The sequence below is a fragment of the Erpetoichthys calabaricus genome, chromosome 6 (genome assembly GCF_900747795.2).
Source record: "Erpetoichthys calabaricus chromosome 6, fErpCal1.3, whole genome shotgun sequence".
Lineage (NCBI taxonomy): Eukaryota > Metazoa > Chordata > Cladistia > Polypteriformes > Polypteridae > Erpetoichthys > Erpetoichthys calabaricus.
In genome coordinates this window covers 182,202,369-182,346,547 of record NC_041399.2, presented here as the reverse complement: position 1 = coordinate 182,346,547, position 144,179 = coordinate 182,202,369, and the positions used below count along the sequence as shown (strand labels likewise).

The 144,179-nt window shown below is 38.5% G+C and overlaps 1 protein-coding gene across 1 annotated transcript; it reads right to left on the bottom strand.

Moving 5' to 3' along the window:
- Positions 1 to 27,502: 27,502 nt before the first annotated feature.
- On the bottom strand, positions 27,503 to 122,413 carry paxip1 (PAX interacting (with transcription-activation domain) protein 1). Its single transcript, XM_028804162.2, has 20 exons — positions 122,189 to 122,413; positions 109,794 to 109,928; positions 107,797 to 107,840; positions 107,213 to 107,276; positions 101,997 to 102,110; positions 96,417 to 97,070; positions 90,278 to 91,196; positions 85,576 to 85,670; positions 79,800 to 79,895; positions 74,493 to 74,630; positions 66,720 to 66,841; positions 60,695 to 60,879; positions 58,751 to 58,794; positions 46,457 to 46,530; positions 38,623 to 38,725; positions 38,290 to 38,458; positions 34,654 to 34,754; positions 30,511 to 30,645; positions 27,842 to 27,917; positions 27,503 to 27,736 (listed from the first exon to the last, which is right to left on the bottom strand). The coding sequence occupies exons 1-20, from the start codon at positions 122,267 to 122,269 to the stop codon at positions 27,612 to 27,614; spliced, it is 3,474 nt and encodes a 1,157-aa protein (XP_028659995.2). The 5' UTR covers positions 122,270 to 122,413; the 3' UTR covers positions 27,503 to 27,611.
- Between the last annotated feature and the right edge of the window lie 21,766 nt (positions 122,414 to 144,179).

Genomic DNA, 144,179 nt, shown 5'->3' with positions numbered 1-144,179 from the left:
ATTACATCTTGCCTGAAGAAGGAGCCTGAGTTGCCTTGAAAGCTTGCATATTGTAAACTTTTTAGTTAGCCAATAAAAGGTGTCATTTTGCTTGACTTTTCTCTACATTCATAATGACTAACACGGTACAACACCCTGGTATTTTAGTAGTAAAAGAACAATCAAGGGCAAGGTGAAGTGCATCAGGAAAGTAAAGGGGAATTAAAAAATACAGACATTGAAATAGCAGATGCCCTAAACTTGCATTTTTCTGAGGTCTTCAAAAATTAAGGAAGTGGATAAACTCCCAGTGGTAAATTGGACTACTAAGGAGGTATTGATTGATTTGGAAATTGTAGAGGGAGAAGTGCTGCTCAGATTAAATAGGCTGAAATAAAGCAAATCACCAGGACCAGATAATATTTAAGGAGGTTAGCAAGTACATATATAAACTCTTGACACATATTTTTAGGAAGTCACTTCACATTGGGGACATTCCAAAGGACTGGAAAATGGCAAATATTATCCCATTATATAAAAAGTGTGACTGGGCAGATCCAAGCAACTATAGGCCAGTAAGTTTAACGTGCATCACAGGCAAAGTAATAGAAGGAATGATAGAGGATAAGATTAAGTAACACATGGCAAGAACAGGAGTTTTACTGAACAGTCAATGTGGGTTCAGAAGAGGGAGGTCATGTTTTACCAACATGCTGGAATTCTGTGAGGAAGCAACAAAGGATATGATCAAAGTGGAGCTTATGATATTATGTATCTTGACTTTCACAAAGCATTTGATAAGGCGCCATATGAGAGGTTGGGCATCAAACTAAAAGAAGTGGGAGTTTAGGGTGATGTGTGCAGATGGATGCAAAATTGGCTCAGAAACAGGAAGCAGAGGGTTAAGGAACCCTATTAGTATTTGCTTATGTTAAGAGTGGCATCAGAAGAAGTTCATTTTTAATATATGTATATAAATGATTTGGATATGAACATAAGTAACAAGCTGGTTAAGTTTGCAGATGATACCAAGCTAGGTAGATTAGCAGATGATCTAGAATCCACTGAATCATTACAGAGGGACTTGGACAGCATGCAGGCTTGGGCAGATTTGCAGCAAATAAAGTTTAATGTCAGTAAATGTAAAGTATTACATATAGGAAGTAAAAATGTTAAGTTTGAATACACAATGTGAGGTCTGAAAATTGAACGTACACTTTATGAGATGGATTTCGGAGTTGTAGTGGACTTGGCACTATCAAATGCCAGACAGTGTTCAGAAGCCATTAAGAAGGCTAACAGAATGTCAGGTTATATAGGGCTCTGATGTGTGGAGTTCAAGTCAAAGGAGGTTATGCTTAAGCTTTATAACACACTGGTGAGGCCTCATCTGGAGTACTGTGTGCAGTTTTGGTCTGGAGGCTACAAAAGAGGACATAGCAGCACTAGAAAAAGTCCAGAGAAGAGCAACCAGGCTTATTCCAGGGCTACAGGAATTGAATTATGAGGAAACATTAAAAAAGTTGAGTCTTTTCAGTTTAAGCAAAAGAAGATTAAGAGGAGACATGATTGAAGTGTTTAAAATTATGAAGGGAATTAGTACAGTGGATTGTGACTGTTACTTTAAAATGAGCTCATTGAGAACATGGGGACATAGTTGGAAATTTGTTAAGGGTAAATTTCACACAAACATTAGGAAGTTTTTCTTTACACAGAGAGCCAAAGACACATGGCATAAGCTACCAAGTAGTGTGGTAGACAGTAAGACTTTAGGGACTTTCAAAGCTAGACAATGTTATTTTAGAAGAATTAATTTGAAAGGAACTGCAAGCTTTGTTGGGCTGATTGTAAGGTTCTTATCTAGATTGTTATAATGTTCTAATGATCTAATTCAAATTAAACCTGTTTTTTATATATTATAGTAAATTAGTAGTCTATAACACTGTTATAATGTAATGAATTTTTGCCTTTGCAGCTACTCCAGACATATCAGTCACTTTTCCACTCTGTCAGGTTGCTAAAAATGACTGCACACCTCTAACTCTGGTGTGATGCACCTAGACATCCTACCTCCTGCCATACACTTGCTTTAAGTCAGACAGTGACTCTCCTGCCTCACTCTCTCAAGGTTGGAGACACTTTTTCTGCCACTACTTTTGTGAGTATATAAGGACTCCAAAGAAAATTAAACTGTAATATTTAAATATTCTGTAGTCAAATGCCCCTTAGAGACCAATAGGCTAGGCAAAATAAGTCAATATGGGATTGTGACAGGACCTTATGAACTCAAAAAAATAAGGTGAAATAAAGCTCTGTCAGAAGTGACAAACATTTCCAATAAAATAAGTACAATATTGGGATTCATATGTCCTTCATTCCAAAAGAATGCCAACAAGTACTTATCCAGGAGCACAAAAACAGGAGAATGGCAATGGGAAACAATAAGCAATGTAGTATTAGTCCCCCAGCTGAGCCAGTGAAAGTAAAGAAATCCTTTGCAAAGTTTACGGATCCCTGGTTTGTGTGAACAGGCTACTTCTAGGGTACTCATGTCTTTTAAGAGTACTTTACAGGAGGTTAACCCCAAATGTTTCAGAGGATGTTTCTGTTTCTGAAAAAGATTTTAGGGATTACAGTGAAAATTGGCTAGGCCCATTCTGAACAAACATCTGGTGAGATTGGATTCAGAAGGTTAGTATGGAAAGGATTCTATTGAAAGGAATGGAGACTAGAGTTGCAAAAAAAAAAAACCATGAACAAGAGGTTGGCACCCCACCAGTTAGACAGGAGACACCTTTTCTTATATATGAAATTATGGTATCCTTTCCATTCATTCTGGTTTGCGAACAAATCAAAAGTGCCCCACGTTCCACTTTCTATACATAATTTAGGGGGGGGCAATAACTTCTTCTTTTGGCTGCTCCCCAAACTCCAAATACCATGACAATATCGTTTGCATTTTTTGTAATACATTTAACTGATTTTAAAAATTGTATTACTATACTTAGTTTATATATGTATCATGTATCAAATATGACAGTTTATTCAAAATAAATCCCATCCCCCTCTACCCATTAAGAAAGAAAGAAAGAAAGAAAGAAAGAAAGAAAGAAAGAAAGAAAGAAAGAAAGAAAGAAAGAAAGAAAGAAAGAAAGAAAGAAAGAAAGAAAGAAAGAAAGAAAACTTGAAGGTATCACTCAAATAAGTGTCCAAAAGGCTAGCAATCATTCAGCATGATCCTCCAGCAGATCCCCGTAACCCTGTGTTAGGATATAGCGGGTTGAAGACAGACATTCACTTAAGTTTCGTTTTCGGACTTTTTTCCTCCGTTCTTCCATAGTTTGTAGGGAATACAGTAATCCCTCGCTATATCGCGCTTCGCCTTTCGCGGCTTCACTCTATCTCGGATTTTATATGTAAGCATATTTAAATATATATCGCGGATTTTTTGCTGGTTCGCGGATTTCTGTGGACAATGGGTCTTTTAATTTCTGGTACATGCTTCCTCAGTTGGTTTGCCCAGTTGATTTCATACAAGGGACGCTATTGGCAGATGGCTGAGAAGCTACTCAACTTACTTTTCTGTCTCACTTGCGCTGACTTTCTCTGATCCTGACGTAGGGGGATTGAGCAGGGGGGCTGTTCGCACACCTAGACGATAGGGACGCTCGTCTAAAAATGCTGAAAGATTATCTTCACGTTGCTACCTTCTGTGTGCAGCTGCTTCGTGAAGCGACATGCTGCATGGTGCTTCGCATACTTAAAAGCTCAAAGGGCACGTATTGATTTTTCACTGTTTGTTTTTCTCTCTCTCTCTCTCCCTGCTCCTGACGGAGGGGGTGTGAGTTGCTGCCTTCAACAGCTTTGTACCGGCATTGCTTCACATACTTAAAAGCCAAACAGCCCTATTGATTTGTTTGCTTTCCTCTCTGTTTGTGACAGTCTGTGCTCCTGACGCGCACTCCTTTGAAGAGGAAGATATGTTTGCATTCTTTTAATTGTGAGACAGAACTTTCATCTCTGTCTTGTGATGGAGCACAGTTTAAACTTTTGAAAAAGAGACAAATGTTTGTTTGCAGTGTTTGAATAACGTTCCCGTCTCTCTACAACCTCCTGTGTTTGCGCAAATCTGTGACCCAAGCATGACAATATAAAAATAACCATATAAACATATGGTTTCTACTTCGCGGATTTTCTTATTTCGCGGGTGGCTCTGGAACGCAACCCCCGCGATGGAGGAAGGATTACTGTAGATTGCTCAGGAAAAACGGGTATAGGTATGATTAGATCATGAATATTAAAAAAAATTCAGTTTTACACCATATATGGTTACTAACAGGTGGTAACGGGCAAGGATTTGAGATTTACAAAAGAATTTGGAGTGGGATCAACCATGCACATGGTTTTATTAATCTGATTTTTTTTTTTGTCATTGTATGCTGTTTTTGCCTTTCGCATGTAAGCAAAATTTTAGTATGGAATCTAAGCAAGGTTTTACATATGAGGTACCAGGAGGACACAGACAAGTAACCAAGCAGTTCATGAAAATTACTTACTCCAGCACAACTCAATTAACAGGATCTGCTAGGCACAAGTACACAGATGCATTTCACTTGCGTACAACTGTACCATGGCAGATGTAATACATGCTTATGTTGTTATTTAAACTATTTTGAATGTATATTATATGTTACTTACCATACAGTGTATGAAATATTCTAGCTTTTTCAGCTGACAGATATCAGGTAAAAAGGCCTGAGCCTGAAAAATCTGTCAAGCTGAAGGGAAGTGCAGTGTATTCTGGGAAAGCTGAAAGGAGCATTTTGCTTACATAGATTGTGCAGCTTTTGATTCTGAAGAGAAAATAACCTTGATCTTAGTGATAATGATGCTATAACATTTCCTGTGTTTTCTGAAGCCGTCAATGCTGACACACTCTGTTAATGGAGACGAAACAAGTAAGCGAGTTGTTTCTTGCGTGTGATAAGGGAGGAGAGCGAGTGGCTGTTTTATTGGACACTTTTCATTTCTCTCTTAGCTGCTGCTTGCAAATGGACACATTTAACTCAGTTGTTGAATTTTTTAAACTTTTGTAAAGAGCCCATTTCAGTTGTAAAAATTGATACTTGCAAGGAGTCTTTCTGTCTCTCTGTCTCTGCTGCTTTGTAAAAACTGAAACTGACACTTAAATGGACTTCTCTGTTAGCGGCTGGCACTTGAAAAAGAGCTGTGTCCCCGACAAGAAGATACAGTATGTAATCTGCAACTAAAGAAAAGAAGTCAGCTGGGAATTGTCATGTTGGATTGAATGGAAAACTTGAGCCACCAAGTTTGCTTGATTTTTTTGCATTGCTTATGTTTACACTATTGGTTTTGATATAATTAAAAGTAATTTATGATTGAAAAATGTAAAGCTAGGGCTTCTGTCTGATAGTTACTAGTGAACTGAGAAGACATATTGTATATTCCTTAACTAGCTGGAGTCCCTTAAGGACACGAGAGGATACCTCTATTCATGGCACATTTGATTGAAATAAAAGTTTGAAGGGAAAATACAACACCAATCAGCAAATATTCTGCCATAAGAGGTTCCTAGGGTTGAACATGTGGATAGTGACACAGGTAAGATGGTTAAAGGTAACAGTTTTATAGGTAGTCTTGACATTTCTTCTAATTGCCCATCAAGAAAAGAACCTAAGAGGTTAGCTTGTACCTTTTATGTTAGATGCATGTCGTGAGAGATCTAATAACATGATAAAACTTACATGCTGATTATTGTGCCTGTAAGAGTGTATAATTATTCTTGTTTTTATGAGCTCTTGGTATACAAGTCAAATTCTCTTTGGGCCAATAAGGGTGTCATTCATTCACTGACAAAATCACCCACAGTCACTCATATTGGATCAAATTACGCATGCCACTTAACATAACTGGCATGGCTTTGGTGTGAGCAAGGAAAACTGTACAAATTAATAAGTATTAAATATGGGTATTATCTTAACTTATGTATTTTTGATAAACATTATTTGAATTTCAAAACATACATGCATCTAACACACCTCAATATAGCAAATATTACCATAAAAAATGAAATCAAAGTGTATGAGTCCCTAATGTAAGTAGTGAACAGACTTTCTCAATATAACAAAGATTACAACAAGTGGAATAACTACATAAAATATGATGAGTGTTAATGAGCGAGAGTGCCATTCCACTTTTTTTTTTATTTAGCATTAATTAGCTTGTTTAAGGTAATTAATGCATATGCAAATTGGAAATTAATTAATCCCACAGCATGGCTTCCTAATTATTGCAAAGCTGTAGCTTGAGTTTATTTAACTTGTAAGATATAGTCCAAGTGTTATTTTATTCTATGAACCATTGTGGTAATTAAACCTACTTTAATTTACTTTTGCATCTAAGGTTAATTAGAGAAATGACATTTCCCTCTTCTTTACAAATGAAACACATCAACAGGGCTAATCTGTGAGGACATCTCCAGCAACTGCCATGAAACTTTAGGAAATCTAATCAGAGTGTTCTGCCCTATTTAGCATTTTTTAAGTGGTGTTAAAAATATTAAGTGCATTTATTAGGCATGCAAATTCCTTCATGCATTTGCCAAGAATAATAAAGAATTCCACTAATTGTAATTTTTCATGATCAATGCATTAAGAGTGTTAAAAGTTTAAAATATTTAAGGCCAGAGCTCTGCTCTTATTGAGTGTTGAGGGCCGAATGTCAAAGTGATATTAAGCATCAACCAGCCATCAAACAACAAGTTAAACTCAAGGGCACCTTCAGTATAAAGCATATTGTATTGAACAGCAATAATTAAACATGGATAAATAATTAGTGCATATTAATATTTAAATTCTTATGTGTTCCTCAACTTATTTTTTTAAGACTGAATATAAACATTTTCATCGTTTTGCTGTTGCAGTCTCCTTGTGTTTAAGCCAATCACGTAATTCTTCTGATAGGTTTCCTTTGATGTTGCATTTTTGTACCCACCATTTGTGGTTGTTTTCCGGAGGATTAATTTCTTTACTGTCATTTCCTTCTCAACTTTTTATGCTAGAAGAAACCGATATGGCATTGTTGCACTACAATAAATGGCACATTTTATTAAATTTGTAACCCAGAAAATCAGGGACAAAATGTATTAATTATATGAATAAACATGGAGACGACACAAAACAGTATCCTGAAAAAAACTCATGCTGGCCCACTGAGCCTTCCTTTTAAATAATTGTTTTACCCCTTGAATGAAACAGGGTCAGTTCCATTCTTGTGCCACCTCCCAAAACACAGTCACAGCCAATAAAATTTTACATTTTATGACACAATGTATTGAGTACAATGATTCTTAAGTAATACAGTACTGAGCCCTCATCAGAAATACAGTGTGCTGTTCTGGTCTCCACACACTAGAGAAAGGCCTAAAGAAGAACAAGTAAGCAAATCCTTAGACTGTACAAGACATGAGGCAATATTAAATCATCTAGATCTTTCAAGTTTGAGCAAACTCTTGTTAAGCAGTGCCATAGCAGAAATGTCCAAGAGTATGTGGGAATCAGTACAATGGATTCCAGTTATTGCTTTAAAATGAGACGCTCAACAAGAACACCAGCACACAGAGGGAAGCTGGTTAAGGGCAAATTTCATGCAAATATTAGAAAGTGTTTCCTTACTCAGGAGATCATAATTATACATTCACTGAGTAAATTATTAAGAACAGCTGTACACCTGCTTATCTATACAATTATCTAATCAGTTAATCATGTGGCAGCAGTACAATGCATACAATCATGCAGATATAAGTCAAGAATTTTAGTTATTATTTACATCAGACACCAGAATGGGGAAAAAATGTGATCTCGGTGATTTCAACTGTGGCATGAGTGTTGGTGCCAAATGAGCTGGTTTGAGTTTTTCAGTACCTGCTGATCTCCTGGAATGTTATAACGATAATACACCATGTCACAAGGCAAACGTCATCTCAAACTGGTTTCATGAGCATGTGAACAAGTCCAGCATTAGATAGATAGATACTTTATTAATCCCAAGGGGAAATTCACATACTCCAGCAGCAGCATACTGATAAAAAACAATATTAAAGAGTGATAACAATGGAGGTATAACAGACAGACAATAACTTTGTATAATGTTAACGTTTACCCCCCCATGCAGGTGGAATTGAAGAGACGCATAGTGTGGGGGAGGAACGATCTCCTCAGTTCAGTGGTCTTCCCAGATCTGAATCCAGTAACACCTTTGGGATGTATTACAATGGAAGATACACAGCATAAATGTGCAGCTGACAAATCTGCAGAAATCGTGTGATGCAATCACGTCAACTTGGACCAAAATCTCAAATGGATGTTTCCAACATCTTGTGGATTTCATGGCACGAATAACTGAGGCTGTTATGACAGCAAAATGAGGCCCTACCCAGTGATACTGTAGTGCTCCTATTAATGTTCTCAGTGAGGGAATGTATGGTAAGTATGGTGGTATATAGTAACACCCTGAGTACCTTCAAAACTTGATGATATTTTACAAAGGTTAGTGCCTCAGTCCTTCTTCAGTTATATTAGGTTGACTGGCCTGTTCTAAACAGAAATGTTCTTATGTATGCCCTCACTCTCACTCTTCATCATACTTGTTTTTCTGTCATCTAATACACTGGCCTTCCTTCCATTTTGTCAGGCAACATTTTCCCACACTTGCACTTGTGTCCCGTCCATTGTTTGTTTCTGTCTGCTGGGATGGGTCCTGGAGCTCCATAACCTGTTAATTGCATTAAGCAGGTCTGGACAACATAGAGATAAACCACTGATTGTAATTCCTGAAAAAGATTCAGATTGGCATATTTGCTCATCATAAAGTTTATCTGCTTTATAAACATTCATCCAGTTGTGTTTAGAATCTGTCAATATAAAAGGAAAAAAAATCATAGCAACAATAAATGCTCACTCTTAATAGTTCAGCCTGTTGTGTTTCAGCAGCAGCAGGTCTGGCTGATTCACATAGCAATAAAATCTGGAGAATTAATTTAATTTTATATGAAATACATGAGATATGATAACAAAGAGATAGGGTCACCTCAAAACCTTTCCACGATAAAACAAATAAATAAAACAGGAACATAATCCAATAGGAGACCATTCCATTAGCTCATAAAACAAAATTAAAATACTCCACACCATACTATGCTCACAGACTCGTGCCAAATGTTATCGCTTTCTGCGATGCTCAGTGAGTAAAAAGACAAAGGATAAAATAATCAGAACAAGAAGTATAAAGGTCAGATGCTTGCAATCCTGGAAGCTTGCTTCACCTCGCTGATTTTATATTATGCTAAAGGTATTAAAAATGAAGAAGATATTCACAGCACAAGAATATTGTGTCCATTACAAATGATAAAATAATCATGAACTGATGAACACATCTCATCTTGAAATTTCAATGACCCTTGAGATTTACCATTTTGCTCCGCATAAAGCTGGCTGGATTTGGATTTCTGAAACTTTTGCAGCTTGTTGAGAAAAGCGTGCAAGTGATTGATGCATGTTCACTAAGAAAAAAATGCACTTGATAATTAATATCTGATTCTGAAGATAAGTCTCCTATCTACAGTGACAAGGTGTTCCCAATGTGTCTGGGTGCTACCTTGGCTTTCCTCGCACACACTCTCCAAAAATGAGCGTTAAGTTAATGGATGATTCTGGTTTGGGCCGGTGTGAGTGTACCTGTGGCCATTTGGGTACCCTGCAATCTGTTGGTGCCCAGTGATATTACTGTTTTCCCTCAAACCCACAAATGGATTAGTCAGAAAATGAATGGACATACAGTTAGGTCCATAAATATTTGGACAGAGACAACTTTTTTCTCATTTTGGTTCTGTACATTACCACAATGAATTTTAAATGAAACAACTCAGATGCAGTTGAAGTGCAGACTTTCAGCTTTAATTCAGTGGGGTGAACAAAACGATTGCATAAAAATGTGAGGCAACTAAAGCATTTTTTTAATACAATCCCTTCATTTCAGGGGCTCAAAAGTAATTGGACAAATTAAATAACTGGAAATAAAATGTTCATTTCTAATACTTGGTTGTAGAGAAAAGCCAAGCAAAATGACAATATGCAAGCTTTCGAGGCAAGATGATTACATCTTGCCTGAAGAAGGGGCCTGAGTTGCCTCGAAAGCTTGCATATTGTAATCTTTTTAGTTAGCCAATAAAAGGTGTCATTTTGCTTGGCTTTTCTCTACATTCATAATGGCTAACACAGTACAACACCCTAGTACTACTAATACTTGGTTGAAAACCCTTTGCTGGCAATGACAGCCTGAAGTCTTGAACTCATGGACATCACCAGATGCTGGGTTTCCTCCTTTTTAATGCTCTGCCAGGCCTTTACTGCAGCGGCTTTGAGTTGCTGTTTGTTTGTGGGCCTTTCTGTCTGAAGTTTAGTCTTCAACAAGTGAAATGCATGCTCAATTGGGTTAAGATCAGGTGACTGACTTGGCCATTCAAGAATTTTCCACTTCTTTGCTTTAATAAACTCCTGGGTTGCTTTGGCTGTATGTTTTGGGTCATTGTCCATCTGTATCATGAAACGCCGCCCAATCAATTTGACTGCATTTAGCTGGATTTGAGCAGACAGTATGTCTCTGAACACCTCAGAATTCATTCGGCTGCTTCTGTCCTGTGTCACATCATCAATAAACACTAGTGTCCCAGTGCCACTGGCAGCCATGCACACCCAAGCCATCACACTGCCTCCACCGTGTTTTACAGATGATGTGGTATGCTTTGGATAATGAGCTGTTCCACGCCTTCTCCATACTTTTTTCTTGCCATCATTCTGGTAGAGGTTGATCTTGGTTTCATCTGTCCAAAGAATGTTTTTATAGAACTGTGCTGGCTTTTTTAGATGTTCTTTAGCAAAGTCCAATCTAGCCTTTCTATTCTTGAGGCTTATGAGTGGCTTGCACCTTGCAGTGCACCCTCTGTATTTACTTTCATGCAGTCTTCTCTTTATGGTAGACTTGGATATCGATACGCCTACTCCCTGGAGAGTGTTGTTCACTTGGTTGGCTTTTATGAAGGGGTTTCTCTTCACCATGGAAATTATTCTGCGATCATCCACCACTGTTGTCTTCCGTGGACGTCCAGGTCTTTTTGCGTTGCTGAGTTCACCAGTGCTTGCTTTCTTTCTCAGGATGTACCAAACTGTAGATTTTGCCACTCGTAATATTGTAGCAATTTCTCTGATGGGTTTTTTCTGTTTTCGCAGCTTAAGGATGGCTTCTTTCACCTGCATGGAGAGCTCCTTTGACCGCATGTTGTCTGTTCACAGCAAAATCTTCCACATGCAAGCACCACACCTCAAATCAACTCCAGGCCTTTTATCTGCATAATTGATAATGACATAACGACGGACTTGCCCACACCTGCCCATGAAATAGCCTTTGAGTCAATTGTCCAATTACTTTTGAGCCCCTGAAATGAAGGGATTGTGTTAAAAAAATGCTTTAGTTGCCTCACATTTTTATGCAATCGTTTTGTTCTGAATTAAAGCTGAAAGTCTGCACTTCAACTGCATCTGAGTTGTTTCATTTAAAATTCATTGTGGTAATGTACAGAACCAAAATTAGAAAAACGTTGTCTCTGTCCAAATATTCATGGACCTAACTGTATGGATATAAAATGGCGAAAACGTTCAGGGCAAAGGTGAGCCACCTCAACCAACAAAATAAATAAATAAACCTGCTTTACTTGAATCATTATCAGCTCTCAAACTACAGAGCTTAAAGTGTTTTAACACAACAGGGTAAGTCAGGAATCAAGGATAACCAAACTGCAGTTTGATTTTTGATTTTTGTCTTTTTAGCTGAAGAACTTCAGCAGAAATTACTGAACAATCTTGTATTTAATTTATGTGAGTGGAAGGATTTTGGGTGACCCTGTCCTAAAACATAGATCCTTTTATTCCCACGGCCATGTTCTTTGTTACATAGACCCACAGATATGTCCCCCTCCCCAGCTCTTGTTCTCTTATTCTTGTACTCACCTGTCACCAGACGCAATGCACTTTCAGCTGGGTCTACGGGTGTGAACTGTAAACAGGACCGACTGCTACTGTGCTTCACTGCTCCTATTAGAGGACGCCTCCTCTTGTCTTTGTACTCCAGACGACAAGATAGAGCAGCAAGGCAAGCAAGGGGAGCAGGCAATACACTTTAAAAATGTATAGTCTTTAACTACAACAGCATTGATTTATATAGTACATTTTCATACATTTTCAATGTACCTCAGAGTGCTTCAAAGCTTGCAAAGTCGACAATAAAAAAATATAATAACATACAACAACAACGTATTTTTTAAATTATCATAAATCATATGTCAAATGCCTTAGTGGGCTTTAAGCGGCCCTGTTTGACAACCCTTAAAAGCTGAATGAAGATAAGAAAAAAAAAACAAAACACCATAAAACTTTACAGGAAAAAAGGGAAAAAAACTTGGGAAGAGCAATTGCAAGACAGACCCCCTTCCAGGTAGGTTGGACTTGCAATAAGTGTGAAATCAGGGTGATACACTATATTATATTTTAAAAGTATGGTCAGAATTAAGGTAGTTATTATTATATTATATACCAGTAACAGCTTGATTCTACAATAAAATAAAATAAAAATAAAAAGAGTAATAAAAATCATCACCCTGAAAGGAGATAGTAGACGTCACGTAGTCTACGTGTACCAAATTTCAGGTCAATAGGTGAAATGGTTTGCGAGCTACAGGTGATTTAAAATCCTGGACAGACAAACGAACAGCCACGGTGGCGTATTATAGAAGAAGATCACAGAGTAAGTGGAGTTTTTTTTTTTTTTTTTGTCCTCCTGGCCATTCAATCTTACATTTTTCTTTGTTACATCTCTCTATTATAAAAAGAAATCCTGTCCTGGAAAGCAAAAGCAAGTCTACGATATGTGATCTTCTCGGAAGACATTTAAAAGACCCGCGAGACCAAACAGACTTGCCATGGTGCGTCTCGTGGGGACCGTAAACATGAGACATTGTGCCAAGAGATTGACCCAGGACCGTCTTGCGATGATGTAGAACATGAGATTCTTGCAAGATACGCCCTACTTACAATCTATCAAATAAGACAACGGGGCAGCAAAACATTCAGTCTTGTGAAGGAGTTGAGCACATACAAATTCAGGGTCTCCGCGCATATAAAGCGTAGAAGGACAATACGTTATAAATGAAACGTCGACAAATAAGTGAAGAAGAAATCAGCGCGGAGAAAAGAGACTCAAAAGCGTTGGAAAGGAAAAAGAAAAAATAATCTAGGTGCAAATTCAGAAAATAAGGCAAGTAATTATCAGCCTGTAACAAGTGGAAATGAAACAAAGCACGTCCAATCGGGCTCAGAATTAAAAGACAGAGTAAAAGACAAAGTAGAACTTCATAAAGACGTTCACAAACGTTGGTGCTATACACATGCAGAGCAGATTATAAAAGCAGAGCATTTGAAAGGCTCAAAAAAAAAAAAAAAACGTATGCGCGATTCAAATGTGGAGAAAGTTAAAGAATATGAAAGTAGGAAAATTAGAAAGTATAAAAAAGAAATTAAACATCGCAGTAGCGCAAACAAACTGAAATTATTACTCGAAAAAGGGAAAATAATCACCACAGACAGGTGTCATTAAAAAAAAGCAGGACAAAGGGAGGTCAGAGATAAAAGACAGAGTAGAAAACAAAGTAAAACGTCATAAAGTGGTTACAAAACAAAAGGGCCAAACACATGCAGAGCAGGTTAGAGATAATTCAGGATAGGTTTCTCTGTTTGGAATTTCAGCACAGACAAAGCAATCTACATCATCATCAGTTAATAATTTGTTTTGCAAAGTAACCAATAAATGCGGAGTGGTGGCTCTGAGGCTAAGGTGCTGCGCTGGTGTCCAGAAGGTTGCCGGTTCGAATCCCCGTCACTGCCAAAAAGGCCACTGCTCTGCTGGGCCCTTGAGCAAGGCCCTTAACCTGTAATTGCTCCAGGGGCGCTGTACAATGGCTGACCCTGTGCTCTGACCCCAAGGGGTATGTGAAAACTACCAAATTCCTAATACAAGAAATTGTATAAGGCGAAATAAAGAACAAAAAAAAAAAAATGCATGTGAGGTAAAACATGTTTTTGAAATTCTCTGACTTAAACTTCAAAGCCTTACAATATTTACATACTTCTGACATATCACCTGTGTCCATATATTCAGTCTCTATTCGCCTTTTAGTTATTTCTCCGAGTAATAATTTCTCTTTTTTTGCGCTAATGCGAAGTTTCGTTTTTTTTTTTTTTTGACACTGTCGTTTTTTTCTGCTTTCATATTCTGTATCTTGCTCTGCATGTGTTTCGCGCCTGCATTTTTTTGGGGCCTTTTGAATTCCAGTTTTCATTATCTCTAACCTGACAAAGTCATTAAACACATGTCTCATTGACCTCATTTACAAGATTCGGCATATATGGACTCGAAAGATTCCAAATATTGTTTTTACAGAAGTTCTGAAATAAAAGTGAAACTAATGAAATAGCAACAATTCAAAGAAAAAAAAATCTTAAAAGTGTGTCCGGAAAACCAAACATGGGGGTTGGTGAGCGAAGCCCCCTAGTACTATATAATATTATTGTCTAATCTTGTTTGTTTATGCTTTATATTAACCTCATTTTATTTCACTTTGTAAAGCACTTTGAGCTACCTTGTTTGTATGAACATGTACGTACTATATAAATAAATGTTATTGTCCCTAATGAATATCTTTGTTGTGGACGATTTTATACTTACAAAAAAACAACAGTATAAAAGAATGAGAGTTAATATGAACCATAAGAATTACATACACACCCATGTCTTTATTTATATACTGGTTTTAAAAATGAATATTTTTTAATTTTTCATAGTATTCTTGAAAATTATCTATTATTTGTTGATTTGTATGTTGTTCTGAGTATGCACTGTATCTTGTGATTCTTGTATTATAATATGTTTTATATGCAGATTGAGTGTATCATCTCGTGTCCAGGAAGATATGTGGAGAAGGTTGGGTGACAATAATATGCCACACCTCAGGCGACATTACTTAACATGCCGGCCTCACAAACACTAATTACTAGATGGTACAGCATGTGACCAGGATTCAAGAAACCACATTATTCTGAGGTGCCCTGCCAAACAACATTTATTTCTATAGCACATTTTCATGTAAACAGTGTAGCTCAAAGTGCTTCACAAGATGTCAAAGAAGTAATTACATGCAAAGAAAAACAAATTAAAATTAGAAAAGAAAAATAAATGCATAAATAGATGAAGAACGAAGAAGAAATGAAAATACCCACATCTGCAAGAACATCCAGATAAAGTCAAGACTTGATTACTGGACTTACATGTACATATAATGTTCTTGATGATCAATCATACCCAATTCGTGGATGTCAAGATGTCTGGTTGGATGTCTTCCACATGAGCAGGATGCTAGTTTAATGAATAATACAGGTAGGTCACTCAGAGTGTTATAGGGCCGCTGTCGATGTTTGTTTTTCACCTATGCACTAACCAGCTGGAAGCCCCTCAAGGGCAGCAAAGGTTTCCGCTTGTAACTGCAATTGGTTTCACAGATAGATAGATAGATAGATAGATAGATAGATAGATAGATAGATAGATAGATAGATAGATAGATAGATAGATAGATAGATAGAACTCCATTTGCCAACATGCAACAACAATGTATTTTTTAAATTGTCATAATTCATACGCTGCGGTGGGCTGGCACCCTACCTGGGGTTTGTTTCCTGCCTTGCGCCCTGTGTTGGCTGGGATTGGCTCCAGCAGACCCTCGTGACCCTGTAGTTAGGATATAGCGGGTTGGATACTGGATGGATGGATAATTCACACGTCAAATGCCTCAGTGGGCTTTAACCAGCCCTGTTTGACAACCCTTAAAAACCCAATGAAGACAAGAAGAAAAAACTCTTTAAAACCTTATAGGGAAAAAAAAACCATGGGAAGGGCAATTTCAAGACAGACCCCTTTCCAGGTAGGCTGGACTTGCAATAGGTATCAAATCAGGGTCAATACACTATATTATATTTTGAAAGTATGGACAGAATTGAAGTAGTCGTATTCGTAATACTAGGTGACTGTGATAATGAGAGGTCTTAATCATAAATGGCTACATCCAGAAAACAACATCCATCTCTTGAGCTTTGTATTGTTTAGTTGTAGGTAGTAAGTAGAGCAGTTCTAATAGGAAATAACATGCCAGAATAATGAAAGAACAGTGCAGGAAGAATGTCAGACCTTAGAATGATTCTGTTTGGCATTCTGTGAGAATAGTCACTGTTGGATTGTTACTTGTTCAGCAGAAAAAAACAAAGATAACCTCCAGTTTTTTTGGTAAAATAAAAAGGAAAATAAGTTTGCATCACATTGCTCCAAATACAATTATTTTTTTCCCCAATTATAGAATGAAGTGAAAGGTCCATACTATGTCAGAACTGTGGTAACGGGGTGGGATTGTTTCGTCCAGCTGGGAGGTACCATTTCAAAGGCCATTCAAGTTAAATTCTCCATCTTTCCTATGGCACTTGAGCATAGCATCACTGCCTCTGGGCAAAGCTGAAAATAAATAAGTGCTCCGATTATGAAAGGTTCAGGTTTTGACTCTGCTTGTGCTCTAACCTTCCCTAGGACAGCCACGTTAAGTAGGTAGAAAGATGATTTTTTTTTAATGGGCTGGGTCATTTTTGTCAGTTTGTTTTTAGTGTATTCGATGGCATACACTTCTGCTTTAAATTCATAGTAAGTTTTTCATCGAGTAAGCGCAAGCACCGATCCTTCAAAATACAAATTCATGTGTGTGCACAAATCATACATTATAAGGATTTGTTTTAAATTCTATACATTGAAGTGGATAAAGGATTAATCCATTTACATTTCACATTTTACTGATCCTGTGCAAGGCTGTATCTTAAGAACTTAGCCTTTCTCCGTAGCAAAAAACACAGTGTAGAAGTGAGTCTCGAACTAGACTCTGGTCTACTGCGGAGCACAGGCTGAGTCACATTAAAGCTGCCATTGAATGTAAACCTTACTGTACCTCATATGTCTGGGATTTGGGAGAAAACCAGAGAATCTGTGGAAATACCCATAAACACAGAGGAAAAAACAGGAAAACTTCACATAATTGCTGGTAATGGTAACTGTAATGGAGCAACTCTAAACACTTTGTCGCTATTCTGTTCTAAGGGAGCACAAGTGCTCTGCTTTCTGCCCTAAAGGCACATATTTACTTTTCTATGTTAGTCTCCTTTTTACTGAGTGGGAATGTGCATCCTTTATATGCACACAGTAAGGATTTAATAAAGATAAAGAAGGACTGAAACTCAATAAACGTTCTGTATTAATTTATAAATTTCATAGTGTTATTGCATTCAAAACACAAGATAAAAGTGGGGAAAAAGGAATTAACAATTTAAAACTTTTCTAGATAATGCTAAACTGCAACAAAGTGCCTAATAATGAGTTTAAAAACAAGTGCAGTGTATATCTGAGATTGTATCTCTGCCACTAGAGGTCATCCAAGGTTTGGTTTAGTTGCAGTCATTCGTTTATTCATTCTTTCACTGGTCTTTGAGGGGGCAAAAGCAAACCTGGCCACATCAGGAAGAATGCAAGAATACCACAAGGTGCCAGGCCTTCACTACATACACTCATACGAGGCTGGTTTGGAATTGCCAGTTCACCTAAAAACAGCCAGGATGTAGGGGAAAAATTTTAATTCAAACTTGAATCCTTCATGCCGAAAAATCAAATGTTTTTTAACTAAGGTGGTTATCAGTGGGCTTAACAGCCTAACTATTTGCATTGATGAAGGAGTCAAAAATGGTATGTCATTTTTTTTGGCACTTGTTTGTGTGATTGACTATAAAACAATATCAGTAGTTTCAAGTAATCTGACCTTATCAAGTATTATTTCTCATCACTAACATATTAAACAATAGCTTTCTTCTTTTAGCTACAGATACATTCAGAGCTTGTGCATCAGGTGACGCACCAGGGGGTATTTTGGCAAGAGGAGCACTTTACATAAATTTATTTAACATTACGAAATAATCACATTGTAGTGCTCAGAAAAGTTAGTTCACTCAGTTATTTAATTGTTCAAAGGTCACTTAGCTTAGCTATTCTAGTTGTCATATGCAGTAGGAGAGCGGGGTAGTTAGCTGCTTGCTGGCCTTGTGGTGGACACGTAGAAAACAGTCTGTGTCCTGAGAGAAGAGCATCTGGTTAGCAATAATGTTAAAATGTCGCTGAATGCTTCTGGATACTGTACAGCTGTTCAATAAAGACTTTTGCCCAGTGGAAGCTGGGTGGCTTTTTGGCCTTGGAACCCCTGCAGATTTTTTTTTTTTTTTGTCTCCCTGGCCATTAGACCTTAGCTTTTTCTTTGTTACATATCGTATCATATAATTGCCTAATCTTGTTTGTTTATGCTTTATATTAACTTCCTTTTATTTCATTTTGTAAAGCACATTGAGCTACTTTGTATAGCACATTTTCATATGAACAGTGTAGCTCAAAGTGCTTCACAAGATGTCAAAGAAGTAATTACATGCAAAGAAAATCAAATTAAAATTAGATAAGAAAAATAATGCATAAACAGAAAAAAATAAAATGCTCACATCTGCAAGAACATCCAGATAAAGTCAAGACTTAATTACTGGACTTATATGTATAATGTTCTTGATGATCAAACATACCCAACTCATGGATGTCAAGATACCTGGTTGGATGTCTTCCACATGGGCAGGATGCTAGTTTAATGAATAATGCAGGTAGGTCATTCAGAGTGTTGTGATGTTTATTTTTCACCTATGCACTAACCAGCTGGAAGCCCCTCAAGGGAAGCAATGGCTTCCGCTTGTAGCTGCAATTGGTTTCACTGGCAGATAGATAGATAGATAGATAGATAGATAGATAGATAGATAGATAGATAGATAGATAGATAGATAGATAGATAGATAGATAGATAGATATGAAAGGTACTATATAATAGATACAGTTAAGTCCATAAATATTTGGACAGAGACAACTTTTTTCTAATTTTGTTTCTGTACGTTACCACAATGAATTTTAAATGAAACAACTCAGATGCAGTTGAAGTGCAGACTTTCAGCTTTAATTCAGTGGGGTCAACAAAACGATTGCATAAAATGTGAGGCAACTAAAGCATTTTTTTAACACACTCCCTTCATTTCAGGGGCTCAAAAGTAATTGGACAATTGACTCAAAGGCTATTTCATGGGCAGGTGTGGGCAAGTCCGTCGTTATGTCATTATCAATTAAGCAGATAAAAGGCCTGGAGTTGATTTGAGGTGTGGTGCTTGCATGTGGAAGATTTTGCTGTGAACAGACAACATGTGATCAAAGGACCTCTCCATGCAGGTGAAAGAAGCCACCCTTAAGCTGCGAAAACAGAAAAAACACATCCGAGAAATTGCTACAATATTACGAATGGCAAAATCTACAGTTTGGTACATCCTGAGAAAAAAAGCAAGCACTGGTGAACTCAGCAACGCAAAAAGACCTAGACGGCCATGGAAGACAACAGTGGTGGATGACCGCAGAATCATTTCCATGGTGAAGAGAAACCCCTTCACAACAGCCAACCAAGTGAACAACACTCTCCAGGGGGTAGGCATATCGATATCCAAGTCTACCATAAAGAGAAGACTGCATGAAAGTAAATACAGAGGGTGCACTGCAAGGTGCAAGCCACTCATAAGCCTCAAGAATAGAAAGGCTAGATTGGACTTTGCTAAAGAACAACTGAAAAAGCCAGCACAGTTCTGGAAAAACATTCTTTGGACAGATGAAACCAAGATCAACCTCTACCAGAATGATGGCAAGAAAAAAAGTATTGAGAAGGCGTGGAACAGCTCATTATCCAAAGCATACCACATCATCTGTAAAACACGGTGGAGGCAGTGTGATGGCTTGGGCGTTCATGGCTGCCAGTGGCACTGGGACACTAGTGTTTATTGATGATGTGACACAGGACAGAAGCAGCCGAATGAATTCTGAGGTGAGACATACTGTCTGCTCAAATCCAGCTAAATGCAGTCAAATTGATTGGGCGGCGTTTCATGATACAGATGGACAATGACCCAAAACATACAGCCAAAGCAACCCAGGAGTTTATTAAAGCAAAGAAGTGGAAAATTCTTGAATGGCCAAGTCAGTCACCTGATCTTAACCCAATTGAGCATGCATTTCACTTGTTGAAGACTAAACTTCAGACAGAAAGGCCCACAAACAAACAGCAACTGAAAGCCCCTGCAGTAAAGGCCTGGCAGAGCATTAAAGTTCAAGACTTCAGGCTGTCATTATCAGCAAAGGGTTTTCAACCAAGTATTAGAAATGAACATTTTATTTCCAGTTATTTAATTTATCCAATTACTTTTGAGCCCCTGTAATGAAGGGATTGTGTTAAAAAAATGCTTTAGTTGCCTCACATTTTTATGCAATCGTTTTGTTCACCCCACTGAATTAAAGCTGAAAGTCTGCACTTCAACTGCATCTGAGTTGTTTCATTTAAAATTCATTGTGGTAATGTACAGAGCCAAAATTAGAAAAAAGTTGTCTCATTCCAAATATTTATGGACCTAACTGTAGATAGATAGATAGATAGATAGATAGATAGATAGATAGGATATTCATTTGTCCCCGGGGGAAATTGGGCTTTTTACAGAAGCTCTTTAAATAAATAAATACATAAATAGATAAATATATACAACACACACACAATACGGTCTGAACACACACCACAATGACTAAAAGGGAAGAAAATTAAGAAGAAAGAAAACTTCTGACTTGGCATTCATAGTCACCGAGAGGCATTATGCAGGCATATTGTTGTTGGTATAAAGCTGATAGGGAAAAAATACAGTAAGCAGCTGAAGTTTCAGTGAATAAATTTAAATGAAGGCACCAAAGTATGCTCTGTTAAAAGCAGTAATTGACCACGACTTAAAAAAGTTACTGTAAATGAAAACCTCCAGGTCTGGACCCTTGCTGTAGAACATGGTAATTCTATTCACAAAGAGTCGCATACCTGGAGAACTTAAGACTTGTTCTGAAATTGGCATTCATGCCACATCAGGATTTGCTTATAGAAAAGCCATACCTACTACTCATATTAGTTTGTGCACCAGCGTGCTGGTGGGTACAGAATATTGAGGTTCTAATAGAAAAATTAAACATCATTGCAACTAAAACTACTCAAATGACAAACCAGCTCTGGGAACAATACATCTTATAATCATATAAATTTATCAATTTTTTGAACCCCTTCAAGGGTGCAAGGAAGCAGACTCTCCATTTACAGTATCAGATGCAAGACTGAAAATATGATCTGATCATTTTTGAATTAATAAATAGGAATAACAATAACTACAATTAAAACTTAACTTCTGCGCTAGATTGACTTCCCAATTTTGTAGCAGTGTATATAAATAAGCCTTACTTTAAAGTGTCCTTCTGGATGCCTTAGGCCTTCATTAGTTTTCATATTAGTTTCCGTTCAGCCAGAGTCTTATCCTAGACTTGACCTACCTAGGTGCTCTAGAAGTACATGAATGCCAAATGTTAAGGGCCCTTGGCTAACACTGGGGCCCAATGTCAGGCAGTGCCACACATCGGCTGGAAGACTTCTTTGGTAGCATTATGGCATCATCAAACCAAAATTTATTCCAAGGAGCTAGAGCATACCCCTTAGGCGACGCGCATCACCCTTGCCCGAGTGGCATAAACAGTATCCGAGGACTACCTGCCCAAGGACAGAGCAGGCTAAAGAAGCTAGTCCACCAGCATCAACAACAATGACAAAAACTTAAGATTAGACATCATCAATGTTGGAACACTTACCGGCCGAAGCCAAGAGTTAGCAAGCATCTTGGAGAACCGATGCATCAATGTTGCGTGCGTACAAGAAACAAAGTGGAAAGGCGAGAAAGCAAAAGACACTGGCGATGTTCTACAGTGGCCAAACTACAAACTGAAACAAGGTTGTGATCACCATTAGTAAAAAGTGACAGGACCAACACGTGAAAGTCAATTGAATTTCTGACCAACTCATGTCAATCAAGACATCTCTGCACGTCATCTTGTGTTACATGCCCCAAGGGGGAATGCTCTGACGACGATAAGAACAACTTCTGATGTGCACCTCCAATTGATCACACCAGATGAATACATTTTCATTGGTGATGATTTGAATGGGCATATACGCCAGGTGAGGGATGGTTGCAATCAAGTACAAAGTGGTCAAATTCTGGGTGATCGGAATGACAACAGGTGCCACATCCTGGTCTGCACACAGGCACGCGATTTTGCCATTGCCAATACATTTTTCAACAAGCGACCAATGTATCATGCCATCTATACCAGGGCTGGACAATCCGCACAAATCTACTACTGGGTACCGCAGCGCTATAACGTGAAGTTAGTATCAAATGCAAAGTTGATCCTGTCCACGAACATTGCCTCACCTTCTCATCCTGGATCTTCAATTCAACTTCCAAAGTGGTCTAAATTAATTACTGTACAATTGTAAAATACAAAATGATTTGATCCCAGAAATATTCACCCACTAAATCATCCCTGGTGCAGCCAATTGTATCTAGAATTTACAGATTTGTTAAGGGGTCTCAGCTGATTGCAGCATAAACAAAACTGCATCTGGAAGGTCCAACTTGTGGTGAGTCAGTATGATGGCCTAAAAGAACACACCAAGCAAATCTGTGTAAAGGTGATTGAAAAGCACACGTCAGAGGATGGAGAGAAGAATATATCTAAGTCGTCGAATATACCTTGGAGTCCAGGCAAATCAATTATTAAGAAATTAAGAGTTTTGCACAGCTGTAAATTTGCCAAAAGCAGGCCGTCCACAAAAATGGTGTGAGCATTTAAGAGGACAATTAGTGAGGTAGGCCAGCAAGAGATCTATGATAACTCGGAAAGAGTTACAAGATACAGTCCAGAGTAGAGAGACTGTGCAGACAGGAAGTGTTGCATGGTGGCTTCACAAGTCACAGCTTTATAGGAGAAAGGCAAAAAAGAAAATGCAAAACAGATGGGAGACTTTGAAGTCAAATGGAAGAAAAATTGAGCTTTTTGGCTATCAGCCTAAACACCATGTTTGGCTTAAGCCTGCAACTGCACATTATCAAAAACACACCATCCCAACCGTGAATCATGGTCGTAGCAGCATCATGTTGTTGAGGGTCTTCTCTGCAGAGGCCTCCACCATAAATAATACTTAGTGAAAACCCCATAAGGACAATGTGCAAACTACACACTGAAAATGACTGACCAAAATTCAAACCCACGACTCCACCACCATGCTATCCAATCTTTGAGAAGTTACCTGGAAATGTCTGGAAAGTTCTGTGCTCAGAGCTTAAATCAATTTTTATGTCACTGATACAAAATGCCAGGAGCTGTACACAGCAAATAAATGAAAAACTATACGAGCAAGGATTCTTTTAAAGTGGCAGAGTGAAGGCCAGTCTTGCAGTTTATGTTGAATAAAAGAGTAAATGTGGCATTTGCAAAAACTCTGACATCCTTTCACTTGTAATGTTTCAGAACTCGTTACGTCATTAGTCTGGTCAAGAACTCTGATGACAATTCCAGAGCCTAATAAATTCTTTTGACACTTTAAACATCGTGCAACACTCAACATTCACAGACTCTTCCAGAAAAGAAAACTAATAGATGCCTACAAAGGGGGTTGGCAATAAAAAGCCATCAAAGTGCTTCCAGCTAGCAATTTCCACAGCCAAAAAAGTCCTTAAGATATGGCAGTTAAGGAGACCCATGAAGACCTGGAAGACCGAGAAATCTGACAGATAGAATGGCTCGTATACTGAGCAGGAAGGCAAAGCAAGACCCTCATATGACTGCAAGGGAAGTTTAGCTGAGAAAGCAACAATGGTACACTGCCCTACCGCGCAGCATAACTGACATGGACATGGCATTCATGGAATAGCCGTCAGAGGGAAACCTCACCTGCGATCTCATCACAAAAAACAACATGTTATGTATGCAACCAACATGTGCATAAGACACAGGCTTTTGCAACTAAGACCTGTGGATGAATAAAATTAAAATCAAACTATTTGGCAAAAACCACAAAAGGTTTCTTTGGATTAAAAAATGGCAGCATTTGGAGAAATGAAGACCTTTCCAAATGTTAAGTATGAGGTGGATCTATTACACTTTTGGGTGGTGAGTCAGATAACATCACAGGAATCATCGGGCAAGTACATGGAAGGATGGATTCCAAATTAAATATCAGTCAAGAAACTAAAGTTGAAAAAAGGATGGCTTCTACAACAACCCAGCAAACCCAAAACACACACTGAAATTTGCTATGAAGTACATCAAGGAACACAAGGTGAAGGATCTGGAGTGGATCAGCAGTCTCCTGGCCTTGAGCATCATTGAAAATCTGCAGGTAGATCTCAAACATGCTGCGCACAAAAGACAGTCCATTAATATCTCACAGTTGGAAGTGACATGTGAGGAAGAATTGGGAAAACTTTCCAAAACAAAAATTCAAAGGCTCAGAAAACATATGCAAACTATGATTTTTTTTTTTTTTGCCAAAGGGGGTGTAAAATAAAGAATTTTTCCAAAGGGGGTGTAAAATAAAGAATTTTTCAAAAAATGCAAAAAGAAACAGAAAACTTTTTTATTCCAAAATAGGGCACAAACAGTAAAACAATTGCAGTGAATTAAAAAACTGTACAATATAAAATAATTAAGATCTTCTGAACATACATAATTTAAAACAGTAGCCCTTTTACACTTTACTATAATGGTGCAACTTTTCTTCAGTCCAACAACAGAACATTAACAACAATGTATGTTGAAATCAGTAATTATCTTACAAAATAAAACGCAAAAATCTAACAGAACAGATTTTTGCTGCTTTGCCTTTCATCATTTAAGACTGCCGGATTCGGGGTTTCTCCATATCTTCATCTCATTCTTCACTGATGAAATCATGTAAATTTATATGTGTGATAATTAAGGAAAAAGAGAAAAATGTATAAACTAGCATCCTGAAAGAGTTGGCAACATTTTCAAGGTATAAGACATGGCTGATCAGTACTGTAATAACGTTGATATCAATGTATAAACTTAATTGTAGTGTAGAATTTGGAAATAAAATCTTTCATGGATTCAAGAATGTACAAACACCCTAATTTTACCTTTCGTATTTTATGAATATGCCATCCTCATCAAATGCATCCTGGTAACCGCAAAATCAACACTAATAACATGTAATTTAATTGACAAAAGTAAAGCTTTTGGGTTTAGGGTTAGATCCATCTGTTAAGAGACAGACTCCTCACTCCTCACAGAAGACCCTGCACTCTAAAAGAAAATCAAGTAAAGGATAGTGGAGGTTTTCTTGTTAATTTTGTCCTTTTAAAAACTACACCTAATTTTTGATATGCAGGACTACAGCCTGTCCATTAATCGATGAACATCATGACAGGATCCAAGAACGATCGCAGTGCAATCACAAACAGCACCATATCCTTAGACTTGATGAAGAAACTTGACTCACTGGAAGAAGTCTGTTGTACCAGAGACTGTCTCTCTTCTTATTCCAACATTGCATGCACGTCTAAATTTAATGATATAGTCAGGCACAACACATTTCATATAAGCAGGAACATTCTAGAATATGAAGGAGTGAGAAGAGGCATCTTTGATAACTGCCTGATTTACTGGAGTACCTCTTGTAAATACATTCATATAATTTGATTAAAAAAAAAGAACAGTTAACACTCCCTGCTGCGCTCTCATTGGCTGTCTATAAAATAGCTAACAAATAAGTGCTGTCCTACTGAAATTCAATGAACCAAGGGTTTCTTTCCCTTTAAACTAAGCCACGTGAATAACGCAGAAGAGCCAAGGCTTCAGTCACTGACAACACACTTGCCTATGTCCCCACTGTAACAGACACTCGTATTGGTGACGTACCACTCTGACAAGTTAAAAGTTAAAATCCACAATACAAATCAAGCTAAGTGCTAGTTTTCATTGATTTGAACATTAGAACAATCTGGACGAGAACAGGTCATTCAGCCCAACAAAGCTCACCAGTCCTAGCCACTTAGTTTTTCCAAAATTACATCAAGTCAAGTTTGTAAAGTCCGTAAAGTCCTACTGTCTACCACACTACTTGGTAGGACTGAGCCATATCATATCGTCCACGGTAACACCGGTATAGATTTTTACAGGATAAAAAAGTTTCATCTCACAATATCAATGATATAGCTATGCGATGCATTTACATTTCCTACTGCGCACAACGATGACTTAAGCCCAAACATGTCTGAAAGCAAGAGAAGCGTGCAAGTCTGCGAAGAAGATTTAGTACCTAAAAAGGGAGCTACTTCAATAGTATGGAAGTGGTTTGGCTACAACAGGTCAGACCTCCAACAAAGCACAATACTTGGCAAAATATGCAAGAACACTATGCAAGAAAAAAAAAAGATGTAAGGTCACTATTATTTAAATTTTGACCGTTTTTTTATTTTATTTTATAAGCAGGGATTGTTTACAATTTGACTGAAAGTCTTTTTGGATTGCTGCTGTTTCTTTACATTTGTACTTAAAATTTGAGGTCAGTTTTATTAGGTGACAATATTGTGCAGGCTCCTGAAAGTTAAGTTACTTTAGTTATTGTTACTGTTAAACTAAAGTGTTAAGCAGATGTTATAAAACTTTTACTTAAGATCTCCAGGGAAAACACTACCTTTTGTGCTTACATTTGACTTTTGCTGTGTCACTACTATTGTACTATAATGCTGCTGCTGGCATTTTGTGGCAATAGATTTGAATTAGATGGTCTGTTATCAATGACACAAGCTCATTGGAAAAGACGGATGGAAAATGCCCTTCATTTTGTTTGCACTAATAAAAACTGCTGCCTGAAAGCTGCAATCACTGATAAAATGTTAAGTATTTTTTTCTATATCATCATAAATAACATTATCGCAAATGCCATGAAATATTGTGATATAATTTTGAGGCTATATCACCCACCCCTACTACTTGGCAAATTATTCCATGCTTCTATGGTTCTCTGTGTGAAGAAAAACCTCCTGATGATGAAGATGTTAAGTTACCAAGTAGTGTGACAGACAGTAGAACTTCAGGGACTTTCAAATGTAGACTTGATACTATTTTGGAAGAATTCAGTGGAAAGGACTGGCGGGCTTTGTTGGGCTGAATGGCCTGTTTTTGTCTAGATTGTACTAATGACATTAGTGTTTTAAACTTTGCTGCTTTTACTGCGGTTGTATAATTAAAAATGAGCCTATTTTTCAGGCAGCATGAGCCCCTTTAAAATATACTGCTCTAGTATAAGAATTCTAAGCATAATTAAACTTCTCTCTATTTTGAGACGGTTAAAAACAATACTTACTAAAAACCATGACTTAGTGGAAAGAGATACCCTTTAACAAAGTTTCGGCACTGCCTCAAATTGAATTTCCACTTGCATCCAAAATGTACTGAAAATCCAAGATATAGAAAAAAGGATATGACTCGTAATCAAGAGTTTGTGTGAGCACACCAGTCAGGATGAACTCGGCATTGTGAACATCTGTTAGAGAAAATGTAATCGAAAAATCAAAAACAATTCATTAGTAAAGTACTTTAATTTGTACAAAAATCTTCCTCAAATAAGTGTAACAAAAAGATCACTTACCTATATTTTTGGCAAAGTACTCTCTGCACAAGTGAAGATCATTTTCACAAGAGATAAGAATTATTTCAGGTAAGCTCTGTAAAAGAGGTTAAAAAAAATGCATGCACAAATTACACACTTCACATAGATTATGCTAAGTTTTCCTTATGTTCCTTAAGGAGTGCAGATTTCTTCATCATTTCTCACAAACGTCTACAGATGTACAGTAAGGTCCATTCTGACTGGCAACATAACTTCCCGGTACAGCCCCTTGCTGACTAAAGGTTGTCAAGCACTACAGAAGGTGGAACAGAACATAACCACCACACAGCTGCTTTCTGCTCAGTGCATGTACAGCATAAACTGCATTATAAAGGCACGCAGTAGACCTCAGCCGTCTTGCACAGTCACTTTTCTCACTCCTTCCTTCTGGCTAATGGTATAAAACCACTGGCACTTGCAGCCCTTGAACTCACGGACAGTTTATATTGTAAGGTCACTGAACAGCCAAATCATAAAAACAAAATACTGTAACATAAAACTAACTTTTGTTGGTCATTGCCTCTGTTGTAATGAGACATACAATAAGAATATAATTGTACTAGACATACATGACAATAAAGTTGAATTTGAATGATCAAACTGTATTTCATATTCATTGGACCTAGTTAACCAAGGCTGGTGCCAAGTGTGTGAGCATGATGGTCCTTAACAAACCTGCACACCATTTTAATAACAACTCGCTAACTTGAAGTCTAGGGAAAGGGGTGTTTAGTACTGCACAGTTCATCATCATCATCATCATCATCAAGAATGCAGACTCTGTCTGATAACTTGGCATTCAGACCTACTGTGAGGCTGCAGAGTCAGTCAGCAGTGCCCAGGCTATTCAGTTCACTCACATGCGGAAGTGAATTTTGTTCAATTTTGGGGTTTAATATGTTTAGAATGCAGCATTCTTTTTGAAGCATATGACATTTATTGGCATTGGTAGGGCCAATAGAAAAATATATCTTCACAAAGAGAGGCTGCTATGGATTAGTATAATGAAAACGAGCAAAAGGGTTACGCTGTAAATGTTAGGTGAACAGGAACTGAAGGCTTAAGAGATAAGGCCAAACGGTCTTTACCGTCAAAAGAAATTTATGTTTCAAAGCATCACCAAATCTAAAAAATAAAGGCAGGACCCGTGCAAGGGAAATGCAAGGCATCCAGTTCTAAACAGGTAAGAATGTAACAGAGGTGTCTGAATGTGCCCATTTTGCAAGTTAAATAGCAGGAAAGAACACTTCGCTATTTAGGAATATTGCTAACTGCTCTTTTTAAGAGAAGTTTATTTTCATTTAAAATATTATTTATCGCCCTGAATGGGAGGTACTTTAACCTTTTAACCTGACAAATTTCAGGAAATAATGCCTTAGCCTGAAATTCTCTTCAAGATAAACAGAAGTATCATGTACTCTGGGAATATATAGAACTTTAAAGATATAACTATTTGCTAAGTTAGAAAATACAGCTTTTGTCTTCAATTGGAAGATAACCTTGACTTTGTGATAATGATTCAATAATATTTTCTGTGTGTTTTGACAAAACTGCAAGCTCTGCTTAAAACAACAAGTTGAAAACAAGTAAGCCAGGTGTTCATTTTGGAAACAAAGGGTTGGAGAGAGTGGTTGCCTTTTATTTGACTTAGTTTTCACTAAACTACTTCTTGATAATGGAAACTTCTAGTTCAGCTTGTAAAAACGGATCTCTCTTTTAGACCAGAGTTGTTTTTCTGACACTTTTTTTTAAAGAGCTCAGTGCACTTGTAAAAATGGACACTTGCTAAGAGCCTTTCTCTTCCTAAAACTGACACTTTCATGGAACTTGCTATCCTGCTGCTGTTTAGTTGCTGGATACTTTCCAAGGAGCTCTCTCTTTTCATTATTTTCATTTTTTGATTAAGGATATATACTTTGCATCTAAAGTAAAGAAAGTATTTGTCATTCTGTACTGAGTAAAGACTGCATGAGGCCACCTAGGTTGTATAATTCTTAATATTGCTTATATTTGCTGCAAATGCTTTTGAAGCAAATAAATATGACTTTAAAGCGAAAATTAAATCAATGCCTTTTGTCTGATTGTTGTTCGCAAGCTGAGAAACTGGACTATTCATTCCTTACCTAACTGTGGTACCTTAAGGGCATAAGAGAACACTCCTGTGAACCTTTCTATTGGTGGTAAACTGGGCTAAAGTAAAAGTTTGGAAATAACAACAGCTGTAGCCAGCAAACTGTTCACTACAGAGGTCCTATGGGAATATGCGAGATACAGCCTGGACAATAAGACAGAGGTTACTGGTAAAGTTGTATAGTTGTTTTTGACATTTCTTTCTGTTTCCATTAAGAAAAGAACCTAAGAGATTAGTTTGTATCTTGCAATTGATAACACAATAAAACACACTCCATTCCAACTGCACTCATAATTAGAAGGATGATATGGTACTGACAACAGTGGGGTTTAGGGTTTTGGTATCTATGTACTTTTGCACCTCGGCCCATAACTAGCAAACACCAGCCATGGGTATAAAATAAAACAGCTGAACTGACAATTTGCTGAAAACCCCAACATAACATAGAATTATTCATCATATCTGTGCCTCTATAGAAGTTTAAACTGTAATTTTTTTTTTTTTTTTGGAGTCTTACCTTATTCTGCTTATGTTCCATTATTTTACGAAATGAAGGCTGCTTAGCCAACACCTTCCCACCTGCACACTCCACAATGGCCTTCATTGTTGAAAGGCTGGGGCAGATTCCAGGTGTAATATAGAAATACTTTCCCTTCAAAATAAAAATAAATAAACTCTCCTGTAGAATACATATGTTTCACTGAAAAATTATTAATATACAATTTGATTTCAAGTATAATACACACCCACAGAATCTGCTGAACAAATTTCCACCTAAGGTCATGTCAATTTTAATGAGAATGCCTATAAGGGAGAAGGTGGCCAGCTGGGCTAGCTCAGCACAACTCACACATTGCTTGCGCCAACAGATGGAAAAACCCTGAAAGGTTTTATTTACATATCTATTACATATCTCTATTATAATAAAAAAATCCTGGGACGAGACGTGACTTTTTTAGAGAGATACTTTCATGTCCCACGAGACGAGACTTAATAAGAGATTCTAACCACGCCCATGCTGGAAATAAAAGACAAAGAGTAGATGACAAAGTAGGACGTCATAAAGAATTCAAAAATGTTGGTGCGATACACATGCAGAGCAGGTTAGAGATAATGAAAGTACTAAAATTTGAAAGTCTCAAAAAAATGATAGTAAAGATCGCATTAGCGCTAACAAATGGAAATTATTACTTGGTGAAATAACGGAACATTGATATTGAGATCATCTAATTTGTGTTGCCATCAGGGAAAAGTTGTGTTTCTTCCTAATGAAGAGGCGTATATGCGAGAATTAAAAGATTTGTTGTTTGGTGAAAGTGAAATACACATACCCGAGCGGCAGAGGCGCGAAGTAGCTGGCTCGTAGCACAGGCCCTTGGGGGGTGGTTTTGGAAAAATGGACATTTCTTATTAGCATGATTATAATTTAACTTGAGATACTGTACAGTGAGTATTTATTATTGTTTATTTGTCTGGATAGGTATGAGTCTATATACATAACCATTGTGACTATGTAGTCTAATTTGCCATATTACACCTGAAAATATGTGCAAGTCCTCTATAAATCTTTAATTAGAAAGAGCGCCACAGAAGAAGACACTTGAATTGACCAAAACAATAAACAGCAAAATGAAGTGTCTACATTGGAAGCTTATTACTCTTGTAATACCAGTGGACTTTGATATTTGCATGAAAAATTTGGAACTTGCAAGTGTTTTTTTTGTACTATTCTGATGATGGAGACGTGCCCACAGGAGGGATTATATGGACTATGAAGTGTACACTAAAATGCAGATCTGACACTGCTAGAATTGTTTATCTTGGTTTTTTTTTTAATTAATGATGTACTGACTGGTTGTCTTTGGAAAAAGGATAACAAGGAAGCATGAGTGAGCACTCATTGGATGGGCATGCCGGGGGGGTCAATTGTTTGACAGATAGATATATACAGTACATACAGTATACACACAATGGTCTGAATACACACAAGAATGACCAAAAAGAAGGAAAATTTAAAAAAAAAAAAAAGAAAACATCTGATTTGATAGTCACAGTCACAATGACATTATGCAGGTGTATTGCTGTTGGTATAAACGAGCCCCAGAAGCGTTTCTTGACACACTTCTGCTGAATAATTCATTGGCCAAAAGTCCTTAGTGTTAGTGTGTCAAAGAGAGGATGTGCAGCTTTGTCCATAATGGCACTCAGTTTGGTTTAAATTCTCTCCTCTGCTACAACCTCCAGGTATTCAAGAGTGAGTCCTATAAACTGAGCTTGCCCTTTAAATTTGTTTGTTGATTCGGTGAACCTCTCTTGAAGTGATGTTACCAGACCAGCACATCACAGCAGAGAAAACTGCACTGGCCATCACAAAGTTATAGAAGATGTGAAGTACGTTATTACCCACATTAAAAAAAATGCAGTTTGCTAAGAAAAAAGAGCCAGCTCTGCTGTTTCTTATATAGTTCTCTGTGCCACAAGACCAGTTCAGCTTGTCATTGATGTGGACCCCCCCCCCCCCATCCCAAGTACTTCTAGTACATATAAATTAGACAATAACTTAGAGAGAGGGTGTCCTGTTCCTTCTGAGAAGGACATAAGCTGCTGTATGACTGGAGAAACACTATAACTCAGAATTGTGCAGCCATGACAGATAATGAAAATCATCTTAAAGCAGGTACAGCTACAAGAAACCAGATTGTACATCTGATGTAGTACTTCTGCCTATACTTTTGTGTGTTTTATTACACTTAGATAACATTGAACAGTTTGCCTCCACAGCCATTCTTCTTGTAGTTTCTCATTATTAATTTCTGGCTGACATCCTCAATAAGGTCTGTGAAGAGTGTAGGCTTGGGTGAAATCGCACTATATGAGTGAGGGTGCACCTTAGTGGCTAAAAGTCAAAGCGAACTTTATCGTCATCTCAACCACATACTGTACAAGTATACAGATAGACGAAATTGTGAAACTCAGGATCCACAGTGTAACAACATGAAGTGCAAATAAAAATTAAAATTAAATTAAAAATAGAATTAAAATTAAAGTTTAAATTTAAAATTAAAACACAAACAAGACAAGACAGTGTGCAAAGACAAGATTGATGCAATGTATGGCATTATGTAATCTAGATACATAAATATAGTCAATAAATATGTAATAAAATAAATAAATAAATAAATACATACATAAAAGATATAGATAATGAAGAAATTATCAGTGTATGATAATAGTTGTTAGACATGTGCAAACAATGACAGGTCAGAATGTTTCAAAGAATGTCAAAGTGCAGTATGCAAAATACTTAAAGGTCAGTATGAGATTTTCAGTTCTTTTTCTACAGGCACACTTTGGTTAACAATCCTGTCCAGGTGAAAGTGCTCTATATTACTACAATGTGCAATATATCCATATATCAAAGAACCTAAGGATTAGAGTCAGTGCAAAAAGCAAAACATTATCCACGATATTGCAGACTTCACACTAAGAAGCTGCTGGTTTAGTTTCTGCTTCATTCATCAGGTGACACTGAGCAAGTCACACAGCCGGTGTATACTTAAACTTTAAAAACTATACAGTACATGTGCAACACAACAATAAACTGTATAGTAGTGATAAACGTGTAAAGTGCCTAGATCTACACAAAAACAACAAGCATAACTATGAAAAACTCCCAACTGGTAATAAGCAGACTTTAGAAAAAGTAAAATTCCTTGTCTGTATTAAGACTCCTCACCTAAAGCACAACAACTCTCACATTCATAAAGTTGTGAAAATTTATGCTGAAGTTATGACCTTCAGCACACCCATTAACTGCATGCCAGAGAAAGACTTCATTGTCTCGTTGGACTAGAAAAAAGCTCCAGATGTTAAGGAGTATGGCATAAAGTCTAAGCTCTGGACAGAAAAATGTAAGATTGATAGTTTGCTTCCTACCACTAATAGACAAATCAATTACTGAACCGATAAAGGCTCCAACGAGAGAGAGAGAGAGAAAAAAAAATAATACCATGCAATCAATTTTATTCTGTTAGCACAAAAAATAAATAAATAAAATAAATAATAATGGACAGTACACCGGAGATTCAAAAGCAAATATGCAAGTTTGACTTAGCAAGTTAGTAAGAACAAATAGGGGCTGGTGTCTACTTTTCCAGAGAATGAAAGAACCCTCTTGGAATGAATGATGGAGTACAGAGTAGATAGATAGATAGATAGATAGATAGTAGTGTCATATTTTGAACTGGACTGCAGTTTGAATCTACGTTTTCTTTGTGATTATTATGATATTGTTGGAAAGGACTGCCCCCATATCCTTACACCGATAGCCTATAATACTGACATTCTTGACAAAAATAAATGCCAAAGACTGTCAAGTAAATAATACCAAGTACTGAGCTTTTACAATATTTTCAGTTTCTGGAAATTTGTCTGTCACAGCTAGGGTTAGCTATTCTTTTGTGTATAATGCAGTAGGAAATGTTCATAAGCAAACCTGTTAAGATACTTGGCTAATATGAGCGTCCTGATAAATGCAAAGACACCCCAGGCAAGCAGGAAATAATAACGGACATAATGCTCAGTACAATTCCAAATTTGGTTTAGAAAAGTTTTTAAAATGACATTTTCATAACCTACTAATAAATAACAATCTCCATACCTTGAATAAAGGAGCAGCATGAGCCCTCTTTAGGGACTCTTCCAAACTGAAACAGAACAATACTTCTGCCTCCGCATCCCTCAGCATGAAATTCGCTTCATCTGCAAAAATAAAACACATTCAGTGTCATTATAAGCATCTAGCTGTATCACACTGTTCAGGATTTTTCAAAGATATGCAACAATTTTGACTAGTTTATAGCAGATTTGGATGAATGTCTTTATATACATTCCTTCACCCCTTTAATACGAGTTTCATTATTTCAATTAATTTATACTTAATGTACTAGAAAAACAGAAACAATTACAAATTGACACATCAACATGATGAAAATCTCTCCACCAATCCATCAAACAATAAAAAATAATTTTCATCTGTAAAACTATAACTCAAATGACTGTGTTTTCTTCATTTTACTTATTATTATCTGTAGAAAAACAAAAAGAAATGGCAAATTAGCTTACTGCTCATTCAAACAAAGTCTTGTGGAAGCAGAGCCTATATCCCAGCTTTGGTGCTGAATGGAACACCAGTTCACCACAAGCTACTTTGCTGGGTCAGCTCTAAGCAGCAACTTTACAATATTAAAGGAAACTAGAATCTCCAGGGTAAGCCTAATGAATGCTGCGACGACATGCAAAATCCACATGGAAGGCAATCCAGATGAGAACAAAATAAACGGAACAAGCGGAGCAACAATAGCTGTATTTAATGTAATTTACTATGTATAATAAAATCATTTAGATAGATAGATAGATAGATAGATAGATAGATAGATAGATAGATAGATAGATAGATAGATAGATAGATAGATAGATAGATAGATAGATAGATAGATAGATAGATAGATAGATAGATAGATAGATAGATAGATAGATAGATAGATAGATAGATAGATAGATAGATAGATAGATAGATAGATAGATAGATACTTTATTTTGCAAAGAAATAACATCATCTCCAAAGAAATTAGGTAGTGTCTAAACCAGGGACCCTCAGGTTCAGTGCTGAAGGGCAGCAGATTTTTGTTCCATCTTTAATTGTTTAACTTCTTAATCAACACCAAAACAGAAAATATCACTAGTAAATAAAAAAAGAAATCTGAACCCAAGCTCAGTGATTACACCACAGGATACGTTTTCAGTGGCAGAAAACCCCAAGTGAACATTCTGAAGTACATTTAAACAAATTTTTTCCCCCCTTTAGCTGTACACACCATCGACACTAACTGACGATTCTCCTTTTAAGTGAAGCAGTCAAATCAAATTTCAATAATATAGCTGGAAGTTATATTATTTAAAAAATATTAGCTGCAGGCTACAGAAATGTTAAGTTTATTTCTACACCAAGCCTACACCTGCAATGGGATATATAACGTGACTAACACTCTCAAACCTGTCAAATCCACTTCCACAACTGCTAGTTAACAGTGCGGCTCATGGGGAATACAATGATTTCTATAAGTATTGAAGAAAAAAGCATGTCTGCCTGAACACAACCAGCCCAGAGGTAAAACCCGATTGTTTATGATTTGGCTTCAAGGCATTGCAAAAGTAAATTCTACCATTAAAAAAAGTATGGGTAGAATCTTCCTGAAAGTCACTTAAAAGAAGAAAGCTCTAAACCTTTACTTTTCCAGTAAGAGAAACATAATTAGCTAAACCAACAATTGATGCTGATCACCTTTTAGCTTGTAATGCCACAACAGCACAACCTGTTTTCTGTGCAGATATGACAATAGGAAAGTGCTGGTGACAATGGTTATAGGAGCACATTCCATAAAGTGGCAAAGGATTGTAGGACAACCTGCCATAGCACTTGGATCAACACTTTCTACCAGCTACTGTACATGGTACAATGTGCAGAGCACGTTGGGGCTGACTCACAATATCTATTAGATTTACTTCTTCATTATAGTGGATGATCACTACGTGGTGAAGACAAAGACACCCAGGAAGAGGACTTCCTGAAAGGCAGAAATACATATATAAATGAGAGATTATGGATTTTTAATAAGTGTGCAAACCTTTCTGAAAACGTTTTTCATTTTGTTATATATAATTGGTTATGAAGTGTAGATTGATAGGCAAAAATGGCAAATTTATCCATTTAAAATAAAGTCTACTACACAATTAAGTGTGCATGAAGTGAACGAGTCTGAATACCTTCTAAATTTACTGTATGTGCCGAGATTTTCATCAAGCAGTTAAGTCATCTTCTCCCAGACTGGGTTCAGCCGGTGTTACAGAACAGGACTCACAAGCAGGATTTTCAGATAGACTCCAATAAGTGTCTAACCCCGGAGGCTCCAAAGAGTGACCTTCTTGCCTCCAAGACAGAGTGGAACATTGAAGCACCTAGTTTCTAAGAGCAACTATAGCTCCTACTGATTGCATCAGAATTTACCATAAGATACAGGTCAAGACCTTCTCATAGATGTCTAAAGCTGGCGGTAAGTTACACAACTTCAATGCGAAAGGAACGTTGTTAGTCATCTGAGGATGTCAGATTACATGAGATGACTCCATGACTACTTTCCAGTACAGTTTCATATTAAAAAGCATCAGAAACATGGCCCTTTCCCTGGCATGTAATAATGTGCTGTCCATTAAAGGTGTTTTGTACAAATGCTTTCCAGGAACAGTGAGTTCAGGTGCAAACTCAGTCCAGACTAGTCTCTCTTCATTTTGTCAGGTCCAAAACAAAGCGTTCCTTAATCCTTGTTGGTACAGTACAATATACACATTGCACGTTTAGGCAAGTGCCCACTGGTTGTCAGCTCTCTCTCTGTCTCACACACACACATGCACACTCTAACCCTACATCATATAACAAAAATCAAACCTATTTCATTTTGATATAATCTGTTAATCCCTGATGTCTTTCTGCATGACCTTTGGGGGTCAGAGCGTAGGGTCAGCCATTATACAGCTTCCCTGGAGCAATTTTGTCGGTGACAGTCACACTGAGTCAATGGATATATTAAACTACACTACTGAAACTCCCAGGAGAACATGATGACTGAATCTAATTTGCTAAGAGTATGTAAATTAAGTCTGCAACTGAAAAATTACTACAGAAGTTGAGTAATTTGACAGGGCCTTAAGTGTGCCCATCAAAATACGCAAAAGGTTTGCCTCCAGTTACAAAGGTTAAGATGAATATCCTTTCAAGCACCTCTAGGCCTCATGGTCTCTGCAGAGATATCATTTCAACTTGATTAACACTGCTGGCTATCAGATGGAATTCAAGAAAGCTACCTGAATAAATGTTGGCTAATGGTACAGTTGCAAAAGGATCTTGGTTTAGCTTAATTATTCAAATATATGCCTATTATAGAATGACAGGGGAGGAAATTTACCTGGCTATCGGGCTATAAGCAGCTCTGCCAAATATCTCTCAGCTAAGTTGCTTTAGCAGAAAAAAATAATAGCTGCTCACAAAAAAGTACTAACAGTAAATGATAGCATTGATTTATATGCTCTATTGGCAAACAGAATTATTCACATAGATTTCACAATTAAATAACACATGGTCATTATTCCAGGTGTATATTTTTGTTTTTGATATTATACATAATTTCATAAGCAGCTTCACATACACTGAATGGAATACACAAGAAACAGAATGACTTACCAATAAACTTCTGACCTTTACAACTCTGTTCCAACCAGTCTGGTGTAACAATGTGCTTAACGATAGACACTGCAGTCAGAAATTTCACCGTGCGTGTCACTCGGCTTGCAATAAGATGTGTGCACTTGTGTACGTTTTCTGCAACTTCTCCTCCAAGTACATATAATTTCTAATTTGAAAAGAAAAATTATTATGTTATTAAGAATTAACAACAAACCCAATCTAGTTTCACTAACTTATTTGAATCCAAAGTCTCAGACTTAAACTTAACTAATCTTTCAGATGTTAACAGTGAAATAAGATGGGAAAATCAAAAACAGAATTAAAATTCACCTTAACGTAGTGTTGAACTTGTGCTGGTTCAAATCCAGTAAACAAAACAAAAGGTGTGGACTCAGGGGGCAGCTTCTTAGTTGGAGGTGGCAAATCTTCGATCCTAAACCAATAAACCATAATTTTGATATCATTAAAAACATAACAGTTAAAGAAGCTAGTAAAATTATACATTTGCGGTTTGTAGTAGTAAAGTGTTGTGTCGTGTTAGCCATTATGGATGCAATAAGAAGTCAAGCAAAGTGACACCTTTTATTGGCTAATTGAGCAGATTACAATATGCAAGCCTTCAAGGCAGCCCAGGTCCCTTCTTCTTCTTCTTCTGCCTGAAGAAGGGGTCTGAGTTGCCTTAAAAGCTTGCATGTTGTAATCTGCTTAGTTAGCCAAATAAAGGTGTCACTTTGCTTGACTTCTCATTGCATATTTAGGGTTTTAAATATCAAGCCTGGAGAACACAGAAATAGCACAGAAACAATAACAATCTAAAAATATTTGAAGATGAAAACCGTTTAGGAAATGTAAAAAAAAATTGTTAGCACCACCCCTCTATTACCCCTCCTCAAAACACAGAGAAAAACTGTTTACAATATACTGTAGCAGACATGAAATTTGACACAGAAAATTGCACAACTGAATCAAATCAAATCTCTCTATTATAAAAAAAAAAATCCTGGAGAGAAACAGTAGGGCGTCGAGACGTGATCTTCACGTTAAGATCATGGAAGACAGTTAAAAGACCCGCGAGGACCTTAAATATGAGACATTGTGCCAAAAGATTGACTGACCCAGGACCACCTCGCGATGACGTAGAACATGAGATTCTTGCAAGACACGCCCTACTTACAATCAATATCAAATAAGACAACAGGGTAGCAAAACATTCAGTCTTGTGAAGGATTTGAGCACACACAGATCCAGGATCTCAGCGCATATAAAGCGTATAAGGACAATACGTTATAAATGAAACGTCGACGACTAAGCAAAGAAGAAAGCAGAGTGGAGAAAAGAGACTCAAAAGCGCTGGAGAGAAAAAGGAGCAAACAAGAAAAAATAATCTAGGTGCAAATTCAGAAAATAAGGAAAGTAATTATCAGCCCGTAACAAGTGGAACTGAAACAAAGCACGTCCAATCGGGCTCAGAATTAAAAGACAGTAAAAGACAAAGTAGAACTTCAAAACCCGTTCACAAACGTTGGCGCTATACACATGCAGAGCAGATTATGAAAGCAGTGGAATTCGAAAGGCTCAAAAAAAAAAAAGTATGCGCAATACAAATGTGGAGAAAGTTAAAGAATATGAAAGTAGAAAAATTAGAAAGTATAAAAAAAAAGAAAGTAAAGATCGCAGTAACGCAAACAAACGGAAATTACTACTCGAAAAAGGGAAAATAATCACCATGGACCAGGTGTCAATAAAAAAAAAACAGGACAAAGCGAGGTCAGAAATAAAAGACAGAGTAGAAAACAAAGTAAAACATCATAAAGAGGTTACAAAACAAAGGGGCCAAACACATGCAGAGCAGGTTAAAGATAATGAAAACTGGAATTCAAAAGACTCAAAAAAAAAACGTAGGCGCGAAACGAATGCAGAGCAAGATACAGAATATGAAAGCAAAAAAAATAAGTGTCAAAAAAGAAAGTAAACATCGCATTAGCGCAAACAAAGTGAAATTATTACTCGGAGAAACAACTAAAAGGCAAATAGAGATCAAATATATGGACACAGGTGATATGTCAGAAGTATGTAAATATTGTAAGGCTTTGAAGTTTAAGTCAGAGAATTTAAAAAACATGTTTTACCTCACATGCATTTATTGGTTACTTTGCAAAACAAATTATTAACTGCTAATGATGTAGATCGCTTTGTCTGTGCTGAAATTCCAAACAGAGAAACCTATCCTGAATTATGGTACAAAGTCATTAAACACATGTCTTACTGACCTCATTTAAAAGATTCAGCATATTGGGACTCGAAAGATTCCAAATATTGTTTTTACATAAGCTCAGAAATAAAAGTGAAACTAATGAAATAGCAACAAACAAACAAAAAAAAAATCTTAAAAGTGTGTATCCAGAAAACCAAACATGGGGGTTGGCGAGTGAAGCGAGCAGGGGGCAAAGCCCCCTAGTATTATAAATTACAAAGTGACCTCTGACAGATACAGTTAAAAAAGTCTGTCGAGTACTTTCTAGCTGGTCCTTCCTTTTTTTGCATAGAATGAGTACTTAAAAGTATAAGTTTTCCCGCAATGGAGCCTTTTACAACACATGGAGACAAAAGTGAGGTTGCAGTCAAGCAATGAGCAAAGAGAGAAAGTGCACTTTAGTGAGACTGAGATACTGGAGTGCGTAATATGAGATAACTGAAAAAAAAAGTGTTATTAAGTGCTTTGAGCATGGGAAAGGTGCAATATAATATAATATAGCAATATACAATATAGCAGTTGTTGATGTCAGTGAGCACATGCTGCTTTAAATCTCTCTATATAACTCTCTCTCTCTCTCTCTCTATATATATATATATATATACATATATATATATACAGTGGTGTGAAAAACTATTTGCCCCCTTCCTGATTTCTTATTCTTTTGCATGTTTGTCACACAAAATGTTTCTGATCATCAAACACATTTAACCATTAGTCAAATATAACACAAGTAAACACAAAATGCAGTTTGTAAATGGTGGTTTTTATTATTTAGGGAGAAAAAAAAATCCAAACCTACATGGCCCTGTGTGAAAAAGTAATTGCCCCCTGAACCTAATAACTGGTTGGGCCACCCTTAGCAGCAATAACTGCAATCAAGCGTTTGCGATAACTTGCAATGAGTCTATTACAGCGCTCTGGAGGAATTTTGGCCCACTCATCTTTGCAAAATTGTTGTAATTCAGCTTTATTTGAGGGTTTTCTAGCATGAACCGCCTTTTTAAGGTCATGCCATAGCATCTCAATTGGATTCAGGTCAGGACTTTGACTAGGCCACTCCAAAGTCTTCATTTTGTTTTTCTTCAGCCATTCAGAGGTGGATTTGCTGGTGTGTTTTGGGTCATTGTCCTGTTGCAGCACCCAAGATCGCTTCAGCTTGAGTTGACGAACAGATGGCCGGACATTCTCCTTCAGGATTTTTTGGTAGACAGTATAATTCATGGTTCCATCTATCACAGCAAGCCTTCCAGGTCCTGAAGCAGCAAAACAACCCCAGACCATCACACTACCACCACCATATTTTACTGTTGGTATGATGTTCTTTTTCTGAAATGCTGTGTTCCTTTTACGCCAGATGTAACGGGACATTTGCCTTCCAAAAAGTTCAACTTTTGTCTCATCAGTCCACAAGGTATTTTCCCAAAAGTCTTGGCAATCATTGAGATGTTTCTTAGCAAAATTGAGACGAGCCCTAATGTTCTTTTTGCTTAACAGTGGTTTGCGTCTTGGAAATCTGCCATGCAGGCCGTTTTTGCCCAGTCTCTTTCATATGGTGGAGTCGTGAACACTGACCTTAATTGAGGCAAGTGAGGCCTGCAGTTCTTTAGACGTTGTCCTGGGGTCTTTTGTGACCTCTCGGATGAGTCGTCTCTGCGCTCTTGGGGTAATTTTGGTCGGCCGGCCACTCCTGGGAAGGTTCACCACTGTTCCATGTTTTTGCCATTTGTGGATAATGGCTCTCACTGTGGTTCGCTGGAGTCCCAAAGCTTTAGAAATGGCTTTATAACCTTTACCAGACTGATAGATCTCAATTACTTCTGTTCTCATTTGTTCCTGAATTTCTTTGGATCTTGGCATGATGTCTAGCTTTTGAGGTGCTTTTGGTCTACTTCTCTGTGTCAGGCAGCTCCTATTTAAGTGATTTCTTGATTGAAACAGGTGTGGCAGTAATCAGGCCTGGGGGTGGCTACGGAAATTGAACTCAGGTGTGATACACCACAGTTAGGTTATTTTTTAACAAGGGGGCAATTACTTTTTCACACAGGGCCATGTAGGTTTGGATTTTTTTTTCTCCCTAAATAATAAAAACCATCATTTAAAAACTGCATTTTGTGTTTACTTGTGTTATATTTGACTAATGGTTAAATGTGTTTGATGATCAGAAACATTTTGTGTGACAAACATGCAAAAGAATAAGAAATCAGGAAGGGGGCAAATAGTTTTTCACACCACTGTATATAGACACTGTTTCTTTATGAAGAGTTACACATTCTCGTTCATGGGCAGGGAAGCAATGTCTCATGCTCCTATTTGTAATACATGAAGGCTGGAAGCTACCATAGTGACATAGCCCAATTTTCAACACCTGTGTTCATTTCCTGCCTGCTACTTCATAGACCTCAATGTTGGAACGAGGCATCGACACTTTTGTATAGATATATAAAACACTCACATAATGCTTTTATGTACTATCACGGGTTCATTGGAAAATATCATATTAGGAAGCTGTACTCAGCAAGGTTAAAGTATCTGTGGGGCACATGCATCCTAATTTTGCAGTTGCAGTGAGACGTACCTTCAAATGAAAAAGGTTATAATGCTAAACAAAAGTCAAACTCAGCAGGTGGAACAGCAAGCATTTCAACACATCAGGAAACCCATGGCAACCTGCCTGACAGTCCTGACTCTAATAACTTGGAAAGTTATCTCCCATGCCACTGTAGGGAAGTTGGAGGTCATTGCCCTTTCAAGACAATAACAGTCCATGTTGTCTGAGGGTGATTTTCACTTGCCTAGCGTTCCCTAGTCAGCTTTTTCTGCACCCAATCATTTTTTAGCACAATCTACTTATCACTGCAGAAAAATACAATTAGTAAATACAGTTCCAAGTAAAAGAGATTAAAATGCAAGTGAATATGTGTGTTTTTATAAGTGACAAATGAACAAATTCAGTGATGGAGCTTCATAAACATAACCAGAAAATGAGTGAAAAGGCAAGAGTGTAGAAGCCAAAAACCTAAATGAACCAGGCTTTGGAAGGATGAAAAAGCTAGTATCAGTGGATATTGGTTTATTTTATTTTATTTGTTTTATTTGTGAGATTTAATTAATGATGCAAGCTCCTCTAGACTTATAAAATAGTAGGAGAGTTTTCAACATAATTAAATGTTTTAGAGGAAGCGGGGAGCTTGGGGCTGGAATGTTAATTCCATAGAGTTCCTGTTAAAATTCTTACAGTAGCATTTTGAGCAGTGAGAACATTGAGAATTGAATTCAGTCTAGGGGTGATAAAGACACGACACAGTGTTTGTACATCAGAAGAGAAGAAAGGCCAAAATCTGGCAATGTTCTATAAGTGGTAAAAGGAAATTCTGACTGTGGTTAATTATATGATTTTTTTTTCTTTTTTTAGAAATTGAAAGTGCTGTTGAAATTTTACTCAAGGCTAGGACTGTGGGTGTTGGTATAAATTGCAAGAACCATTATCAATGACTAAAGAATCAAGGCTCTGTAGCTGGATAACCTATAAGAAAGTTCTGCTTTGTTGTTATTTCTAGGTCTTTCAAAACCAAACACAGCAGTGAACAACAGAATGAAACTGTGTTACCTGCCCCGATTAAGTGCAAGAATAGACACAAAAATAAACAAGAAAAACAAGTAGAATAACAAGATTAAAGAAGAGAAAATCACTAACATATTGAACAGATAAATTATATATTGCACTGTATTAAGAGATTAGCACTGTATTATCAGACAGTTTGTATAAAGTGTAGTTGTCAGTTTTGTAAAATCTATCAAAAATCTAATCTCTCTCTCTCTCATCTGTCCGTCTGTTTGCTTTTCACGAGAGAACTACTTAATGGATTTAGATTGTTTTTTTTTTCTATAATCTGCTTGAACATTCTGGTTGATTTTACGACTTCTCTCATTGCACTAAGTATTATAGTTCGGTTGCGGCACCAATTTATTCACGTGAATCCGAGAGACGGGCTGCGGGCCAAGGGGGAGGCGGGACCTCAGGAGTAGGGAGCCGGGCCGGGAACTTCCTCAGTCATGCGCCAGCCTCCATTCGAGTCGCTCTACCTCTTGCCACGTGTTGGAGCGCACCTTGCCTCTGCTTAGCTAGTGATACCTGATTGTTCAGCAGACATTATTATCTATAGAGATTATGTTAAAAAATAACGTTTGACGTTTTTGAGAGAGAGATAACAGCTACGTGTGTTTTAGAGGTTACCTGCTCATTGACAGAGATATCACGGCCACGTGCTCTTCTCCCCATGTGGGGAACGCTCTCCCATCAGAGCTGAACATGATCAGATACAGTGGCAACGTTTGACCTTGGTCCAACGTTTGGGACTTCCACTTGGCCAGAGATACCTTGCAAAATTTGTACATTTTTGGCAAAGAGATCACAGCTATATTCTCACCCCTGATAGCAAAACCAAACATATTGTATATCAAGAGGCCCTCGGATGTGAAACATATCAATATAAATTCTTCTAAATACAAATTATTACATTTTTAAAAAACATTTTTTATTTTTTAATTTTGTCCTGTTTCACAACTATGTGGGCAGAGCCGTGAGGGACAGGTAGTATATGATAAATATCAGCAGACAGTCAGGCATGGGTGTCTTGTACAGTATACTGTATAGGCAATGAGTTTGTCTATGCTCAGTTTACATCTAGAAATGGGTGTCATCATCATAGGACAGAACACATTTACAAATGGTCATGTTGTAGAATCAGCTTAGTATCATTGTTGAAAAGTAGTCGGCCAAGCACTTAACCTTGAGAAATGCCAAAAGGGAGATACTGCAGACAACTTGCTTCAGCACCAAATATAGTACTCTGCATGTATCCAGAGAGTTAGGAGCATATCCACAAGTGGCACGTTCCATCAAGTCAGAAATGAAAGGGAGCCCGGTGGTGTTTTGATAAAAATAGTGATGTGGACGTGGAGAAACAAGGAACACAATTATTGTTAGGAAGGATAAGATAAGCATAAAAGAGTTAAAAAACCTAAAGCAAAAAAGAGCTTATTAGTTGTAGCTTATTAGTGAACTTTTTAGACATGGAGTTACAAACTGAGCTTTCATTTCATTTTAGGTCTGACCGTGAGCTTGGTTTTCATATAGTCCTGACAATTTGCCACTCATTTACTATTTAGCAACCTAGCAAAAGAAGAAAGGGAAAAAAATCCTCCTTCTTCAGCTTAAATCAATTTTCCAGATCAAATGAGGGCAGAATTAGGGGAGTATTCTCTTGAAGATGTGCTTGTGTTTCTTTAATGCAAGATCCAGACTAGAAGAAACCTATTGTTTGTTTAGTAGGCTTAACTTTTAAGATTCTATGTTTACCTAATTAAATTTTGTTCATGTAATTCTTGTTTTGCACTGCACTATAGCATAGTATAAAAACTGCAGCTTCATAGTCCCTAGGGGCCTGTGTTTGACTCCCTGGGTCTCTGTCTGCACAGAGTTTGCATACTCTACAAATGGTCTTGCAAATTATCTCTAGGTTCTTTTGTTTTCTCCCTCATTTTAAAGGTTTATTTTAATAAAGAAATAATGCATACCATGCAATTCTTGCCCAAGGTGAGGTACGGGACATATCTGAGATGGGGTCACTACACAACCATTCCGCAATAAAACAGCTACTGTAGTAAAAGCAGAGCCACAACCATGGGAAAGATCTATGAAATGTTGGGAATTCACAATACCAGCAAAATGTTTCTCTAAGGAAAGTGGTGATACCAGCTTAGGCAAACAGTAGGAGACATTTTGGAATAAACAATGACAGAATAAGGGACCCTTGCACAGTAAATTAGGGAAGGAAACAGGACAATGACACAAGAAATGCCTCTATCAGTCTGTATCTCAGCTTGATTTTTTAGGCAACAACTTACCTTGGCTTCTTTGCAGGAGGCTGCAGGCCTGGTTCACTAGGTTTCTGTTTTTGTTTTGCTTGTAGACGTATGCTCTACGAAGGGGACAAAAGATTATTTATGACAAATTACCTATGTAATGCAGTACCAAGATTGCTTTTTAGTTTATTCTACATTGTCCATTTTAGCTCCACTTTTATTACAACTGTTAATACAGACACCATATAAACAGGAGGTAGATCTGCTGCTCTCTTTGTGTTTTGGGCAGACAAATATATTTATCACCTACAGTTTTTGAAAGAAACAGCAAGAGAGTCTTTGTAGGCCATGATAATGAAACTTCGTTACTGGAGGTCTAAACTGGCATATTTGTTTAACTGCAGTAGTTTTGTTAGACGGCAAAAGAACAAGTCATTCAGTTTGATGTAATGCCTCATCAGGAGTATCATAAATTACAAAAAAAGGCAAGCATTATTTCTAAATGAAACTAAGAAAGGTTTTTATTGTAGCCATGAATTTTACAGTACTGAAGTTGTCTCATGTGGCTAAATTTTAGATGATTTGCTCAACATTGCCCATAAATACTTATTTTGTTCTTGACCAGTATATTATTATTGCAATGAAGGCAGCAGCTCACACCCCCTCCGTCAGGAGCAGAGAATGTCAGAGAGAGAGAGAGAGAGAGAGAGAGACAGATAAAAACAAACAATCAAAAATCAATACGTGCCCTTCGAGATTTTAAGTATGCGAAGCACCGTGCAGCATGTCCCTTCACGAAGCAGCTGCACCGAAGGGAGCAACGTGAAGGTAATCTTTCAGCATTTTTAGACGAGCGGCCGTATTGTCTCGGTGTGCGAACAGCCCCCCTGCTCACACCCCCTCCGTCAGGAGCAGAGAATGTCAGAGCTTCTCAGCCATCTGCCAATAGCGTCCCTTGTATGAAATCAACTGGGCAAACCAACTGAGGAAGCATGTACCAGAAATTAAAAGATCCATTGTCCGCAGAAATCCGCGAACCAGCAAAAAATCTGCGATATATATTTAAATATGCTTACATATAAAATCCGCGATAGAGTGAAGCCGTGAAAGTCGAAGCGCGATATAGCGAGGGATTACTGTACAGATAAAACTTTAACTTCATTTAAATAATCTGTATTGTTAATTATTAAACATGTGAGGACACGGTGCCGCAGCGCTAGCTAGTTCACGGATAGCTCCTGCCTTGCGCTGTATTATGGCTGGTGCTGACGCAACACTGGAAGGATAGACGGATAGAATAATTAAACATGTACTACGAAGATATTTCAATGTTCCTTAAAAGTTTTGAAGAATCGGCGTTCTAAGCTTACAAATGGCTTAACGTCTATTACAGAGCTGATTGTGTGGTGATTAGGTATTTGGAGAAAGAAAAGTAAGGACAGGAATTGGAGGTTAGTACGTTTGAAATAGACAGTACTTCTGTAATAAATTATTTCATCGAAGGTCGCACATGGCACAACAAGCCTCTTGCGTGAGATATGAACAATCACTGCACCACCACGTTCTCATGTTTAATAACATGCTTTCATTCCTGTCATCATGAAAAAGATATCACGTATACATCTCAGTATTTTAATTATTCAGTGAGCTGTAATATCACGAATGTAATGGATTCTGTGTCCTGTCGGAGAAAGAACGGAAGCACGTTACATAGAGCACATAGAACAGGGCTACTCAAATATAAATTTGAAAGGTCCACTTACTAAATTTCCATTCAGTCTGAGGTCCGGAAAAGTGACGGTCAAATTCCAAATAGAGAACTCCAAAAAAAGGCAATCCCCAAACTTTAGAACTATACACAAAAAAATGACATGGTAGGCCTTTTAGTGTGAAAGGTGACACCTTCTTTGTGCCACCAGTTGTTTGAACTTGGGCATAAAAGGTGTGAGGGCAAGGCGGAGGCACTGATGTAAATGTTCATTGGTGAGGGTGTTGCGGTATGTGTTTTTCACCATGTTCATAGTGGAAAAGGCAGATTCACAGCAGTACGTTGAGGGAAACATTGTAAGAATTTGAAGGGCCATCTTCTGCAGGAGAGGAACACCTGCCGCAGTAACCATCTTTGTCCAGAAGGTGACAAGGTCACAGTGAGATTCCTGCAGTGCTAGGTTTTCTTGTAGCTCAATTAACTCTGTTTGCAGAGAAGCAGCACTGGCCCATTGGAAGACTTTTGTGGCTTCATTTGAGAATTTTGCAATATTTTTGACAAGAAATGGATTTTCGATGCACAGCAAGACTTGTTTTCCCAAAGGGAAATCTTCAAAGCGAGTTTGTAAATTTTTAATCAGCTTGTCCAGGAATTCAGCATAATTGTGATGGTGATGTTTTCCTGCAGTCTGATCCAAAAGTCTTGGGAAGTGAAGCAGGTCCTGCTGTAAGTCACATTTGAACACCTCCAGCTTCCTCTGGAAAGCACGGACAGCTAACATGAGGTCACACACTGTGCTGTTTTTGCCTTGGAGCTTCATATTAAGGTCATTAAGATGGGAAGTAATGTCCGTTAGAAAAGCAACAATTTCCATTTTCTCGTCATTCTTCATGAAATCCACAAACGGTTTGGCTTTTGCACTCTTCTGATCCAACAGAAATGTCTCCAGCTCTTTCCGCAGTGCCCAAAAACGCTCCAGTACCTTGCCTTTACTAAGCCACCGGACATTGTTGTGAAGGAGCAAATCATCAAATGTTGCATTCACCTCTATTAGAAATGAGCGCAATAAACGATGTTGCAAAGCAGAGGATGCTCTCAGATAATTGACTAGTTTCATGACTGTTGTCATGACTTCTGAGTACCTTTCTCCAAGGCTGGCACACAAAACCATCTGGTGAATTATGCAGTGGTATGCCATGAGGTCAGGGTGGTGAGTTCTCAAGCGTGACACTAATCCCCTCTCTTTCCCAATCATACATGGTGCGCCATCAGTAGCAATGGAAACAACATGCTTCAGGTCTATCGCTCTGTCTCTAAGCATCTGTGTCACTGCTTCATAGATATCATCCCCCCTTGTGTGTCCATGGAGGTTTGTGAGACCCAAAACATCTTCATGAAATTCTCCCTTTTCTTCATCAAAAAATCTGACAAAGACCATGAGTTGTGCATTGTCCATGATATCTGTGGATTCATCCACAGCCAATGAAATGAATTTGGCTTTTTTTATAGCAGAACTAAGTTGTTCAAGCAAATCATCAGCGAGTATTTCAGCTCGTCTTGCAGCAGTGGAATCAGAACAGGGTATTTGGTTTATTTTCTGGATTATTTCATCCTTTTGAGTCCCTTCAAACAGAGCAGTCACCACTTCACTCATACACTCTTTGACTACTTCAGCATCAGAGAAGGGTTTCTTGTTTTTTCCCAGGACCCATGCTACTCTAAGTGAGGCTTCTGTTGCCCGCTCCTGTTGTGTGGCTGATCTAACTATTACACTGCTTGTAGCTTCATATGATGATTTCAGCTGGTTTATTTTTATGGTCCTTACCTCTGAGTTCTGAGGGTAATTTTGTTCGAAATGTGCATGCTTGGTTTCATAATGGCGTTTCACATTACCACTTTTGATTATTTCTACCGTCTCGTTGCAGATTAAACACATTGGTTTTCTGCTTCCCACGGGGAGCACAAACGCATATTTTTCTATCCACTCACTCTTAAATTCGTGGTTTTCAAAATCAACTTTTCTTTTCTTATCAATGTACTGTCTTGAGCCAGCCATCTTCACTTTCAGTCAGCAAAAATAAATTCAGTTATCGAAATTTGCACTGCCTGCGAGTGATGAGACTGCCTGTTCACCGGCCTGACCCAGAGCACGTGACCGGTACATAAATCTGGCTGCCGTGAATGAGCGAGCGAGCGAGCGAGTATTGGGGGGGAGGCTGGGAGTAGTGGGAACGATACTGTTACAACTGGTGTGATTGGACATAGATGAAGCAACCAAACCGAGTAGAAACCTCAAAGATATATCGCGCGGAATCACAATTGCACACTTCATTGAGAACTCATTTGGATTATAATTAAATTTGCATGTTTGTTTTGGCGTCGGTCCAGATTTAACCGTATTTGGGTCCGGATGCGGACCGGAGTCCGCCTATTGAGTACCCCGGACATAGAAGATCAAACACAGAACAAAGCATTTAACGTGCTACTTGAGAAACTAGTAAAATAAACAATTTTAAGATAAAGTTTATGATGTTCTACTTTAATGACAAAATAAACTACGTGATTAAAGTGGAAAATTCGAGATTAAAGTTGACATTTCGTGCTTTTTTCCCCACTGTGTGCCTATTTTTTTTCTCTGTACCCTAATAAGTTTTCATATGACACTCAGATGGTCCGCTGCGAGTCACCTTTTCACGCCGACTTTGATATGTGACAACTTCTTTTTTATTTCGGGCACTGTGCGACTTTGTGAACTTGAGCTTTCGAGTTTCTTCGACACTATGTCACTCGATCAACTTTCTTTTGTTGATTATACCACTATTTAAACCAACAAATAGTACGCTTTTCCTTTGCATCCACCTGGTATTCGCTGAAATTCTTATATTTTCCCCCGTGCTTTTCCCATTGTCTTTTCACAGAAGGCTATTTATATCGATTTGCATATTCAAAGAGGCATAATTCTGGGAGGAGTTGGGGCGGGACAGAAGGCACGTGCACGTGCGTTACTTTTCACGCTGATCGGGATTTATGTAGTGGAAGAACGTGAAAGTTTGCATACGCACAGATTCCTGCATCTGGATTTTTCTGTGCGTATGCACATTCCCGCTTTTGTGCTTACACCATGATATAGTGTGAGTTCTACGCACGGCATTATACGTGAGGCCCCATGTCTTTTCTTTTCCTCAAACTATTGTAGTAATGTCAAATTGAGCAAAAAATGTTAGCCAACACTGCCTAGCCCTGACTGTCAAAAGCTTCTGAAAACACAAATACAAACACAGAATTAAAAAAGCTGTTTACTTTGACTATGGTAGATATAGATTATATGCTTGCATGCTTTGAACATTTAAGTCTCAAATTTAATCTTCCAGTAATGTTCCTTCAATTAAATGAAAGCCAGCATTTTTTGGAAGAACAAATATACTCTTTATCAATAACAAATATATTAGTAATAGTTCAACACACTACCTCCATTTTTTAAAATTTCATTCACAGCTCTGAGAAACTGAATAAAGAATGGAAATCTTATTGAAAAGATGCACACCTCATCAATCTCTGTAAAGCATATCATAACTGAACTTAGAAATCTTGTACCTCATGCCCTCATCTTGACTCGACTATCTAAAACTTGTCCAGGACAACACACCAATTGTGAGTGATATTGCCAGGCACCTGCTTATGTTTCAGGAGTGTCCAACACTCACTCCATAACGGGTGGGGGACTTTCTACCTGTTAGACAGTATTGAAATTACCATTACTCCCAAATCACTTATGGCTGTATTCTGTGTATTTGCTCCAAAACAGTCTCTTAGACTGATGATTACCCGATTACGTTGACCTCTTTTATAAGCCATTTTGAATAAAAGTGTCTGCTAAGCAAAAAAAAGTAAGTGTATTACCAGAGGGGATAATATTACATAGTGAAAAATAAGGTGAATATATTACAAAATTGTGATCTGCCCACAGAAGTTTTTACTCAGATTCCATAGATCCGTTAATGTGTTGGAGATGGCACTGAAGCTGGCAATGATATGAATGAAGTACGGTGTTACACATTATATGCTACATTTACTGTAATAATAGTCATAAAAATAATAAGCATGTATACAGTACTTCTGATATTATAAAATGCTCAGGAGAGGAAGGGAACCCCACTGTCCTAGAGCATCAAACATTTTCTGACACTGATAGCTGACTTTTTCTGTGGACTGCTTAAGATTTATTGTGTCCAGAAAAACTGCTGAATGAAATTTTTGTTGGTGATGTCTGGTAATATTTCATGATAAGGTTAAAGGAGTTCATATTGTCGATTTGTTTTTGGTATTTATTATTAATTATCATCATCATCAATAAATAATAATAATAAAAATAATAATAATGTATATTATTATACATTCTGTTTTATGTAATTTGTCTATCTTTTAAATACATGAAAGCTCTCTGAGCCTGTACTCTGTGTAACATCACTATATAAAAAAGAGTAACCTGAATTATTCTGTTGAGATTAATATCTAAAGTAAACAGGATATAATGTTGAAGAAATTATTTTAATAAAGAAGAGACATGTCTGTGTGGTATGAAAGTTCCCCAAAACAACCATCTTTATTACATTTTTTAGGTGTATAAGGGTCAAGGTGCGCTTGGGTGCATCTCCCACTACAATTGATATTACTGTATGCCATGCATCATCATTAAAAGCTCAAAAAGTAACACTGATTACCATGCTTAATATATACAGTATTCTTTAATACTGTATAAGCCAACATTCCAACATAAACGATAGAGGGAAATGCAGTAAAGCAATCATCTTCCCACATAATCTTAAATAAGCTTTAAATAATGACTTGCTTGTTAGATAAGGACATTTTTTCTATAACCAGAAGATATAGAAAAGAAGATCACATTTATATTTTGAAACATAAAACCAAAATGAAAAGCTCCGAAAATTAATACAGGTTCTGCATTTTTTGCTTGAGGTGATTCCTTGAAAAAATCTTAATTTTTTTTTTAACCCGCACAAATTGACCAAAATAATTGTTCTCCCTTTAGGGAAATATTTTAGGGCTTCATTATCATCTAATTAGAAGCTGCTTAATAACAGCAGTGAATCACATCACACATTAATTAGACCCTTATCAATGTCGCAGGTACATTACATAGTTAGGGATTTTTAAACCGAGTGAAAAGGAAAGCCTATATGCTTTGTCTTTGTGCTACATATTTATATTACAAGGATAGTCTTCTGATTAATCCAAAATTAATCCTTAGTACCATATTAATAGTGGCAAATACTAGAATTTCTGTAATTTGCTGGTCAAAAACCAATAACGGGGTGCAAATTAATTAATAAATTGTTTTCATAACCAGAACAAGAAAACATAACTTCAGTGTGCTGATCTGCAGGCCAGGGGCAGGCAACTTTTTGCTTTGAGGACCGCACAATATTTTTAAAACCACGTGAGGAACCATATACTATACATATAACAGAAACATGTAAAGCTTTGCTTGTCCATAATGACATACATATTCTAGTTTCATTTGGGATTGTATACACTGCTGAAAATTTTTACCAAGCTGACTTGAAGAACAGAGTAGGACACAAAAGTGCAAACATTAAAAAACAGCACCGTAAAGCAGTACAGCCTGTGCCACAAACAGCTAATATCAAATTTGAAAATCACATCAGTCAAAAAACATATTACAGAGCAGTTTTTAATATAATTTCCTACCAAGATTATTAAAAACAAATAAAATGACCAGAATCAGGGTCTGAATGTGAAATAAATTTACAATTAAATTGAACGATCAACATTTAGTCAATGAATCATTCACAGACTAAAATTAGCATAGTTATCATTTTATTGTATTTGAAATCTCACTCAGTGCAACTAGAAATAAATGAAGTAATTGGTCTTATTTTTCAAATTATAAATCAACTCCCTTCTAAAGCCACTTGCTACTCATGGTGCGGCGTGATAAGCTAATGGTCTCAAATTGGCTCATTATTTGGTCACACTATGCTAGCTGTCTCCACCACACTGTCTTTTAAAAAATTCTGTCCATTCCACATATACCAATTGTGTGCTTTTGATACAGGTACTTCAAAAGATGGCTATAAGCTCACCAATGTCTTTTCAATGTCACTGCACGTTTAGCCCTTCCAAAGCATACAAACTGCTTGCATAATTTGAATGCTTGCTTGACAAAGAATGGCTAATGTCACATATTTTGAAAACTGCAATGTTGTCCTACATTGGTAAAAATGGTGTAAGGGCTTTTTAAGCTTATGACAAGACTTAGTTTTGTTGTCTCAAAGACTGCTACAACTCAGGACATGTAACAGTATTCTGTACAGTAATCCCTCGCTATATCGCGCTTCGCCTTTCGCGGCTTCACTCCATCGCGGATTTTATATGTAAGCATATTTAAATATATATCGCGGATTTTTCGCTGCTTCGCGGGTTTCTGCGGACAATGGGTCTTTTAATTTCTGGTACATGCTTCCTCAGTTGGTTTGCCCAGTTGATTTCATACAAGGGACGCTATTGGCAGATGGCTGAGAAGCTACCCAACTTACTTTTCTTTCTCTCTCTCTTGCGCTATCTGTGATCCTGACGTAGGGGGTGTGAGCAGGGGGGCTGTTCGCACACCTAGACGATACGGACGCTCGTCTGAAAATGCTGAAAGATTATCTTCATGTTGCTACCTTCTGTGTGCAGCTTTTAACTATGCTGCACGGTGCTTCGCATACTTAAAAGCTCAAAGGGCACGTATTGATTTTTTTTCTCTGTCTCTCTCTCTCTCAGTCTGTCTCTCTCTCTCTGCTCCTGACGGAGGAGGTGTGAGCTGCCGCCTTCAACAGCTTTGTGCCGCGGTGCTTTGCATACTTACAAGCCAAACAGCCCTATTGATTTTTTTGCTCCTTTGAAGAGGAAGATATGTTTGCATTCTTTTAATTGTGAGACTGAACTGTCATCTCTGTCTTGTCATGGAGCACAGTTTAAACTTTTGAAAAAGAGACAAATGTTTGTTTGCAGTGTTTGAATAACGTTCCTGTCTCTCTACAACCTCATGTGTTTCTGCGCAAATCTGTGACCTAAGCATGAGAATATAAAAATAACCATATAAACATATGGTTTCTACTTCGCGGATTTTCTTATTTCGCGGGTGGCTCTGGAACGCAACCCCCGCGATGGAGGAGGGATTACTGTACTATTATGCGATGATTCAAAGGTATTTAATTCCATAAAATTGGATGTCTACCAACAAAAATCTAAGAGTTACTAATTGATTTTACTTATTCGAACACAGTGACCTCAGTTGTTCTCTTTCTAAAATCTTCTGAACAAAAAAAAACAACTTAGCATGCATTACATTAAAAAAATTATACTGTTGCGTGTCATCGTGGATTGTCTATAACACATATTTTTCCCCTTCTTATTATGCGTGAAAATGACATGCTGCAAAACACTGAGTGCTGATTGGTATTGCAAGCTTGCAATATAGGATGTGCTTTTTTTAAAATGGCAGGTTTTGTTATATAGTTCTATACTGTATTCGGCTTATTTAAGATTTATTACATTCATTTTTGCCCGTAAACAGAGCCTGAAGTTGACCAAATTACTGGCAGTACTCTGTTTACTCGGTGCCTTGTTCCTCCTCGGTGTATAGAGCATGGCGACCTAAACGGACAAATATTCGCTAAAAAAAAAGACTCTGTGATTGGTATATTGGCATATCACTAAAAACAATACTTTCAGTCCCTGCTTTTCTAAGCTTTACAGTAACCTAGATGTAGTGCTCCATTATGCAAGGTATTATGGTAGTTCATCCAGCACATTTGTCTTTTTTATTTTTTCAGTAAACTTCTTGCAGTGTAAACAAAGAGCAGTGAGTAGAGGCTTGTTTTATCAGAGAGCAAGTGGCGATTAGTATATTAGCTTTTACGTTAAAGAAACTGGAGTAATAAACGGAGAAGAAGGAAGTCTTATGCAACTAGACAAACAGCAAGAAAGACTACTTTAATGAATTCAGACCTTTTTATTTTGTCCGTTAAATTAAGATGGACACAGTTTGAGTTCGGATAGCGAGTTAATTACAACTCACGAATTAACGAATGTCTAGCTGATACACTAAAATCACCGGACTGGGCTTGGGGCTTTCCTGGAAAACTGTCTGGAGGTCGGCCAAACATGAATCATAGAACTATATCCCCTCCTACACACCCTCTCAAACCGCCGACCGGCTAGGTATATCCTGTGAATAGCCCAGTCAGTATTTGCACAACAATTGCTACACAAATTGCCGCTATAATGTCAGGTGAAAAGAAACAAACAGCGACTCAACATCAAATTTCTCGCAAAATTGAGCAAAATAGCTACTGAAACTTATGAAATGATAAAAACAGTGTATGGTGATAAGTTTGTCTCGCACACAATGCTTTTTCCGTAAAGCAGTTTTTGACTGACAAAAACATTCCTGTCCTTGGTCAAGTCGGCCTTATAAAACCTGACTGGAGCATCCCCAGATATTAGCAAATGATAGTGGAGGATACCCACCCACTTCAAGCACCACCATGCCGACACCTTCCTAGTTTGGCATACAAATCTCACTGTATACGTTATAAAACCACAAGGACAGGTTCTAGTTGCCCCATGATCCTGTCTAGGATAAATGGATTAGGAAAACAGATGATGAATAAAAAATATTGCAACATTGCTGACAGGTGGCATTAACCTGGAAATGAACAGCTTCAGGGAAAAACCTGCTAAAGTTGCAAAAGCATTCCAACTTGTGCATCCACAGTGAGCGATCATTTTAAGGACAATGAAGTACCTAAAACAGCAAGTAACCAAGGGTACTTGGAGTCTGTGAATACTGCAGCAGCACAGTGCTACAAATAACCTGCGCTCTTCCCTTTCAAACTTTGTGTGTGACAAATTGATCAGACTGCCTTTCCTCAGCTACAGTGTGCTCCTGCTAAACTACCGTAGTTAATTTAAGCATAGGAATCTCATGTGCCTCCTGTGGGCAAAAAGATGACCATGTTTATTTACATATACAATATCACTGACCATTAGCTCAGTCCTAGTACATTATGATCCCATATTTTTCTGACACTGTAATTTATTGGCTAAGCTCCAGACATGATCTTCATCATTGTTCAAAGTAGCCAACAGTTTTACCTTCGGACTTCCAACAGATTTTAACTCATCTACATGTACAGCTTTCAAAAACATCATGTTTAAGAAATTTGAACTACATAGACCACAGGTGTCAAACTCCAGGCCTGGAGGGCTGCAGGTTTTCAATCTAACCCTTTTCCTAATCAGTGACCAGTTTTCACTGCTAATTCACTTTTTCCCCTTTATTTTAACAGCCATGTTAGAAGGATTCAGTCCTCTCAATTGATTTGTTTCCTCATTAAATGACAGCCAAACAGATGTGAAACAAGCCAACAGATGACCAGCTTAAACTGGGGCTTCAAACTCCAACCAGTTTCTTAATGAGAAGCCGATGCTTGTTGTTAATTAAACCCGTTATTTAATTCCACGGCTTGCTGCTACTCTCGTTCTGCAACAGCAGACATTTCCAAAACTGTTGATTTTTTGTTTTTTTATAAGAACATCGTCAAAGTGTTTTGGTGAGTTGAGAGATCAACCTTACGGAGACCATCACCTTTCTTTATTTTCAGATATTGTGTGCTGTGGCGGCTTGTTTTGTGTCTCATTATTGTTTGGCTGCTAATTAAGGAAAAAGTAACAACTAAAGGGCCAGAGTCAAGTTAATTAAAAGAAGTAATTAGCAGCAAAAAATGATCACTAATTAAGAAGATGGTTAGAATGAAAACTTGCAGCCACTGCGGCCCTCCAGGACTGGAGTTCGACACCCCTGACATAGACCATCCACAACCAACAACTAACATGACGACATCAATCAATGCCATTCCTACATCACTAGAATTAGAAACCTGCTGTCTATGAAAGCTATTTAGCCAGCACAAGCCTATTTGGAGAATGTGTTTAACTACATGACACTGTAAAGTACTATTAAAAGCATGTTTTTAATGCAGTCAACTAACACATGCAATTTGAATTCTATTATCGCTATTATTTTTTGAATATGACTCACTGTTACAACAATACTTAACACCAACCAACAACCAGCGCATGCTCCCAACCAACAACCAACTCTTAAATGAAGTAACGAAAAAAGTGTAAAATGCTCAAACTTTCAAATCAGTTAACAAACACACCTGAATGTTATCCATTACATACATTTTAAATCTTGTTTATATTAGTAAGATTATCATTTGAGAAAATACAGGCAAAGTTTTATATTACCAAGACTGTCATTTCAGCAAACACAGCCATGGTGTGGTTGAATGAATTATTACATTAACTTTAAAACACATTAAAGAGCTCTACTGGTCGCATCTGGACCTTGTAAACCAAAACTGACCTGGGTATAAAACTGAGCATAAAATCTTGAAATGTTTATGTTGTTAAACTTAAAATAAGGTTGTGATATGCAGAAATATGTTTGGGCACAGCACATTAATAATTTAAGACATAAAATAGTGAGAAACAAGTAAGGGAAAAAAGAACTCTAAAATTATTGGACTTACCATTAAAATTTCTTGTGGTATTTTCAATGGTATCCGCCAAGCCCCTGTGGTTTAAAAAAAGTTATCATAAAGTTGAACAATTAAAAGTTTGTAAGGTTATAATTGGTTTATCAATGTGAAAAATCTCCTCAATTTTTAAAATGCAATGATATTTTCAAGTGGAAGAGCTGAGAAAGTACTAATGGTATAAAGATCAGTTATGGAAGACATCAGATAGACACTGTGGGTTCAGAAGTCAGGAATTGACCTTTACGTCATTTATTAATCCAATATGACACACTGCTTTGACATGATGGATGCTAATCTAATTATACATCAGATTAACAAAAAAAACATTAAAAGAACACAGCTGCCATATTTCTTGAACAACTACAAAAGCAACAGCTAATTATTCTTTACCAAAATCATTGCCATCAATCAGTTTGAGAACCCAGGTCACCAAACTTAAATGCTGGAGCAAACAAGATAATCTCTACAACTGCTGCCTTCTTGCTTAACTGTAAGATTCCTTTGGAGTTGCTAAAGAACATAAAATTAGCATTAACACCTAGATATATGTAGGATTAAAATATAAACTGAAGTAAGTAATATTCAAAGGCCCACCACATCGGCCTGTTTTAAAGATATTAGTATACTGTGACTGAAAAATCATTAAACTTATTTTTTCTTGTGTGATATACAGCTTTGTGAACTTTTCACGTTTCCTTTTTTTGCCAGTAAATTTGATGTTATTTTTAAATTAGTTACTGTACATTTTGTTTGTCACCTGAAATAGTTTGTCTTTTTTGTGTAACTATCTGGTAATTCATTTTTGGAAAATGACCTTGGGTTTGGGATAAGGTGTTATATAAATACAATTTTTCAATTGTATGCTTAAGTGCATAAGTGTAAGACTTTTTTTTTTTTTTTTTGCAAGACTAGTATATAATGAAGGTTTTACAACATATTACAAATTATACTGTTACCAGAATTCCTAAATTACATTTTAGCCACATTTTTAAAAATATAATGATCCAGTGCAGCTCAGGAGCATACACAAAAGAAAAAATCTGGACTGGTCTCCCCTTGACTTTCTCATATACTGGGGATGGACATTTGAGGAGTAAACTGCAAGACAATGATCATATTTTTATATTATGTACATTAAAGAACCATCAACAACAAATCAAATCAAATTACATTTATAATAATTGTTCAATATATGATTAAAGTTGAACAAATCGGACTCTGCAGCTGCATGAATAAAAAGGTAAAGTACCACTTCCGGTTAACAGAAATAGCCCAAAAAGTAGAAATAGAATAGAATAGTAGAAATCTATGTTTTGTACCTAATACTTGTAGGCATACTTTGGTTGACCTAACTGAAAGCGTACTCATGTTGTCATGTTTACAAACACACACACAGACAAACACGCACACAGACATAATTCCAAAAATGGTATTTTCAGACTCAGGGAGGTCTAAAACGTTGAGATTAATCAAAACCTCGAAATGGAATTTTTGGAGGATTACAATAGTCTCCCCATACTTCGTATATGATGAGAAAGTCAGGGGGGTCTTAAATGACGAGATTCGTCAAAATCTTGACATTGAATGTGGACGACTACAATACTTTCCCTATACTTCGTATACGACAAAGTAAAAAGGCAGAAAGCACCAGTGTTCCTAAAAGAATAGCAGTGGGCAGATTATTTTTTACCTCCTTGTTTGTGTCACCTGAATGTAAGACACACCCTGGCTGTCAATGAGTTGTATGTGATGTGAAATGTGAAACAGCCCCTAATGAAAAGGTAAAACCCATAAAAAAATATGGAGCATGAACTCTTAAAATAAGAAAGTTTTTGTTTCACTTGCTATTTATGATCTTGGAAAACCAGAAAGTAAAACATACATGAGGATCAGCTCTAGTGGGAAAGAAAGACATTTTGGGATAAAAACACTTACCTAAAAGGTTTAGAATCAAATGTTGATTTGGAGCAAGTGGATCTTGAAGACTGAATGATGAGTAACGGCTGTGTTGGATTTGTCGCAAAGCTTCAAAGTTGCCAAGCAGAATGTCGCATAGCCACTGGGCATTTACACATGGTATCCTCCACTCCTTTGCTTTCTCATATTTTAACCCAGTTGGTCTAAATGATAATGGGAAAAAAGAATTCAGAGATAAAAGAAGTTATAACTATTAATGCATTTCATTTTAAGATGTTAAAATAAGCTACTGTAAATAATGATCATAAAAAATTAGAAACTGTTTCAAAAATACAAAATACTACAGATACAAAAAGAGTGGCATTATTAAATTTACACCATTTCATTATGATATTATGGCTGCTTTTCTGTCTTGCACTCAGTACAGATCTTGGAAAGATAATCAGCACATTTTAGAGGCTTAAATTCAGATACTAAATAAAGTGGTAACTTATTCTATAATATTTTAGACCTATGATTTCAATACTACATAGTGTACTTTAATTTTGAAGTTAAATGATTTTTCTCATTTATTTAGTAACCTAGAAATTCATTCATTTTTCTTTAATTGTTTTTCTTGAATCTAACAAATCCATATATTTTCTGTGTAGGCATATCTATTGTTAATTATTAACATCTTTTTTTCAGTATTATTAATTATATAGTCCTAGGTCTCCAGAACTGTGACTCTGTATGACTTTGTCTTTCACTTTTCCTGTTACAACTGACAGTGAACCCTTGAGAGGTTTATTTTCTTCAAGAATGCTGCTGACTGGAGCTTTTGTTTTCCTCTCCCCTGTTGTCAGTTGGCTATAGTTCAAAAAATAATTAATACACAGATATTGCAGGGTTGTATTTATAGTAATCAGTTTCAATCAGTTGTTTTCCTCTCTGTATAAAAAAAAATCTGTGTCGTTATGAATACTCATTATGTAATTAGTAATTTGTGAAGTGTATTATTTGCTTTTTACCTGAGAACATGTCACAGCACCCTGCATGTGCTCACAGTAAAGCGTGCTATACAAAAATAAACTGAATTGATGCTGGGTAGAGCCTCTCTTTGCCCTTAGAATAGCCTCAATTCTTTATAACATGGATTCCATGAAGAATATTACTTTGATATTTTGATCTATGTTGTGTGACACTAGGGGTCACTGTTGCCCCGTAAAACCCACAGACAACATGTCCAAACACCAGGTAAAAGTCCCAGTAATATTTTTAATTATTATAATAATGTGCACAAAGCACCTCCACTTCCACAATACAATAGTCACAACAATAAATCCTCCTCTCCACCCAGCAGCTCTGCTTCTCAACTCCGGCTCTCCTGCTGGGTTTCCCACAGTCCTTTAAATAGTCCTTGACCTGGAAGGGCTCCTGTCCTTCAGTCCACATGATTCAATAGTACTTCCGGGTCAGATAAAGAGTTATATTTTTCTTCAGCCCGGAAATACTTCAGTTCTTCTGTCCCTGTGACTTGGGAATACTTCCGGGCTATACAGGAAATAAAAATCCCCTTGTCTTTCTGAAGCGTCCCACGGTGGCCCCCAGGGTTCCCAACAGGGTTGTGAAACCGAACTCCGTCTCCCATGGTGCCCTGCAGGAATTCTGGGTACTTCTATGCTGCAGGGGAGATGCCATCTAGCGGCCTGGATGTGTCGGCTGGGATGAGTTGCCGGCCATCCATCACAGTTGACATAATTATTTCATGCTATTTCTGCAGATTTCTCAGCTATACATTCATGCTGTGAGGCTTTCTTTCTACCACATCCCAAAGGTGTTTATTGACATCAGATCCAGTGACTGGGAAGACCATTGAACGTTACACCAGTTTTAGATGACTCTTGCTTTGTGACATGGTGCATAATAGTAGCCATTAGAAGATGGGTAAATGGGTAAAAAGAAGATGGCAGTATGACTGGTAAGGGGAGAGAGCAGATATGATGGAGAGAAGGAAGGTTGATATATCATGCGTGGAAGAGACTAAATGGAAGGGGATTAAGGCCAGGTGGATTGGCGGTGGATTCAAATTGTTCTGTCATGGTGTGGATGGGAGGAGAAATGGGGTAGGAGTTATTCTGAAGGAACAGTAGAGAGATAGATGATGAATGTAGAGAGGTGTGATGATGAATGTTGTTAGTGCATATGCACCGCAAGTTGGGTGTGCAATGGGTGAGAAAGAAGATTTTTGGAGTGAGTTGGATGAAGTGATGAACAGTTTACCCAAAGAACAGAAAGTGGTGATTAGAGTGGATTTCAATGGGCATGTTGGTGAAGGGAACAGTGGAGACGAGGAGGTGATGGGTAGGTATGGTGTCAAGAAGAGGAATGAAGGTGGTCAGAGGTCATAGTGGATTTTGCCAAAAAGACAGGCATGGCTGTGGTGAATACGTACTTTAACAAGAGGGAGGAACATAGGGTTACGTATAAGAGTGGAGGAAGATGCACACAGGTAGATTACATCCTATGCAGAAGAGTTGATCTGAAGGAGATTGAAGACTACAAAGTGGTGGCAGGGTAAAGTGTAGTTAAGCAGCATAGGATGGTGGTCTGTAGGATGACATTGGAGATACAGAAGAGGAAGAGAGTGAGGGTAGAGCCAAGGATCAAATGGTGGAAGTTGAAAAAGGAAGACTGCAAGGTTGAGTTTAGGGAGGAGGTGAGACAGGCACTGGGTGGCAGTGAAGAGTTACCAGACAGCTGGGAAACTACAGCAGATGTAGTAAGGGTGACAGCAAGGAGGGTGCTTTGCGTGACATCTGGAAAGGGGAAGGAGGAAAAGGAAATCTGGTGGTAGAATGAGGAAATACAGGAGAGTATACAGAGGAAGAGGATGGCAAAGAAGAATTGGGATAGTCAGATACATAAAGAAAGTAGACGAGTACAAGGAGATAAGACGCAAGGTGAAGTGAGAGGTGGCGAAGGCTAAGGAAAAGGCGTATGATGAGTTGTATGAGAGGTTGGCCACTAAGGAGGGAGAAAAGGACCTGTACCGATTGGCTAGACAGAGGGACCGAGCTGGGAAAGATGTGCAGCAGGTTAGGGTGATAAAGGATAAAGATGGAAACGTACTCACAAGCGAGGAGAGTGTGTTGAGCAGATGGAAAGAGTACTTTGAGAGGCTGATGAATGAAGAGAACGAGAGAGAGATGAGGTTAGATGATGTGGAGATAGTGAATCAGGAAGTGCAACGGATTAGCAAGGCGGAAGTAAGGACAGCTATGAAGAGGATGAAAAATGGAAAGGCCGTTGGTCCAGATGACATACCTATGGAAGCATGGAGGTGTTTAGGAGAGATGGCAGTGGAGTTTTAACCAGATTGTTTAATGGAATCTTGGAAAGTGAGAGGATACCTGAGGAGTGGAGAAGAAGTGTACTGGTGCCGATATTTAAGAATAAGGGGGATGTCCAGGACTGCACTAACTACAGGTGAATAAAACTGATGAGCCAGAGCATGAAGTTATGGGAAAGAGTAGTGGAAGCTAGGTTAAGAAGTGAGGTGATGATTAGTGAGCAGCAGTATGGTTTCATGCCAAGAAGGAGCACCACAGATGCAATGTTTGCTCTGAGGATGTTGATGGGAGAAGTTTAGAGAAAGCCACAAGGAGTTGCATTGCGTCTTTGAGGACCTGGAGAAACCATATGACAGGGTGCCTCGAGAGGAGCTGTGGTATTGTATGAGGAAGTCGGGAGTGGTAGAGAAGTACGTAAGAGTTGTACAGGATATGTACGAGGGAAGTGTGACAGTGGTGAGGTCTGCGGTAGGTGCGACGGATGCATTCAACGTGGAGGTGGGATTACATCAGGGATTGGCTCTGAGCCCTTTCTTATTTGCAATGGTGATGGACAGGTTGACAGACGAGATTAGACAGGAGTCCTCGTGGACTATGATGTTTGCTGATGACATTATGATCTGTAGCGATAGTAGGGAGCAGGTTGAGGAGACCCTGGAGAGGTGGAGATATGCTCTGCAGAGGAGAGGAATGAAGTTCAGAGGAACAAGACAGAATACATGTGTGTAAATGAGAGGGAGGTCAGTGGAATGGTGAGAATGCAGGGAGTAGAGTTGGCGAAGGAGGATGAGTTTAAATACTTGGGATCAACAGTACAGAGTAATGGGGATTGTGGAAGAGAGGTGAAAAAGAGAGTGCAGGCAGGGTGGAATGAGTGGAGAAGAGTGTCAGGAGTAACTTGTGACAGACGGGTATCAGCAAGAGAGAAAGGGAAGGTCTACAGGATGGTAGTGAGACCAGCTATGTTATATGGGTTGGAGACGGTGGCATTGACCAGAAAGCAGGAGACAGAGCTGGAGGTAGCAGAGTTAAAGATGCTAAGATTTGCACTGGGTGTGACGAGGATGGATAGGATTAGAAATGAGTACATTAGAGGGTCAGCTCAAGTTGGACGGTTGGGAGACAAAGTCAGAAAGGCAAGATTGCGTTGGTTTGGACATGTGCAGAGAAGAGATGCTGGGTATATTGGGAGAAGGATGCTAAGGATAGAGCTGCCAGGGAAGAGGAAAAGAGGAAGGCCTAAGTGAAGGTTTATGGATGTGGTGAGATAGGACATGCAGGTGATGGGTATAACAGAACAAGATGCAGAGGACAGAAAGATATGGAAGAAGATGATCTGCTGTGGCAACCCCTAATGGAAGCAGCCGAAAGAAGAAGAAGAAGAAGAAGAAGAAGAAGATGGGTAAATTTTGCCATGATGTGATGCAAATGGTCGGTAACAATACTCATATAGGCCATGGCATTCAAACAATGATTGACTGGTATTAACGGGCCCCAAGGACTGCTGACACAAGGTAGTTTGGTGTCGTGGTGTTGGAGCCAAATTCTGACCCTATCATCCGTGTACCTCAGCAAAAACTCAGATTCAATTTTCAGATCAAGCCATGTTTTTCAAGTCTTCAACTGTCCAGGTTTGGCGAGTCTGTGCCCACTGCAGCATCAGCGTTCTGTTCTTAACTGACAGTAGTGAAATCCAACATGGTTTTCTGCTGTTGTAGCTAATCTGCTTCATGTGTGTGCATTCTGAGATGCTTTTCTACTCACAACAGTGGTACAGATTAGGTATCTGAGCTACCGTTGCCTTTCAGTCTACTTGAACCAGTCTGGCCATTTTTCTCTGACCTCTTCTGCTGAATTGTCACACACTGGGTGTTTTTTGTTTTGGCACCTTGAGTAAACTCAAGAGACTGCTGTATGTGAAAATTCCATGATATCACCAGTTACTAGAATTCCCAAACCAGCCCATCTTGTACCAACAATAATACCATGGTTAAAATCAGGAAGATCACATTTTTTCCCCATTCTAGTATATGATGAGAACATTTACTGACACTCCCAACCTGTATCTGCATGATTTTATACATTGCACTGCTGCCACATGCTTGGATGATTAGATAATTGCATGGATAAACAGGTGTACAGGTGTTCCTAATAATTTGCTAAGTAAGTATATGTAGGGATAAAATAAGTGGAGAAAACTTTGACACATCCTTTTTCTTACAGTGAAAGCAAGTAATACTAACCCTTAAACTGCCATATACATGGGAGTTAATGCACCTCTGGACGCCAAATACTTTTTTGCTGTACTTTTTAAGTAAACATCACAATTCACAAAGAAAAAGTGAAATTTTAATAGAACACTTTTTTTTTCATGCAAAGAGCATAACAATTACTGCAACACTAGTCATTTAACACACTGCCAATGAACTATAAAAACTATTAAAAAAAGGGATAGTGATTCTGCAGGGGGCGGCAGTGGTCATGAGCTGGCTGCTCAACAAATGTACGGCACTGACTGATCAGCTCCGGCGTGCTGGCAAATTGCAATGGGAAGAGACTATAGCCGGTTCTGGCGGTTTAAAGGTTAAAAGGTTACACGACTTAGTTTAATAAATAATATGTCTTCACATTTGGCAATATTTATAAAGTTGTTACAAATCAAAAATATGTATTAAAAACAAAATCAAAAATATGCAAAAGTAAGTACTTACTCTTTACAAATAAGAACTGTATTGCTGCGGCAGAGATAACCAGTATATTTGGCTCCTGCTAAATAGGCCATCAATTTAAGGTCGTCCCGATCTGCATCTACAAACCCAGTTACTGAAATGATCTAATAAAAAGAAAGGAATGTAAGCATACATTGTTCAAAGTATTCAAAGACCTAGAAATCAAATCAAACACACAACGAAACAAAGTTCAAAGACTGTTAGAAAACTGAATAAAAACAAATTTTCTATTGAATAAAAAATTTGTTAAAACAGGCACTATTTTGCTAACAGAAAAAAATAAAGATAACACATTTTGATTGAAATTCTTCTTTTGCAGGAGTGCCTAAGGCATGAACGTAAATATATTTAAAATCTATAATTGTTAAAATATGATACAATTGTCTTTAGATTTAGATAACTCAAACTCACATAGCAAACTAATTTCCTTATACATCAGTCAGTGCTATACTCAACAAGATAGTTGTTTTCTACAGCACATTTATCCAGTAATCCACAAAAAGCAGACAGCTTCACACAATTAAAGTTCCTCACTGTGTGAGAGATACTCGGATCAATTGCATTTCCTAGGGCTCACACAGCAGGCAGGAGAAAACAGCACTGCCATTTTTCAAATCCAAAGGCTGAAGCCTTGGCAGTACAGAGGTGCCACACAGCTATTAAGTTAGACATGGCCTTTATAGTGTTGAAAGCAAGCAAAGACATATGATGCAAGAGTTAGATGTAAAGTGTTTTAATAAAGAAGTCCTCCAGCTAAGAGGCGTGTGGGTATTAGTGAATATTCGCAATAAGAAAAATATGCAGCAGGCCCAAAACCCACAGACAAGTTCAGAAAAAATGCTGAACAGAAAGGCTAGGAGATTCAGCTGTGTGGTAGAGAAGAAACTGCTTTAATAAGAAGCTATGCTTTTAAAAAGTAATCAAGGCCATCATTTACATACAATTTTTTTACCTCAGCTTTTATTTTTTGTTAAAAATTGTCTTTGATTTAAAGCAAACATACAGTAAACTTTACAGGAGCAGAATAAACTGTACACTTAAAACAGCTTCTTTAATAAAATGGCCTACATTAAATGGGATAAAATAATAATTGCATTGAATGCAAAGGGCAAAGCAGCATATTGTTTATAGCTACTATCTGATGTGTTCAGAGTTTTGAGGAAAAATATTGGGCTATGTAACGTTTACACGCTCTCCTTCCATTTTTCTCCTGTCCTCCAGTTTCTAAGAAGCATGTGGATGTTAGACTAATTAGCCAGGAGCAATGATGGATCGATAGTAAAGTTTTGATTTTGGTACCGATACCAACTCTGGCACCTCAGAACCAATACCGAACCAAAGTGGCAGATAACTTGAAAATTATCAGAAAATAAAATGCAGAAAAGCTGACAATACACGATTAGCAGTGTGGACACGGTATGACGATGCAGGTTCGCTCCATGCTCCCATCTGACTTCTGGGAGATCTTGAACCCAACACCGTCGGTAATGTCACCGATGAGCTAGACAGTGAGGCACAACAAAGCAAGGGGATGGTGCAAAAAGTGCAAAAGTGCTTTTATTTAAAATCAACAAACAAAAAACAAAGTGTCCAAATGAAATAAAGTGCAGTGTATCAAAATAAGTCATTAAATAAATAATCCATAAAACAGGTGAAAGGTGGAGGTTAAAATCCAATAAGTACATCCTTTTAAAAACGAGGTTAAAATAACGTCTGGAAGCAGTCTTTCTTTAAAAAATCCGGTGCATACATCTTTACCCCGGCTACTCCCCTGGTTCTTCCTTCCGGGCCCTACAACAGGGGAATCGCCCTACCCACAAAATGCAGCTCCTTCAATACGGGTCCGGTAACCCTCCAATCCCTGGCTACGTCGGGCTCCAGCCGGAAGCTCAACACGCCCAAAGCCTCTACGACTGCCACTGCCTTCTTGGCCTTACGCGGTGAGCCATCCATGATCCTGGTCAGTGCTGCTCCTCTGAAAAGCTCAGCAGGAGTGACCCAATCCATCCACCCTGAGTGTCGGCCAAACATTCTCTCTGAGCTCTCCTTCCAGCTGCATGGCTTTGCTCAAGCGAGCCTGCTGTTGCTCGCTCGCACCGGCTCCCCACTTCTCCAGCCTTTCTCTCCCTTAACCTCCCATTCTCTCTCTTTCATCTTCTCTCTTCTCTTCCACCTTCCTCGCCGCCTTCCGCTTCTATTTATTATGGGGATGTGGATCAGATGTGGCAATTAGCTGCTCCTGGCACCAATTACGGATGCGGACGACTCCTCACCTGTACACTTTAGTGAGGACCGTCCACATCACGCATCACCGGGAACTGCTCCGGCCACACAAACCATGCCCCCTCTCTAAGCCGCGAGTGCGGTGACTATTTATTTAAAAAGTGGCCTTTTTGACGTGAGCTGTGGACCCGCTTCACCACACACGGGTGTAAAGAACACTGACTGCTAAAGGGAAGCAGCTACTTCAGTGTTATCCCCTTGTGTACTTATTATAAAACTTTTTCTTCTTCTTTCGGTTGTTCCCATTAGGGGTCGCCACAGCGGATCATCTTTTTCCATACCTTTCTGTCCTCTGCATCTTGCTCTGTCACACCCATCACCTGCATGTCCTCTCTCACCACATCCATAAACCTTCTCTTAGGCCTTCAGCTCTGTCTTTAACATCCTTTTCCCAATATACCCAGCATCTCTCCTCTGCACATGTCCAAACCAACGCAATCTCGCCTCTCTGACTTTGTCTCCAAATCGTCCAACTTGAGCGGACCGTCTAATGTACTCATTTCTAATCCTATCCATCCTCGTCACACCCAATGCAAATCTTAGCATCTTTAACTCTGCCACCTCCAGCTCTGTCTCCTGTTTTCTGGTCAGTGCCACTGTCTCCAACCCATATATTATAGCTTATTATAAAACAATGACTTAAAAAACCTGAACATTAACAAAGAGCAAAATATAAACAACAAGCAAAAAAATAATGAATTCATCCATATTTTCTACACAATTAACTGAGCTTCCATGGGTTTGCTTAGATTTTGCTCATTAATAAAATAAAGACGCTGAGCAGATTGGTCTGGAGAATGTTCCAATTCTATTAATAGTCCAAAAACAACATTACCTGTTAAGTTCTTTTATGTGTTTAGTCACGAAAATCAAAACTGAAAGAAAAATACGTCTTCTTAACTATGGCAACGCTAAGGGGACTTAAATACTTTTACTACAGAGTCTCATAAAGGTATACACACTCCAGAAAAGTACAATCCTGAACAGAAATGTGGGAGATCTTGTCACAGGCATTATATCACAGGGTACTCAAATTCTAGGTAAGCTTGAAGTTTGCAATGGGATCCATTAGTGCTTAAATCTCTTACAGCTCCACCCTTAAAGGTTGAACAGAGTGGCTATTTGATGAACTGACCTCGCCAATTTGTGGTTGTGCTGTATGACAAAGACAATCTAATTGTCATTTCTTTAAAATGTTTGTGGTGGACTGGCTACCTTTAAAACTGAATCTGAAAAGTAAAATCAGTGACTCTCACAAAAAGATAAGAAATAATGCTCAACGAATTAGACAGTGTTCAGGAAAATGACTGTTCATATAACCATGGCTATGGCTGCCACCTCTCTAACTGAAAGAAGACCATTTGAGCAGAAAAATTTGTACTTTTTAGGATGCTTTCCGTATGATGCCACAATCCACCTTTACTTTATGTTATTGACTTCTAGAAACGTCACTTGGTTTTGACAACTGTCCAAAGTAATATCAAAGCATATATATTATCCTCACTGGCAAACTAACATACTCATTTTCATTCTGTAAACTACTTAATTCAGACTTATGCACACAACTACATTCATACTTGGACTATTTAATTAAATCTGCAAGGAAAACTGTGATACCCAGAAGAAAACTATAGTCACAGGTAGAACATGCAGACTCTGCATAGACAAGAAGGTACGTAATTTGAACCTAGTACGCTGGGTCAGTAAAGTGCCAGTACTACGGTGACACCTAAGCTAAGACAATATTAATACTGTATTTTAATAAAATATCTAAAATTTTTTAAATTAACAGCCTTATGTTGACTGCTCAGCTGTCGTAAAGCTGCAGAAAATGATGCTCTGAATGGAGAATACAGTAAAAATAAAAATACTTTATTAAACATTCTGTAGGTTTTTTTTTTCCATTTTACACTAATGAAGTAATTTTTCCTTGGGAAGTATGGCATTTAGGATAAATTTAAGCAGAAATCTTTATGTGCAGAATTAAAACATTATATACTAGAAAGGTAAAATAGCTTCTGAGTAACAAATTATTTGAAGAACTGGCTGATAACTTATAAAATACCACAAACATCAGATATAGTAAGTTGTGACATTTTAAAAAAAATGCCTGAAATGTTAGTATCAAAGTGCTTTTTAAACAGTGGATGTTTTCACTAGTCAAGTCAAGTCAGGGAGCATGCACTGGTACAGTGCGTTGCCACACCCACTACACCACGAAACAACTCGGGATCCTGGTTTGCACCCCGCCAGGCAGAATCCTCCCTTGTGTTAAAATACATCGGGAAGAAATTTAGATACACTATAACTACCCTGAGTGTGAACAACAGTTTTAACAATGAAAGTATTGTGGTCATCTAATAAAATAGAAAATCTACTGAGATGGTGCCAGTAAGATCATGGGCACATTTTTTATAATGCGGATTTCAGGAAGTAGTCTGAATTGAATCATATGCCACAGATTACCATTAGAGTAAGTATTATCAAAAATTGCCTTTTAAGTTGTGGCAGTCCCTCTTGGCAAAAGGACAAGGAAAGAAGACTACTAGCCACCTTGTGTTTCACAACAATGGGCCCATCGTCAATGCATGATCTACTAAATATGCTCAGAAAATTTATGGGTTTAAAGAGATGCCACATCTACCCTTACTGTCCAGGGGCCTCATGTAGAAATGGTGCATACGCACAAAAAATTTGTGTAAGCCTGTTTCCATGCTCAAATCTCGATGTATAAAACCTAAACTTGGCATAAAGCCACGCACATTTTCAAGGTAGCTCCAACCTTGGCGTACGCAAGTTCTCCTCTCGGTTTTGCAAACTGGCAGCACGCAGCGTCAAATCAGTGCTAATGTTCCAGTCCCTTTCTTTTTTAGATCCACATCCCAGACGCGGCTTTATAAATACACTGAAATTAACCGCATATTGTTTATTAGTTTAAGACATCTGATTGTAATTAACCTGTAACAATATAATGGTCCAGGGAATAGCCAAAGTATTCCAAATACCATAGCTGCTTTAGCTTTGTTACTCTCACTGCACCTTCTTCTTCTTCTTTCAGCTGCTCCCGTTCTTTCATCTGCACAGCAGATCATCTTTTTCCATATTACTCTCACTGCACCACTCGGAATATTTATATCACTGTATCTGAGTGGGAAATCACAGCTCTACAGCAGATGACTGGAAAAAGATTATCGATATACAGTATCAAGCACACGCTGCCTCAGCCATGCTGTCTATTGAACTGCTCTCATACGGCAAACGCTTCAGAGCCTTTCCTCGCGGTTCAGAAACAGTTTCATCCCAAGAACTATAAACGAACTCAATCAGTCCATCAAGTGCACCTTGTAGAACGCTTTGTACTCATAAGTACAATTACCTTACTGTAAACTTGCGATAGTTATAATATTGCACAACCTGAGCCACTTTATGAAGCGTGTATTTACATATGATGACGATATCATTTTTAAGATGAAATGCAGGAAAATATGATTATTATACAGATAAAATGTTAACATCATTTAAATAATCTATATTGTTAATAATTAAACATGTGAGGACACGGTGCCGCTGCGCTAGCAAGGAGCTGGCGCTCCGTTCACGGATTGTTCCTGCCTCGCGCTGTATTTTTGCTGGGGCTGGTGCAACACTGGAAGGATAGATGGATAGAATAATTAAACATGTACTACGAAGATATTTTGATGTTCCTTAAAAGTTTTGAAGAATCAGCGTTACAGATGGCTTAAAGTCTATTACAGAGCTGATTGTGTGGCGATTGGGTATTTGAAGAAAGAAAAGTAAGGACAGGAATTGGGGGTTAGTACATTTGAAAGAGACAGTACTGCTGCAATAAATTATTTCATCGAAGGTCGCGCACAGCGCAGCAAGCATCTTGCGTGAGGCAGGAACAATCACTGCGCCACCATGTTCCCATGTTTAATAACACGCTTTAACTCCTATCATCATTAAAATGATACCAAGTATACATCTCAGTATTTAATTATTCAGAGAGCTGTAATATCACGAATGTAATGGATTCTGTGTCCTGTCGGAGGAAGAGAAAGCCCGTTTAAGAAACACGTTGTGATTCACACACATAGAGCACATAGATGAAATACAAAACAAAGCATGTAACGTGCTACTTTAGTTACGATGGGATTTGAGAAACTAGTAAATTAAACGATTTTAAGATGAAGTTTATGATGTTCTACTTTAACGACAAAATAAACTATGTTATTAAAGTGGAAATTTTGAGATTAAAGTTGACATTTCGAGCTTTTTTCCCCAATGTGTGCCTATATTTTTTCTCTGTACCCTAATACGCTTTCATATGACACTCAGACGGTGGGCTACAACTCGCTTTTTCACAGCGACTTTGATATCTGACAACTTCATTTTTTATTTCAGGCACTGGGCAACTTTGCGAATTTGAGCTTTTGAGTTTCTCCGACACTCTGTCACTCGATCAACTTCCTTTTGTTGATCATATCACTGTTTAAACCAACAAATAGCAAGTTTTTTCTTGCCTCCACTTGGTATTCGCTGAAATTGTTCCATTTTCCCCGTGCTTTTGCCATTGTCTTTTCACAGAAGGCTGAGCTTAAGGGCTATTTATATTGATTTGCAAATTCAAAGAGGCGTAATTCTGGGAGGAGACGGGGTGGGACAGCAGGCGCGTGCACATGTGTTACTTTTCATGCTGACCGGATTTATGTAGTGGAAGAACATGGAAGTTGGTGAACGAACAGATTTATGCATCTGGATTTTTTTATGCGTAAGAACATTTCCGCTTTTGTCCATACACCATGTTATAGTGTGAATTCTACGTACGGCGTTACACATGAGGCCCCAAGATTGGCCTATACACTATGACTATCACCTGTTCCTCACCCTAAAGGTCTACTACTACTACTATTGGATGAAGACTGCCTTTTATCTTCTATTTTACTTACAAATATGACAAAATAGTTCATTGATGCTGTCCAGAGTCAGTAAATTAATAAAACATTCAGTATATTATTATGTCATATGTAAAACTTCTATTTGGCCAATATTGAATGAAGTCCACCGTTCTTGATCAACACTCAGCATTTCTCAGGACATTCCGCTTAGCAGTGAGTCTAAAATATTTTCACAGGGATATGCATCTATACTAACTTAAATGAAGTATATATAACATATTACTCATTATATTCTGGGATAAAATTAGATAGCAGGGAAGGTGAAAAAAGAGACTGCATGTAAAGTGTTGACAAAAGGTCAGTAACACTGCACTCACAACTTTGCAACTCTATTGGATTAATATGAGAAGCAAGGGCCCAAAGTAGCTTCAATAAAATGTAGCAGAGCGACCATAATGTCTCAAAAATTACCTGCCAAAATCCAGTTTAACTAGTATTCAAACCAAAAATAAGAAAGAGACAAAAAAATAGTTTAGCATCATTTAGTGTTATAATTTAAATGTCTGTTACTCACATGTTGGGAACAAGGTTTTCCTCCAGGTGGAAAGGCAAATGGAAAATGGAGAGTCCTATAAGGTGGAACCACCTTCTTCTTTTTCAAGACAGTATTTAGCCAGTGAGCTGTTATACAACGCCTTCCTTCTCTTAAAGCCTAGGTCAAAAAATGGAGAACACTAAATCACCCATACAAAGTAGTGGAACATAATTAGAGTGCTAAACACATTCTTTATGTTGTATAGAAGACATGTGCTTTTTCCCCACAGTATTGTTAAAAAACTGTCCATCGATGAAGGTTTAAATAACTGAACGGAAACGTCATAATACATATCAAAAATCCTATATAGGCAAAAAAAAAACAATTACAGTAACCATTTAAGATGGGCAGTACATTATATAAGTTGTAGTAAAGGGGACGTGATACTTCACAACTGCAATTGCTGATCTCGCTACCCGAGGCTGTCAGATTACACAACTAGGTTTTGCAGAGCATGGCCAAGTACAACACTCTGTAACAACTTTCTAGCGATTTCACATATTGCAAGCTAATCCCTTTTTTCTGACAGTCAATAATAAATTGCCTGACAAAGTCGATTGTGTATGAATGCGTTCCAGGTATGGCTAGTTCAGCCACAATCTAAGTCCTTTATTTTTTTTACCTTTTTCCCAATTTGTTGTGGAATGTAAAGCATGAGATATCAGTAATGGAAGCCTCTCTTCTGTTTGCTAGGTTCCAAAACATCTAAGTTTATCCTTATTCCACATAGTTGAAATGTATGCAATATACCTCCATGAGGGATGGCACGGTGGCGCAGTGGTAGAGCTGCTGCCTCGCAGTTAGGAGACCCGGGATTTACACTGCAAAATCCCAGGATAGCAGGATTTACACTGTAAATTGCAATCAATTTGAAATACTAACTGTAGCATTTAATCCACATATAGTAGGACAGTTCCACAGACCAACATAACCTTTTAGTGAGGTTTAACTGAAGCAGATCAGCTGGAGGGAGCAGCGCTTGATCCATTTCAGACAGCAGACCAAACAACATAACTGAAGCGCACCTCAGCACACCCATGAAATAAATAATTAAAAATTTGCACCAATTTCCTTGCTCTCTCACTTATACAGTAAATCGATTACCCTGAATGTTGTGATCACCGTAAGAAAATTAGAGTTGTGACAACAAACCATTGTAAATTATGTCAAGCCATCTTGCTTCCTCAGGGTGGATGAACAGGATGTTATAGTAAAAACTCAACTTTTCTCATTCAGTTGTATTTGATATGGATCTATCCATAAGGTAATCGCAACAATTAATTGCAAGCAATATAATCACAAGAAATGTCATACTACATTTACACAGATCGTTGTAGACACTGAACATACATGAGATGTATGCATTTCAAATAACAATATATTATTTTCCTATACAATTCCAGACACCTCACTCCCAGATAAAGAGACTTCAGCTGTGAGAATTTTGTGTCTGACATCAGCTGCCTCAGTGGGGGAAGGGATAGCAGGCTGCCTGCCTGAGGCCAGTTGAAATATTTGCAAAACAAAGGCTCTATCGGTGCACAATTAACACAGTGATGAGGAGGTGTGAGTAAAATTAAGGTGACCCAGCATTACGAATATTTTTGCAGGCTTGAGAAATTCTAGTTTTAAGCCAGAGTCAGATGCAGGATGACATGTAATTATGTGCTTTTACAATGTTATGCCAGAATAACTCTCGAGACATTATTCTATTGCCATTTAGTGGATGAAATAACATCACACTGCAAAAAAATCAGGAACATTTCTATTCTGCCATTTTAAGGTAATTCATCAATATTCATAAGTTGGGCAGAGTCTTCAACCAAAACATAATGACATGCAAATGAGAAGCTGTAAAGCCAATTTTAGAACAAACTGAAACTGAACTGTTAGTTGAATCAAATGATAGTGATGACAGTCTGAACTGGTCATCAGAAATTGACAAGGATAGTAAAATGACTAAACCATTGTGATACGCCCAGTGAATTTGGTGACCTTAAGGTTCACTATAGTGTAAGCAGGTGCATGGCCAAAACACAAAATGATTGAGATCAAATAGAAGGACAAGAAAGACGTTAGTACACTAAGCGCTGTTCACAATGCAGTAACTGTCGTTCATGTCAAGGGAAATATGGACGTCACTAAGCCTTACTCTGGGTTGGCTGAACGCATGCCAAGGAGAAGCAGTCTGATCATCTGCAGGCTTTTTGCTGCTGGCGAGCTACGTCTTTTGCTTGTCTCCTGTCATTGTTTTAAGAGCTGGGAGCACATGAAGCATGTCTGCCAGCAGCAATCCAACAACTGCTAGGTTAGTGTCCGTGGACTTGTTTTAAATGATGTCTCACTGCAATACTTGTCCTTCATTTCCTGCCCTCAGGACGTATAATGCTGCTCGCGTTGTCGGCGGGGGTATGGGGTCATGGGTTTGGCGTTTGAATGCATGCTGAGGAGGTGCCGTCGGATCATCTGCTGTCGCGCTGCTGCTGTCGCACTGCTATCATTTTTCTGTGCTGTACTCTGCCCTCCCTCAATCGGATCTAACAGTCACTTAAAACAAAAAAGGCTTCAACCTGGCTGGGATGCTACAATACTTTAGAATTTTACTGCTTTCATATTCTTTACCTTTCTCTGCATGTGTATCGCGCCATCATTTGTTTGAGCCTTTCGAATTCCACTGCCTTCATAATCTCTTATCTGCCTTTTTTTCTCTCCAGTGCTTTTGGGTCTCTTTTCTCCGCACTGCTCTTTCTTCTTTGCTTAACGCATTGTCCTTATATGCTTTATATGTGCTGAGAGCACAGGATCTGTGTGTGCTACGTGCCTTTACATGACTGAGTGTTCCGTGCTCTTATTTGATATTGTTGCATCTCGTGGGTCTTTTAAGTGTCTTCCGAGAAGATCATGTCTGGTCGCCCTGCTTTTCCTTTCCAGGATCTTTTTTTTTTTTTTTTTTTATAGAGAGATGTGATTATGGCCAATCAGAATGTAAAATACATGGGAAATTTCCATATACGAGTGTTGTGACACAAAAGATAAATTTGCAGACAACAAGCCTAGGTGGATTAGAAGATACCACAGAGAGTCACTAAATGAGTACAGATGGAACAGAACAAAATTAACTTTTGGAAGATGACATTTGAAGTATATACTTGTAATGGTTTACAAACAGGAAGTAAAAAAAAAAAATACAAATAATGGCACAATGGGCATTCTGGTGCTAGAAGAAGGGACAGTATAGTCAAGATATGATTTAGGCGCTACATTGAACTTAATCGATGGTGCATGCAATATTGCAAGGTCTGTCATGAAATTATTGAGAATGTTGAAGTTTATTGCAGATATAAATACATGTTACTATATATCACTCCTTCCACCCTTGGAAGCATGAATGGAAAATGTCTTCTGTGAGGTCCATCATTACATCATTTACAGCTTCCTGAATGTCTTAAATCCATCTCATGAATTTCATGACAGACCAACACAATAGTGAATATTCCTGCTATTACCGTTATCTTTTCTCTTACCCTAAATGTCAACTTGTACACACAGTACATGTTGCTCACAAATATGTCTTCTCTTGTTCTCCCGTTATAATGGAACTGGAAGAAGATTTAAGTGATCCAAAAGTAATTACATTCAAATACATGTACTCCATAAAACCTCTCACTCACTGACAACATCCCTAACACCGCATTGACTAGCTATCCCAGCACTGTCACTTCATCTCTTACACTATGTAGATGTCAACAATGTTCAATGATTTTGTATAATATTAATGGCATGATTTTTTGTCATTTTTTTAATAAATAAATAATTTACACATTAACAATAACTATCATGATTGTTCTGCTTATGAGTATAAATGTTAAGTTAACAAAGTATTATAGCTAGGAACAAGCTTAATGCAAGCAGGTAAACAGCTATATAGAGTAATTCATAAAGGTAGTTGCCAAGTTTGTATGCACTTGTAGAATTACTTTTAAAAACTGAAATAAGTATGTTCATTTTAAATGGATCTTGCTATTTTAGTAAAAATTGACAATAAATGTAGCCTCAGGAATACATAAAACAGCCCCTTGAGATGTATGGTAATTATATTTTAAAGTTATGAAGGATAGAATTCAACTTAGAAGGGTTTCTTTAAGAACCTGGAACAAAAGCCAAAGTAGCCATAGAATCTAAAATATATCATCTTATTGTACAAAATACACAAGGATGAGAATAAGGTATATACAATATAATTTATTTTTGTATAGCCCAAAATCACACAAGAAGTGCCGCAATGGGCTTTAACAGGCCCTACCTCTGGACAGCCCCCCAGCCTTTGACTCTCTAAGAAGACAAGGAAAAACTCTCAAAAAAAAACCTAGTAGGGAAAAATGGAAGAAATCTTGGGAAAGGCAGCTCAAACAGAGACCCCTTTCCAGGTACATTGGGCGTGCAGTGGGTGTGAAAAGAAGGGAGTCAATACAATACAATACAATACACAGAACAGAACAAATCCTCAACAAATATATAAATATATACGTATATATATATATATATATATATATATATATATATATATATATATATATATATATACACACATGTACAGAGAGTAATTAAAGTTTTACTTGCATGTGCTTATCAACAGGTAACCTGTCACGACTCTGCAAGTATTACTGTCTTACTAATTATTAATTAAAGGTGCTGTTCACTACACACTAACACAGGCAGTTAGAAAGATCAATGAACCTAAGTAGTATACAAAGTACCAAATGCAGTAAATAAACAACAAATTAAATAATATGGCCATACTGGTCCTACCTAGCCCAGCTTTTGTCCCCAAACTACTGAATGAGGTGCCTAAAACACCTTTTCACTTTAGTAAGTCAGGGAAGCTACCTTGTTCATCTTTCACCTCTACTGTATTGGCCACACCACCTACCACCATTAGGACCTTTGTCTCCTAGCCACCGGCTCTAAACCCACATATTATAAGGCCAGAATAGGCTTTTAAACCTTGGCATGGAAGTGTTTCCTACTACAATCTTTAGTGGTCTAGTGCTTTTAGCAATCTTAGTATAGGCTAACAGTGAATGCAAAATAAAGTACAAAGCTTGTATTTTGGCTCCAGACATGCAAATTTTATTCTCAAATGTATTTAAATGCATTTTAAAAATTACTAACAAAATAGTAATGATGCCTACAATAGTAAATAACCTATTAAAAATTTCTTCTACACACTGAACGATTTTACTAGTTTTAAAACACTTTCAAATTGTTTAAAACAATACAACTTACCTGAAGATACATACTGCTAATTTGACTTTCACACAAAAGGTGTGTACAACGTGCATTAAGCGATGAATCCACAATGCCACCATGAGCCTGAATGATCTAATAAAAAAACAAAACAAAAAAGCAAGCTTGTTTAAAGTGCGGCTGAAGCAAAGTGCTGAAAAAGCTAGTGAGAATTAACTGTAACAGATATCAGAAATGGGGAACACTGGACCGCTTACTCAAATATTTAAAATATCGCATTTTATAGGACTGAGAGAGACAGTACTGCATATTCAATACTATTTCCACAATGAAAAATTAAAAGCCCAAACTATTGCCAGTCATATTGTTTTTAATCTCTGAATGGAAGTTTTAATTGTAGTGTGCTGGAAGGACAACGGGTTGAATACTATGACTTTAGAAGCCGAAATTCCACTGCCATTCTAGCAATAAGAATGACAGTTATTTTGCATTTGTGATGATTGGAAGGTTACAGTGTTGTGTAACAAAGCACTGAATGTGACAAACTGTTCTTTTGTAAATGTTGTACTATTTACCTGTACAAAGAGGATAAAACAGTCAATTGCATTCCATCTGACTGACACTCCATTGAATTGAGAACTTGCCGTTGCTTAAGCTCCTTAGCATTGTGTTTACCACAGGAAAAAGGAGCTGATAGCACTTAATTTTTATCAGCAAGAAAAAGCCTGCAACAAACTTGTAAATAACAAAACATCAACATAGAATAGAAAAGGTATGTGTAGTGTCTGCTGCTGTATTGATGCAGATTTAGTACCCACCCTTTGTGTGATATGTTTTTAGACAGTCACCAATGCACGGTCTGATGCTTCAACTGGGAGAGTAGAAGTATGTTTCTTTGAACACTTTTCTTACACTGTTTCTTCTGTTGCTTGCAGATGAGAGGATATAATGTCAGTGCCTTGTGGTATTGCAGGCTAACACAGTGCAAGGCTTAGTGACTTTCATATCTCCCTTGACACAAACATTGAGTCAGGGAAAGTTGCTGCATTGTGACCAGAGCTTAGAGGACTAATGGCTTGTTTATCCATCAACTTGATCGCAATTTTGCCTTTTTGTCAGGCAGCTACTATCACACCATGCTGAAGGTTCATACGACCAAATTCATTGGGCATATCACAGTGGTTTGATCATACAATTCCATGTCATGCATCAGTTTCACTGTCCATGTCAACATTTGATGGCCAATTTACACTGTCATCACTATCGCTGGATTTGAGTAATGATTTGGTTACAGTTCATTCTAAAACTGTCTTAATGTATTTGCCACTTGGGCTTTTGTTGAAGACTCTGCCCCACTAATAAAAATTGATGAGTTACCTAATATTGACCATAAAGTGTCAGAAAGAAAAGAATATATATATACAGTGGTGTGAAAAACTATTTGCCCCCTTCCTGATTTCTTATTCTTTTGCATGTTTGTCACACAAAATGTTTCTGATCATCAAACACATTTAACCATTAGTCAAATATAACACAAGTAAACACAAAATGCAGTTTGTAAATGGTGGTTTTATTATTTAGGGAGAAAAAAAAATCCAAACCTACATGGCCCTGTGTGAAAAAGTAATTGCCCCCTGAACCTAATAACTGGTTGGGCCACCCTTAACAGCAATAACTGCAATCAAGCGTTTGCGATAACTTGCAATGAGTCTATTACAGCGCTCTGGAGGAATTTTGGCCCACTCATCTTTGCAAAATTGTTGTAATTCAGCTTTATTTGAGGGTTTTCTAGCATGAACCGCCTTTTTAAGGTCATGCCATAGCATCTCAATTGGATTCAGGTCAGGACTTTGACTAGGCCACTCCAAAGTCTTCATTTTGTTTTTCTTCAGCCATTCAGAGGTGGATTTGCTGGTGTGTTTTGGGTCATTGTCCTGTTGCAGCACCCAAGATCGCTTCAGCTTGAGTTGACGAACAGATGGCCGGACATTCTCCTTCAGGATTTTTTGGTAGACAGTAGAATTCATGGTTCCATCTATCACAGCAAGCCTTCCAGGTCCTGAAGCAGCAAAACAACCCCAGCCCATCACACTACCACCACCATATTTTACTGTTGGTATGATGTTCTTTTTCTGAAATGCTGTGTTCCTTTTACGCCAGATGTAACGGGACATTTGCCTTCCAAAAAGTTCAACTTTTGTCTCATCAGTCCACAAGGTATTTTCCCAAAAGTCTTGGCAATCATTGAGATGTTTCTTAGCAAAATTGAGACGAGCCCTAATGTTCTTTTTGCTTAACAGTGGTTTGCGTCTTGGAAATCTGCCATGCAGGCCGTTTTTGCCCAGTCTCTTTCTTATGGTGGAGTCGTGAACACTGACCTTAATTGAGGCAAGTGAGGCCTGCAGTTCTTTAGACGTTGTCCTGGGGTCTTTTGTGACCTCTCGGATGAGTCGTCTCTGCGCTCTTGGGGTAATTTTGGTCGGCCGGCCACTCCTGGGAAGGTTCACCACTGTTCCATGTTTTTGCCATTTGTGGATAATGGCTCTCACTGTGGTTCGCTGGAGTCCCAAAGCTTTAGAAATGGCTTTATAACCTTTACCAGACTGATAGATCTCAATTACTTCTGTTCTCATTTGTTCCTGAATTTCTTTGGATCTTGGCATGATGTCTAGCTTTTGAGGTGCTTTTGGTCTACTTCTCTGTGTCAGGCAGCTCCTATTTAAGTGATTTCTTGATTGAAACAGGTGTGGCAGTAATCAGGCCTGGGGGTGGCTACGGAAATTGAACTCAGGTGTGATACACCACAGTTAGGTTATTTTTTAACAAGGGGGCAATTACTTTTTCACACAGGGCCATGTAGGTTTGGATTTTTTTTCTCCCTAAATAATAAAAACCATCATTTAAAAACTGCATTTTGTGTTTACTTGTGTTATATTTGACTAATGGTTAAATGTGTTTGATGATCAGAAACATTTTGTGTGACAAACATGCAAAAGAATAAGAAATCAGGAAGGGGGCAAATAGTTTTTCACACCACTGTATATATATATTTTTTTTAGCATGATGTTATTTCATCTACTAGATGGCAACAGAATACTATCTGCAGAGTTAATTGGGCTTAACACTACAAGGCATATCATTACACATCACCTCGAATATGACTCGAGGTTAACTGTAATCCCAAGTCCAAGTCACACTCAGGGTTAAGACCTGGAGGTTAATTACATAATTTCCTTAAGTCAAATACAATTTTTAATGGCTTATTTTTTCAATTTTCAATTTCACATAATATCGCACCAATTTGGTGTGCATGAACAAGAATATTAAAAAAAATATTATCTGTTAGGGATGATGCTCTCTACAGTCCAGAAAGCTTAAACCTTGATTAAAAGACTCACAATAAGCAATAACACAAAAACAAATTTGAAGTTTTTAATGATAAAAGTTTGGGATATATATATATATATATATATATATATATATATATATACACACAGTGGAACCTCGGTTTGCGAGTAAGTTGGTTTACGAGTGTTTTGCAAGACGAGCAAAATTTTTAATAAATTTTGACTTGATAAACGAGCGAGGTCTTGCAGTACGAGTAGTTTGTCTGCTGAGCGTCATGTGATCACAACTGAGCTGATGGTTCTTCTCTCTCTCTCACTGCGGGATTGTGGGCAATCGTCTCCTATTCTCCGTCAGAGTCAGCGTGCCTCACTCATATAGTCAACATCCGTACGAGCGCATAGTGTTTACTACAGCATTAGCATTGTGACTGTGCGTGTGTGTGTGTGTGTGCTGTGACGTGCGAGTCCCCGTCTTGCACCCTAAAACACAAAGCTGAGTCTCAGTACTTTAGCAACACATGCTTTATTCAGCTTGAAACAGCAACAGCTTGGTTATTTATACACAGACACAGCAGTCAGGCAGGGCCCTGCACATTTATAATGTTCCTTGTTCCTTGTATCACCCATTGACGGCAGGCGCTTATAGCACACGCTATACGGCGCGCGCTTGTGTGTGTGTGTGTGTGTGTGTGCTCGCGCGCGCGTGTGTGTGTGTGTGCTGTGACGTGCGAGCCCCCGTATATGAATAGTTTTGGGTTGTGGAACAAATCATCTGAGTTTCCATTATTCCTTATGGGGAAATTCACTTTGATATACGAGTGCTTTGGACTACGAGCACATTTACCGGAACGAATTATGCTCGCAAACCGAGGTTCCACTGTATATATTAAGGATGGCTCAATAAGGGAAATTTTAAAAGATTATCATTGTAACAGAAAATATCAGTAATATAATAAATAATGAATTACAAGGACCTTGCCACCACATGTGGTTATGGCATCACGAATTTTCTACTATTGCAGTTCTCACAAAGAATATTTACACATCCTACTGGGGCTACAATGCATTGATCATTTTTGTTAGATTACAGTTAGGTTTTATTCTCTGGATTGTTCATTTTCTGCATTTCTGTGGTTTTTGTGGTCTCGAAATCATTCATTTTCATGTTTCTTTGTTGTTTCTGTAGGCTTTGTTTATTATTCTTTAACTCTATACTCCCTTTTAAAATGTTTATTATTTACTATCTATATATAATGAAGTGTTCACTTATTTACTTTACCTTTTGTATTTATTTATATGATGTCATTGCTGATGGACCATCCAGCAGATCCTTCAATGGTCCAATGAAGTTTAAGTGACTGCATTTAGTGTAAGTCATGTTTTTTTCCTGTGTCTTATGGATTTGGGATATTGGATTATGTATTGGGACTTATTAACATTGGATTGTCTTTTTAGGCATATCCTTTTTGCTATAGCTAAATAAATTCTTGCATTTATAAAGATATTTTGTCTTTACTAGCCAAAGATTTGACAGTTCCTTTCCTGAGAAGGGCATTTATGTGTATTTGTGGTATATTAGTGGACATTAAAGGAATTGTTTGGAACTTTGAAAGTCATTTACTAATTTTGGGCCTAGTAGGTCAAAGCCTCCCTGTGGAGTTGAGAGGTCAAACTACTTGTGGTGAGACCTATTCTGGGATGGTGGGGGGGGCCTGACCTGGTTTACGGAGGCTTTAGGAGGTGTCACACTCTCTTCACTTTAGAAGGATACTCGAATCACTTTGTGAAATGGAGCATACCTTGAGTCCAAAATCAGATAGCAGAACCGCTGCAAGCTTTCCATGCGATACTTTTGTTTATATTTTGTCACTTGCAGGTTAAAATCATATATTTGACACTGCAGACCCTGTGAAGCAGAAATTTTCCCTCCACTTAAAGACTTGCTGCTGATATTCAGTTCAGCATACTGCACAAGATGCATACAACTCAGATGTACAAGCCAATTTGTTTTATTGCTTTTTACACAGTCAACAAAAAATCTTAATAATTCCAGGTGCCGTTTCTTTTGGGGTTTGGTATGGGACCTGAGATCATCCATTGATTTTTTTGCATGCTCAGGCATCATCATGGGGAATCATTTTTTTGTGTGCAAGATTGTTTCTCAGCAATTTTTCAAACTCAGAATAAATTTTTTTTGTTTCTAATTTGCCTAAAGTCACGTTGAAAGTCACTCTCCTGTTGTTTAAGAAAATAGAAAGTCTAAATTCCGATTATCTTAATGTAGAACAGAGCATGTAATCGTTAGATAACATTGAATATTGGCTCCACTCTAATGTGTATGTACATATAATATTATAAAATATACTGAAGCAAATCTAAATGAGACATCTTGCCACTGCATAGTTATGAAATATTTTAATGCTGATATGGTGACCTGTCAGTGAAATTTTATTAAAGTTATCACTTACCCGTTTCCAGGTGGCTAAAAGCTGCTTGTCTGACATTTGTTCTGGATAATCAGCAATAGCAAAGACACAGCCTGTTAGGAAACTTTCTTCTGGGACTAGAATAAATATCAAAAACAATTTAAAAAAAGATTTAATCTCTGCTATGACTTTTTGGCTGCAATAGCAAATGTTGCCACCAGGAGGCTGTAGATATATGCAGTTGAAAGAATTACATGGTGACATCCTATTGTTCTTAGAAGCAATTTTTAAAAATCCATAAAATAAGAAATATGAAAGGACTATTTTATGACAGAGGTAGGAAGACAGACAATTTGTGTATTATGTGTTACCTATTTTGCCCCCTTTCTTTTTTCAATTAAAAAGACGAGATCACTCTGAAAACGACAAAACATACACAGACCATACAGAGTCTTCACTCATTCCTGTTTATGAAAGCTATATATACATGGCATCAATGTAAAAGTTACAGAAACATCTGCCTATGGCTTAAAATAGATGGCAACATATAAAATGTGGGACACTCGTGACTGGAAAAATCAAAAAGTGCCACTGATAGAAGGTATCTTATCATTGGGTCTTGTTTTAATCTTGCTTTATTTATTTATCCATCCATCCATTCATCGTATTTTCTCACCCACTCTGTCCTAAGTAGGGCGTATGAGGCAAACATAGGGAGTTATGCAGGAACCATCTCAGGACAGGGTGCCAGTTCATCTCAGGGCGAACACACTCACATGCAAACAGACACCACAAAACACACAAGGGACAGTTTGGCATTGCCAATCCAACTAACCATTATGTCTTCGGACTGGGGGAGGAAACCAGAGCACTAAGAGGAAACCCACACTGAAAACAGGCAAACTCCACAATGGGATGTGAACCCTGGTCTCCTTACAACAAGGCAGCAGTGCTACCACTACATAATCATGCCACACATCTTGCTTAAATTTGCTTCGAAATATACCTAAATGGTTATATTTACATCATCAAGTAATTCAGCAATCATCAATCCATCTTGTAAATGAAGGTGAAAATGCAAGAATAAAAAGTTTTGCACTAACAAATATATAAAATGCACTTGGTTTTTAATTGTACATACATTTTTGATATATGTTTAAAAAGAAAGGCAATGATAAGTCATATTTTAATAGAAACAATTATGGAAATAAGAGTGCCTTCAGAAAAGTACTCACACAAGTTCACTCTTCTACCATTTTATTATGTTGCAGCATTACACTAAAATCATTTAAATTCATTTTTCCCTTTTCAAACAACACTCAATACCTCAGAATGACAACATGAAAACAGGAGTTTTTGCAAATTTATTAAAAACTTAAAAACTCAAATATCATATTGACACAACTATTTAGACCCTTTGCTATGACACTTGAAATTTTGTTCTAGTGCATTCATCATTATTGATATGTTTCTACACGTTATTTGGAGTCCACCTATGGCCAATTCAATTGATTGTCTATGATTAGGAAAGGGACAAACCCATCTATATAAGGTCTCACAGCTGAAAACCTGTGTGTTAAGGCAGAGATCTGGGAAAGGCTACAAAAAAAATCCTGCTACACTGAAGGAAGCCAAGAGAATACATCGCCCCCACTTAAATGAAAAAAATGGGGAAAAACCATGACTCTTCCTAGTACTGACCATTCAGCAAAACTGACCTATAAGAAGAGAATGGTATGGGTAAGAAATGTGACCAAGAACTCAATGGTTACTTTGGCTGAGCTCCACAGAGTTTGTGTGGAGATGGGAGAAACTATCAGAAGGAGAACCACCACAACAACACTCCACTAATCTGGACTTTATGGCAGAGTGGCTAGACGACAAATGAAAGCCTACCTGGAGTTTGCAAAAACGCAGCTAAAGAACTCTCAGACTATGTGAAACAAATCTCTCTGGTGTGATTAAACCAAAATTAAACTCTTTGGCCTCAGTTCTAAACATCACATCTGGAAGAAACCTGGCACTGATCATTACTCATGCAATACCATTCCAATGGTGAAACATAGTGGTAGCAGCATCACGTTGTGGGGTTGTTAATCAGAGACAAGTAATGACAGACTGAGGAAAGCAGAAAAAAAAAACTACAGAGATATTCTTAATGAAACCCTGCTCCAGAGAGCTCTGCGTCTTAGACTAAGTCTACGCCTTTCAACTGAGTAATGACCCTAAGCATAAGGCAAAGACCACACTGTCAAGCACACATGTTGCTGCCACTCCTCTCTGTTAACAACACTTTCCATTAAAACTTGCATCACATTTGCACTTCTTACACTTTTTTATTGATATATATAGTTGATGGATGCATATGACTAGAACTACACTGATTTGGATATATTTATATAGACTTTATGGACTTCGCCCTAACTGGGCTTTCAGCCTCCGGAACAACTGAAACTTTCAGTGGCTCACAGGATGAGTTTTATGATGGATATGCTGGATTGCTCTCGATTACTTCTATACATGCTTAATGACTAAGAAATGATCTGATTTTACACTTATATGGCTTATAGCTCTGGGACGATCATGCCTGTAATACCCAGTGTTATATGTATTTGGCTATACGTTGGAACCTCCGAATTCTGGTATCTTCAGGGGCACCTTATAATATCTCCTACTATGCATTTTCTGCAACTTGCTATTGCCGCTTATCTGAGCCACCCACTCCACCCATCTGACCTTCTCTGCTGTGCTGCTTCTCTGCTACTATCAGATAAGTACTACTCTGTACTATGATAAAATACTCTCGTGACAAACTCCTTCACATTAAACACTTTGTCCAGAGTAAATGGTCAGACTGGAATGTCCTAAAAGACACTGGCAGTATGTGTGCGCCCGCAATATTTACATCGCAGGTCAGGTCACCGCCACTGGCAGCAGCATTTCTTCAGGAATACAGCACACTGTCCTAATCATGGCTTTGAAAATAGGAGTGCCAGTGTGCTAAACTTGCAATTTGTTAAAATGAAGTCTGATCATGGATCGGTCCACAATGAACCCTCATCAGCTAATATTGCATTGCTTAACTCAAGATATCTTAATGGCAAAGCGCTGGTGCTAACAGAATTTATTTCACACCAACCTTGACATGCTTTGACTATCAGAGCCTCACTGCTCAAGACAAGGAGGAAGAGTCGAAGTAATTGTTAGAACTGAACTAAACATCAAAAGAATCCCAATTGACAGCCCACTGCCTTTTGAGTGTATGGCTCTTAAGCTAATAACGAAATCAGGTCCCATCTTACTCATTGTTCTCTATCATCCCCCAAAATACAATGCAGCCCTCTGGAATTTTTTTTCCCCCCCGCCCTCCCTGGCCATCGGACCTTACTTTATTTTTTTGTTAGTTAGTATTGGCTAATTTTTATATATTTTTTTTTCTTTCTTCATCTTGTAAAGCACTTTGACCTACATCATTTGTATGAAAACATCCTATACAAATAAATGTCGTTGTTCTTGGTGATTTCAACATCCATATTGACATTACTACATGTAAGCTGAGAAATGAACTCCTGTCCTTACTGGACTGTTTTGACTTGGTGCAACATGTTGATATTCCTACTCACTTTGGTGGTCCTGTATTGAACTTGATCTGTACATCTGGATTATCTGTTGGCAACACTTATAGCAGTGTAACTCTACTGGGAGGTGGTCGCTTCTAATCTTATATCACAGCTCCAGCTGATTCAAAACTCTGCTGCAAGAGTCCTAATGCGAACCAGGAATAGCGATCACATAACACCCATCCTGCTTTGCCTCCACTGTCTCCCTGTGTCTTACAGAAGTGAATATAAAATTCTATTATTAACCTATAAAGCTTTAAATGGCCTTGCACAGAACTACATCAGTGACCTTCTCCATTGCTATCCTCTTGTTCACCTAATAAGGTCCTCTGATTCTGGCGATTTTCTTGTGCCCCATACTAACCTCTACTCCATGGGTGACAGAGCCTTCAGCTGTATAGCACAAAGACTTTGGAATGACCTCCTTAAATTAATTAGGTCACCTGACTCCATTCATTCTTTTTAAAAAAAACAACTTAATACTCAACTGTTTAAAAAGGCTTTTAACTTAACCTGACATTCTGCCTCCTCTTTCAGTCTTCCTCTCTGTCCAGATGCTCAGTACAATGTGTGTGTGTGTTATACCACAAAGGATGTTGTTTGCTAGACTTTCTTTTAGAATTGAACGTAGTATTTTACTCTGGTTTATTATCTTTATTCTTTTCAGGAAACATCTGTATCCAATGTTACCTGCAGTTTCTTTATGAAACTCTGTGAAGTGCCTTGAGCACGGGAAAGGCACTATATAAATAAAATTCACCATTATTATTATTATTATTCATTTTCTTGAGTGGTCCATCCTAGACTTGAAGCCAATCAAACATATCTGGAGAGACCTGAAAATAGCTGTCCACTGAAAACTTTCAATCCGTCCTAACAGAGCTCAAGATAATCTACACAGAAGAATGGTAGAAAAATCCCCATATCCAGGTGTGTAAAGCTCATCATGTCACACCTAAAAACACTGCCAGCCTGAAATCCCTGCCAAAGGTGCTTTAACAAAGTACCGAGTAAAGGATTTGAGGTTAAGATGACAAGTAAGATTTTCCAAAGGAATTGTAAGATGAACATAACTCTTAACATTTGATATTCTGATAATTGCACACAACTTAAATCACACTTACTGTCCAACCCAGGGTCATGTCCAAATAGCTGATGTGGCTGTAGCGGATGCAGTTGTGACTGAGGAAGTAGCGTTGGTGCCTGATGCATCTGTGGCTGTGAGTTCTGACTTTGCATTTGCTGCTGTTGCTGCTGCTGGTGCTGTTGTTGCTGCTGTTGCAGATTCTGCTGCTGCTGATGCAACTGCTGTTGGTGCAACTGTTGCAAATGTTGCTGTTGTTGTTGCAATTGTTGTTGTAACAGGTGATGTTGTTGTTGTTGTTGCTGAAGCTGCTGCAGATGCTGTTGAATGTGTTGAGGGTGCTGCTGATGCAACTGTTGTGGCTGATGATTCTGTACCTGCTGCTGTAGTCTATGCTGCTGTTGGAGCTGATGCAGTTGAAGGACATGCTGCTGCTGCTGCTGCTGCTGCATTTGTGGCCGATGCAACTGCTGTATTCGCAACTGCTGTTGCTGTTGCGCAATTTGATGTGGCTGCTGGGCAAATAATGGCTGACCTATCTGTTGCTGCTGCAGAAATGGATGAGCTTGTTGCTGTGGAAATGCATGCTGGGGTATCTGCTGCTGCTGCTGCTGCTGCTGCTGCTGTTGTTGTTGTTGTTGTTGTTGTTGCTGCTGCTGCTGCTGCTGCTGCTGCATCTGCATAATCTGTTGAGACTGGAGATGCAAGAGTGAATGTCCTTGTTGGTGATGATGCGGTGGTGGCTGTTGTTGCAAAGGGTGTGTCTGCTGTGGCATCTGTGGCTGTTGCTGTTGCTGTTGTTGTTGCTGCTGCTGTTGCTGCTGCTGAAGTAGGTGCTGTGCTTCTGCTGGTAGTTGCGGCTTCATCTGATTAAACAAAAGTGCATTGGGATGACCCTGCTGGCTCTGATTTGCTTGTTGTTCCAGTGATTTTGTAGGAGCAGAAAGAGTCTGCAAGATCTGCAGTTGGAAAAAAGAAATATTACGAGTTAAAAGTTGTAGTTTAGGATAATGCTAAATGCTGCAAATATCAAGAACACCTCCTTAGTTTACATCTGTAAGAAATATATACTGTAAAGTACATAGCATACAGTATGGTAAATATTGGAAAAAATACAAAAACAATCTGTGTAAAATTTAAATTAAGACAAAATGTTTCTTCATGACTAAAATTCCACATTTCAAACTTCACAATTTCAACTCTATCTAATGAAGTTCCCTTTGGCAGTCTTTGTAAGAGGAATGTATGTGTCAAATATGATAGTAGACCTTGAATTGCTTTTACAGCTTTATAACTTTAAGGAACCTGCTTAGTGTTTGAGGACCCTCTGTACAGAAGGTCCTGCTTGCTATGAAATAACAAAGACTAAAATCTTATAACTACCTCTGCAGTGCATCCTCATGACCTTTTATAACCTAAACCTAAACACCACAGCAAGTCACTGCATAGAGAGACATCAGTTAGCAAAACTTTACCATGATATTTTTTTTTTTTAAATCAATAAATTTAGGAGGCCTTTGCAAATATATGCACATATAAGGGCAGGCAGTCCTATGGAGTCCGAACGATGCACATTACCTGCATTGTGAGGGAGCGTTAGTTACAGCACTATGGCCATGTGGCGCGATTCCCCAAGGGTGATCCAGCTCGTAGGATCCTCATTGTTGGAGACCTGAGTGGCTGGACCAGACCAAGGGGTCGCCCACGTAACACCTGGCTGTGGCAGATAGAGTGTCATTTCCAGAGGGTGGGACTGGACCGCATGTCTGCCTGGGGGGATGCCAACCAGGATCCCGAGCTGTTTTGTTGTGTGATAGGTGCAGCAATGCACTGTACCAATGCATGCTCCCCAACTTGACTTGACTTGACTTGGGCAGGCAGTATCCAGGTTGACAATAAGTCAAGACACAGGTCAAACATGAAATGGCTTTGTGCACAACAATGATAAGTGCAAATTCAAGAAAATTTGCGTAGCACATTCCCAGGGCAACTAGGATGAGCTGTGGACAACGGGATTCTGATGTGAGAATGCTATATCTGAATTGCTACAACTGAAAATCCCTGCCTTGCTCATGTTGTCTGCTTTGGAAACTAACCTCAATTTTTTTTCCTGCTGTCTTACCTCTGCATTACAGTGTAAAACGGAATCTCTTATTTTCATACATAGGAATTAATGACTAGAGAATCCCCTGGAGGGCTGCGTAGTCATTTGGCCTTGGAACCCCTAGAGCAGTGTTTCCAAACCTCGGTCCTGGGGGCACACTGGTTTTTGTTCCAACCAGCTTCTGTTTTTAATTGGACTCCTGGGCTAATTAAGTGGTGTGTTACTTCCCAAGTTCTGTGTTTTTGGGAACAATATAGAAATTAGAAAACTAAGTTTGGTGTATATATATATATATATATATATCAATTAAAATGTACCAAGCAGTTATATGATGGGTATAATGTATTTTTTAACAATATTTTCATCTTGATTTTCAATCTACTTTTCTAGGTGTTCTAATTGTTTAATGAATCTATTATTTACTAATTAGTGGGTCTGATGCTAAAGTAGTTGCAGCCTTTGATTATTCAATGTTGTTTGCCAGCGTGTCTGCTCTGCTCATTTTTAATTGTCATTAATAAGATACAACGAAGGGGAAAAATTGCACAGAGAAGGGGCAAAATATAATGAAATCAACAAAAGAGAGTTCAGCATTTAAATCTATAGCAAAAGCAGACATTTTTCTAAATGTCTTATAAATGTAAAATTCATGCTGCTGTGCTTTTCTGAATGTCAAATAAAAGAAAAATAATACCAGCTAATTAAATGAGATCAATGTTTTCAGGTGTTGTCACTGATTAGGAATCTGGTTGGAACAAAAACCTGCAGCGACATTGTGCCCCCAGGACCGAGGTTGGGAAACACTGCCCTAGAGTATCCACTATCCACTATGAAATATTAAAAGTTAAAATAACAATACAATAACACAGTCCGTCTTGAGAGGCGCTGCTATTTCTCTAAGATTATAAATAACAATGCTAGTAATCCCAGAGTCTTATTCTCAACGATTGATCATCTGCTAAACCCAAGTAACTCAAAGGAATGCCTCCTAAGTACTTCCAGTAAAACTTGTGAGGCTATTGCTGTATTTTTCAATCAAAAAATTAATGATATTAGAAATAACATAGTATATCTCCCCAACACTAAGGATCCTCCTAAACCCCAGTATTCCGTTATAAACAAATTAAACTCTTTCACTAGGATAGATTTACCTGATTTACATAAAATAATTTCTCAACTGAAACCCTCCACCTGCGTCCTTGACCCAATACCAACAAATTTTTTCAAAGAAGTATCGGACGAGCTAATTGATAATATTCTTAACATAGTAAATTCGTCATTAGATACGGGGGTCTTCCCAGATTGTCTTAAGACTGCTGTAGTTAAACCCCTACTTAAGAAAAATAATCTTGACCCCTCTGCTCTTGAAAATGTTAGACCCATTTCTAACCTGCCTTTCTTCAGTAAAATTCTAGAGAAGGCAGTCATTATGCAGTTAAATGACCACCTCAATAAACATATTATTCTTGATAAATTTCAGTCAGGTTTTAGAACAAATCACAGCATAGAAACTGCACTCGTTAAAGTAGTAAATGATTTGCGGGTAAATGCAGACAGAGGCCATTTATCTGTTCTCATCCTCTTAGATCTGAGTGTCGCATTTGACACCATTGATCATAATATTCTTAGAAATCGCCTTAGTCAATGGGTGGGCCTCTCTGGCAGTGTCTTAAATTGGTTTGAATCCTACCTGGCAGGGAGAAAATTCTTTGTTAGTTGTTGTAATTATAACTCAAAGACACATGATATCCTATATGGTGTTCCACAAGGCTCTATCCTGGGTCCGCTGCTCTTCTCAATCTACATGCTTCCATTAGGTCAGATTATCTCAGGGCACAACATGAGCTACCACAGCTATACTGATGACACACAGTTGTATTTATCAATAGCACCTGATGACCCCGATTCTCTTGATTCACTAACACAATGTCTGACTTGTACTTCAGAATGGATGAATAGTAACTTTCTCAAGCTAAATAAAGAGAAAACTGAAATCTTAGTGATTGACAATAATGGATATAATGAGGCTATTAGAAATAAACTGGATACATTAGGATTAAAAGTCAAGACGGAGGTAAAAAGCTTACGGGTAACTGTTGACTGTAATCTAAATTTTAAATCGCATATTAATCAGATCACTAGGACAGCATTTTTTCACTTAAGAAACATAGCAAAAGTTAGATCTCTTATATCATTGAAAGATGCTGAGAAATTAGTTCACGCGTTTGTTTTCAGTCGACTAGATTACTGTAACGCACTCCTCTCAGGAATACCCAAAAAAGACAAATTGTTTGCAACTAGTGCAGAATGCAGCTGCTAGAATCCTAATCAGGAAAAAAAATCTGAGCACATTTCTCCAGTTTTGATGTCACTACACTGGTTACCTGTGTCATTCAGGACTGACTTTAAAATTCTGCTTATGGTTTATAAAGCCATAAATAATCTCGCCCCATCTTATATATCAGAATGTCTGACATCTTATATTCCAAATCGTAACCTCAGATCCTCAAATGAGTGTCTCCTTAGAAATCCAAGAGCAAAACTTAAAAGAAGTGGTGAGGCGGCCTTCTGCTGTTATGCACCTAAAATCTGGAATAGCCTGCCAATAGGAATTTGCCAGGCTAATACAGTGGAGCACTTTAAAAAACTGCTGAAAACACATTATTTTAACATGGCCTTCTAATAACTTCATTGTAATTTAATCCTGATACTCTGTATATCCAATTCATTATAATAACTATTCATGGTGGCTCTAAAATCCTAAAAACTAACCCCTACTCTCTTCTGTTTCCTTTTACTCAAAGCACCGTGATGTTCCAACAGTGATGGATTAAAAGCCAGAAGTCTGCATGACCATCATCATCAAGTCCTTCCGTGAGAACCCTAAATACAAAAAGGACTGATCATTTATGTTAGGTAGAATGCCCAAAGGGGACTGGGCGGTCTCGTGGCCTGGAACCCCAGCAGATTTTTTTTCTCCAGCCGTCTGGAGTTTTTTTTTTGTTTTTTCTGTCCCCACTGGCCATCAGACCTTACTCTTTTTCTATGTTAACTAATGTTGTCTTATTTTAATTTCTTATTTTCTCTTTTATTTTAATTTTCTTTTCTTCATTATGTAAAGCACTTTGAGCTACTTTTTTGTATGAAAATGTGCTATATAAATAAATGTTGTTGTTGTTGTTGTAGTAGAGGTTTATTTCTCACAGTATTAACACTAGCTGGAGTTTTTATTTTCCTCTCTTCTCTGTTCATCTGACCACAGCTTTATGCATACCTCTCATCCTACATAGTTTAAAATGTTCATTTTTCTTATTTTTTTATTTTTTTAAGCACTTTGAGCTACACCCTTTATATGAAAATAAGCTGTAGAAATAAATGCTGATGTTGTTGTCCAAATGTACTGCACTTCTTTTTACCATTTATTCATCCTTCTCTTTTCTGAATTTGTTTTTAACAGGTCAAGGTTTTGGAGAGACAATTGTTAGCCTGTCATCACTGATAAAAGGGAGGATATAATCCTAGATAGGTTAATTCAAAACACTTACATACACTCCCTAATACTCATATGTACCCAATCGGTTCACAACTAACAATTAAAGTACTGTCAAATAAATCACACACTTAGTTGGTAGAATATATAGTATACAAGTGTAAATAATATGTAAAAACCCATAGATAAATTGTATGGCTAAGTCAATAATAGAAGCAGTAAGGAAACAAAAGTTATATTTTCACATATTCTAATATTTCATTAATGCCGCAAGTCTTCTGAAGTGGCAACTGACTTCAGCTCCACAAAACAGTTTAAAAGAACTTTAAGAATATAAACAGAGCTTTCTTTATTTTTATTTAATTTATATTTTTGCTTATGCTTGTTATCATGCATGACATAAGCAACGTTAACTGGACCCTGCGACCAACACTATAAATGACCTCTGTCAGTACCGACTAATGCAGATTACTATAATGTGTTTACTTCTGACTGGCTTGTTGTATGTTCGGTTAAACTGATTGATACTTCTAAAAGTGGTAAAACACTGAAAAAGTAATAAGATTCAAAACTTTTTTTACTCACATGTGCAACATTTGATGGTCTGTTGACCTGCTGAATATCAGCATTGTTAGTAATATTCCTCAGCGTTCGTACAGCAGGACTCCATGTTGTTGCAATATCCTGCCTTTCTGGCCCTTGAGTGTTTTGACCAGTTATTGCCATATTACTGCGAACCTCAGATGGAAGGATACTGCCTGGAACTGGAGGAACATTTGCACATAAATTTATAAGTCCTGAGTCTTTGGTTTGAGGCAATCTTCGCTTAGCAGAGACGGATTGAGGAACCTCAGCAGGAGTCCAGTTTAGGTTCCTTTCTTGTTTTTCAGGAGAAGAGTCTGAAGAGTCATCAAACATCAGTTCACCTTTCACTTTATTACTTTTCTTATTCCATTTTGGAGAGAACTCCTGCGGGCTTACAGGAGACCTTTCACGGGAGGAGACAGGGCTCGATTTCCTGGAGCGATTGTCAGTATAGCTGTCATCTGACTGGGAGCCTCTGTCATAATAGTCATCTCCACTTTCCTCCTCTTCTTCTTCCTCCTCCTCCTCTTGGACAGTTAAGCGTGGATGATACAACAGTTCATCCTTTCCGGATTTAGCAGAAACAGAATCCAATACCCAGTCTGGAGTTACTACTTTAATGCTGCTGTGCTTTTGAGCACATTCATACTTTTCCTACATCAAAGAAAGAAAATGTCAATGTTTAGATATGTTAAAATTCATAAATGCATCAAGTTACTGCAATAATATGTCTCTAATTAAAAGATCAGTCACTGTGAACACACAATGTCGCTGTGTGTGGATATCACAGCATACCTAAGATTATGTTTTGCTGATGTATTAACATGAAGGGCAAGGAGCACCGAGCAGTAGCTTTGCACATCATGACACAATTTCTGTGGCTTTCCCATTACAAATCCAAGTGCCACGATCTAAGACTGGCACTGGGGTATTGCATGATTTAAAAGAAATATTTCTATCTATCTATCTATCTATCTATCTATTTGAAATACAGAAAAGTGAATGCAATGGGACTTTAGAAAAATAACTGAAGGAGGGGATTCCTTCTCTTACCCTGACTGCTGGTCATTTGTTAAAACCTTCACTGCACACACTTTTAACCAGAGCCTTGTTTTTTTTCCATAAAAAAACATGATGAATACTGTTACCTGATTTTATATTTGATAGCTTGCTATATAGACTAAACAGGTAATTAATGGTTTTCTGAATTGTGGACCTAATCTTACTAGAACTTGTAAGTGTTGCTTCATTAACTTTAATGTAATCTTCATACCGGACTATATGGTTGAATTTTAAATGGTTGAATATTTGTTGGGCGGCACGGTGTCGCAGTTGGTAGCGCTGCTGCTTCACAGTTAAGAGACCCAGGTTCACTTCCCGGGTCCTCCCTGCGTGGAGTTTACATGTTCTCCCTGTGTCTGCGTGGGTTTCCTCCGGGTGCTCCAGTTTCCTCCTACAGTCCAAAGACATGCAGGTTAGGTGCATTGGTGATTCTAAATTGTCCCTAGTGTGTGCTTGGTGTGTGTGTGTGTGTGTACACACCCTGCGGTGGGCTGGCACCCTGCCCAGGGTTTGTTTTCTGCTTTGTGCCCTGTGTTGGCTGGGATTGGCTCCAGCAGACCCCCGTGACCCTGTAGTTAGGATAAATCGGGTTGGATAATGGATGGATGGATGAATATATGTTTGTCTGCAGTGGTTTAAAAGTTTGCACTGTACACTTTTGAAAACAAATTATTAATAAATTACGGACAATTCTCTTCATTCTGATACTTAAATGTCTGAAAAGTGTCAGATGATGTAGGCTCAACATTACTAATATACATTCAAATTTTTTACAAGATGTTGTCTGGGATCACATGCCTAAAAATGCATTTTCCATTTAGCACATAGTTAGCATTATGATGCAAGTGCCTCTGTATATGCAAAGCAGTGCTTGATGTAAATATATAAGTGTCGGTATCCTGTGTGTTGCACTGATGCATTAATGGGAACAGCAAGGAGCACAAAGCAGCAAACACAATTTTTGCGGCTTCTGCATTAGAAATTCAATATCTGAGACCAGCATCTCTCCCTTTGTGTTTGCAGCACAGGGTGGTTGGCATCACGACTGGTGGCTTAAATATGTAAAATTTTGTAGCATGAATATGACAAAAACATACAGTTAGGTCCATAAATATTTGGACAGAGACAACTTTTTTCTAATTTTGGTTCTGTACATTACCACAATGAATTTTAAATGAAACAACTCAGATGCAGTTGAAGTGCAGACTTTCAGCTTTAATTCAGTGGGGTGAACAAAACGACTGCATAAAAATGTGAGGCAACTAAAGCATTTTTTTTAACACAATCCCTTCATTTCAGGGGCTCAAAAGTAATTGGACAATTGACTCAAAGGCTATTTCATGGGCAGGTGTGGGAAAGTCCGTCGTTATGTCATTATCAGTTAAGCAGATAAAAGGCCTGGAGTTGATTTGAGGTGTGGTGCTTGCATGTGGAAGATTTTGCTGTGAACAGACAACATGCGGTCAAAGGAGCTCTCCATGCAGGTGAAAGAAGCCATCCTTAAGCTGTGAAAACAGAAAAAACCCATCCGAGAAATTGCTATAATATTACGAGAGGCAAAATCTACAGTTTGGTACATCCTGAGAAAGAAAGCAAGCACTGGTGAACTCAGCAACGCAAAAAGACCTGGACGTCCACGGAAGACAACAGTGGTGGATGATCGCAGAATCATTTCCATGGTGAAGAGAAACCTCTTCACAACAGCCAACCAAGTAAACAACACTCTCCAGGGGGTAGGCGTATCGATATCCAAGTCTACCATAAAGAGAAGACTGGAAGACTGCATGAAAATAAATACAGAGGGTGCACTGCAAGGTACAAGCCACTCATAAGCCTCAAGAATAGAAAGGCTAGATTGGACTTTGCTAAAGAATATCTAAAAAAGCCAGCACAGTTCTAGAAAAACATTCTTTGGACAGATGAAACCAAGATCAACCTCTACCAGAATGATGTCAAGAAAAAAGTATGGAGAAGGCATGGAACAGCTCATTATCCAAAGCATACCACATCATCTGTAAAACACGGTGGAGGCAGTGTGATGGTTTGGGCGTGCATGGCTGCCAGTGGCACTGGGACACTAGTGTTTATTGATGATGTGACACAGGACAGAAGCAGCCGAATGAATTCTGAGGTGTTCAGAGACATACTGTCTGCTCAAATCCAGCTAAATGCAGTCAAATTGATTGGGCGGCGTTTCATGATACAGATGGACAATGACCCAAAACATATAGCCAAAGCAACCTAGGAGTTTATTAAAGCAAAGAAGTGGAAAATTCTTGAATGGCCAACTCAGTCACCTGATCTTAACCCAATTGAGCATGCATTTCACTTGTTGAAGACTAAACTTCAGACAGAAATGCCCACAAACAAACAGCAACTGAAAGCCGCAGCAGTAAAGGCCTGGCAGAGCATTAAAAAGGAGGAAACCCAGCATCTGGTGATGTCCATGAGTTCAAGATTTCAGGCTGTCATTGCCAGCAAAAGGTTTTCAACCAAGTATTAGAAATGAACATTTTATTTCCAGTTATTTAATTTGTCCAATTACTTTTGAGCCCCTGAAATGAAGGTATTGTGTTAAAAAAATGCTTTAGTTGCCTCACATTTTTATGCAATCGTTTTGTTCACCCCACTGAATTAAAGCTGAAAGTCTGCATTTCAACTGCATCTGAATTGTTTCATTTAAAATTCATTGTGGTAATGTACAGAGCCAAAATTAGAAAAAAGTTGTCTCTGTCCAAATATTTATGGACCTAACTGTACTAAAAATCACTTTTAATACTTTAAAAACATCATAAATTATAAATTATATGCATGCCTCGTTTATAATTTTTACCTATACTGGCAACACTTAATATCTGGCAACAGACATCACAACTCATTCTGAATCTGAAAATGTATCTTTCTCATCTCAGATTGCTAAAGGGCTAATTTTGTATGTCCTGGCAACAGCTAAGCAACCAAGCAGGACTGAAGTTTGTGTCTCAAAAAGGGAGCACAGGAAAAGCAAAGAAATGCCAGCCCTGTAAAGATAAAGTCACCCTACTATATTATGAAATTTGAGACCAACAGCTTTTTATATTTTATCAGGTGTCTTAACTTCTTGTGCCCCTTGACTGGAGGATGAAGACGTTGTATCAGTATAAATCCCTAAACCTCTAAATCTGTTACAGTTAAGCATTTTGTATTGGTTCAGGTTTCCTTGTACTATTTGACGAACAGAACTTGACTTTATCGTAAAGGCTGAATTACAGAGTAAACCAACAATCCATCTGGCTTTTTCTGTGACCTTGGAAAAATGTAATTAATTTTTGCTGTACTTTCTCAAATGCTTTATTTTTATTTTTTAAACACAGATTTTCAACCTGATACAAGTTTGGATATCCAGAAGTACATTTTTCTTGATGAGGCAGTGTTTTAAAAGATGAGGAGATATGAAAGGAACATCAGGTATCAACATGCTGTGTTGGAAGCTCCTGGCCAGTGTGGGGGGAAAATATCATTCTCTATGCTACTATTAGCCACAGGAGTGTCCTCTATTGCCACACAAACATAGGTGCCTGTAAGCCCAAACATCCAATCGCATTTCTTGGTGCCATTTGTACTGATGTCTTTGCTTTACATAATGGAGAAAAACTGTAGACCTGAGGATTATGAATGTTATCATTTGAGACAACCTGGCCTTTCACTAAGCTGTTCACACTAATAACTGGTTTAAGACAAACAACCATCTGCACTTTGAATCACCTTCCACATACCCACTACTTAAACATAATTGAATATTTTGTGCCCAGCAAAATACGCTTTTTGATTGCAAAACCTAAATTCATCATTCCAGGGGATATTTTCCCCCACTTATTTACAAGGAACAAAATCTACCAGGATGTTGATGAAATTCACTGGCCTCTTTGTGAGATGCAACAGGACAGTACTTGATATACTGTACTGGTGGATATTGACTTGTAGCATTTCTTTCTTTTTTTTATGAATGCATGAAAAGAATACAGTAAATACAATTATTGCAAACGAGTCTAAGATATGTTGCTGGGTTTATTGCCCTAACAGGTATCATGTCTCTTGTATATAACTTGCACACTGACATACAAGAAAAATAAAACCACAGTAAGAACAATGACATCACGTTATTTGTTAGATATGATGAATACATTACATTGAGATGCTAGATTGTGGGTGTAACTTTACAGAAACATGTTGCTTGTTGAGAGTGTACTATATGTACAGAAGTTTTAAACATTACGATTTTGAGCAAGATTCCTTTAATTTTGGGAAAATGGTGAAGTGCTTTTCGATTTGTATCAATACAAAAGTCCAGATTTATTTTAATGCCTATATGGATTTCTAAACTGGGTTTTAAATGTCGGTAAAACAAGGAAAGAAAAAAAAGGTTTTTCAGTTCAACAAAAAATATAAGTTCTCAAGACTGGCCATATCCTTCCCACATATATGAAAACAGATTCAAAATTGCGGCAACAATGGCATAGTTGTAAAATAATTACTCACCCCCCTTGGCTCAGGTACTATTAAATGTGTGCACTTCTTGTTCAGGGTCAGCTGGCACTCCCCACCATAAAAGGTTATCAAAGCCCACAGTGCATTACGGTCCTCTGTAGACATCTGAAATAATCAAAACAAAAGGAAGAATAAACATCAATGAAAAACATTAATCACATTTATTCCACCTTTAAACAAAATCTATGCCATTATTTGCAAAACATCTTTCCATTTCAAATAAGCTACCCATTACTACTGATTTTTTATTTTAAACAGAAACAGTATTTTATTTGTCTCGGGGGAAAATGTATTTACGCCTTTAAACCATTTTTTTCCTGTGTGAATTTATTTCTTATACTGACAATTCAAAAGAAATATAGACTTCAATATACTTCCAATATATTTACACTTCCTGCACTGCAATGAAAGACTGCACTTTTAAATGAATTTATGTGTCTCACTTAAGGACAATTTCTTTCTCATATGGAGTAAAATAAGCATTACAGTCTACAGATGTATTATATTACTGAAAATTATGACTTCTTTCTCATTGTTTAAAAAAATGCACCGCATTTAGGTAAGAAATCAAGAAACAGAAAACCTAATTGAACTGAAAACCTGAAATATTATTAAAAAGTTAATGAATTAAAAGCCACAAATCCCATTAGAAAATATTTCTTTAACTTTCAAAAGATGCGTATTAAAAGTTGCCTCTCTATGCATGTCCAACTTAAAAAACACAAATTCTTTTTTTCTTGCTTATAATTTGTTTACATGACACCTACAGCCAATCTTCATCAATCTCTCCCTGCGGGAAACCCCCAGAAATAGGAAGGCCATCAGCGGTGCATTTCTTCTCTAATTAGGCTGCGAGATGTGCTCTCCTGTTGCTGGATTTATACTGCATATGTAAACTAATTGAAAAATTTTTTAATACATATCTTATTTTTCCTACTATTCCATTTATCTGACTTTGTCTTGTAAAATATTTTGTGTTATGTGACTTAATAAATAAATGAATGATGTATGAATTGGTGCCTGCTCGCTCATGCCTGCAACACATTAAACTTAAATAAGCAAACCAGCTGCAGTTGCTTCTGTTCAGCAGAATAAGCAATTCGTCTAGTTTCAGACTTCTAATATACCCTAAGCCCTGTTCAGTCTCCAAAAACTAAACTTTAATAACATCACCACACCAGACATCCTTTAAAATATTGTGGTCCTATGCAGCAATATATTAAGCACCAGTGAAAATGAATATGGAGAGCAAAGATGCTCAGCTAAATAAGGGCTATACTCAAAGGCACTCACCAATTAAAAGTTCTGTGTTATGAAAGTCCAACTAATTATTGAAAACCTACTCCTACATAGTAAGGAAGTATCCTTAATATTAAAATATACAGTACATACATGAATCAATACTATTTTTGCTTTGGTAGACCCCTTTAAAAATAACACAGTTTAGTAAGTTTCAAGATTTTTTCAAGGATTTCAAAAATAGCTGATATATTAATTTATAAAAGGCAAACATTTTTGCAAAATTGATATGTATGATGCACTTGCCACAAACTGAAACCAATAATTTCCATAAGGGTTTTCCATTTCAAGATTAGCGCTCTCACTGTGGTTTAAGGAGAATTAGATTTGAGATTAGAGATCTTTATTGTCACATAGTAAAGCATAGCAAATTCTTTTGTGCCACAATTGCTGTGATGTATAAATAAATACAGTACATCACCAAATTTCATGGGGGTTACCTTCCTAGAGCACCTGCAAATTGTGAAAAAACGCGAATTTTGGATGTGGTTAAAAAAAATGCCTATTTTTATAGTTTAAACCCCAAATATGCCCCCAAAACACTTTAATTTAACTTTAAACTTAGCTTAATACATTACCTAAAAAAAGAATGTAAAGGTAAACCTGCATACTGCACAGTACTATACTTCTATGTCTCCCACAGTGCTAGAATGTAAAATACCGATGTTACCCCTATATGTACTGTAATTCATGCAAGTGCATTTTTATTGCCAGAAGCCTTAGAAGGTGCAGGGCGTTTTGGTGGCATCTTGGGGCTTTAAGCCTTAAACTGCCACAGACTTGGGGGCCAATGCATCCCTGGACGCCAAATACTTTTTTGCTGCACTTTAAGTAAACATCACAATTCACAAAGCAAAAATGAAATTTTAATGGAACACATTTTTTTTCATGCAAAGAGCATCACAATTACTGTAACACTGATAATTTTACACACTGCTAATGAACTGTAAAAACTATTAAAAAAACTACTGGAACAATATGTACAAGGTGTAACCGATGCCATGGATGAAATCACCGAGCCAACTGCGCTTGAACTGGCTGCATGCAAGCACACAGAGGTAAACGCTGATGCTTGCAGGCTAGTCTAGTGCAGCGGCTCAATCCCAGGGGCAGTGAGGCTGCAGTGCTGCAGGATGTCACGCTTAGGTCACAGAATTGCACAGAAGCACAGGAGATTGTAGACACAGGAACTTTATTCAAACACTTCAAACAAAAATGTCTCTTTCAGAAGTAAAACAAGCTCAGTATGAAGTTAGTTCTCGATTAAAGAATAGGCAAACATCATAGGAGAGCACAATGGAGCGGAACCTGCAGCAGGAGCAGAGGATGTCTGGGGGAGGAGAGAGAAACAAAGCAATCAGCCAAAAAGGGAAGGTGCTGTTCAGGCTTTTAAGTATGTGTAGTGTCGCGCGAGAAGCATATCACACGACAGATCAGCCACAAGTTAAGCCCAGCAATTAAGGGAGCAGTGTGAAAGTAGTCTATCAGCGTTTTTTTAAGGAGCGTCTGTGTCTTCTAGGGGTGCGTTCAGTCCCCCTGCTCACAAGGGGCTGGCAGTGGTCATGAGCTGGCTGCTCAACGAATGTACGGCACTGACTGATCACCTCCTGCGTGCTCGCAAATGGCACTGGGAAATGACTATAGCCGGTTGTGGCGGTTTAAGGAAGAGGAACAAAACGGAAAACACAAGAACACTCAGCTGGAGATGAATCACAGTCAATCAGCAGCAAGGAGAAATAAATAACGCTGTAGCGGTCCGGTGCCGCTAAGATTCACATTTATTTTTATGGGGGAGATTCCAGGGACGCACCCAGCCTTGGCCCGACCCGCATGCACTCACAAACTGAGACAAAAACAAAGCAAACCAGTAATCAAACTGCAAATAAAGAATTTAATGAAAACAAATGAAAACAACGATACCACCCCTGTTCCTCTTACGCCGATTACACATTAAATACAACAAAGCACAAAGAAAACACACACAGTAAATCATGAAAAACGTTCATGAAAAACGACAACAGATGAAATGTAATGATGAAAATAAATAGTCCAGAGATCTGCACGTTGAATGGGAATGTAAAGATAGTCCTACCGCTAGTTCCTGAAATGGTGAAGATGGGTGGACGGGTTCAGGAGTGCTCCTTTCTTTGCAGGATGGCCATGAATCCACTTACAGTCCTCATGTACTTAGGCAGACGGCAGACAATTCAGACGCCAATCACAAAACGATCCAGGGCAAAACGAATAAGTACAGGTAACCCAACAGAAGGCAGACAGACAGGAACTTAAAACACAAATTACAAAATTTTTTTTTTTTGCTTTTGGTCACTTGCCCCCTTTTTAAAAGTCACGCTGATATCCTTTGACCCCAACAGCCCCAGCAGAAGACCAATCGGAGCCACTGCAGGGACTGCTGGGAGTTGCAGTTTCAAATTCTATTGGCTACTTTCACCATCCCAAGCTACATTTTCCTCTACAATTGCTTCTTGTTCTCTCTACAGTACAGTATTGCCACGAAAAAAGCCATAAAAATTGCAGAGGATATTTGCGGTTTCCACTAACAATTATTAGATAGGTTCTAAGGAAATATCCGTGAATGACCGAGGCCGCGAACTCTGAACCGTGACTAAATAGGAGTAGCAGAAGATAAACACATTAATAAACCACACAAATGCATAAATTAATTAAATAAATAATTCATAATAATGTTAACCAAGCAGAGGCCTCAAGTGCTGGAAGAGGTGGAAAAACTGTTGCTAGTGTGGTTGAACGAGAAGCAACTTGCTGGGGACAGCATAAGCGAGGTGATCATATGTGAGAAAGCCAGTAAGATTAATGGCGATTTGCTGAAAAAAAAAAATCCTTCTTCGAGTGGCAAAGGTGAGGAATTTAAAGCCAGTAGAGGATGGTTTGAAAAGTTTCATAAGAGAAGTGGCATTTAATTTTTTTTCCCTGTGTTTAAAACTCATAAAAAAAGTGTTTACAGCGAGTGGTTCATAAGTGTCTAGCGCAAACTCTTACAATGTTAGTTTTTTCTGTTGTTCAAGGTTTTCTCAGTGTTATTCAATGTTATTACATTTAGTTTACTATTACACTGTGCATTCTATGGTATAATTAACTATTTTTGTGCTTAAAAATATATATATATTTACATACATTGCTTACAGTCTGGAATGGATTAATTGTATTTACATACAATCTTATGGGGAAATTACGCTTCCAGAGTTTTGGAACGAAATACGGTCGTGACCAGAGGTACTACTGTATATATATAAAACAAAAACTGGATCAGAAAAGGATGGTGCCCAATTTGATGCAAAAGCTACAGTCAAGTTAATGTGTTCATGAATAAAACACAAAGAAACATTCTTTACTGCTATCTTTAAACAGCATGACTTGGTGCAGTCTTACAGCATGTACCCATTTAAATGGATGTCAACAGCAGAATTATTCATACTACAGTAGCAGTGTGTATGAGAGTGGCTCCCAAACTCAAAATCTACCACACCTAAAAACACAGTTACATTACTTTTAGAGATGCAAACTTAAATATATGTAGAAAATGTAATAGGCATAATTGCTGACTTTATAAGATACTACAGTGCATCTCATATAATGTAGTTGCTGGGCAACACATTGACCTCCAGAGACAACTAAATGCTCAATATGTGCTAATTGGGTTCTACAAAAACATCCATCCATCCATTTTCATAACTCGCTTATCCAGGTCAGGGTCATGGGGCAGTGAGAGCCTATTCCTCCAATCATAGGGCACAAGGCAGGAAACACCCGAAAAAAGTGCCAGCCCATTGCAGTTTACAAAAACAATTAATCCTAAATATGCACTTAAATTAGTCAACCATGATACATATATACAGTATTTTTAATACAAGTTTCTCAGTACTTACCTTTGGCAAACATGCTGTTACCCCATAAAAAACCTGTCCTGCTTCTGGTGAAAAACCTGCTACTCTGTGTATGTTATTAAAGAAAAATAAAACAAAAACTTTTTTCCTCTCAATAGATTTTTTTAAAAAAGAAAAACCTTTAAGTATAAAGCTCAAATAGCTAAAGAATCGTATATACAACATTTAAAAAACAATTCAAATTTAAAAATAATGGAAAACAAATTATTCAAATTATTTTATTTTGGAATCTCTTAGAAGATCCAAGAACCTACCACATATTGCAGGTTTGCACTGCCTTACTAATACAAACCTAAGCTTGAGTCTAGTGCTTCACAAAAAGTGATGCCTGAAAATAATGTACAATTATAAGTAAAGAAATGTGGATGGTCCTATAAATGAAGCTATTATCCACTGTAAAACCACACTTTAAATATTTAAAGGTTTTGGTTTTCCAAATTGTAATCTACCTGATTGGGGAGCTAATAAGAAATATAATAAATCCGAATGTTACAACTGCACAAAACGTTTAGTTACAATTGCTATGATATCAATCAGCAGATGTGCAGCAGTAGCATAAAGGATACGGTAGAAGATCTCCACATCGCACTGAAAGGATAACCCAGGATGGCTGAAAAGAAAAATAAAACAAAAAATTACAATCTAACATGAAAATATTTACAGTAAAATAATTATATACAAATGAGAATGGTTCCCCCATATTCCAACTTTATAAATAAATAATTCAAGGTAGAAAACATGGCTATTATTTTCATGAAACTTTTTTTTATCAATGTTGCACCTAAAGAGATCTCTAGTTGAATCTATGTTATGATTACATAGTTATGTAGTTATTCTTAGAATATATTTTTTTCTACATTATTTTATTACTTCAGATAAACACATTTGTAATAAATAAGAAGAAACAAGTGTATTAGGGAGGGTGGCCAGCCTGCCCTCTCCAGTACAACTGTATTGCGAGGAGAATATGCACAAACACCTGGTGCTGCTAGGGAAATTCTATTAATATAACACCATGACTATGTGATGTGACCTAGACTCCCAGAAGCGGTCTTCTGCTTCTACATGGGACTGATCCACTGATCTGGCTATGAAATCACCATGCAGCCAGAGTCTTGTTGATCATAGATTTGAAAAGAAAGCTGGACAACGGCTTCACTAAAGGAATGAGGGTAGGCCGAAGTGGTAGAAAGTGTGGTGTACAGAAGATGAGGTGTGGCAAGATAACTGAATTGTGGGTTGTAGATCAACCACGCCAAGGACTAAATATGGACTTCTATTGTCTAGGTAAGCACAGAGGGCATAGGCTTTTGTTATACCTTTTGTCTGTTCCTATGTTACTCACCTTCTATAATTAATCAATTATTTTTAAGAAAAACCCATTAATTGTTACTTCTGCATCCGGTGTCATTGTTTGGGTTTGTGGATGGGGTAAGAGGAAACCCTACAGTCCATTATATACATTACATATATGTGAGAGAGTGTGTGTGTGTCCAGTAATTCTACATACAAAGTATTAATATCCTGTGCTTAAGTGACTCCCAAAATGCACAGCCACTGTTTCCCAAGCACAGACGCCATTACAGAGAATCACAATCTAGCAATGATTTTCTTAATGCCTTAGGAAGTGTGGGAATGACAACATTTATATTTTCTAGCTTCTTCACTGAAAATATGCCATCCAAAATACCATCCTAATGCACTTTGGACTTTTGGAAATGAGCTAGAGCATACTGTCTTAATGTACTGATAGTTGGTGGCTGGTACAGACACTCTCCACCATGTTCATATCTAGCACCTTACATTATTGCAAAGAGTAGGCTTGCTCCTGTGAATTAACACATCAAATTTAAGTGATATGCTTTTAATTTTCAAGGAAGTAGAATGGTGGAAAATGTATGGCATAAAACAAAGTTATAATCTAATGAGATTAAAGTTGCGTAGATACTTAATGGGTATCTTTTAGAAAGGAGAATGTCAAAATGTAGACCACTGCATACAGTAGGAATACTCATCCCTCTTGTGCTGTGTTTGTTCAGATAATAACAGGTTAGGGTAAATATCAATTGTAATTTCTTCCTTTATCAACTACATTGAGGGCAACTACAGAGCAAAATACAGCATCTTATCACTGCAATAGCAGAACATAAATGATATAACAAGATAATGCAAAACTGCCTATAACGTAATGTCAGAATGTGTGTTTTTGTACTAAGAAATTGTGCAGACTGTTTGACCTTATATCTAAATGATATCCTAACATAAATCCTCCATTCAGTAAACAAGCAAGCCAGACATGGTCTGAGACAGCTAACTAGCCATGCAGTAACTAATACTAAAAACACAGAAGAAAACTGTTGTACTTACGACAGCCTCAATAATGAGAAAAGCCCTGTGAAGAACAGCCCTTACAAGACACTGTCTTCTGTAGCTCTGTGTTTACATCTGCCTTTTTATTAATTTCTAAGCTTCAGCCCCAGAAACTGAAACGGAATGAGTCATGGACCATACTGCTCTTCCCAAGGGCATCAGACTCCACCTTTAAAAATATTCATTATTATACCTTAACAACTGGCAAATCAAACACCTCCCGAGATTCTCCAACTTCTGGGTTGTCTCCATCTTCTGCAATAATGTGTGTGGCTAATGCATTGTAGGACACTTCTTTGGCTTTCCCAGTCTTCAGCAACTGCACCACCTTTAAAAAATAATATGAATAATCAAAATATAAAAATACTTGCCATTATAAAAAGTGTAGTGGATTTTTAATTAAATTAATTTTTATGGGTTGAAAGTAGGAAAAGAAAGAAAGATAGTAAAGTCATGTTTAAAATCAACACATACAACTCATTTCATTTAATTTAAACTGATGTCTAATTGTCATTAAAAGTCTGAACTCACTTCTGTACTGTACAGTCTACTGTGACATGCAGTTGCCATTAATGCTGTCCACTGATGGACAACATCACTTCTCACTTTTACTCTACTTTTTCACTTTTTCAACTTTATTGAACTTTTAGGCATCATTTAACTGGGATATAACAGCTTCTCTCTTTTTCTTTCCTGTGATGGACTGTTATGTTTCATAAGAAATTATACAGTGGATTTCACTCGAATTACAAATAATGATCACAACTCTTTGACTCCTGATCAGAAGCACAGTATCACGTTCACGCACAATGAATTTCATTGTCATTGCAGAAATTTTCACTAAACATACAAGCAGCAAGTCACTGACTCATGTTTATGAAAGTTGGATTTAAATCCCAGCTTGGCTATTGTCGTTGTTGAGGAAAGATGGATAGATAAAAAGATAAAACTTTGTTGATCCCTATAGTGAAATGTATTGCTTCAGCAGGAAAACTTGCACTGCTAGTGCAAAACAGTAAACACCAAAAGCAAATAATAAAACTCAAATACTTAAAACTACGTAAAATTTACCCAGTTTTCATTTAATGCTTAGTATCGTAAAAAAATACATCTCTCTATTATAAAAAAAAATCCTGGGAGAGTTTCTCCGACACTCTGTCACTCGATCAACTTCCTTTTGTTGATTATACCACTGTTTAAACCAACAAATAGAACGTTTTTCCTTTGCCTCCACTTGGTATTCGCTGAAATTCTTATATTTCCCCCCGTGCTTTTCCCATTGTCTTTTCACAGAAGGCTATTTATATTGATTTGCATATTTAAGAGGCGTAATTCTGGGAGGAGTTGGGGCGGGACAGAAGGCGTGTGTACGTACGTTACTTTTCACGCTGATCGGGATTTATGTAGTGGAAGAACCTGAAAGTTTGCGTACGTACAGATTCCTGCATCTGGATTTTTCTGTGCGTACACATATTCCCACTTTTGTGCTTACGCCATGTTATAGTGTGAGTTCTACGCACGGCGTTATACATGAGGCCCCAGGTGTCACTGGAAAAAAAAAAGCAGGACAAAGCGAGGTCAGAAATAAAAAAAAAAGAGTAGAAAACAAAGTAAAACGTCATAAAGAGGTTAAAAAAACAAGGGGGCCAAACACATGCAGAGCAAGTTATAGATAATGAAAACAGTGAAATTCAAAAGACTCGTTGAATTCGTAGGTGCGAAACATGTGCAGAGCAATATACAGAATATGAAAGCAGAAAAAACGACAGTGTCAAAACAAAGAAAGTAAACATCGCATTAGCACAAATAAAGAGAAATTATTACTTGGAGAAATAACAAAAAGGCAACTAGAGATCGAATATATGGACATAGGTGATATGTCAGAAGTATGTAAATATTGTAAGGCTTTGAAGTTTAAGTCAAGAGTATTTCAAAAACTGATGATGATATACAGTACATTCGGAAAGTATTCATAGCGCATCACTTTTTCCACATTTTGTTATGTTACAGCCTTATACCAAAATGGATTAAATTCATTTTTTTCCTCAGAATTCTACACACAACACCCCATAATGACAATGTGAAAAAAGTTTATTTGAGGTTTTTGCAAATTTATTAAAAATAAAAAAATTGAGAAAGCACATGTACATAAGTATTCACAGCCTTTGCTCAATACTTTGTCAATGCACCTTTGGCAGCAATTACAGCCTCAAGTCTTTTTGAATATGATGCCACAAGCTTGGCACACCTATCCTTGGCCAGTTTCGCCAGTTCCTCTTTGCAGCACCTCTCAAGCTCCATCAGGTTGGATGGGAAGCATCTGTGCACAGCCATTTTAAGATCTCTCCAGAGATGTTCAATCGGATTCAAGTCTGGGCTCTGGCTGGGCCACTCAGGGACATTCACAGAGTTGTCCTGAAGCCACTCCTTTGATATCTTGGCTGCTGAAAGATGAACCGTCGCCCCCGTCTGAGGTCAAGAGCACTCTGGAGCAGGTTTTCATCCAGGTTGTCTCTGTACATTGCTGCAGTCATCTTTCCCTTTATCCTGACTAGTCTCCCAGTCCCTGCCGCTGAAAAACATCCCCACGGCATCATGCTGCCACCACCATGCTTCACTGTAGGGTTGGTGCTAGGTTTCCCCCAAATGTGACGCCTGGCATTCACACCAAAGACTTCAATCTTTGTCTCATCAGACCAGAGAATTTTCTTTCTCATGGTCTGAGAGTCCTTCAGGTGCCTTTTGGCAAACTCCAGGCAGGCTTCCATGTGCCTTTTACTAAGGAGTGGCTTCCGTCTGGCCACTCGACCATACAGGCCTGATTGGTGGATTGCTGCAGAGATGGTTGTCCTTCTGGAAGGTTCTCCTCTCTCCACAGAGGACCTCTGGAGCTCTGACAGAGTGGCCATCAGGTTCTTGGTCACCTCCCTGACTAAGGCCCTTCTCCCCCGATCGCTCAGTTTAGATGGCCGGCCAGCTCTAGGAAGAGTCCTGGTGGTTTCGAACTTCGTCCACTTACGGATGATGGAGGCCACTGTGCTCATTGGGACCTTCAAAGCAGCAGAAATTTTTCTGTAACCTTCCCCAGATTTGTGCCTTTGATTCCTTTGACTTTATGCTTGGTTTGTGCTCTGACATGAACTGTCAACTTTGGGACCTTATATAGACAGGTTTGTGCCTTTCCAAATCATGTCCAATCAACTGAATTTACCACAGGTAGACTCCAATTAAGCTGCAGAAACATCTCAAGGATAATCAGGGGAAACAGGATGCACCTGAGCTCAATTTCGAACTTCATGGGAAAGGATGTGAATACTTATGTACATGTGCTTTCTCAATTTTTTTATTTTTAATAAATTTGCAAAAACCTCAAGTACACTTTTTTCATGTTGTCATTATGGGGTGTTGTGTGAAGAATTCTGAGGAAAAAAATGAATTTAATCCATTTTGGAATAAGGCTGTAACATAACAAAATGTGGAAAAAGTGATGTGCTGTGAATACTTTCTGGATGCACTGTAAATCGTTTTGTCTGTGCTGAAATTCAAAACAGAGAAACCTATCCTGAATTATGGTACAAAGTCATTAAACACGTCTCACGGACCTCATTTAAAAGATTCAGCATGTTGGGACTTGAAAGATTCCAAATATTGTTTTTAACGAAGTTCTGAAATAAAACTGAAACTAATGAAATAGCAACAATTCAAAGAACAAAAAAATCTTAAAAGTGAGTATCCGGAAAACCAAACATGGGGGTTGGCATGCCATTGCCAGAAGCTTTCCTGTGTCTCCCAACACAGTCGCAAGGTCATGGAGGAGATACTAAGAGACAGTCAGTTACTCTAGGAGAGCTGGACAAGGCCGTAGAAGGTCCTTAACCCATCAGCAGGACCGGTATCTGCTCCTTTGGGCAAGGAGGAACAGGATGAGCATTGCCAGAGCCCTATAAAATGACCTCCAGCAGGCTACTGGTGTGAATGTCTCTGACCAAACAATCAGAAACAGACTTCATGATGGTGGCCTGAGGGCCCGACATCCTCCAGTGGGCCCTGTGCTCACTGCCTGGCACCGTGGAGCTCAATTGGCATTTGCCATAGAATACCAGAATTGGCAGGTCCACCACTGGCACCCTGTGCTTTTCACAGATGACAGCAGGTTCACCCTGAGCACATGTGGCAGACATGAAAGGATCTGGAGAAGCCATGGAGAACGTTATGCTGCCTGTAACATCGTTCAGCATGCCCGTTTTGGTGGTGGGTCAGTGATGGTCTGGGGGGGCATATCCATGGAGGGACGCACAGACCTCTACAGGTTAGACAACAGCACCTTGACTGCCATTAGGTATCAGGATGAAATCCTTGGACCCATTGTCAGACCCTATGCTGGTGCAGTGAGTCCTGGGTTCCTCCTTGTGCACCACAATGCCTGGCCTCATGTGGCGAGAGTATGCAGGCAGTTCCTGGAGGATGCAGGAATTGATACCATTGACTGGCCCCCATGCTCGCCTGACCTAAATCCAACAGATATTGTTTCACATACTGCAGCAATAAAAAGTACAATGAATAACGGCGGACATATCACTCAGCACTGAATTCAAACTTGGTTGAACTTTTGTAATTTTACTACACAGTCATGTGGCAAGCAATAACAAAACATTTGCAACCCATAGTTTAAGAAGCACTGTTCTAATGCATCAAACGGGGTGAGGAAGAGTTTGCCCCCCACGGAGTCTACAACATGTCGGTAAGCAGAAGAATGAAAAGCTGAGTATAAAGTCTTTTAAAACTCCAGTTTACATTTTATACTGAAATTTACAAAATGCAGGTACTGCACCGTTTTATAAACGGGGTTTTTCGGTACTGCGGTGGGTTGGCACCCTGCCCGGGATTGGTTCCTGCCTTGTGCCCTGTGTTGGCTGGGATTGGCTCCGGCAGACCCCCGTGACCCTGTGTTCGGATTCAGCGGGTTGGAAAATGGATGGATGGGTTTTTCGGTACTTTTTTTAAGTTCAGGTATACCACGCAAACCTACTCATATTCCCTTAACATTTTGCCATAATCCTGTATTCTAGCAAGACCTGGGTCAGTAATGTAATGCAGGTGGCATACCTGATCAGTTAAGCCATATATATCTGGCTTCCACTAAGGTGGTCCTACTACCCTAGCAAACAGTTGCACAGAACAGTCTACTGACCACAGTAGACTAGTAGAGTCCCTAGTAATTGTTACATACATTAAAATAGGACAGTCTCCATTAAAAGTAGATTCTGTCCTCTTATTTTGCACAGAAGGTTTGTGCTGCCCATGCAATTCAATCAATTAATTATATTCAATATAAACAAGCAGCCATACCACCTGCAATTCAGAACAGGTAATTCACCTAAAGATAAGCATGTCTGGATCTGGCCAGGACTTGGATGGGAGACCATCTAGGGAAAGTTTAGGTTGCTGCTGGAAAAGGTGTTGGTGAGACCTGCAAGAAGCACTTGCCTTGTAGTCTTTGTGTGGATCCCAGAGCCTCAGTGTAGTGACAGAGACACTGTGCTGATGCCATTCTTTGGGGAGACATACAATCAAGGTCCTGACTCTTTGTGTTCATGAAAGATCCCTGGAAATCTTTCAAAAAAAAGAGTAGGGTCTACGCCAATGTCCTAGCTAAATTGCTGATCTTAGCCTAGTGTTTTCTAGCCCCCTAATCATCCCATGTCCCTAATTACTTAACTGTCTCTCTCTCCTCCCTTCATCCCCTCATAGCTAATGTGTGGAAAGCGTAGTAGCACAATAATGGCTACTGCTGCATCATTCAGGTGGATGCTGCATATTGGTAGTGTTTGAAATGGCTTCCCATTGTCTATATAAAGTGCTTTGAGCAGGTTGGAAAAGCACTATACAACTATATTTAATTATTGTTACTATGTCTGCACTATTTCCATCCATCCATCCATTTTCCAACCCGCTGAATCCGAACACAGGGTCACGGGGTTCTGCTGGAGCCAATCCCAGCCAACACAGGGCACAAGGCAGGAACCAATCCTGGGCAGGGTGCCAACCCACCGCAGGACACACACACAAACACACCCACACACCAAGCACACACTAGGGCCAATTTAGAATCACCAAGCACTATTTCCACCTCCTCCTTATTGTTGGGGACTAATCTCACAGGCTCCCTGAAATAGCAAATATACACCAGCAACTCATTTGTTTCGATAATGTTCATTTGCACTCAGCACATTACAAAGTCCCTGAATACCTTTCTGTATTCCTCCTCATCTCCACTGCTGGTATTCTTTGCATGTCAGTGTGAATTTTCTCAAGGTAATCCAAAAAAAGCCATAAACAAGCATTAATAGTTAACTCAATCTGGAATGTATAGACTAGAATGGGTGTGTGAGTCGTTGTGTGTCCTGGAACTGGCCAGTGTCTGCTTTCTGTCCAATACTGGCAGAATATGCCTATACAGGAGTGCTTATGCCTCGGTGTTAAGTTGTAGGGCCAGGCTCTGTGTGCATGACAACCAATGATCACCCACCCAGAAATACAATGCAGGGATGAAAATTAAGGAACATGGTCATGTTGGACTTCACACAGAGAAGCTCGTGGTACCTCATGTTTTACATAACATAAGTGAAGTTAAGGGGTGGAAGAATCACAGATTGCAGCTAAACTCCCTGTACCTGTAAACCCTTCAAACAGAACCGGCTCCATCAAGCAGCATGTTACTGGTGGTCAGAAAAAGTGGCGAGTATGTGATTCTTTGGAAAGGTGAAACTGTGCTAGTAAGCCGTCATGTAGTTGAGCATTTTGACATCCGCAGTGATTTCTACTCAGATAAACTGACACACTCAGGCAATGAGATCAGCAACTACAGTCAAATTTGACATACCCTCCAATTAGTTAGTTGTCATGTAATGTGACATAAACTTAACCAAATAATACATTACTGGCTAAGCAAAATAGTTTTGAAAGCAGTATAGCTAACTACCAGTCAGAATTAATTTTAATCTTTGACATTTGTCATTTGTTAAGGGTAGCATGCATGCATTTTTTGGCTACCTTTTGAGTAGGTGCAGGATGGCTTTCATATGACTTTGCTTGATGTGGTGGAAAAACAAATATTTACTCAAGAGTTATATGATGGGAAGGGGGGGTTGTGGACAAAGCCCCCTAGTCTTATATATTAAAGTCTATGCGTGGAAGTGTGTGTGTCTGTCCGGCCCGGAAGTGAGAGGTGGATTCGGGGTAATGGCTCCACCTCCAAGGATACACAAGTGAGGCCAGCACATCGGCAGAGCAAAACCTCTGAAGAAAGAGTCACTTACTTAGCCTCTAATACAGAAGCGAGGCGAGCACATCGGCAAAAGGGGATCCCTTTTAATTTTTCCCCCCACTTCTAATACACAAGCAAGGCAAGCACGCCAGCAAAAGGTAACCTCCGAAGAAACACAGTCACTTAGCCGCTAATGCACAAACGATGCAAGCATGTCGGCAACATGAAACCTCCAAGTAGAGAGATGCCCAATGTAGTTCCTTTCAATTACCGGACATCTCTACATTTCAATTTTTTTTCTGATGATTTCAACAGTTTCTAGGACCCTGTGGTTTTTACAGCATGGGCTTACACAGCTAGTTCTCTTGTACCTTTTGTGAAAGTGTTTATTTGATATTTGGACTTCAGCCTTCACACATTGTACACTTCACAATGGCATTTTGTCATTATTACAGTAAGATGAAAAAGTTTGTTTTAGTTAGGTGTTCAACATTTCTTGCTTCGCATTTCCTGTCATCCTACATTTACCCAGATCATTGTAGACACGGAACATACATGAAATGTATGTATTCCAAATAACAATATATTATTGACCCTATACAAATTCCAGACACCTCAATGCCAGATAGTCTGAGTTGACTTCAGCTGCCTTGGTGGGAGGATGAGTGGGGAGGCTGCCTGCTGCTTGTGCTGACTGACTCATTTGCAAAACCAAGATGCTGATGAGGAGGTGCGAGGGAATTTAAGGTGGCCCAGCATTACGACTTTTTTCATAAGGCTTCAAGGATTCTAGAGTTAATTATCTGTTGGGAGACAGAAACTAACAAACAGTACCAAGCACTAGGAGGGAACCAACTTTGGAATAGCGCGTCGCTGCACACTTAACCACTTATACAATTCCAACTATACCTGCCTAGCAAATCTGTAGAAGATGTCAATCAATCAAAAAATCTTACTTTGTTGGATGTAGGAACAAATCGATGTGCTCAGAGAAAGCCTTTATCACATAAGTGACTGGACTAGGTCAATACAGCCTGCTAGAGGAGCAAGCTACTCTTGCCACTACTGTGCCACCATTCCACCTGGGTATAATTACCTGGCTTGAATAATGGCAAATTACAACTGTCAGTGTAAAAGTGCTTTTGCTCACTCCAGACACACCAAATGGCAAGTCTTCTAGTTTTTCAAAGGATTCCAGTTAAATCTGTGTGCAAACTCCACACAGACGGTCCTCCAGTTGGGAATCTAACAGGGGCTAAAAATATGTGAACTGACGTTGCTATATATGATTTGAAAAAATTCATAATGTCATCGATATTTAAAAAAAACAAAAAAACTGCATTCTAAAAACAACAGTAAGTGACTCTATTGATAATCAAAGTGGATTGACAGCCTACCAGCAAAGCCAATTTAACTAATTTAAATAAAAAATTCACACATTTTGTACGGTGGCAACACTTAGCATACAGCTGGAATGAACTACGGATAACTTGCCAGTCCACTGCAGGACTTCTCATTCATCCTGAACAAACTCTGAGATTTGCACACCTCTGGGATGTTGTAGAAAATATCTACTTCCATAGAAAACCCAGGTGAACACAAAATGAACAAGCAAACCTCCAGGCAGACAGACAATTTGAAGCCTGGATTCTGGTAATGGGAGACCGCAGTGCTGAACAATAAATGGTTTATCTAAATGTTGCTTTTATATTGTAATGGTCTTCTAATATTATTAAGAAAAAAAAAGAAACAGGCTCTTGGCACAAGGAAGCTAATAAACATAGATAAAAATGTTATTTATGTAAACAGAGTTTTGTAAGAATGAGGCCACAGAGGATTCTCTCCCTTTCAGTCTCTAATGTTTACAGAGATATGTTTAATTTCCTCCCATACTTAAATACTGCAGAGAATTAAATGTTTAGATAAAGTTATTCTCCAAGATGGATATGAATTAATCAAAACTTTTTCTAGTATCTTTTTGGTACATACTTTACCAAAGCTTTTTAAGTCAATTTTCAGTCAAAGAGACCAAGTCACATACACACATGGTTCCATTTTTCACACAGGGACAATCTGTAACTGCAAATTAGCCTTACACACAATTCTGGGGATGTGGATGGAAACCAGGAACACCCAGAGTCCATGAACACGAATGAATTAATTAATAATTAATTAAATGCATATAGCACTTTTCTAACCTACTCCAAGAGATTAACAAAGACAGTGAAAAACTACTTTATCCATCACCAATGTGCAGCATTCACCTGTATGATGTGACAGCAGTCATTCTTGAACTATTAGGTGGTGAATGGACAAGCCTGTGGTCGGCAATTTAGTAAAGACATTGGGAAACACCCAACTCTTTTTGAATGGCTCCCAGGGCTCTTTTATGATCATAAAGAGTAAGGACCTCTGTGTCACATCTAATCCAAAGGATGGTGCCATTTTTACAGCAAAGTGTCCCCGTCACTGAACTGGGAGATTGGGATCCACACATAGACGACGAGGTAAACGCCCCATCATGGCCTTAAAAACACTCCTTTTGTACAAACTCCAATTAGATAAAAAACCTGGCATGGGTTTTGAACCAATGATACTTGATCTGTGATGTAGACACTGCTAACCACTGTACTACAACTACATTATAGCATCATTATAGCATAATGTAATACTCTTATACTCACTATGCTGGCAGCACTAGCTACAAAGCAGGAAACAGTCCCAAAGAGGCTTGACCCCCCTCATGCATACACTTACACAGGGTTAATTTGAAATTACCAATTAACCTAATCTGCATATCTTTCAAGATGGCACAGTGACGCAGTGGCAGCATTGCAACCTCGGATTAAGGAGATAAGGGTGTCACGTCCCGAATCTTCCCCGAGAGGAGTCTGCATGCTTCCTCCGAGAGCTCCACTTTCCTCCCACTGTCCAAAAACATGCAGGTTAGGTGAACTGGCGATCCTAAATTGGCCTTAGTGTGTGGTTGGGGAGGGTGAGGGTGTGTGTGCGCGTGTGTGTGTGTGAGAGAGTTCGCCCTGCGATGGACTGGCTACCTGTCCAAAGTTTGTTCCTGCCTTGCACCTTATGCTCCAGCAGGACCCCGCAACCCTGTTCACGGCTAAGCAGGTTAGAAAATGACTTACTGACTGCACATCTTTTGGGAAGTGGAACAAAAACAAAAGCATTCGGAGAAAAATCCATAAACACATGAGAAGAACATGCAGACTCCACATGGACAACAACAAGGCACCAGTTTTGAACCAAGGATGTTTGATTAATCAGGTGGCACCACTACCCAGTACCCCACTGTGCTGTCCCATGTTATACAGTACTGCATTACATTGTGGTACACAAATTATTAAATACATGTTTGATAACCCAAACTGTCAAAAGCCTAAAACTGAAGAAAAATTACTGAAGAGGTGGGCACATAAAATTGCAAAACCAGATACAGTAGATAGATAGCAAGATAGCAAGATTGGTCCCAAAATAGAAATTTAGCTTTTTACAAAAGCTCAATAAATAATAACAAACCACAAACATCCCTTCAAACATATTTCAGAATATGTATAAAGAAAGAATAAGTTTGCTTAACATAACCTTTCAAAATTCTTGCTAAAGATTAAAAAGGAGCAGTCACAGAGAGGCAATATAAAGGCGTTTCGACATTTGAACGAAGGAGCTCCAGTGGCATTTCTTGAAACACAGCTGTTAATAATCCAGCGCAGACTAACATCATACTTAATCTTATTGCAGAAGTCTCCAATAAAAATGACAGCAAAGTTTCCAGGAATTGAAACAGAAAAACACACAGGGAGAATATGCAAACTTCATGCAGAACACAGATCCACTAAAAATCAGAGGAGGATTCTAGTAATGTCTGGTGTTGTGCTGTGGTTATAGATTTCGACTTTAAACTGTTAAGGCTGTGAGTTAAAATCATGTTACTAAAACAGTGTGACCATGAGGAAATGACTTCACCTGCCTGTACTCCAGGTGGGACAAAAACAAAACAAAAGAAATGCAGCCTATTAGATTTCTCATATACTGTAAGCCACACTGGATAAAGGCGTTAGCCAAAAAAATAATAATAATATGAGGTGATGATAGCAGTGTTATTCAAATACAGGTAAATAAAAAAATAACAAAAGAAACACAAAACTGTCAGTCTTTCGTTTAATTTCCCAAACACGTTGGTACGTAATGGGTCCATTACAGCGGTTGCCAGGAAAAAAACGATTGCTCCAAGTCTAACCATGTCATACTGCACACAAGTATCGTGTTGTTACATTCATATCATCACACATCACTTGTATTTCAGACTTTACTAAATAAGAAGGTCTGTCTCATAAATAACGACTCATGGTAGACAACTTAAGTATTAACATTCAAACAAACTGTTAACAGACACCAAAATTACAGGAAGTAAGAATAATCACCCGTAATCACTGACCAAATCACTTTTAAACAAGAAAATCAGCAGCTAATGCTTAAATGAATGTTCAGATTTGGCATCTATAATGTTGATTAGCACCGTATGTTTTTCAACATACACTTTACTTGCTAAATGACAAAACGTACTATAAAGCAGCTCCTGGCTAACTTAGTAATAAAGACTTAAACATCTGCTGTTATATAGCGGTAGTAAACAGTTGGGGGCAGGGAGTCAAAAGGAGAACCGAGGGTTCAAACATTTGATTACAACAATACAGCCACTTCAAAGAAAAGGTTTCGCCAATGGCCTGCTATTAAAGAAAAGAAGCGAAGAAACACTTTCAAAATACTCATTTGAAAGAGTCTTTGGCACCAGCTGTAAAATAAGCAACACGTCTCTTGCACGTTTAAAAGCGAATCACACCCCCCAGCTCTTCTTAAGGTTAGCTAATATAGAGCACAATCTAGCAGGAAGTCGACTCTCACAACATCCTCCGGAGTCGAAGTAAGTATGTCTATGCGTTCAGGCGCAGCTCAGAATTTGGCAGGCAGTTTCAGAGTTAGCTAATGAGCAGACATGAATTAAGTGCAGTTTGCATAGGGTTAAACGAAACACATCGACTTTCTTTTCCATGAAGGGTTTCAGTAGGTTAGCATTTTCCGATTCCATTCTGGCATTCATTTTCTAGTACAGATTTGACATTCGAAGGCCCAGTTGCTTATGGACAAGCCACCCTACCGTCCGTATACACATAAACTGCACTTTCCTAAACCGTCCAAGTGATAAGAATATTAAACACAAATTGCAATTATCAAACAAGGTCATGTCTCCGAGTAATCAATCGCAACTATATAGTTATTCAATAGCATTAACATGTATTTACCTTTGGGTCAATATCTCCCACCACGTAAAATTTCACATCCTTAAACAACTCGTCCGGTACAGTCAGATCTGGCTCTGTCATATTTCGGGCGATTTAAAAACAAACGGAGCAAGACACAAAGTTAAAAATGATAAACAGAAGATAAAAGTTAATGCTCCTTTTCCCTCTTCTCCAACAACACCCGCCAAACTATACAGAGCGCGCTCTCAGATGTCAAGCATTTGCAATGTGGGGAAGTGTATTATCGGCTGCTCTTTTGTGTTGAAATTGTTTTATTAAAACCTATTTTTCTTCCACGAATTCATTATAACCGTCGTGTATCTATATTAGTTTTCAACTATGACCAATTATCTGACACGTTTCCGGTGAAAGTGTTTTCAATGTGTTTTCGACTGTATTAAGATATTTACAGCAACCCCTACAAAAATATGAGCCGTTCCAAAAAGTGGGCGTGGTCAGAATGTATTTCCCTCCCATTCCAACAGCAGCTCAGGCGCGCTTTTTTCTCAGCGTAGTGTACAGTTTAAGCATAGTGAGTACAGCAGGTAGGTGTCCGTGATAAGAGGACCTGAAGCACTTACTCGGCTATTGGAAAATATTGATATTTTATGAGTTTTACGCAGTTGCGTGTGCAGTCTCGTGAGATAATTGGTGATCGATGCTTCAGCACATGTCTAAAAAAGTTATTTTTTTCTAAGATTGGAACATATGCCATCGCGCAGTAAAAAGGTAACTAGTAGCAATATCTGTAATGGTCCAGTGCCGACTTGCGATATCAACCTTTTACAGTTAAATGCTTGCACGATTGCTTCCAAGCTCCAGCTGCCCTGCGACCCTGCCCTGGATAAGCGGGTTAAGAAGATAGATGAATAATGTATGGGTGTTTATGTGATGGTTTAAGCCGAGTTTCACATATCGTGGACCTGGGTTCAAGTGTTGACTCAGCCATCATCTGAGCTTATGTAGTGAAGCGCTTAAACGTGTAAGACTTAACTGCCAAATATACAGTAATCACTCTCCCTGTTTCAATTATCTGAGTTTAAAGTGTGTGTGCATTTTCAGGATACTGCATGGTTTGTTCAAGTTTTTATATAAGCATCGTTACTGCTGCCATTGTGTCAATCATAGCATTGCTGTTTTCTTACATTGAATAAATGAATATGATGAATAAAATTCCCTCACTAAACTATAAACTAATAAAAAGCACCTAATATGTTTTCGTTTAAATGAGTGTGCAAGTGAAATAGATTCATAATACTGAAGAATTAATTTTAGTTGTTTAGTTGTAGTTTGGCAATTAATACAATTTTGTCTTTTCCCTTTCCTGTTGGCACGTGTACTAGATTCTTTCCAAGGAAGGTAATAAAGTTAATTAAAACAATTAAAACCATTCATATAATTCTTCTGTAAATAATGCTTCTTAATGTGACACGCAACATATGTACTAGAAATGAATTTGTAAATCCTTCAATCCTACTCATTTTCAGTAAAGCCAATTTGGGTCAGCTGAGTAATAGCACCATAATACAAGAATAATTTTTTGAGTCAGTGAACAAGTGAGTTGCATTGCTTGAGAAAACTGCTGCTTTGCAGTTGTAATCCCACTTTGACTCTGATGAGTAAAATAAAGTCTAACAGCCTGGCATTTCCATCCAGACTGCATTATTTATAGTAGTCAATAACCTCCTTATGGCAGTAGATTCATGGTCTTCAGGTCTCCTCATTTTATTAAATCTAAATAACGCTTTAGCCACTGTTTATCATGACATTTTATACCAAATTGTAAAACACATTAAAATTTCTGGTAGTGCTTTGGCATGGTTGTCCTCTTGCCTCACTGGGCAGATGGAATATGTTCCCACAAATAAACATAAATCAAGTCATTCTCTCTAGAGTTCCTCAGGGTTAACACCTGAGCCAATCTTATTTTAAACTATTTGTTATTCATGGGCAAAATCTTATATCAGCATAATTTGTCCTTTCATTGCTATGCTGAAACCAATATTTATTTTTTAGACTTCTTCTGAGGCATTGCCACAAGCAGCTCTTAAGTTTGAGTGACATGGGTGAGTGACAAATACCTCCAGAAAATGTGGAGTAATTTTTGTGAGCTTTCCTTGCCAAATATAAAAGAAAAGAAAAGCACTGCCCATGTTACTGGACAGCATGTTTCTTTCTTTTCTTTGGTTACATACTTTTGGACTTAAAATTGACCTAATGCTTTCAATTCCAACAACATGTATATCTATAGCACATTTTTATATACAGAATTTAGCTCAAAGTGCTTTACAGGATGTCAAGGAAATAGTTACAAGAAAAGAAAAACAGTTTAAATTAGGTAAGAATAATAATAAATCTGTAATAAAAAACATAAATCAATAGGAGCTTACAGTAACATGTAATATATATGGAAGAGAAGGTCTGTGATTCGGTTTGCATATTTGCAGCAGGAGATCCACAAAGGGAGAAAAAATGAATCACGTATCATAAAGTAGTTTTTAATTCCTGAGCTTTCAACCCCTGCCAGGGGTCTTCATCAGAGGATAATGCTTAGACTTACAAGAATCAAAGGCAATATATAGCAAAACATTACGTGGAGGGGGTGGGGGGGGGGGTTAAGTCAGTGTGATGGGGGGGGGGGGGTATTGGGTGCACAGTTTATTTATTATGAACACAAGGGGGCTCCGCCCCCTGCTCGCTTCGCTCGCCTACCCCCGGCGTTGGGTATCCTGAAATACATTAGTCGAGCTTGTTCGTTTTGGAGCCGTGCCCGCTTTGCCCACGGCATTTCAGACGCGCGTTGTAGGCGCCCGCATTCATTGATTTTATCCAGGCGGGCTCGTGTTTGTATATCCGTCAGTCAAGCTCGTTCGTTTTGAACCCGTGCCTGCTTTGCTTCCGCAGTTTCAGACGCGCGTTTACTTCGCTCCGCAGTAGTGCCACTCACAATATGGCGGTGACGCCTGTGCCTTCACTCCGCAGTAGTGCCACTCACAATATGGCGGTGAAGCCTGCGCCTTCCGTACTTTATGGACCCGTGGGGCCTCCGTAGCCTCTTCCGTTTGAATCTGGGCTGCAGCGCCGAGCCCTCCTATTTGTGTGGCTGTGTCGGTAGTCGTTAGCCATGGGCGCGTTGTTGCTTCATTACTCATTCAAGTCAGTTGAGCTCTTTCGTTTTTGGGCCGTGACTCTGTCGTGCGCGGTGGATACGACTTCGCGTGCGGTTTATGAGACGCGCGCTGTATGCGCCTGCGCAGTACGTCTCATGGTCCCATCGCCATGTACCTGCGTCCATGCCATCCGGTTTACCATTCTCGGTTAGTAATATGGATGTTCTTCTTAAGTTTGCATATGCTGGATTTATGTCCAAGTGTCTGTTGATGGCGTTCTCATTTGATAGCCAAGATTCGGCCAGCTCTCTGGCACTTTTAGTACTGGCCTTAAATTTTATTAAAATTTACTAAATTTTACGCGCAACCTGGCCAAGTCAGGCGTCAGAATAACACACAAACCCACGAACAATTTGCGCACGGTCCTGTTTAATGCTAAAAACAAGAAATCGATAGCAGAAACACGAAACGCAGTTTATAGCATTCCATGCAGTTCTTGCTCAGCGGTATACATAGGACAAACTTCAAAAAGAATCGCAACACGTATACAGGAACATCGCAACGCCATCAGAAGAAAGGACTCACTTTCATTGATCTACACGCATACTAAATCAACAGGACATACATTTAACTGGGACAATGTACAAGTAAAATTTAAGGCCAGTACTAAAAGTGCCAGAGAGCTGGCCGAATCTTGGCTATCAAATGAGAACGCCATCAACAGACACTTGGACATAAATCCAGTATATGCAAACTTAAGAAGAACATGTTCATAATAAATAAACTGTACACCCAATACCCCCCCCCCCCCCCCCATCACACTGACTTAACCAGCCCCCCATTCCCTCCCCCAACCCCCTCTACATAATGTTTTATTATATATTGCCTTTGATTCTTGTAAGTCTAAGCATTATCCTCTGATGAAGACCCGTGGCAGGGGTTGAAAGCTCAGGAATAAAAAGTACTTTATGATACGTGATTCATTTTTTCTCCCTTTGTGGATCTCCAGCTGCATATATATATACTGTATATAATATATATATATGATTAGTACAAAAGTAGGGTCCTTACATATAATATCATATTCTAAGTCTCTAAAGATGAGTTCGATGATAAGGTCAGATGGCCAGAAGAACAGAAAAAACAAAATAAGCTTCATTTAAGCTGGAGAAAAAAATAAAATCTGCAGGTGTTCCAAGGCCAAAAGACCACCCAGCTCCCACTAGGCTTTCTCCTTAACATAAAAGGTCTAAGGACTTTCCTTACTAAGTTTTGTCCCAGAGAATTCAACACAGTAGATCTCATGGACAGCATGTCGCAATGATTTGCCCTTCAAAACTCTGTTTTCTACATCAGGAATTTAATAATAATAATAATACATTTTATTTATATAGCTCCTTTCCCATGCTCAAGGCACTTCACAGAGTTTAAGATAGAACAGCAGGGTATACAGTATATAGCATTGTACAAACCAGATAAATAAAGAAGAATAAGACAGTAAATCCAGAGAAAAAAAGCCTAACAGACAACATAATTGGTGGTCTAGCACACACACATAGGTTACATGAGCATCTTGACATAAAGGTAAACTGAGAGAAGTGTAGTAAAGTCAAGTAGAGCTAAAGGCCTTCCTGAACAGATGAGTTTTGAGTTGTTTTTTAAAAGAATTCATGGAGTCAGCTGACCTGATTAATTTTGGTGGGTCATTCCAGAGTCTGGGCGCTATACAGCTGAAGGCCCTGTCACCCATGGAGTGTAGATTAGTGTGGGGCACAACAAGATTGCCAGAATCGGAGGACCTTAGTGGGCGGACAGGCACATAGTGATAGAGAAGGTCACTGATGTAGTTTGGCGCAAGGTCGTTTAAGGCTTTTTAAGTTATTAGTAGGATTTTATATTCGATTCTGTAAAACACGGGGAGCCATTGAAGGCAGAGCAGGATGGGTGTGATGTGCTCGCTGCTGCTGGTCCGTGTAAGGACTCTTGCATGCCGGGTTTTGAATAAGCTGAAGCTGAGATATAAGATTAAAAGGGGCACCTGTCAGCAGCGAGTTACAATAATCGATGCGGGATGTGATAAAAGCATGGACAAGTTTCTCAGCATTAGAAAAGGAGAGGAAGGAGCGAACATGTGATATGTTACAGAGGTGAAAGTAAGAAAGTTTCTTAATGTGGTTTATGTGGGCGGGATAAGAAAGGGAGGAATCAAAAATGACACCAAGATTATTTGCAATAGAGGCAGGTCTGATGAGATCACCGCCAAGATGGACTGGGAAGGAGCTCATTTTATTAAGCTGCACTTTAGTCCCAATTTGTGAATTTCCCCTTGGGATTAATAAAGTATCCTATCTATCTATCTATCTATCTATCTATCTATCTATCTATCTATCTATCTGTCTGTCTGTCTGTCTGTCTGTCTGTCTGTCTGTCTGTCTGTCTGTCTGTCTATCTATCAATTTGCAGGAGGTCAGTTTTGTTGCAATTTAATTTTAAAGAGTTCTGCTCCATCCAGGTATTAATTTTACTGATGCAGGTTGTGAGCTGAGAAAGCTGTGATGAAGTTCCACTTTTAACATTGAAATAAAGTTTAGTATCGCCTGCATAAAAATGATAACCCAGTCCATAGCTACGAATAATATGGCCAAGGGAAAGCATATAAAAACAGAAGAGAAGAGGGCCGAGGACAGAGCCCTGAGGGACTTTGTGTGTGACTGGTGCTGAGCTGGATCTGCTGTTACCAAGACTAACAAACTCTTGCCTATCAGTCAGATAGGGCTTGAACCACTGGAGGGCAGTGCCAGAGATACCCAGCATGTTCTCCATTCTGGACAGTAGAATGTCATGTCTGATAGTATCAAATGCTGCACTGAGGTCTAACAGAATTAATATGCTGGTGTGTCCAGAGTCTGCTGCCATAAGCAAATCATTGGTTACCCGTAGCAGAGCAGTTTTTACAGCTGTGCTGCGCCCTGAAACCAGACTGAAAGGGTTCCATCAAATTATTAGAGGTTAGGTAATTGGTGACTTGGGAAGCTACAACACGCTCAAGAGCTTCTGACAGAAAAGGTAAGTGGGAAGTAGGCCGAAAGTTGTTAAGATTGTCAGCATCAAGACCATTGGGGTTACAGAAGCGATTTTAAAAGTGATCGGCACAGAGCCTGTGTCAAGGGATGAGTTTATTATTGTTGTAACAGTCGGGATTATGGCATGAAAGCAGTCCAGTACACAAGTAGTCAGCTTTATTTTACAAAGCAGGTTATTAACAAACACAGATGTGACTGGTGAGAACTTAGAGAAGGAGCTGGATGGAGTGGGAAAACAGGAAGAGATATAAACAGATGATGTATTTATGTTAGTTGAATTATTTAGATCTTTAATTTTGTTATGGAAAAAGTGGAGGAATTCCTCACAGACTTCAGTAGAAGAGGTAGTTGGGGCAGATGCAGGTTTGAGTAGTTTATTGACTACAGAAAACAAAACCCTTGGGTTATCGTGGCCACTTTCTATTATTCTGCCCTAATGGGTGTTCTTGGCAGCAGTTGATGCTTCTCTGTAAGCTCTTTGGTGGTCAGAGAAAGCCTGGATGTGCACGGTGAGGCCAGTCTTACGTGACATTCTCTTAAGGCGTCGGCCAGCTGCTTTCATAGATCACAATTCTGAATTATACCAAGGAGTTGAACGCTTAAAGGAAACCTCTTTGTGTTTTAAAGGAACTGTTTTATTGAGTGCTGAATGAAGGGCTGTGTTATAGTGGTCAACAAGACTATCTAGTGTTGACGGAATAGGTGCAGACAGTAAAAGATAAGAAATGGATCCAGAAAGGATAGAGGGACAGATATTTGTAAGGTTTCTGTAAGAAATTTGTCATTTATAGATAAGAGGAGGGAGAGATAATGAGACAGTGAAAAGTACTGCTTTATGGTCAGAGAGCCCCAAGTCAGTGCTGTAAATGTTGGCAACAAATAATCCAGAAGTACAGATCAGATCCAATATATGACCACCAGAGTGGGTGGGAAAATCAACATGTTGTGTCAAGTCAAAACAGTCCAATAAGGATAGGAATTCATTTCTCAGTTTAGATGTGGGGATGTCAATATGGATGTTGAAATCACCAAGAAGGATAATTCTCTGAGAGTGAGAGCTTAGGTCGGTCAAAAGTTCAATCAGATCGGATAAGAAGGATGCATTGTATTTTGGAGGACGCTAAAGAACAATGAATGAGACGGGACCTGATTCCGTTATTAGTTTAAGAGCCAGGCACTCAAAAGACAATGGACAATCAATTGGGATTCGTTTGATGTTTAAGTCTACTCTGACAATTACTGCAAGTCCACCTCCTTGTCTTGAACTGCGGGGCTCTGTGTGGAAAGTGAATCCAGGTGGAGTCCCCTCCATGAGAGATTTAAATTCGTTCGGTTTTTGCCAAGTCTCCGTTAGACACAGTATATCATGTTTGGTGTCAGTGATGAATTCTGATAGCACCAATGCCTTGCCATTAAGAGATCTCAAATTAAACAATGCAATATTAGTTAATGAGGCTTCTTTTTGCACAGAGCCATGATCGGGGTTTATTTTCATATAATGTAAATTCGGCACACTGATACTTCTATTTCCAGGGCCATGAGAAGGACGGCGTATTCCTGAGCAAATGCCACCGGTGGTCTTTTCATTCGCAGCCCGGCGGTGGCAGCGACCTGACCCACGATACACATATTTTGGGCACTGCAAAATCTCTGCGTCTTTTAGGATGTTCCAGTCAGATCATTTGCTCTGGACAAACTGTTTAATAAGAAGGAGTTTGTCATGAGAGTATTTTGGCATGATAGTGAGTGATACTTAACTGATAGCAGTGGAGAAGCTGCACGGCACAGCAGAGCCGGTAGAACAGGCAGGTGTGGTAGAGTAGGCCTAGATGAGCAGCAATAGCAAAGCAGCAGAAAGCATAGCAGGAGGAGGTAGCAGGATTTGGAAGTTCCAACATACAGCCATAAACAGTAACATTGGGTATTACAGGCTTGATCACCCTGGAGCCAGCGGCCAGATGGGTATGAACATCAGATCAGTTCTTAGTCGAACAGTACTGTAAAATGAATTGGGAGCAGACCAGAATAGCAATATAATCAAGGAGACAAATTATCTCGAGGTCCTAGATCGCCAGGTACAAAGAAATGTTCGTAGGTCTCGTCCCGTGGTCCACAGGTTCAGTTATTCCCAGTCAAAGTAGAGTCCATAAAATCTGTAAATATTAACCAAATCCATACAATTTGAGTCAGCAGCATCCACGAACTATACGTACAATAAAGGAAATAAAACAAGCGTAAGAACGTATAGAATTAAAGCGAGTTTTGCGAAAAGTGTTGTTAGCAGGGAGGAGCGGCTACAGCATGCATGCGCCAGCGTCCCCTCCCAGCCAAAAAAAATATTAATCATTTATCATTAGAAATTTAAAGACTATTCTTTAACACATACGTTGAATCAATTCACAGTGATTGATCTATACTTTTGGACCATTAATGTTTGATTCATATCTTGGTCTATTTTTAGTATTTGTTTAAATCTATTTTTGTTTTATTTATGAGAGGTTTTACTATAAAGTGCCTTGAGATTAATTAAAGTGTGGTATAGTAATTCACTTATTATGTAGCGTAATAAACTGAAAACCCTTTATCATTGTTTAATGAAGAGAAAAGCCAAGCAAAATGACACCTTTTATTGGCTAACTAAAAGGATTACAATATGCAAGCTTTCGAGGCAACTCAGGCCCCTTCTTCAGGCAAGATGTAGTCAATTACAATTGTAATGTTACAATTGTAATTGTAATTACATCTTGCCTGAAGAAGGGGCCTGAGTTGCCTCGAAAGCTTGCATATTGTAATCCGTTTAGTTAGCCAATAAAAGGTGTCATTTTGCTTGGCTTTTCTCTACATTCATAATGGCTAACATGGTACAACACCCTAGTACTCATTGTTTAATGAAAAAGAGACCAATATTGGAAAATTCAGGTTTAGGCATACCTCTCTAAACTGTGTGAATAAGTATGAGGAAATAGAAATGGCTCCTGCAATGACCTGGTTTCTCATCCCTGATGAGCTCTTACCTTCAACCTAATATTGCCAGAATAGTCTTAAACCTCTTGCATGACCCTTCGTGATGAGAATTTCTAGCCCGTGTATAATGTGGCCTTGCACTGTTCATCATTCTCTGAAACTGCTGGAAATACACTCAAGAGCACACAGTCCCTGACAACGCAAACAAAACCATCAGTTTACCAAGTGGTTGTGTCTCATTTGTAGTTGTTGGGAGTCAGGGACAATTCCAAGCACATCTTGCACAAGGGAAGAGCCAGCCCTGTATGGGGTTCAAGATCAAAGTTCCTGCCACACTTACAAAGATAGTCTTCAGAATTAAAGGCACCTTGTTCCAACGCTGGAGGCAAATATCCCACCACATGTAGAGGTTAGTGGATATCTAACATTTTTGTGGTAGATATAAAGACAAATTAGCAGACTATGCTATTGAGTTTCATCCCATGCCCTTTTGCAAGTATCTGATATGCTAGCTAAATATTATAGACAATGACATGCTCGACTGATTCACAATATACCCCAGTTAAACAGACCATAGAAGTTTCAGCTGAATTGTTGGATTGTGTGTACATTGCTAGTTGCTACTGAAATCTTCAGTATAAGAGCAACTGGTGAAATAAATTGTGTCATACAAGAATATAAACTGTAATTTAATGCATACAATCTTCTTATATAATACACTAATGGTTGTCCGTTTGTCTATCCAGGATTTTAAATCACCTGTAGCTCACAAACCGTTTGACCTATTGACCTGATATTTGGTACACATATACTACGTGACGTCTACTATCCACTTTCAGGGTGACGATTGACCTCCAAGGTTATTCCTCTTTTTATTTTATTTTATTGTAGAATCAACTCTCGGCAGAGGCCAGCAGGGCGGCCGTGTGGTGCATGCGTACAGGCACCATTCTCATTCCTACCACCTTCACAATCACTTCCCCTACCTCTTCATATCTTAAATCATTCTTGAGGTAGATTGAAGACTTAAGGAAAACGTACTAAGTAATTGCAACACAAACACTGACTTAATCAGTTTTAACGTGAAAAGATGCCGACGAAAGAAGAGAAGAAGCGGGCCACTATGGTGGAGAAAAGACGAGTTGCTTAGGAAGCAGCAAACGCATCAACCTCTGAGCAAATGAATGCTAAACATACAGAGAAAGAGTAAGAAAACTATGAATGCTCAAGTCAAGTTTATTCACTGCACGTTATCTTGCAGTGCGCCATTACTGGTTATTTAAATAAATGTATAATATATTTCCATTTTAATCCCAGAGTACTGTGCATTATGATCGACTGGCTACCTGTCTAGAGCTGTTTCCTGCATTACTCCCAGAGATGCCAGACAGTGACATGCACAGACCTTGTGATGGGCAGTGGCTCACAAAGGGCCGAAGAGGCACTTTACCAGACAGAATTTTATACGTGTTTTTTCTCTGACATAAATTAATGCCCGTTTTCATTTCTGTGATTGTCATTTAATGGGAAATTTAGATTTCACTTCAGCGGCATTACAGTATTCACAAACATGACAAAAAGTGTTTGTCCATGATTGCTGATTATGTCACATTATCAGAAAAGATACAATACCACCTCTACTGTGCATATACTGTACTTAATTTTCCTAATGTAACACATCTTAAGACAAAACTGCAAATAAAGGGACTGTGCATCTAGTTACATGAAGTACCAAATGGACCTTAACAGCAAGAGTTGACATCATAGCCCATCACTGTAACTTAAATGCTTATATAAACACTTTCATCTTATGCTGCATGATTTTTAATTTAAAGGCAGAATGAGTATGATGTTATGGAATACCATTATTGCACGATTCTGCAGAATAAACACCATTTTCTGTTGCCACATTTGTCCCGTACTTCACATAATTTCAGAACTGCATTATCTCAGAACTTTATACAATTACTGTATGCCAAGATGATTCTTCTGTTACTGTTCAGCAGATATGTCTACTCCTTTATCTATGGCCAAACCTCATGTGTGTTGCTGCCATTAATGGAAAGAAAATATATCATAAGTGACACAAAACCTCATATACCACGATGCGTGACTACTTAGCAAATCACTTTAAAATCTTGTCAGTTTACCAGAGGACTTCATCAGAGTTTTTACATCTCACACTCCTGATGCATCAAAAAAAAAACACACTCCTGAATTAAGCCAGCAATATCCACATAACACAGCTGTGCACAATATAAAATGGTATGCATGTGTATCTCACAGATCAAGTGTCCCACACTGCATAAGATGTCAGTAGTAAAGACAGCTGCAAGGAACTATGGCCTAGAAGATTATTAGTTGTAATTGCAGCAACCCTAGGACACCGTTGGAGTACACCAGTGATGAAGGAAGCTGTTAAGTAAAAGAGGTCTTCTGTGCAATGTTACCAAGGGGGTGTTCAGTACTGGCATGGCAATACCTAAACCTTGGATCCATAGGAAAAACTCTGATTACATCTGATTACTGAGTCTCTTCAATGCAGGCATTGGACTTTGCTCTATGTTGTCTCTTTTCCTGCTTGTTATTTTCATAAAAAGAATATCAAACTACACTAGATGGGGAGTGTCCAATTTAGAAACTTTAAAATTGCATTTCCTCTGTACATGGATTATGTTGTCCTCTTGGTTGCATTATACAGTGATCTCCAGCATTCACTAAGGGACAAGTATCTGCCCCAAGTAGAGGTTCTTGTTCATGAGTTAAGGAAGAAATGATTGTGAAAGTGACTAACACATTAGTGTTGCAGCAGCAGTTTTGTGAATGCTGTACAGTTCCAGATTCTGGTATTATTGTAGGATTTAAGTCTTTGGATGAAGCTTGATTTACCAGTCATACTACATCCCCACCCTCATCTATAGTTATAAGCTCTGGATACTGACTAAAAGAAAGTGGTCTCCTAGTACAGTATTATCAACCAAAATGGGGTTTCTACATAGAGTTGATGAACTCACCTTTCTATCAATGTATGCCTCATGGATGACACTTTAGATTTCACAACTTTGAATCTCGCCTGTATATTCCCAAGCAGGATGTGGCATAAAACTTACATAACATCCAGAAAAGAATGTATTACGCATCATGTGGAAACAAATGCAGTGAATGTGTAGATTGTAGTAAACACACACCAGAAACTTCAGCATGGACAGTCTGCATACAGAATACAGATTTTAAGGCTGATATAGATATGTGTGTGTCTACGACAATATTACTGCATTAATTTTTGTGTCATACATTCTGTCATATCACCTGTGTCCATATATTTGATCTCTTTTTGCTGTTCCATTATTTCACTGAGTAATAATTTCTGTTTGTTTGCGCTAATGCGATATTTACTATCGGTCTTTTGAGACTTTCGAATTTTAGTACTTTCATAATCTCTATCCTGCTCTGCATGTGTATCACGCCAATGTTTTTTGAACCTCTTTCTGACATTCTACTTTGTCTTCTACTCTTTGTATTTTCTTCTTCTACTGTTTGTCTTTTATTTCCGTCCCCACTTGGACCTGTTAAGTTTTCATGTCATCTCTTGGCACAAAGTCTCCTTTCATGGGACTTGAAATTATCTCTCTGAAAATGTCTCATCTCATCCCAAGATTTTTTTTATATAATAGAGAGACATTTCAGCTTGTAAACACATGTGCCATTTCCTCGGTCTCCATTGCTCTGCAAACTTTACACATTCTTGGTGCTCATTTGTCATTACGTTTTTACACATGGCTAACTGTGTGACTTGTTCTAGAGCAGTGCTTCCTCAAAGTGTTTTATACCAAGGACTACTTTGTTAAAGTCAAATTTACAGTGGACCACTTACACCCAACAGCCAATTATTATTGTAAATTCTATGTTACAATATTTCTAATTATTATAATGCATGTAGTGCTGTGGTGGGCTGGCGCCCTGCACAGGGTTTGTTCCTGCCTTGCACCCTGTGTTGGCTGGGATTGGCTCCAGCAGACCCCCGTGACCCTGTAGTTAGGATATAGCGGGTTGGAGAATGACTGACTGACTGATATGTAGTGTAAAAATACTATAACAACCAGAAGTGCAAATATGGATAACTTTCATGCAGTAACTGGTTAGTTTACAGGAAAACACTTCTTCTTTTTTCGGCTGCTCCCGTTAGGGGTTGCCACAGCGGATCATCTTCTTCCATATCTTTCTGTCCTCTGCATCTTGTTCTGTTACACCCATCACCTGCATGCCCTGTCTCACCACATCCATACACCTTCGCTAAGGCCTTCCTCTTTTCCTCTTCCCTGGCTGCTGTATCCTTAGCGTCCTTCTCCCAATATACTCAGCATCTCTCCTCTGCACATGTCCAAACCAACGCAACCTATCCATCCTCGTCACACCCAGTGCAAATCTTAGCATCTTTTACTGTGCTACCTCCACTTCTGTCTCCTGCTTTCTGGTCAGTGCCACCATCTCCAACCCATATAACATAGCTGGTCTCACTACCGTCCTGTAGACCTTCCCTTTCACTCTTGCTGATACCTGTCTGTCACAAATTACTCCTGACACTCTTCTCCACCCATTCTATCCTTCCTGCACTCTCTTTTTCACCTCTCTTCCACAATCCCCATTACTCTGTACTGTTGACCCCAAGTATTTAAACTCATCCGCCTTCGCCAATTCCACTCCCTGCATCCTCTCCATTCCACTGACCTCCCTCTCATTTACACACATGTATTCTGTCTTGTTCCTACAGATCTTCATTCCTCTCCTCTCTAGAGCATATCTCCACCTCTCCAGGGTCTCCTCAACCTGCTCCCTACTATCGCTACAGATCACAATGTCATCAGCAAACATCATAGTCCACGAGGACTCCTGTCTAATCTCATCTGTCAACCTGTCCATCACCATTGCAAATAAGAAAGGGCTCAGAGCCAATCCCTGATGTAATCCCACATCCATGTTGAATGCATCCGTCACTCCTACCTCAGACCTCACCACTGTCACACTTCCCTCGTACATATCCTGTACAACTCTTACGTACTTCTCTGCCACTCCCGACTTCCTCATACAATACTACAGCTCCTCTTGAGGCACCCTGTCATATGCTTTCTCCAGGTCCACAAATACGCAATGCAACTCCTTCTGGCCTTCTCTAAACTTCTCCATCAACATCCTCAGAGCAAACATTGCATCTGTGGTGCTCTTTCTTGGCATGAAACCATACTGCTTCTCACTAATCATCACCTCACTTCTTAACCTAGCTTCCACTACTCTTTCCCATAACTTCATGCTGTGGCTCATCAATTTTATTCCCATGTAGTTACTGCAGTCCTGCACACCCTCCTTATTCTTAAATATCGGCACCAGTACACTTCTTCTCCACTCCTCAGGCATCCTCTCACTTTCCAAGATTCCATTAAACAATCTGGTTAAAAAATCCACTGCCATCTCTCCTAAACACCTCCATGCTTCCACAGGTATGTCATTTAGACCAATGGCCTTTCCATTCTTCATCCTCTTTATAGCTGTCCTTACTTCCTCCTTACTAATCCGTTTCACTTCCAGATTCACTATCTCCACATCATCCAACCTCTTCTCTCTCTCGTTCTCTTCATTCATCAGCCTCTCAAAGTACTCTTTCCATCTACTCAACACACTCTCCTCACTTGTGAGTATGTTTCCATCTTTATCCTTAATCACCCTGACCTGCTGCACATCTTTCCCAGCTCGGTCCCTCTGTCTGGCCAATCGGTACAGGTCCTTTTCTCCCTCCTTAGTGGCCAGCCTCTCATACAACTCATCATACGTGTTTTCTTTAGCCTTCACCACCTCTCTCTTCACCTTGCACCTTATCTCCTTGTACTCTTGTCTATTTTCTGCATCTCTCTGACTATCCCACTTCTTTTTAGCCATCCTCTTCCTCTGTATACTCTCCTGTGTTTCCTCATTTCACCACCAGGTTTCCTTTTCCTCCTTCCTCTTTCCAGATGTCACGCCAAGCACCCTTCTTGCTGTCACCCTTACTACATCTGCTGTAGTTTCCCAGCTGTCTAGTAAGTCTTGCTGTCACCAAGTGCCTGTCTCACCTCCTCCCTAAACTCAACCTTGCATTCTTCCTTTTTCAACATCCATCATTTGATCCTTGGCTCTGCCCTCACTCTCTTCCTCTTCTTGATCTCCAACATCATCCTACAGACCACCATCCTATGCTGCTTAACTACACTTTCCCCTGCCACCACTTTGCAGTCTTCAATCTCCTTCAGATCAACTCTTCTGCATAGGATGTAATCTAGTTGTGTGCATCTTCCTCCACTCTTGTGCGTAACCCTATGTTCCTCCCTCTTCTTAAAATGCATATTCACCACAGTCATGTCCATCCTTTTGGCAAAATCCACTATCCTCTGACCTTCTTCATTCCTCTACTTGACACCATACCTACCCATCACCTCCTCATCTCCACTGTTCCCTTCACCAACATGCCCATTGAAATCCACTCCAATCACTACTTTCTGTCCCTTGGGTACACTGTTCATCACTTCATCCAACTCACTCCAAAAATCTTCATTCTCACCCATTGCACACCCAACTTGCAGTGCATATGCACTAACCACATTCATCATCACACCTCCAATTTCCAGCTTCATAATCATTACTGTGCCTGACACTCTTTTCACCTCCAAAACACTCTTGACATAATGTTCCTTCAGAATAACTCCTACCCCATTTCTCCTCCCATCCACACCATGATAGAACAATTTGAATCCACCTCTGATTCACCTGGCCTTACTCCCCTTCCATTTAGTCTCTTGCACACACAATATATCAACCTTCCTTCTCTCCATCTTATCTGCTAACTCTCTCCCCTTACCAGTCATACTGCCAACATTTAAAGTTCCTACCCTCAGTTCCACTCTCTTTACTTTCCTCCTCTCCTCCTGCCTCCGGACACGTCTCCCCCTCTTCTCCTTCTTCTTCTTTGGCCAACAGTAGCCCAATTTCCGCCAGCACCCTGTTGGCTAACAGTACTGGTGGTGGTCATTGTTAACCCAGGGCTCGACCGATCCGGTATGGAAATTTGTATTGTTGTCCGGATATTGATTTGGCAAAATTTTACACCGGATGCCGTTCCTGACGTAACCCTCCCCATTTATCCGGGCTTGGGACCAGCACGATCGTAATTTAAATGTCTGCACTGCACCTGCTCTAATTGTGCTGTTTTTTCCCAGGCACCAACCCCAGCATGAACAGGACCTCATCAAACGTTAACTGCCTGCCCCACAGTCACTTCCTATGTTGCACTCTTCGTCTCGCAGACCTACTCCAAGTTGGCAGAAAAATCCTGAGCTACCTCATGGGCTCATTTTTATTTTTTTTTACCATTTTACCTGCAGGTCTCCACACCTTACCTAAGGACTTCTCCCAAGTCCAGTTTCAATACATTTCTTTTGATATCATTTAGAATGTTACAATACGCCCACTGAAACCTATCATTGCTGAATTTACATTTCATAGTCTCAGATTTCAGCCAGTGATCCGTAATAAATAACTGGACTTGAAGGTGGAGATATGGCAGACAGAGAGAACTGATATACAGCAAGAGCATTGTGCATCAGCAGATGCATAGAGATAAAGGACTGCCATTGCCAGGGGTCAGCTCTCCAATTGGATGTCAAGGTGGATTTAAAAAAAGAATTTCGCATAATAAAGGATTTTGTTTGGACATAAGTGTTGATAAAGAGCGACTTTTGGATTGTAAATCCAAGTGTTAGGTTTTAATGAGAGTATTGCAACATGTTAATGCCTATAATAAAGACAGAGTACAGTAATCCCTCCTCCATCGCGGGGGTTGCGTTCCAGAGCCACCCGCGAAATAAGAAAATACGCGAAGTAGAAACCATATGTTTATATGGTTATTTTTATATTGTCATGCTTGGGTCACAGATTTGCGCAGAAACACAGGAGGTTGTAGAGAGACAGGAACGTTATTCAAACACTGCAAACAAACATTTGTCTCTTTTTCAAAAGTTTAAACTGTGCTCCATGACAAGACAGAGATGACAGTTCTGTCTCACAATTAAAAGAATGCAAACATTTCTTCCTCTTCAAAGGAGTGCGTGTCAGGAGCACAGAATGTCACATAGATAGAGAAAACAATCTCTAGCAAACAAATCAATAGGGCTGTTTGGCTTTTAAGTATGCGAAGCACCGCGGCACAAAGCTGTTGAAGGCGGCAGCTCACACCCCCTCCGTCAGGAGCAGAGAGAGAGAGAGAGAAATAGAGAGAGACAGAGTTTGTTTTTCAGTCAAAAATCAATACGTGCCCTTCGAGCTTTTAAGTATGCGAAGCATCGTGCAGCATGTCGTTTCAGGAAGCAGCTGCACAAAAGATAGCAACGTGAAGATAATCTTTCAGCATTTTTAGACGAGCGTCCGTATCGTCTAGGTGTGCGAACAGCCCCCCTGCTCAATCCCCATACGTCAGGATCACAGATAGTCAGCGCAAGAGAGAGAGAAAAGTAAGCAATCTAGCTTCTCAGCCATCTGCCAATAGCGTCCCTTGTATGAAATCAACTGGGCAAACCAACTGAGGAAGCATGTACCAGAAATTAAAAGACCCATTGTCCGCAGAAATCCGCGAACCAGCAAAAAATCCGCGATATATATTTAAATATGCTTACATATAAAATCCGCGATGGAGTGAAGCCACGAAAGGCGAAGCGCAATATAGCGAGGGATCACTGTACTCCTTTGTTGGTAATGTTAAAGTTGACCCTATCAGTTAGGAAGTTAGCCTTGGAAAGATAACAAGGTCACCCTGTGGACCACCTGAGAGACCAAAGTCTCTCCTGGCAACACAATGCACAAGGAAGGCACCAACCCTGGTTTTCTTCCAGTATTAAAACTATACATTTCTTTTGAACACTTGTTTATTTCTAAAGTCTCACAAAAAAGCATACTATCTCCAGCCTCAGTTAAATAAGCAGTTTATTAAAAATTCAGTCTGGCTTTGTTCCCAGTCACAGTGTAGAAACATGTTAATTACCATCATTAATTATGTATTCCTATCCCTTGATGCATTTATTATGCTCCTGGATCAGAGTTTGTAAATTCCAGTCATCAAAACTTTTTAATCCAGCCTGACATTTGATTCATAATAGTTTTTTCCAAATCAATCCACTTCATGTAACTATAAAACAGAAGCTGGAAAACATGTGGTCCATAGAACTTATCAGACTTCCCAGCATTCATCTTATAGAACATGTGCCTAATCACTTGTCTCAGATAAGACATGTTTAGTAAAAACACATAAAAGCAGTGCGGGATTTCTATATTATTCATATTCATTTTCAAATGATATGGTATCCTCAGGTTATTTATCATTCAAATATCCACTCAATGTTTTAATAGCTCTTGCATAAAACATTTTGCCTATTCTCATCCGAGATTTAAATGCAGAAGAGAAGAAATGCTTTTGAACCATCCATGTGTCCAAATAATGCCAAGGAGACCAAAACTTCCAGATTATAAACACTTTATTGGAAATATAAGAACAGTAAGAAGACATGATACAAGAAAAATGTGCAATTAATATGCTCAACTAAGCAGGTAAACCATGTCTTCCTTGGCATCACTGATCGATTACCCAGCTCGTTATACATCAATCTCTCCAACTTTTACTCTTTTTCTCCTAAATCCTGACACTTGCTTTTGTCCTGCTAGTTGAACCCTTGACCTAACCACAATTTTAACTGTGTGCTCAAAGCAGTCTTAAGCTCAATTCCTGGGTTGCTTTGGGGAAATCTTCATTGCCATTTTCAGGAACGGGATTGTCCTTTGGAAAATGTTCTAGAGCAACCCCGGCAACCACAAGTAGCCCTGTAAATTTCAATTGCATCTCTCAACTGCTCCAGGTAGATTGTTCTCTCCAATATATGTTACAGGTTCACATACACTGTAGAGAGCAGCATACTGTCTTCTAACGGAGACATGAGCTTCTATTAAATTATACTGGACAACAAATATTTTATGTCCTAAACAATTTTGGGGATATCTTTTGGATTTTGGCCTATTGATCACAAAAATCACCTTTGTATTTTCTTATTGCATACCATATTATTGCAATTTCATATTTTTGTGATATTGTCTGACATGTAGGACATATGCAGGACAGCATTTTTTCATTTAAGAAATATAGCAAAAGTTAGATCACTAATAACTTTGCAAGATGCTGAAAAATTACATCGTGCTTTTGTTTTTAGTCGACTAGATTACTGTAACACACTCCTCTCAGGACTACCCAAAAACAGACATCAATCGGTTGCAACTAGTGCAGAATGCAGCTGCTAGAATCTTAACTAGGAAAAGAAAATCTGAGCACATCTCTTCAGTTTTGATGTCACTACATTAGTTACCCATGTCATTAAAATTTACTTTAAAATACTGCTTCTGGTTTACAAAGCCTTAAATAATCTCGCTCCATCCTATATTTCGGAATGCCTTTCACTTTACACTCCAAATCATAACCTTAGATCTTCAAATGAGTGTCTGCTTATAAGTCCAAGAGCTAAACTTAAAAGAAGTGGTGAGGTAGCCTTCTGCTGTTATGCACCTAACATCTGGAATAGCTTACCGATAGAAATTTGGCAGGCTAATACAGTGGAACACTTTAAAAAAAACTGCTAAAACCCATTATTTTAATATGGCTTTCTTATAGATTAATTTTATTGTAACCTTGATATTCTTTATATGCATTTAATTATCGTTTTTATCATGGCTCCACAATCTGTACTAACCCCTACTTTCTCTGCTGTTCTTTTACTGGTTTTCTGTGGTGGCAATCTGTGCCACCACCACCTGATCAAGGCACCATACAATACAATACAATACAATACAATTTATTTTTGTATAGCCCAAAATCATACAAGAAGTGCAGCAATGGGCTTTAACAGGCCCTGTCTTTGAACAGCCCTCCAGCCTTGACTCTCTAAGAAGACAAGGAAAAACTCCCAAAAAAAAAATGTAGGGAAAAAAAATTGAAGAAACCTTGGGAAAGGCAGTTCAAAGAGAGACCCCTTTCCAGGTAGGTTGGCCATGCAGTGGGTGTCAAAGAGAAGGGGGTCAATGCAATACAATACACAGAACAGAACACAAGTAATCCTCAATAAAATATAATAGTGCAACAGTAATATTACAAGTACAGAGCAGAATTCAATTACATAATACGATTTTGATTTGTTCAGAGTCCTGGAGACCTTGGCCATCAAGCTGCCTCCCCCTATTGGCCATTCCACAGCTGAGTCAGTGCTGGTCCAGCCAATCCGATGAAAGGATCCCTCTACCTGATGACTCTTGCGATCCTCAATCAGAGATGACTTTACCTTAGGCAGGCGAAACAACTTGGCAGTAGGGCAGTGGCACCAAGTACAGAAAAGAGAAACAATAGGTGAGAGTTAGTAACAAATTATAACTATCATATTACTTATGTTTTAGTGCTGTGGACACTTTTTGTGACTGAAGACAGAGAAGAAAATTAAAATTAGTCAAAACCTTTTATTAATACATACCAGGCAAAGGTAAAATGTCAGAGAAACACAGTCCTAGGACACCGCACTTCATCTGCCTCGAGCGCAGATGTCCTTGTTCTTTTATACCTTTCTAATCTCCTGATCGTTGACCACGTAAGCAAAAAATAGCATCCTGACTCATTGTACTTTTCCAGTTTTTGTAAAGTCATTACCCTAAAGGTATATTTTCTTGTCACACACATCATCAAAAGAAACTTCCAGAAAGTATACATGCTTTTTGTCACGCACGCCAAACACAAACAAGTTTCATCACTCTGTCCTATTTTCTATACACACATGCATTTTGTTCAATTACATCTTTTTATGTTTTCACACTCCTCCCTTTTTGAACAAAATGACGTGGGCCTATATAATTCTATCTTGAAATGGTTGATGAAGGGGAAGGGGGATAGGAAGTGGAAGAAGCTATACGAGACATGCGCTCCTCATGTAGCATATATGCCCTTTCCATAGAGGCGGTAAAGAACTTAGATATTATATAGCGAACCAAAGGAATAATACAACAACCAACCAGGAGGAGGAGACAAAATGTCACAACCAAAGAAATGAAAACAGATCTTATCCATTGTCCCCAGGATCCAAAGGAGGATGCAAACCACTGATCCCAAGGATTTGTAATGCCAGAATTAGTGGAAAGTTCTTTAGAGAGAGCAGTAAGGCCTGCCAATGCACGAGTTATTGATCCATCTGGCGCGGTATTATTTGGAATATATGTACAACAAGCATCACCAAACATAGCACAGACACCTCCCTTTTCCGCAAGTAACATGTCCAGGGCTAGACGATTTTGCCAAGTCATCAGAGAAGTACGATCAAGTTGTTCATGTATGCCTTCAATAGCGTCTTTGGTGAAATTAAGGAAACGTTGTTGGTTATAATAAAGGTAATTAATCCAGTCTACATTCTTATTAATAGTAATTTGGGGTATGATAGATTCAAAACCAGCTGCGACTTGATCCCTAGCTTTAAATCTGTCTGGGACACCCCTAGGGACTCCAATAGCATCTATGTATACTCCAGGGCCATGTAAGGAGATATTAGTAGGCGTATGGAAAAGAGAGCGGGTATGTCGGAAATAAAAAGGAGGTGTGGAATGATATGGGGAGTGAGAGGGAGGTAAGGATAGAAGTCTAAAAGGCATAACTAATTGGATTGGAGCACAGGTACCAGACCAATTAGGGGGAAGGGTGGCAAATAATTTGGACCTACTGCACATCCACCAAATATCTGA

What these genes read in the sequence shown, in the direction of transcription:
- paxip1 (XM_028804162.2), bottom strand. Translation starts at nt 122,269, where the DNA reads ATGACAGAGCCAGATCTGACTGTACCGGACGAGTTGTTTAAGGATGTG. An exon ending in TTGATTTGCCAGTTGTTAAG is followed by an intron (nt 107,841 to 109,793) that starts GTATAATAATGA and finishes TTTTCTTTTCAG; the next exon opens with CCATCCTGGGTTATCCTTTC. An exon ending in TTTTAGCCACCTGGAAACGG is followed by an intron (nt 79,896 to 85,575) that starts GTAAGTGATAAC and finishes TTTTTTTATTAG; the next exon opens with ATCATTCAGGCTCATGGTGG.